The following is a 128,456-nucleotide window of genomic DNA, read 5'->3' on the forward strand; positions in this document are numbered from 1 at the left end:
GTTGCGCTGGTCACAGGTAGGGTTGTGGACATCACACAAATTCTTCTATAACCCAGTGCCCAGGTCTCTAAAGGAGTCTCTGTTTCTTGCCATGAAAAGAGTGTAACTAAAATATTCATCTCAGATCACAGGTACTAGTTTTTGTGGCAAAAAGCACAAAATCCAGCAGTCCTGTTTTGTTTTGTTTTGTTTTTTAATATATTTTTATTGATTTCAGAGAGAAAGAGAGAGGGAGAGAGATACAGAAACATCAATGATGAGAGAGAATCATGGATGGGCTGCCTCCTGCACGCTCCCTACTGGGGATTGAGTCCACAACCCAGGCATGTGCCCTGACCAGGAACTGAACCGTGACCTCTTGGTTCATAGGCTAATGCTCAACCACTGAGCCACGCCGGCCAGGCCAGCAGTCCTGTTTTCAATGTACAAGTCCAGGGTATTTGAAAATAGCCTTAACATGACCAATACCTGATGACCCTGCTATCATTTACATAACATTGGAACTCTCTAGTTCAACCTTATAGGGATAAAAATAGTCTCTAAAAAAAAAAAAGACAAGAAATGAAAGGGGACTATATTTCTTCAAATAACAAAGTCGGGCAGAAAATACTTTTGCAAAAAGATCAACCAATTCAATTAAACTTTACACTTTATCTATAGAAAGGCCTTTAAAATCTGCCTTCATAATCACATGCCTTTATATAGAAATAAATACATATCAAGTCACAAACGTCCCATGTGAAAAAATACTTATTGAAAAAAATTCTTAGGAAAATAAATGGGCTTTCATATCTATAGAGGTGACAAAGGAAATCACTTCTGGAGAATATAGTGATTTCAAATGGAAAAGCTATTTACTCTGCTGAGCAGAGAAAATCTCTCTCTGACCCTTTTTACTCCCCGTAAGACTCTGCCCCTCGCCCTTCTCTCCAAAGCCCAGTCCCTCACCACCACCCCCACCGATCAGTCTTGGTCACCAGATACACAAATGCACATACTTCTCAGTGGGAAGATGGGTCTCCACCAGGATTCAAAGAGAGGTGACCCTTCCAGGAGTTTATTTTCATGGAAGGTGTTCTTCTAAGGGGAAAAGGAAACTTCACAAATCTCATCCAAGGCCAAGGACAGTGCCAGAGGAAAATGACTTTTAAATACAGCACAGAATTTGTCCTAATTCCGTCAACTTCTCATCTTGCACAAACACCTAATTCATGATGAAATGAGAGGTTGCTAGAAAAAGGCAGAAGAAAAGTCTCTGTGAGACAGTGAAAGCAAAGGGAAGCTTCGATTCCTAGACTAGATCATGGTTCGGAGTGGGGCGTCCTCCCCACTGGATGAGAGGCCCACCTCAGCCTGCCCGTGTTGGCACCTCTGATTGGCACCAGCAGCACCAGCCTTGGCTGACACTGGTGGCCTCGGCGGGCCCTGCAGGGACACTCAGCACTCGTGGCAAGTTCTGCAGCTTCTGTTTATTTACCTGGCGCCGGGGGAAGGAAAATTTCAAAAGGACTGCAGGCTGTGAAATAGTTGCTGGAGAGCAGGGGAGGAAAACTGTGCTATTGTTATTTTCATCCCGTTTTCTTCCTGGGCTGGTAGGTTCTAGGGAACCACGGCTTGCCGAACTTCAGACTCCACCTCCAAAATACCTCCAGTCTCCATCGCTTGGATTTCCTTCTCCAGATCATTACTCAAGCCTTCTTCAGCGCGCAGCTGGACTGTTACAACAGTGTCCTGGCCAGTCTGACTGCCGCACAGCCTCTGCTTCTAACCCATCAAACACACCTTCGCCAAACTACCTTCCTGACGAATCACCATTATTGTGTCATTACAAGAGCAAAGTACTTACCACTCACCATCTCCCAAATAATCTCTCCAGCCTCAGCCTCTGATCAAGCCGCCTCGTTCACGTCTCCCAGCCTCCTATGCGTTGGTTTGGGCCTCTTTCCCATCTGATCAGTTACGGGCCTGCCACTTCTTCAAGGTTCATCTCAAAGAACGCCTTCTCCACGGAGCCCTTCCCGATGGCCCAACATTGCCCTGTTCTCACCCACCTCTCAGTCCCCACAGCACACTGCCTACACCTCTCTCCTCTAGCAACGACTCCTTATGAAGCATCTCCTCTGTGCCAGACAAAGATGACTAGACATGACCTTGAGGATATTGTGTCTAGGAAAGGAGATTGTATGACATGTGAATTGTGTGACAACCTGGTAACTAATTCATCAGAACTGAAACACTTTTCCTGAACACTTGGTACCACTCTTAGGTAAGTGGCAAATTCCGTCTGGTGCTGAGTCACCTGTGTACCTCCCACACCTCTTACCACCAATTGATTGTAGGTTACCTGGGAATGTATCTAGCTCCATGGTGGTAATTCACAAAATGCCTGAACATAGCCTTTTTTCATTCAAATAAATCTCAGTGTGAATAGAAGGGACAGAATGTCCTAACCATCCACATCTCTCTATCATCCCCATTGTCCGAGGAGACCTACATCACCTTGCTCTCCAAGCAATAGAAACAGTAGAGATGGACCATCTGCAGGGGCACTGAGTAGCTTCAGCCCCCAAGTACATCCCTGTAAGGATTTGAAAAACTTCTTCTACAATGTCAAAATCTAGACTGGAAACTATTTTTCCCCAAGTCCCAATACCTTCAAAGTCCTTGAAATAGTGACAAGAAGCAAAAAATAAAAACATAGGAAACAAGGAATAGATCTAGATAATTACATCTAGACAGGACATAGCATATTTAAATTGTACAGTGTTGTCTGGCCGGTGTGGCTCAGTGGTTGAGCATCAACGCATAAACCAAGAAGTCACCAGTTCAATTCCTAGTCAGTGCACATGCCTGGGTTGTGGACTCCATCCCCAGTAGGGGGCAGGCAGGAGGCAGCCAATCAATGTTCCTCTCTGATCAATGCTTCTGTCTCTCTATTCCTCTCCCTTCCTCTCTCTCTCTCTAAAATAATCAATAAAAACATATTTAAATTGAAGTGTTGGCATTAAATAAGAGAATAATAGCAAATAAAAAGCAAGCATTTGGGTCACAAGGTTACCATAAATGTAAAACATGCTTAAAATAAATAGTATTTTGTGTCATTACTTGGGCAATGAATGTGTTTACCATCATTTTCCTCACAACTAAATTTTTGTTTATTACGGTATACCTGTATTTCTCTTTCATAAAATCTTTTTAGCCTTACTAGTTTGCTTACTCCACCTTCCAAAGCAAAGATCCAAATGGATGATTCCAGAACCCTTTAATATCATACCCAACCTTTTGGCTACGTAGACATATGTGCATTTTCCGAGAACAGTCTCTAGAAATATTATATGAATCTTTAAGAAGCCTAATCAAACATAGAATACCAAAGGAATGGGGTTAGCATTGTAAATGTGATGTTTAATATGCTATCCTATATACTATTATGTTTATTTTTTTAATTCCTATCAATTTTTAACATTGCCTATATAATTACTTTTCCTTTTCAAAACGATCACCTTTTACCAAATTAGTAAAGTTTTACAATTTGTACCTTTCCTCCTAAATAAATTGAGATAGCCATTTCTCACTCTTGAACATTTTACTTGTAAAGCTCCCAAAAGATCTTTTTTTCTTTTTCTCATTAAATTTTATTTTAATAGGTCTCAAAATTCTGTGACAGATTCTTGGTCAAGTTGTTTCCATTAAAAAGTGCTAATTTTAAAAACTAGCAACTTAAAAACTGCCACACACACACACACACACACACACACACACACACACACAGGTCTACAGAATGTTCTCCTTTCCTTCCGAAGGGTCTCAGCACTTAGGCCTATTCAGCAGTGAGCAGGCTGGATCTGCAGCAGCCCTGGAGCTGAGAGTGAGTAACGCGTGGACCGCGCCCCACGGAGATCCACCTCCATCCCTCCCTCTACACCACTAGCTTCTTCCTTAGGGAATGCGAGGTGGAAGCTCAGTCTGAGAGCATGGAGTAGGCGCAGCCTCTGCGGGTCAGGTCAAGGCGCTGTTCGTTTTTCTCAAACAGGAAAACAAAGGAAAGGGAGTGAAGACCCAGGGGTGAACCAATCAAATGACAGACTATGCAAAGAGGTATTTAGGATGGGAAAATTATCAACGGCTCCATGGGAAAATCAAAGGCCTAGACCAGTGGTCGGCAAACTCATTGGTCAACAGAGCCAAATATCAACAGGACAACGATGGACATTTCTTTTGAGAGCCAAATTTTTTAAACTTAAACTTCTTCTAACGCCACTTCTTCAAAATAGACTCGCCCAGGCCGTGGTATTGTGTGGAAGAGCCACACTCAAGGGGCCAAAGAGCCGCATGTGGCTCGCGAGCCGCGGTTTGCCGACCACGGACCTATACTAAGAGATAAAGGGTCGAATACCAAGTTACCAGGTTTCCCCTAAAGACAGACAGCCGATCTGCCTGTGCGTGTTCGTCCCTCTGGATTTGTTGTTGCCGTTGTTAATCCTCACCCGAGGATATCGCTCCCATCGATTTCTAGAGAGCATGGAAGGGAGGGGGAGAGAGAGAAACGTTGATGTGAGAGAGTCACGCCCATTGGTTGTCTCCCTCCTGCGCTTGACGGAGGCAGGGATAGAGCCTGCAACCAAGGTTCGCTCCCTTGACTGGAATCCAACCCACGACCCTTCAGTCCATGGGCCCACGCTCTAACCACTGAGCCACCGGCTGGGGGGGGGGTCTCCCGATTTGTTAACCATTTCATTTCTCAGGTCCCTCTGTGGCGTTTGTGCAGTTAAGAGGTGGAAGGAGCAGCGACCGTGCGCTGAGCCCGATGGGTCTTCGTGAGCTGCTTGCTGGGATGTTTACAAGGTGTCCTGGCAGCACCTACGGGCCCAGAAGGACCGAGGCGAGCTGGGGGCCACCGTGAAGCCCACAAAAGCAGCCGGGTCCCCAGGAAGCGCTCAAGCGGGGAAGCAGCCGGCCCCAGAGTTTGTGTCTTATTTATTTAGGCAAAGAAAGGGTCTTTCTTTCAACCAGCGAGGAAAATGTTAGGTTATGTAACACTGGGGGTGAGGAGAACGAGGCTTTTGAGGCTTTTTTTTTTCTTTCCTGGAGAAAAGTGTTGTGAAATAGTCCAGGAACAACGTCCAGTTTCCACTCTCCGTCCTGCTTCCAGAAGCTTCTATATCATAAGATCAACAGCCAGAGCTCTGCCTCTGGGGTTAGAATTAGGGTGAGGGCCAGGGTTAGGAGAGGCCAGAGGAGAAACAGGACCCTCCCCCATCTCCGGCTGCCCACCCCCCATTGGGGCCAGCAGGGCCCTGGGAGGCTTTGGCCACGAGGCCTCATCAGTCATTTCAGATCCACGGTCCCGCCATCCGGAGGCGTCTTCCCCACCCCACACACTCCACTGCCACCTTAGAAAGAATCATCATTCCCGTGATCTGAGCCAGCCTGATGGATAATTAAGGATGTTCAAGGGGCTGCTCAGACTGGGATTGACCAATAGATCAAAATTCCAGGGGCCGAGCACCTGGCCAGAGCGGGGCGCTGGCTTCAGGGGCAAGTAAGAACGTGAACCCACGTGAGGTCTCAGCCAGCAGATGGATCCAGAGAGGAGGGGTTCAAACAAACACCCCAACTGGCTGACTGAAGAGGGACAAGGAAGTGACCAGCCACCATCCCAGGCAGGCGGTAGAGCTCCAGATGGGCAGGACAGACGGGGGAGAAGGTTGTACAGAGGCCAGGAAGCCTTAGGTTCTCCCTAAGGATAAGAAGTTCCACCCTGGATTCTAGAGCTTTCGGCCAAGATTTGGTTACAGAGAAGCAAGGCAAAGCCAGTTATTTGGATAGGATTTTAGAGGTTATCGGGGACACACACCACGTTTTCCACCCAATAATGGGTGAGTGCCCACAATGTGCCAGGTGTCCTTCTAGGTGTGGGCACATTGTAGTAAACAAAATAGACCAAAATTCTAACAGATATAAATAAATTAACAAGTCTATGGGTCTGAAAGTTACCGATAGTATGATTTTTTTCCCCTAAGGAGAGTTTTAGGCCATGTCTAAGGAAGGAAGCAGGTCACATATGAGACATGTGGATCCTTTGAATCGCACAGGGAAAGATGGCCGGCTCCAAGGCCTTTGAGATACAAAACAGACTTGTCACCCACTCTCACACAACAATCTTCTCACATTTGAATCTGGACCTGTGAAAAAATGTGTTTTTTACTACATTTGAGATAAAGGCAATCGATACTATTTCAGATCGTTTTATTCAACATTTCCATAGTATCCTACGTGCTCCAGTTCAACTGAAGAAAAGCTGTGTTTCGATTTTGAAAATGAGGAAGAGCCAGACAGTGGGGAGCAGTGCCCAAACAGGCGGCCTGTAGGACACTAGATAAAGTCCACAAAGGTGTGTTGGGCTGGAGTCTGGTTCTAGGCTGAAACCCCTTGACTGGAGACACTTCTAAGAAGTTGTTTTCTATTAGTTATCAGTAAGTCTCAATCTTGGCTATCAGCTGAGGAGTCTTTACAAATATCTATGCCTAACCCACACCCTCACATGTTCTGATTTCTGGAGAGAGACGCAAGCATCAATATTTTTTTAATATCTAGGTGATTCTAACGTGCAATTACGATACAGGGTATAGGACAGAACAGCTGCCATCCATAAAAGCTACAGGAGCTGTCAAGAGGAAGGAAGACCACCCCTCACGGAATTTATGGCCTAAACCCTGCAGAGACCAGCTCAGTCCAGCAGGGCTTCATTATCCGCTCATTGTAATACATTAACACGCTGAACAGCACACCCTGAGCCGCCAGGAGCAGAAACACAAAACCCGCTTCATCAGGACGAAACGGCCAAAGGAGCGCCTCTGAGAGAGCTCCGCCCCTTTCCCAGGAAGATGCTGAATGTTCCTTCCCCTCTTTGGATACCCTCTTCCCTGATTAAATGAACCTCAATAAAGGAAGCAACTTCTGCTAAAGGGGGGCTGCTCTGTCTATGGAGTAGCCCACTCTCTGTCTCACTATTTCACCAATAAACTCACCCCCACTTTAAACTCCATGCTGGCTTGAATTTGAATGTTTTCCTGCATGAAGCCAAGAACCCACAGTGGGTCGTGGACCTTCATGTCCCTGGGCCCCCAGAAGGCCTGCCTCATGAAGAGTGGAGAACCCTGGGTTGAATTAATTTTCCTTCATCATTTGTATCAATCTGGCCCATTCAATCCCACTCATGTACCTCATGCACATATCTGGGTGTCCCCCAAAATATATACACATTAGAACAGCTGATAGTTGTTAAATGAACTTGAAGTGTATTTATTAAAATACATTTATTCAAAGTGTGTGTATACATTTTTTGAGATACCTCCTATATAATCAAACCAGACCCCAACATAGCCAGCTTCCTGTATTATCATTTCTATGCCTTTCTTCCTGTTTTTTCATTTCATTTACTTTCACATATTTTTCATTAATTTTCTACAGGTTTGCCATGTTTGGCAGTACTGCTTAAGAGAATGTGTGACTTTTCATTAGTGAAAAGAATAACTCCCAAGAAACAGTTCCAACATCTGAGAAAATAAAGCGAAGACAATTTATTATTCCAAATTTATACCAAGCTCTCCTCCCTTCGCAAACTCTGCTGCAGAAATTACACTGCGCATCCTGTTCCCAGAGAGATTCTATTATTGACAATGTGGGTAAAGAAGTAAACAAAAAAAGCCATGCTCATTTCAAGCCGCTAAGAAACACAGGCCAAACGAAAAATAAAATCAATCCACCTTTGCCAAGTGGAAAAGAACAAAACCAGCAGGGACTGAAGTTCTATATTCAGCTTTGAAAAGAGCATCTCAAACAATAGAGAACAAATACTGGGCAACCACTCCATAGGTTTACAAACAATGCCACAGAGCAATGCCAACCGAGGCAGTATTTCTAGGTGTATGTTTACTCTAGAAAGAACAACTGGACACCCCGAACTCATTAATTAAACGCTCGGAGTGTTTGCACCATTCACAGTCACCCTCTCACAGACCACTGGACTGTCAGTCATATTCTCTGTTCTAGCCCTAAAAAAATTGTTTTAAAACGTTGTCAGCAACCACTTTAATTTCCACTTTACAGAAAGGGAGGTAAAGGCCGGAAGTGGTTCATTACTCTTGAAGTGGCAGTTAAGCTGCCTCCAGCACAGCTAAGTGTAATCACCGATCTCTGATGGTTGGTGTCATCACTAACCAAACAATTTCCATCCATTTCTCAAGAAAATCTGTGGCAATGGTTTTGTGTTCCACAGCCTAACTCAAATGTTCCTTCTTTTCCAATAACTCTTTCATGGATTCTCCCTTTGCCTTTCTTTCTCCATGCTGTCTCCACTTCCAAGTTGCCTTCAAACTCGATTGTCAGATGAGATACCATCTCACACCTGTCAGAATGGCTATCATCAACAAATCAACAAACGACAAGTGCTGGCGAGGATGCGGAGAAAAAGGAACCCTCGTGCACTGCTGGTGGGAATGCAGGCTGGTGCAGCCACTGTGGAGAACAGTATGGAGTTTCCTCAAAAAACTGAAAATGGAACTCCCATTTGACCCAGTAATCCCACTCCTAGGAATATATCCTAAGAAACTAGAAACACCATTCAGAAAGGATATATGCACCCCTATGTTCATAGCAGCACAATTTACAATAGCTAAGATTTGGAAACAGCCTAGGTGCCCGTCAGCAGATGACTGGATCCGAAAACTATGGTACATCTACACAATGGAATACTATGCTGCCATAAAAAAAGAAGGAATTCTTACCATTTGTAGCAACCTGGATGGAATTGGAGAACATTATGCTAAGTGAAATAAGCCAGTCAATGAAAGAAAAATACCACATGATCTCACTCATTTGTGGATAATAAAAAACATTATAAACTGATGAACAAAAAGATAGATACAGAGGCAGTAAAGCATCAAACAGACTGTCAAATTACAGCAGGAAGGTTAGGGAGAGGTGGGGGAAATAAGAGATCAACCGAAGAACTTATATGCATGCATATTAAGAATAACCAATGGATGCAAAACATTGGGGGGTGAGGGCATGTATGGGAGTGGGGAGGGGGTGGGGGGCAATGGTAAGATATGTACACATATAATACCTTAATAAAAATTTGAAAAAAAATAAAAAAAAAAAGAATAACCAATGGATGCAAAACATTGGGGGGTGAGGGCATGTATGGGAGTGGGGTAGGGGGGAGGCAATGGTAAGATATATACACATATAATACCTTAATAAAAAAAATTAAAAAAAAAAACACAAACTCAATTGTCAGTAGCTCTAAGGGCCTATCCACAAGGCTTTGCTCTGCTAGGATTCCGGTGACTGCGTGTGTCTGGAGGTAAGCAGCCATCTGCTATGACCTGGTCATGTTCTGTACTGGGTAGTGGTTTCTCTGCTGAGGCAGCTCTCATGAGTGGTAAGGGCAGGTAGGGCGAGGGTACAGCTATGGGATCTCCAGAATGCCTTCCACCAGGGATGCTGAATGCAGCATATGAGGGTGCCAAGGCAGGGGGCGGGCATGGTGCCCATGTGTTGGCTCCATTAATTAGCACCACTTGCAGATAATTATGACAAGACCGCACAGGGAGAACAGGATGCCTCAGGTAGAGTAGACCAGGAAGCGAACACGACTATTGAACTGTATTTCATGAGCGGTTGTGAAAAATCTTCCAGAAGATGGACAGAAGGATGCTGGGGGCTTTGGTTCTTCAGAGTTCCCAGAAGGAGAAGTCCAAGCAAAACTACAAATCCTCCAAGTTTTCTCAACTCATTTCAATATTTGTTAATAAAAAGAGAACTTTAATTACAATCTCAGCTCAACAGAGATATGTGGCTGGCACCTTCCATATCTCAATCCATTAGAGCCACTGCCCTTGGAAGACCAAGCAGGACCAAGCAGGGACCTGGCCCCTGTGTTGGGAAGGCTCTGGAAGAAACATTGGTGAAGCTGGCAGGCTTCCCTCTGGCATCTCTTATCTACCCTCCCAGTCAACCTCCTCTCTCTCCTGCACCATTGCTTTGGCCACCAACCTCTTGACTTACATCAGTCCTACCTCGATCCTTGCTTCCCCAGCATGCTGACCTTTGTGGTATTTCTCTCTTGCTTCCCTGCCATCCTCTTAGATACAGAATCAAAACCTTGGCTCTACTCCCTAACTCATTGCCTCCTTCACCTATGCCCTGGGATCCTAGGGGAGGAAAAGACCTTCCTTGACTTCTGTGGACCTCAGCTGGCTCTCTGCTGCCCCCACCTGACCCACAGCAGCATCTGCAGATGGTAATCTGACAAACTGGCCCTTAAATCCCATGCAGCTTCACCAATTTCTGGCAATAACTCAAATTTTACTCATTTTGTTTCACTGTAACCTGACTTAATGTATGGGTTCCAAACAATTCTAAACCTTTAATGGCCAAGTTATGCTAGTAAGTAAATGAGTTAGTTTAGGGTAAGCATTTTATTTTTATTTTTTTAAGGTAAATGCAGAATGGTGGTAGTGTGGTGAGTATTCTAAAAACTCCAGCCTAAAATGATAGGTTTTTTTCAATCACCAAGACACACCATATAAATGTAGAATTATTCCAAAAATTGATCATTTGTGTAACATTGATTTTTCTTTCTTTCTACTTCAAATTTCCTATTGTTAGCTTAGGTAACTAGATATTAATAAAGGAAGGAAGCAAAGGAGTTATAACTGTGGAGAGCGGCTACAGCGTTTGGACAGGTTCAAGCCTCAGACTAATGAGAGGGCACAGTCCTCTCGTGGCAAAGCCACGTGCAAGTCCCAGCTTGGAGGGCAAAGCCCTCCCAGAACAATTATAGACAAAGGCTATAGTTGTAAGCTTGATCTTATGGTCCAAACCTGTGGTCCCAGGTGGCTAAGTGATGTAGGCTGTCCAGGTGCAGCAAGTGCTGCCAAAACAAAGCTTGATAGAGTTCAGGTGCATGTAACCGAGTAGATTCAAAACCCGAGAGAACATTGTAAACATCTTGACCATGCCCTTACTTTGCCTCATGGAATCTGGCTATGAAATAAAGACTCGGCTTTCAGGCTGTGGCACTGTCTCTCCATCCGAGAGCAGTGTCCCACCTAGCACCAGCTTTATTCTCTTGTCTGTCTTCTTTAATCCTTCACCACGCCTCCCCTCCCTCAGGTTCACCCCTGGCCGTGCTGAGTGCAGCACATGTAACAGTCAGTAAACTGACGGTCCCAAACAACATGGCAGCCACACATATAAAGCAAAGAGTATTTAGATTGACAAGAAGGCAATCATAGTGGGAAATGTCAATACATCTCTTTTAGAAGTGAATCAAGACTACATTCAATGATCTACATTTGATAGTGATATAGGGGTCCTGAAATCTTTCAACTAAAGAATTTTTTTCATTTATTCATCAACCATTTTCAAAATGAATTTGGCCACAGAGAATAATATACTTATAAATTTTCCCAAAAAAATGACAAATAATTTGATAATAACCCAATGAAATGTGAATAAAAAGAGATAAAATATTTATTTGAAAATCAACATATTTATATGCCTACCTAACCTTTAAAATTGAAGAAATCAATGGTAATATTCAAACTATCTTGAAAGCATTCAAAAAGATGCTTCAGACTAAAACCCATGCATCATGAAAGAAACTGACTTAATGAAGTTTTTATATATATCATAATTATATATTACATATTATGTCTATATTTTATATAATTATGTCAATGTATTATGTAGGTATTAGCTGCATAATTCTATCTACACATTCTGTTATTATGTTATATAATATATGATAACAATTATATTGATATAATTATATAATTATACTATGTAATATATATTACATATAATAAATATATAATATATAATGGTGTATGACATGATTATATTGATATAATTTAATATTACTTATTAAATTCTATATACACATAAAGTTATTTTAATAAATCAGAAATGAGCAAAATGAATCCAAAATGTTTAAGAGAAATTAGAATCTGAAGCTAAAGAAAGACCAATAAGAAAGAATAAGTAAATCTGAAAGCTGTTTCTTTGAAAACAATAAAATAAAATTCTTATAATTCTGACACTGGAAAGAAAAGAGGGAGAATTAAAACACACAAAACCAAGAATGAAAAAACAGTCGTGTTTAAGAGAATTGCACATGCAAACCTAAGACAACATAAAAACCTTCTAGGGCAAATCACCCTAGAAAAATATAAATTACTAAAATTTTCCCAAGAAATTGTGGGGAAATTGAGCAGATCAATTATCCCTGAGAGCAGGAAAGATTTTAGAGAGCTATCTTGATGACTTAATGGGATCACAGCTGAGTCCTATTTAACACACAAAGGAGAGACTAATTATGCCCTGGGCAGTCCCCCCTCCTCCCAGGCCAGAGGCAAGGAGTTGGGGGTCTGGGGAGATGAGAACCAGCGAATACCCCCTCTTTATTCGCACCTCTACTTTGTGGGTCCAAAGCTACAGTTAGGCTTGATGCCAGGCCCAGGTGAGGAGCAGCATGGAAATCGCAGATAGCAGTGCTATTGGGGGGACTAGAAGAGATAAACCAAAGGACTTTCATACATATATGCATAGCCCATGGACACAGGCAATGGAGGGGGGAGGGGGAGAGTGTGAAGACCTGAGGGATGGGAATACGGGGAAAGTGGGAGACATCTGTAATACTATCAACAATAAAAAATATCAATCCACGCAGATACTAGGGGGGTGAGGGCAAGAGTGGAGAGGTGGGGGGAAATAGAGGGGTAAGGACACATATGTAATACCTTAATCAATAAAGAAAAAAAAAAACAATAAAAAATATATTTTTAAAAAGAAAAGACATTTCAGGCCTGGGATTGGTTCTTGGCACTCCAAGCCTCCATTTTCTCAGCTGTAAGTGGGACTGTTACTGGCACTCACTTCAGGGGTTACCATGTGGATAAAATGAGCGATAAATACACGCCAAATTTACCACTGTGCCCAGCACATGGTAGATGTTCAAATGTGTTAATCATTGTTATTTCTAGTAGGCCAATAAATCTACAAAGAAAGATAAAGGAGAACAGAAAGCAAAAAAAAAGAGAACAGCTACCATCAACAGCAAGAACTTCTGAGTCCTGCCCACCCACCTTATCCTGGAATTCTCAGGCCCCTCTCCAAGAACTTTCTTCTCCACTAGAGGCTCGGTGCACGAAATTCGTGCATGGGGGAGTGTGTCCCTCAGCCCAGCCTACACCCTCTCCAATCTGGGACCCCTCAAGGGATGTCTGATCCCGGTGGGATCAGGCCTAAATGGGCAGTCGGACATCCCTCTCACAATCCAGGACTGCTGGCTCCCAAATGCTCGTCTGCCTGCCTTCCTGATTGCCCCTAACTGCTTCTGCCTGCCAGCCTGATCACCCCTAACCACTCACCTGACAGCCTGATTGATGCCTAACAGCTCCCCTGCCAGCCTGTTTGCCCCTAACTGCCCTCCCCTACAGGCTTGTTCACTCCCAACTGCCCTCCCTTGCAGGCCTGGTCCCTCCCAACTGCCCTCCCCTGCTGGCCATCTTGTTGCGGCCATCTTTGACCACATGGGGGCAGCCATCTTGTGTGTTGGAGTGATGGTCAATTTGCATATTACTCTTTTATTAGATAGGATTCCCTGGGGCATAACTACACCACAGTCTCCTCTTCTTTCACTATTCCACTTCCTCTTTATTCCTTAAGACATTCCTCTGAGATCCATTCTGAGCCCAGAGCTCCAATCCCACCCGCCTGACTTTCTACCTATTTTACTTCATGGGTTACAGAAAAAGAAAAGTAATATGGCTCTATTTCCTCAACTCCTTCCTCTTCACTTCAAAACATATCTTCTTCACCTAGACTTGCCTTTCATTTTCTCACATATTAGAGAAAGACATTCATTCATTCATTCATTCAACAGACATTGCATTGAGCTCCTACCATGTGTCAGGAGTGAAGGAAACTGACCACCAAACAGAAGAGGTCTCTGCCCCAATGGAGCTTGTATGCTAGTGAAGAGAGGCTGACAACGAACCAATAAACAAGAAAGCATCAAGTGGTGATAAATGCAACGTAGAGATGGACACGTGGGTAATGGGATAAACACTGGATGGCTGCTTTAGATTGGATGGTGGTTGGGAAGGCTTTCACAAACGTTTTTAATACATTTTTATTGATTTCAGAGAGGAAGGGAAAAGGAGAGAGACAGAAACATCAATGAGAGAATCATCGATTGGCTGCCTCCTGCACACTCCCTACAGGAGATAGAGCCCACAACCCAGGCATGTGCCCTGACCAGGAATCAGACCCTGACCTCCTAGTTCTTAGGTCGATGCTCAGCCACGGAGCCATGCTAGCTGGGCAGCTTTCACGGATGAGACATCGATGATACAAAGGGGCCAACCAAGTCAGCATCTGAGCACCGGGCGCTGTGGGAATAGCTGGAGCAAAGGCCCAGGTGAGAACAATTCTGGCGGGGCATTGAAAACACAAGTATAAAAGGCAGTAGGAAGAATGGAAGGAGTAAGAATTAGAGAGGCAGGTAGGAGCCAGTTCCTGGGGGCTTTGAAGGTGCAAGGAAAGAGCCTAGATTTGATCCCAATTGCAAAGCGATGCCATTATTCCTCCCTCCAAGATTAAGTTTCCACCATGCATTTATTCCCATACCCTCTGGCCTGAGGCTAAATTTACCTCCAACAAACCCTATTCTACATCTTTCATTTTTCCCCTCTCCTTCCCCTCAACTGCAAACATGTTTAAAGATTTCCCATTAATTAAAAGAAATAAACTTCCCTGGATTCTGCTACTCATTCCAACCAGTCCCATTTATACTTGTCTTTAAAAGCATCCTATTGATAGCAAACACATACACTGCCAGGCTCTGTTCTGAGAGCTTTATGTTTACTAACTCACTTAATCCTCACAACAGCCCTATCAGATGGTTACTATCATTATCTCCATTTTACGGGTGAAGAAACTGAGGCAAAAGCAGTTAATAACTTGTCCAAGGTCATCCAGCTAGCAAGTGGCAACCCCAAGATTGCAACCTAGACATTCTAGTGCCAGAGACTTCATGCTGAGTCTGGACTTGGTGCTGAGGGCACCTTCCCTCTTTATAATCAGACTTTTGCCTCCTTGGGTCCCTCAAGCAATTGTCCCAAGGGTATCATTGTCCTTTCTTCCTCCACCTTCCTCAAATTCTCTGTAGATTTTATCTTGTTGAATACCTTCTCCATGGTGGGCCCCCCTCCTCCTGTGGTTCCTGTGCAGATCACAGTTAACCCTTCTCCTTCCTCTCTGACATGCCCCCATTTCCAGAATCAGCCCCTCACCTGGAGCTCATCGCTTCCTCCCTGGTCCTGCTTGGACCAAGCTCCCCAGCTCCCAGTTGCTTCCCTACCACTGCAGTGAGTCTCTCTGAAGCCCAGCCTTAGCCAGCATCCTACTCTGATGTCTGCTGTGGTTCCACATGTCCTATAGACCGAAGTCCAAATGCCTTTTCCCTGGCCACTAGCTGCTTTTAATGCGAATTTACCGAGATTTGGGAAACGACTGTACTCGCTGCCTCCCACAACCACATCAAAATTACAACTAAAATACAGAACAACCATCATCCAGAACCACTGGAAAGCTGGCTGAATGGAAGTCCTGCAACTAGAGAAGAAGAAAGCACACTGAGACTGGTAGGAGGTGCGGAGGCACTGAACGGGTTGTTCTGGCTCCCAGGTGTGCTGCTTTTTTAATCGGGAGGGAGATCACTTCTGCGGAGGCCACCCAGAGGAGCTAGGGGTCCCAGCCCCACACCAGACCCCCAGCACAGAGTCCCAGAGTTGAGAAAAGAAGTCCCTACAGGCAGTGAAAACTACGGGCTGTAAAAACCAGTGGGGATTGGGCTCAGTGACACACAGGCTGCTAGAGACCCAGTTGTTCCTCTTAAAAGGCCCTCACCACAAACTGAACTTACAAGCTCCAGCTTCCTCTGAGCTCCAGTGCTGGGAGAGGCTCTGGTGGACACAGAGGAGGAATTGGACTGTCTGGCATCGGGGCAGGAGCTCAGGAGCAGCTTTCTCCCAGACAGAGGTGCTCGCAGGGATCATTGTTCCTATGCTGGGACTTCCTAGGTCGTAGGGCTGACTGGCAGCCATTTCTGTTTGCTCCACCCTGGTGATTCCCTAAGACCCCCACCTCATTCAATTTACAATCCCACCCAACTGTGTGCAGCAGCTTTTACATATGAATGGCCTGTCCTTGCTCAGGCTTAATTCTCAAACAAGCTGCAGCTGAGCCAGGGAGCCCCAAACCTATCAATAAAAGGCCCAAGATCCAGCACCAGCACCAGCCTGCCTTGCTTCAGAGGTGGGCCTCATCTGAGCACTTCCAAACCCCATACAAAGAGGAGGAATCTGCAGATCTCTCTGTAGCTCCTGCTGGGTGGCCCCACCCAGTGGCTGACTTTGCACCTTCCTGGAGACCCAAGAGCCTGTGTACCCAGTGGTCAGTGTCAGACCATACCAGATTACAACTCTACACATCCATAAGCAACACACTCAAGGGGCAGATTCAGCACCAAAGTCCCACTAAAGCAAGTCCTGGTCCATAGGGGTGTCTCCTGCACAGCAGCTCTCCCACTGTAGTCGCAGCTGATCCTCACAGCCAATTGGCCTGGAGGTCAATTCCTCCCAGTGACACCAATAGTAATCAAGTCTCAACTACAAGACTGTGCTCACAGCCAACAAAGGGGTGGACCTGGAATGCCCAGCTCAGGTGACTTGGGAGATTGAGCCATTGGGCCCTATAGAACACCTACTATACAAGGCCACTCTACCAACTCAAGGAGACATAGCAGCTCTACCCAATACATAGAAACAAACACAGGGAAGCAGCCAAAATGCAGAGACAAAGAAACATGTCACAAATGAAAGAAATGGAAGAAAGCAAACTACTGGATATAGAGTTCAAAACCATGGTTATAAGGTTACTCAAGAATATTCTAGAAACCTCCAAAAAAAAAAATGGAAAGGGACCAGTCAGAAATTAAGCATACACTGACTGAAATAAAGAATAATATACAAGGATTCAATAGTAGAGGATTCTGAGATTCAAATCAACTATTTGAAATATGAGGAAGCAAAAAACACCCAACCAGATGAGCAAAAAGAAAAAAAAGAATCCCAAAATATGTAGTGTAAGGAGCCTCTGGGATAACTTCAAGCATATAAACATTCACATTGTGAGGGTGCCAGAAGAAGAGAGAGCACAAGATATTGAAAACCTATTTGAAGAAGTAAAGACAGAAAACTTCCCCTACCTGGTGAAAGAAATAGACTTACAAGTCCAGAAAGCACAGGGAGGCTCAAACAAGAACTCAAAGAAGACCACACCAAGACACATCCTATATAATAAAAGCCTAATATGCTAAGTGTCTGGTTATCCAGTCAGCTGTTCAACCAAGCAAAGTGTAATATGCTAATGATATGCTAAGGCCTCTCAGCTGCTTGCTATGATGTGCACTGACCGCCAGGGGGCAGACAATCGATCAGTTGACCAGTCGCTATGACATGCACTGACCACCAGGGAGCAGTCGCTCAGTCAACCAGTCACTATGACGTGCACTGACCACCAGGATGCAGGCACTCCGACAGTAGGTTAGCTTGCTGCTGGGGTCCAGCTGATCAGGACTGAGCGATACAGGCCAAACATGCTCTGGAGCCTTCCTGCAGTCCCTCCCCAGCTGGTCAACCTCCTGCGTCCCTCTCCAGCCCCGATCGTGCACTGGTGGGGTCCCTCTGCCTGGCCTGTGCCCTCTCGCAATCCCGGACCCCTCGGAGGATGTCAAAGAGCCGGTTTCGGCCCGATGATGGAACGACAAGTTGCTATGACATGCACTGACCACCAGGTGGCAGATGCTCAACTCAGAAGCTGCCCCTTGGTGGTCAGTGCACTCCCACAGGGGGAGCACCACTCGCTCAGCCAAAAGCCAGGCTGATGGCTGGCGAGCGCAGCAGTGGTGGCGGGAGCCTCTCCCACCTCCGGGGCAGCACTAGGGATGTCCCCAAGGGCTCTGGGACTGTGAGAGGGCACAGGCTGGGCTGAGGGTCCCCCCACAAGTGCATGAATTTTGTGCACTGGGCCTCTAGTCATACTTAAAATGCCAAAGGCTAAAGACAAAGAGAGAACCTTAAAAGCAGCAAGAGAAAAATAGTTACCTACAAGGGAATGCCCATATGACTGGCAGCTGATTTCTCAACAGAAAATATGCAGGCCAGAAGGGAGTGGCAAGAAATATTCAAGGTGCTGGATAGCAAGGACCTACAACCAAGATTACCCAAAACTATCGTTTAGAATTGAAGATCAGATAAAGAACTTCACAGACAAGAAAAAGCTAAAGGAGTTCATCACCACCAAACCAGTATTATATGAAATGTTGAAGGGTATTCTTTAGGAAGAGGAAGAAGAAAAAGAAAAAGATAAAAAATATGAACAACAAAATGGCAACAAATACATACCTATCAACAATTGAATCTAAAAATCAAAATAAACAAGAAATCTAATGAACAAAATAAACTGGTGAATAAAATGGAAACAGAGGCATGGGAATGGAACAGACTGATGATTCTAGAGGGAAGGGGGGTGGGGGCAGGAAGAGATTAAACAAAAATCTTATATGCATACTAGTGGCCCCATGCACGGATTCGTGCACACTGAAAGGAAATTAATTAGAAGAAAGATTTGTATGGTAATTACATCACTGCAAAAAATTACATGTCAAAATTGTATATATAATATAGTATTATAAACTTAAAATACAAAATATTTTAATATCACTATTCAATGTTTATTTTTAAATTGCCAGTATGCGTCATATGTACCAGCCAGTTGGTCAGTCAGACGGTCGGATGGACAGACAGTCAGTCACTTAGCCTTTAATATATATATATATATATAGCCAGGGAAGGTAGGCCCTGATCGCAGTCCAGGTCTAGGGGCCCTATCCATGCACGAATTTTGTGCGCTGGGCCTCTAGTTTAATAATATTTGCTGATTAAATGAATAGATACATGCTGCAATATATACATATAGACATAATTCATTGCTCTCTCTCATTTCTGGATCATACCTCCTTATCACTCTAAAGGATCAAGCTTGTCTCTGAAACCCCCTTATAGTGAGCTTGCCATGGCTCAGATCTTCATGTCCATGATCAATGTATGGGCAACTCCATCTTTCCATAGAAATGGCTTGTCGCTTCCTTTCTACCATCCTGCCCTACCATCCTGCCTAGGCCAACCCAAGGTCCTTTATAAATAGTCTCCAGTTTGCATTACAAGATATTGGGGGTCTATACAGACAACATCTCTGTCTTCTTGGGTTAGGTAAGAATCAGCCACGAAAATGAAAGCCTGCTTCACACTGGACGTGCTTCCAGCCATGGAAATAGATGTGTGAAGGCCATGAGCCCCAATACCTTCAAGGAACTAAGATATCAAAGAGCTAAATGAAGGAGAAGACTGCAGTGGGTCTGGTAAGGTCAGTAGAGGTCAGATGGAGGAGACAAGTGGTCCAGGAGCTTGAGGGTATTTTTGTCAAACTCATCCAGTGGGAACCTGCTTCCACAGAAGAGCGGGAACACGTAGTTTTTCCCATATAAGTAGTTGAGATTGTAACGAAAAATTTCTCTTTAAAGTATGATCATGGCTAAAGGTAGCAGGTGTCCCTCCTGCCACACCAGCTATGCTACTTCTTCCCATTACATCTAACAGCTGAACAAGAGGGCCAGTAATGGAGATCCTCTGGGCATGGGACCTTTTTTTTTTTTAACATCTCCAAACCTAAGATTTAATTTTTTTGAACATAGTTTTTCTTTCTCACCACAGCTTTAAATCAATTTCAGAATGCCAGTTACTTATGGCAGACACATTTTAACAATTTTCTATGAAGAGCCCAAAGAAAGACACTGAAATTAGCCAATTTCTTCTGATCACTATAGTTGTGCTAATGGGATTTTTTTTTTCCCAATGCTTTCTTAGTTTTTCAATGCAATTCTTTGGACCCTGACAAAGTAAAATGTAATTTTTAAGTGATACCAAAAAAAAATATATAGAAGGAAATAACTGTCCAAGAAATTTAAGGAAATTGAAATAAAATAACTAAAATGATTTCAGAACTAGAATGGCACAAAACCCTTGTCTCTGTCTCTTTGGGGTAATAATTTGAGATAATGTCTCTATATCCCTAAAAGAGACTATGGATAAGAATAAAATCATTTCTTAATATGCCATTCTGCTTTCGAAAAATGTGATGAAACATTTTATGTTAGTAGTCTGGGGTGATTTAGACTTTATTTTTGAAGTCTTTGAAACTTTTAAGTCTTGGCATGGGGAAAGGGAGGCAAGATATATTTTTAAAAAGAAGAAGAAGAAAAAGGCTGCATGGGACCCTGGCCAGTGTTGCTCAGTGGTTAGAGTGTTAGTGATTCCAGGTCCAGGGCATGTACCTGGGTTGCAGGTTTGATCCCTGCCCTGAGTCAGGGTGCGTGCAGGAGGCAACCAATTGATGTGTCTCTCTCACATCGATGTTTCTCTCTCGCTCCCTCTCCCTCCCTACCACTCTAAAAATATCCTCGTGTGAGAATTAACAAAACACACTCACAAAAAGAAGAGGGCCGTGTGGAATGGTGGGAAGCACAGTGCTAGTCTAGGGGGATGGCAGTGGGGCTAAGCATCTCCCCCACTGTGACCAGCTGGCTGTCTCCCCTTCCCAGCCCTCTCCCCTTCAGTTAGGAAATCAATACAAAGAGGGAAGCACTAGTTCAATGTTTGTCCAAGACAAAGTTCACCCTGAGTATGAAACAAACTGGCGATGTTAATGCCACTCAGCTCAGAGTGGCCTGAGAGAAGAGTGGGACGAGGAGACCACAGCCACGAGCAAACGGCCATGCAGAGGAAGCGCTGGCCACGCCGACAGCAGTGACAACCTGGCGCTGTGGCCACGGGAGAGCTTGGCTTGCCCAGGTCTGGCCGCCCAGCTCCGGAGCCCTGGGGCTTCCAGGTCCAGAGCTCATGATTCTCCAACTGCATTGTCTCTTTCAGACAAAATCCCTCTCTGGCCAGTTTCATGGTGAAATTAACCATGATTTATATGTCAGGACAGGCACTTCTAAAAACCAAACTGCTTTAAAACATCAGCGGAGTGCATGATGTTTGGAGGCAAGCCCATCTCCCTGTTAGCCTGCTCTTTCTCTGACCCACCCCACCTCGTTTTCTTCTTTAATGAAGGGGGCTCCCAGCCAGGAAAATGAGAGCATAAACAATAATGGGGCTGGACGCAGCTGCGAGCTAGGAAGAACATGAATTCTGCTAGATCTAAACAACTGCCCCCACCAATGGGTTTGATCTTTATCACTGCTATTTCTGTTCATAATCATAATAATGCTACCAAAAATATTTGGAGGCCTACACATTTGGGGCAGTTAGATTTGGCATGTTTTCTACCTATTTTACAGTTGAAGGCAGTCATTGGGAAAATACAGTATGACTTTGTAAACCCAAACTCATCATCATCATAAAATGATTCTGAGTTATCTCCTTTTTCACTAAGACCATTTTGAAGACAATTCCTAGTCTCCCTTTCCTGTTTCCTTCTCAATTCAGAAGTGGGAGAATTTTGTTACAGGTGTTTAAAAGAAAGGGTCAAAGACAGAAAAAAAAAAAAAAGATACAGACACATCACATTTATTTTAACTGATTTTCAGCAACAACACCAATGGGTCGCCAGTGTAAAAAAAAAAAAAGAGAGAGAGAAAATAGAACTTTACACACAGGACAGGGAAATGTTGCTTAGTGTTTTTCAGACTTTAAGAAAACGGTGCAGTTTGGGTTGAGAAAAACAGTTTGGCTATGTTTGCTACGCAGGTGCTGTGTACGTGAACTTGTTTGGGTCTTCCATCGCTGACCTTTATCAGATGGGCCGCAGAGCAGGGATTTTGGCAGGTCATGCTGTCAAAGATAAATCTGTGCCTGGAATTTTTCTGCTGAAAGAACAATTATCTTCTCGTGGTATCTTCAGTTTCAACCTTATAACTGAATACCGTTTTAATAGTTATTCTAGAGTAATTGTCCTTCAATACCCTACTGGGTTAAGATGTCAATGTCAGTGTTGCTTAAATTCCCTAAGTTAATGTACTTGAACATATGGAGATGGTGGCCTTGTTTATTTGCTCTTACAGAAGGTTGACCTTCTCCTAGCAATCCCTAAAAGCAGGGTCCCCTTCCATCTGGAGGTAAAGGTGGTCAGCATGTCTTCCGATCTAAATATGGTTTTCTACAGAGACTCTTCCTTCCTTCCTCATGTCTAAGTCACCATTTTCATCTTTTGTTTTTACTTCAAATTGGCGTTCCCTTTAGTCCCTTAGCAAGAGGGTGATGTAACAGTGGTGGCATCAGAGGACACCAAAGGGCAGTGAGGAAACTGCTCAACTGCATCCAGGGTCCTGCACAGGAAGGACAGGGTCTGAGGCAGAAAGAGTCAGAACCCACCACACAGAGAATCCCGCGCCAAGCAACGGGGCTCCGTGGAAACCCACACGCCCCACATTCCCTCTGAGCTCGTCCGTTTCACCTTTCGGTGGCCTATCCTTTCATGGTCTTACTTCTTCGACACCTGGAAGAATCTGTGCTTTGTTTTATTTCTTTTTAACTTTATTTTTATTGTTGACAGTAATCCAGATGTCCCCATTTTCAACCTCCTTTGCCCACCTCCTCCCAGCCCCAGCCCCCCCTCCCTCTGGCCATCACCACACTGCTGTCTGTGTTTGTGGGTTATGCATATATGTTCCTCCACTAATCCCTTCACCTTTCTTCATCCAGCCCTTTGTTTTAGATCACAACCATAAAACAAATGCAATCAAAACTTCCATTATCGGTTGTTCTGGCTTGTTCCCTAATTGTTCCATGTGTAGGGCTTTTTGCTCCAATAAGATTATCACCTCATGAACATAAAATTGTACTTTTGGGGGCCACTGTTAGCACCTCACACAGTTCTGGGGACACAATGAAAGCTCTAACAGGAAATGAATAGACTTGAACAAAGAAGGAGAACACACCAAATTCTCATGTCAGTGATTAATAACCCGAAGAAACTGCACTGAGGCTTCAATTAGGAGGAGCAATTAATGTGGAAAAAAGGAAACCAAAGGCACCCAGGCTTTGAAGGGAACTAAGTCTGAGTCTACACTAGCAAAGTTCTTACTAAATGTACTGAGCAAAGCGCCAACACAGACCATTGTCCGGAAATTTCAGTCACAGCGGAACAGATCTTGAACCAAAAGTGATGAGTTCATAAATAGCAATGCGATTTTAACCCACCTGGAGACCTACAAGCCCTGCATTAACTAATTAACTAATTTCTAAACCAACTCCTTACTGTACGGAGACACAATTTTGACACCATGTGTCCCAGGCACTGTATAAAACACTCTCCTTTTCTTATAAGTAACTGGATAATCACAGAAAAAAAAAAAAAAAAAACAACCAACAACAACAATACAAAAACTGAGGTTCAAATAGGTGAGAAAATGTATCCAAGAGCGTGCAGCCAAATCCCACCCTCCCAGAGAACGAGCCCAAACCCTCTGTTTAACACCCAAGAATCATGACACGTAGGGAGTTGAAGAGATGAGGCCAAAGTGACCATGGACCCAATCGCATCCCTAGCCCCAGGGCCGCAGCCACATTCCAGAGAACAAACAATGACTTCATTTACTAGCTGCACAAAAGTTTAACAAGAATCTCTCAGAAAAACATGGGAATGCTTCACATTTTTTCTTATAAACAAAACCATCGTTCTCCAAATACATATTGAAAACTTTAAAAACTCTTTTTTGCCACTCATTCTGAACTGAAACTGGAAAGTGATGCCATTGTTGCTCATTTCTGTCTACTTCCTGGAGCCGAGGGAAGCAGAGGGAGCAGCATCTCTGAGCACCTCCTCGTGGTCCCGCCCCTCTGGGGCTGCCACCTGCCTGTGGACCCTCTGCTCTTCACGTCCTGACCCAGGGACTTGCGTGCAGACGTGAGGAACGAGGAGGTAGGGAGGACTTGGCAATATTGCCCAAGACCAGGCAGACCTGGGTTGGAAGCTTGTTCTTTCACTTCCCAGCTGCTGACTGGGGCAAGTTCTTTAACCTCTGTGTCCTTCCCCTTTGAAATGGTGCTCATCCCACAGGTTGGTGGGAAGATGAAATACTCAGTTCTCTAAGTATTAACCATGATCATTATCTCCCAGAACCGGAAGTTAAGCTGTGTTGTTGCCCTTAAACTATATGCTGACAGCTAAGGAAGGGGAGAAAGAAAGGATGAGACTTTGAGTGATAGGGGGCAGGCAGAACTAATAACCACCCTGTACTCATAACCAACCAGTAAGGCCAGATTGATTGTTAAAATATTAATTCCACACCAGTTGTTCAATAGCCATTGAACTGAGTCTCTCACCGTAACCCCCACCTGCCTTGGCCCCTCCCCCAGGACTGCCACCTGCCACCTCGCTCCACCCAGTTGCTAAAGAGAGAGCCCCTGGCAGGGTAGTAGGTGAGTCTTAAGGAGATGCCCAGGAAGGACTCTGCCCACGTGCCACTGGTTGGCATCCCTTCCAATTGGTTGGCTCCCATACTATGCAGGCTGTGTCTGTGACTACTTTGAATATATGTTTATGTTTGAAAAAATATTTTGTGACATTCAGTAGTCCTTAAGCACCAAAATGAAAGCCATGTCTATGGGACCAAGGTGAGCATGTTGGGAACTTATGTGCTGATTGGGAAAAAGCACTTCTTCCTCCCATTGGAAGCAACCCATCAGCAGTAGACTCTGAGGGGACAATGCGGCCGGCCTCCACTCACTGCTCATCCGGACACCCCATTGTGAGGCATGTCTACCTCTCCTCTGCCCTCCCAACCCCCCCAATGCATACCTCAAAATAGAAACAACTTGAAACTGCAAAGTCTTTGTAAGGAAGTCCAACGAAGTTGTGAATTTCCCATGATGGCTGCCTAGGGGCTCATCTATGCATAAATGGGCTATACTATTGAAAAGCTGGATTTAGTTCCAGACTTGGCTGCTTTACCAAGCTCTGTGACCTTAGCTAGACAAATAAATTCTCTGAGCCTGGGATTCCTTATTTGAGAGGCAAGAATAATACTCCTTTCCCTCAGGATTGTGTGAGGATTAAATGAGATAATAACTTTACCGCACTTAAACCGTGCCCACCACATAGTAGGTGCTTAATATAGCTACTACTGTTTTTAAATGACAATGTTAAACATATATATTATTCATAAATATGTATTTAATATTGCCATCTGACTTTTTTCGTGAAGGGGAAAGAAAATAATGTTATTGACTCATGGCAACGGACAACAGTCCCTAGATAGTGCTTTGCGCATACTGGGGATCAACTGTTTTTATTAAATAAGAAGTATTAATGGGCCAAGTTCAATAAAAAGCAGCCAACGACAGCATTGGTTGTGTTGTGAGGGTCATAAAATACTCCTTAAATTCAGAAACGCAGAAGGAAAAAAAGATTTCAGATTCAAAGGTGCTTTTGTAAGTCATTTCATTTACATGCAAGAAAATAAATGAGAAACTAAAAAGGTCAAATTAGTCTGAAACCCAATGTCATTGACAACAGTTTAAGTTACCTTTAGCAAATTTCATCACACTGTGATCAGGGCCATCCACGAATATTGACTGAGGGGCCTCTGTATTCAACACACTGCCGGGGGCCACATTTATGTTTAAGTGACATGGAGCATTAGCAAGAACTATACAATCAGGTACCTGTCCCGGATGATTAAAATCTAATTGGGGAGACAGCTCATAGAATAAAAATAAACCTGAAAAATTTTGTGGAAAAAAAACTGGCCTACAACATTTTCTAATATTTTTTGGAATGTGCCTTTATTACTCTAATATTGAAATGAATATTGTAAAACATAAAGTTTAAGATGAGAGAAAAATAACCAGTTTTTCACTCACTACAAATTGTTTTGCCAATAACCTCACAAAAGAAGGATTTTAGATTGCATGACATGAAAATGTCAGTATTCAACCTTTTTTATATGCAAACCCAGAAATTTTATACAGTTCAACCTTAATCTAGTGAGCCATGTTTTTCAAATGGGAAACATATTAGTCTATGTGTAACACATATTTGATCTACTCTAAAATCCTGCTTATTTTTTTTAGGGCCTTTTCAGATTTGAGGTAAATTTGGGTAGAAAAAATACATAATGTGTAAATCCAGTGTTTTGAATCTAGCACAAAATGTTAATCAGTGCTGCAGAAAATTTCATCAACATATTTCATAAAGAACAAGACTTAAATGAATGTTGGATCCACTCCAGCAAACTGTGTTCATGCAGTGATATTACCTAACAGTCAAATTTAAGAATAATTTCCCCCACAAAAGGACTGGTTTTGCGCAGAAGACTAGAAAATACAACTGCCATCCAGAATATTTAACTTCACAACAGACTGTCAATGGTGCCAATGTACTAAATAGGATAAAATCTTATTTTTAAAGATTCACAGCTTGAGAACTTGTCCAGTTTGACTAAAGGTCATTTTTCTGTGGTGCAGATTATCTTAGAATTTGAAATTCACCTATCTTTCACTATGTATTTTCCAAACAATTCTAAATTCCCACACAAACATTAAGCTTATTTACAACCATAAGTCAATGAAGTTTTTAAGAAGAAAGACATGGGATACCTTACCTGAATAGACAGAGGAAAATTTAAACAAGCAAACAATACAATGTGCTCCCGGTAGATAGGCCACAAACGACGTTAATATAGTTGAAGAGTTGTTTGATCATCAAAAATTCCTCCTTGTGAAAAATTGTCATCATAATCTAGATCTGAAAACCTCAGAACCGTGTAACAAGTCCTTATAGACATCAACCATTGTGCCCACATGTATCCCACCCCCATGCCTTGGCATCAGCTTATAAGACACAAATGCTCTTTCTTCCTTATATGATTTTAATCCATTATGTGAGGCTTGGTCTGATTCCATCTTTTCCTAGCAATTACACTGTTAAGTTATCTGAGGTATATTGAACAAAGTAGAAAAATAAAATAAAACTTACCTTCTTTGAGAGCTAGAGAATATAATTCCTAATCAAATGGGGTGGTATCAGATTCTGAAGATATTCAAAGCCACGTGTCCATTTATCTGACTGATCAAAACCTTAGACTTGACCAAAATAAAATCTATTAACCAAATATTTCTTTTGGACAAAGCTAACACAGTCGGTTTAGGCATTGATAGCATACCTGGAAGAGTCACTTCTGCTTTCAAATAAATTTTGTTTAAAGGAAGCACAGAACAACTGTCTCAAAACCACCAGTAATTTCTCCAAAAGATGGCAGAGACGGTGGTCATGGTGAAGGGAAATTCTTCTGCCGCTGGTGTTCGGCCAGACACACCACAAAACAGGGAAAGGGGGGCGGCAAGGAACAACCTTGGATTCTTAGCCTCAGAGCTAAACAACTGTAACTAGAAAAGAGATCCTGCAGAATACAATACAAATTATAATGAACAACAGGTTAATATTCTTAATACATAAAGAACTCTTAAACATCTATTTGGAAAATAGAACATGTATACAGAAAAACTAGCAAAAGATTTACAAAAGACAAAAGACTTAAGGGCAAGAGACATAATTTTTTAAAAATTTCAACCCCACTCATAATCAGAGAATTACAAAATTTAAAAACTGTATGCTACCAGTTTTAAAACAATATTCCTGGTGCTGATGATGGAGGAAATAGACACTCCGGAACTCTGCTGGTGGAAATATACAGTGTTCAGACTATCCTAGGGAGCAGCTGACGTCAGGAAAACGCTCTATCAAAACTCAGGAACTTCTGCTCTGACACTTTATTTAAGCGGGAACATCAATAAATCAATTACAGGTAAGACTATAGACTTTGGAATCAGATCCACCCTGTTGGAGACTGGTCTTCGCTGCAGCTGGAACTCAGGGTTTGTGTGACTTACCTGACTTCCTCCAGCTTCCGTTTCCTCCTGCAAAAACAAAAGGTATTGTCAACCTTGTAGATTATTTGGGGTATCAAATGAGACTGTGTGTATTGCTCCTGAAACTGTCAGGCACAAAGCAGATATTCATTAAACTTTTGGCCATGCCTCAGGCAACTCAAAAAAGAAGACACAGGGAATATAGTCAATAATGTTGTACTAACTACGGATGGTGCCAGGTGGGCACTGGGAATATCGGGGGATCGCTTAGTAAAGCATAGAATTGTCTAACTACTATGCTGTACACCTGAAACTAATACATAATAATATTGAATGTAAGCTGTAATTAAAAAATAAAATTTTAAAAAGAAAAAGAGGAAGGAGAAAAGGAAAAGGAAGGATGAAAAGAGAGAAAGTGTGCTCCTTTCTCTCTATAAAGATAGAACTCAGCATGGCTCAGTGATTGAGCATCGACCTATGAACCAGGAGGTCACGGTTCAATTCCAGTCAGGGCACATGCCCAGGTTGTGGGCTCGATCCCTGGTGTGAGACATGCAGGAGGCAGCCGATCAGTGATTCGCTCTCATCGTTGATGTTTCTATCTCTCTCTCCTTCTCCTTCCTCTCTGAAGTCAATAAAAATATATTTAAAAAATAAAGACAGAACTTATAATGCTCTATGTTTTCATATTACTTTATAGACATTAACTTGTGTATCCTCACCACAGACACATGAAACATATAAAGCAAGTATTTATTTCCCCGCAGTAATAAGGAGAAACTGAGGCATCATGCTGACTTAGGGGCAGAGCCAGCCCCACAACCAAAGTTCTGACCCAGCCTCTGTGATTTCCTGTGCATGGTGCACATTCTGTAGAACATTTATGAATGATACCTACAACTGTCTAGTTCAGAAATATCTCCCTCCCATGCCAAAGTCAGGATATGACTGTCACTGGTATTATAACGTGAACAATCCCTTTGGCTATACGTGCAAAATAAAGTTTTATATGTGCATGAAAAGAATAGTTACTAAAATTGTCCCCTGGTATAGTCATAAAATTAGGGCAGCTATACACAAAATATTTTAGATTATGTTACCTGATGGAATAGGCTGCAATGATACCCAACAGGGACTGCCCGTTATATGTCACATTGTTCTGAGTGGCATCTGCTATGAAATCAACACAGGCATATGACTGTGGACAGTATCGGGCCAAGATGAAATCTGACTTCTTAGAGCTCCTCTGTGAGAGAAAAGATGGCCTCGTAAAAAAAATCACCTCCCCATATTTTGTATTTTGTGATCAATAATAACCCATTTGGGGTAGGAAGAGCAAATAGCTGAAGCAAATATATCATTGCAATCAAGTACAGCAAAGAAAGGAACCAAATACATTTTAAGACAGAATAATAGCTAAGTCTAATCACAATTTCAATAATACAATTAAGTGCCTATGATGAATTTATCAAAACATTTAATCTATAAATGGAGGTTCAATTCAAGGTAGACACATAAAATATTACATTTTAAGGAACATTAGAAATTATTATTTTATTATCATCTCCCATCTCCATTTTTAGATCTGAAGATCAGAGATATTAAATAACTTTCCAAGATAACAGACAAAAAAAAAAAAACACAAAACATTAAAATGGTTTGAAGATAAAAGATCTGGAATCTGGAATTAGAGTTGTATTTCTTTCATCACCTTTCTTGTGTCATTTGATAATCTATAATAATTGACATCTTTGCACTTTGAGGAAAACTAGTCCTACTGTCTTCTCTTAGTAAAATGGTATAATGATTAAAAAATAAAAATAATACCTGCATTCAGATTGCAATGAAAATAAACCAAAATGCCCTTTGCATTAAAAAGCACTTTGTAATGTAAATGTCTGTACAAATATTGGTTATTAGTAATAGACATGGAGTGATAGAAATTTCTTACTGTTTTCTCAAACTGCTGGATTCCACCAAGAGTTCCTAAATAAGCAGTATTGTCTTATTCATCACTGTATTCTCAAAACCTATCACAGTGCCTGGCATATAGAAGGCAGTCAACAAATACCGTGTTTCCCCGAAAATAAGACAGTGTCTTATATTAATTTTTGCCCCCAAAGACACGCTAGGTCTTATTTTCAGGGGATGTCTTATTTTTCCATGAAGAAGAATACGGTACACATCTATTGTTAAATGAAAATAAAGGAAATTTATTACCTGTATACGGTACGGTAGTACGGTAGTTGTCAACACAAACCAGACAAACTGTGAATCCTACAGTATCAAGAATTTACCCATTTATTCAATGACAATCATGTCATCATCTTCTGGAACATCATCATAACAATCCAATTCCTGAATTTCTTGTGACTCCATTTCTTTCAGAATCAGTGGACCAAATCTCTCATGTTTAGCAATAGCACTGTCTTTAAATGAGTACTTCTTGTCAAGGTAGCCTGCTCGCAGTGCATTTGCAATGCAACTATCAGTGATTTTCTCCCATGAATTCTTCACCCAAGTCACAACTTCTTGCAGTTTAGGTTTTACAAAGTTTCCACGCTGATTTCTCTCCATTCTATTTTCAATGTAGTCATCAATTTCCATGCGCAAATTGTCTTTGAATGGCTTGTTTATTGCAATATCAAGAGTCTGGAGATAGGCCGTCATTCCTGCAGGAATCATTATCTGATCTATTTTTCTTTCGTGCAGAAATGTCTTCATGTCTTTAGCGCCGTGAGTGCTGGCTGCATCCCAGACTAGCAGACCTCTTTGGCTCCCTCGCATAACAAGCGGCAGCATTAAATCGACCCACTTCCTTATAACTGCTTGTGTGGCCCAGGCTTTTTCAGTTTCAAGAATAAAAACGCCCAAAACACGTTCAATCTTTTCCTTCTTGCCCTTAGAAATGATTAAAGGTGGGATTTTAGTGCCATCCAGACGAATTGCCAAAATACAGGAAACACGTGCACTTTCGTAAGCAGTGGAGGGAATGTACGCTAAGGAGGCACCCTGCTGTTCAATTGTTGTTTGAGATGATTGGCCCATAAACACTGCAGTTTCATCCATAGCAATCATGTTGGAAAGATTGTATTTAGAGAAGTCAGCATCATCAGTAAAGGACTTGAATGCAAGTGCTCGCTTCATAACTTGAGTATCTTCCAACCTAAACAATGTTGTAGATCTTCTTAAAGACAGTTCACTTCGCTGAAGGAAATTATCCAGCCAGTGTTGTGATGCTTTGAAGTCTTCAGGGGCTATGTCAAACTGTGGTGCCATTGCAAAGGCAAATTCTTGAATCTGAGCCCTATTCACAACCAAAGCTTTTGCTCTCCTGTCAACAACCCATTCACAGATCAGGTCTTCCAGCTCGGAAAATAATGGTTGCCAACCTGATCCACACTTGCGCTTTTTAGCATTTCCCTTGTCCACTTGTTCAATGAGGTTACCATACTCTGCTCGCCATTTTCAGACCAATCAGATACTCAACATCTTCTCTTTGCAGAAAGCAGTAAGATTTTGGCCCCAAGAGTCTTCCACGATTCCTTTCTTGTACTCCACGGAGTAGCTTTTTCTTTTTGCGCTCATTTCTAGGGGTAAAAAAAAAGGAATTGGGGTATCAAGGTGGGGGGAGGGGGATCACTCAAAATGACACAGGGGGGATCAGAGGGGGGAATCAAAATGGCACAGGAGAATCAGAGGGGGGATTACCATTTTAGTAACCCCTTTTGATCCTCCTGTGTCATTTTGATTGCCCCCTCTGATCCTCCTGTGTCATTTTAAGTGATCCCCCTCCCCCCACCCCTGTGCCACTGAACACCTTCACCAGACATCCCCTCACCCCTTTATCAGACATTTACCCCCTGGGGCCTGCCTGGGGACTGTCACTGGGCTTGCTGGGGCCTGGATCTGGGCTGGAGCAGGGTCTGCCACTGACTGAGAACCTTCAGTCATCATGAAGGCGGCCATGAGCATCAGGTAGTGTCACCAGAGACAGACCAGCACTCACCACCTTCGCCGCATCCTGTCCGCTCTAATCCTCCTGTTCTTCTACACGCATCTGCGAAAGTCTCCTCCTCTCTCCCGCCCCGACCTCTCACCGCTCACTCCGACCTCCGCTCTGCCTCCACACAGCAGTGACGTCAGGACTCCGCGTAACGTCACTGGTTGCTAGACGCCAGTCGGGGCGGCCCTAACGACCAGTTTACGGTAAATTAATTTTCATTCTGAGACAGAGCCTGGGGCCTTATTTTCGGGGGATGCCTTATATTTCACTCAGAAGGAAACCTGTGATTAGGTCTTATTTTCGGAGGATGTTTTATTTTCGGGGAAACACGGTATTTGTTAAAGCAATATGTCAGTTTGGTCCATCGACAGCAAAATATCAGACATATGTCATAGTGATATCTTTACCGTTACAGCTCCTGGGACAATGGAAACTAAAGAGAAAATAAACAAATGGGACTACATCAAAATAAAAAGCTTCTGCACAGCAAAAGAAACCACCAACAAAACAACAAGAGAGCCCACTGCATGGGAGAACATATTTGCCATTGTTATATCCATAGGGGTTTAATCTCCAAAATTTATAGGGAACTCATACAACTTAACAAAAGGAAGATAATCCAATCAAAAAATGGGCAAAGGACCTAAATAGACACTTTTTCAAAGTGGACATACAGAAGGCCAAGAGACAGATGAAAACATGTTCAAAGTCACTAATCATCTGAGAGATGCAAATCAAAATGACAATGAGGTATATCTCACACCTGTCAGAATGGCTGTCATCAACAAATCAACAAACGACAGGTGCTGGAGAGGATTTGGAGAAAAGGAACCCTTGTGCACTGCTGGTGGGAATGCAGACTGGTGCAGCCACTGTGGAGAACAGTATGGAGTTTCCTCAAAAAATTAAAAATGGAACTCCCATTTGATCCAGTAATCCCACTTCTAGGAATATAATCCAAGAAATCAGAAACACTGATCAGAAAGGATATATGCACCCCTATGTTCATAGCAGCACAATTTACAATAGCTAAGATTTGGAAACAGCCTAAGTGCCCATCAACAGATGAGGGGATTAAAAACTGTGGTACATCTACACAATGGAATACTACGCTGCTGTAAAATAGAAAGAACTCTTACCATTTGCAGTGGCATAGATGGACCTGGAGAGCATTATGCTAAGTGAAATAAGCCAGTTGGAGAAAGATAAATATTACATGGTCTCACTCATTGTGGAATATAATGAACAACATAAACTAAGGAACAAAAATAGATCTGGAGACACAGAAGCATCAAACAGACCATCAAACCTCAGAGGGAAGGCAGGGAAGGACTTGTATGCATGCATATAAGCATAACCAATGAACACAGACTATAGGGGGGTGAGGACATGTGCTGAGGGATGGAAGTGGCCGGGGAGAGGTCAATGGGGGGAAAAGGAGACATATGTAATACTTTCAACAATAAAGAATTTAAATTTAAAAAAAAAAACTAAAATGGCTTGTAATGTGACACTCATATAAACATGACGCCCTTGCCTTTTACATGAGAGACGAATTAAAAATCTCATTCACTATACTTTAAAGAAAATCAAAACCTAACATTTGACAGTAATCAGCATAAGCTTCCATTTACCACAGCAGAGGGAAAAACACACACTGTTATTATGCTTTTAAAGAACATGGTGTGTAAACTATATTTAAAAAATAAAAATAAAGAAAAAGTGTCAGTTTGGGAAATTCTGTAGTCAGAATGAAATAGAAGAAATCTTGTTCCCATTATTCACATAAATGGGTAGTTGTGATGAATTCTCTTTTGATCTCAAGGAAATCTCTATACGCACCAGGGCAGGTTTTTAAATTAGGTGGAAGACACACAAGGTGGTGAACTGAAGCACCTCTTCCCAACTCCACAGCCCTACAAAGAAGAAGAAAAAAGAGGTAAGATCCAGCTCCTACTTTCTTTTTTTTTTTTTTTTTTTTTTAGCTTTATTTATTTATTTATTTTCTGCACATTTTTATTTATTTATTTATTTTATTGTTTGAAGTATTACAAATAGTAGTACATAAGTCTCCTTTTTTTTTCCCCCACTGACCTCCCCCTGGCCTCCCCTTGCCCCCAGTACATGCCTTTACCTGCCCCCCCCCCCAGTGTCTTTTATCCATTGGTTATGCTTATATACATGCGTACAAGTCCTTCGGTTGATCTCTTACAGCCCCCCCCCCACAACCTCCTCTGCCTTCCCACTGTAGTTTGACAGTCTGTTCAATGCTTCTTTGCCTCTGTATCTATTTTTCCCCATTTCTTTCCTTTAAAAAATCTTGCCTCTGCACACTAGAAATAAACATATAATAACAAAAAATGTTTGAGTCCCAATTTCTTTTTTTTTTTTTTTTATGAGCTTTGGGCTGTGATCTGAGACCATTTTGTGACCTGATCTTCTAGCTCTCTAACTTACTCCTCAGCTGCTCTTGGTTCCTGCTATTCATCTCATCTATTGAAGTCTTTTGCTTCCCAACATCACCTTTGTGTTTTCTAAGGTCTCTATTTGTTTCTCTTCTATGGTAGAGTATCCTGTATATCTCCCTGAGGTGTCGGTAGATATTTACTTACTGACTGCTAGAGCTGAATCCACCACTGTGTTCACACTGAGGCCACAGTGGGCTGCTTCAAGCCGGTGACTAAGCAGGCCAGGGCTCTAGGCACAGGATCCCTGCCAGGCAACAGCACAGGACCCCTCGGACAGGGGACTTTGGCTAAAGGGCTCCATGTTGGCCAGGGTGAGGTGTTCTTCGAACCACGCTATAGTGTGGGAGTCTGCTGCCCTATCTTCATTGTCCTCCCTCTCTTTCATGGGCCCAGACTTGCACAGGGGTCTGACAGCTCCCCCCACCTCCCCCCGACACACACACACATTGTTCTCTCCCCTTTTCTCCTCACCAGCATCTCCCTCTTGAATGCATCTAGCCTTGGTTTCTGCTTCTCAGGGGGCCTGCACTCCTCCTGCCTACCCCTGACTATTGCTGCACCAGGAAAATGCAAAATAAAAGAGCCACACACCATTTCTCACTCAATCAGATTGGGAACATTTCTAAATTTGATAATATCACTTGTTGGTGATGGTGGGGAAATGGATATTCTCATACTCCTCTGAAAGTAACTTGGGTCGGCCATGTAAGAAGGCAACTTTTGAGGGGCATGCATGCTTTAAGCCAGCCATCCTGCATTGCTGTAAATATCTAACAACGCCACAGGGAGATGTCCTAGAGAAATACTTACAATATGTACGATGATGCATAAATAAGGTGTCTCATTGCAACACTGTGCATAATTGTGAAAAACTGAGACTATCCAACAGTGAGATTAAATAAGTTTGGGAAGATCTATGTTATGAGATACCATGCAGAATACCATGGGAAGGGAGACAGAGCCATGGTATTAAAACAAACTCCAAGACATCCTATTAAGTGATACAAAGCAAGATGTAGAGTAATACTAGTACATTCTATGTAATACCATATGTTTATGTTTAGAATATACCCCAAAATCTCTTTTTCTCCCTCCCTCCCTTTCTTTCTCCCTCTCCCCCTCTCTCCCTCCTTCTCTCCCTATACACACACACACACATACACTTACATATATTTATAAACTGATATCAGTTATCAGTGATTGCATTTAAGTAGAGGAATGGAATTAGGAGTGGTGACAGAAATTTTAACTTTACCTGATTTTCTGTTAATATTCACAAGGAGAATCTACTCATGAATATATATACAAATTCTAATGTTAACAATTCTTTTCTCCTTTCTCCCTAAGGGGTGCTGGGCTCCATAAACACAGCACATAATAGCATGTATTACATATGTAGGATCTAGAAACTCCTTCAAAGATCAATGTCGCAAAGAAATCACATTATCAGGGAGTTCTGTTTCTACTTATTCAATAGAAAAACACTGTATGGTTGTCAGAGAAGAATCCGTAGAACACCTATTTCCAGTAAAGTTTTAATACTTAAGAGAGGACTAATTCAGCATAGATGATGATGATATATACATACATACATACATACATACATACATACATACATAGACAAGAAGAAATACATACATATAGTCGATAATTACCTACATATACCAAAATATACATTACACTATTATTTGTAATTTGCAGTCAATGCGACTCAGACTAAGCATCAGGCAGAAAAACCTACTGTATTTTCAGAGCAGGTTTTGCAAAGGGGGCTGACAGGTAACAAGGAGCTGTGAGAAGCAAGCTGTCATCCTTTGCCTGTGGTAAATGTTTCTGTCCTGAGACTCATAACTAGAGATCTCATTTTATCAAGACTAAGCCTGAACCAAAGACCCTACCCAGGCCACATGCCAGTTCTTTTCCACTGAAGCCCTTCACTTTCATGGGACTCATGTACTGACGATGAGATAATTTATTTATCTGTCCATAGTTATTCATCTGCTCCTAACAGCTCTCCAGTGACGCCTTTAATACCACACAAGATGCGCATCCGTTCCTAACAGAAGCAAGAGCACGTGTTCTGGCTTCCTCTGCAAAGACATTAATCATGCTAACGGTTCATTTCTGGTCACCTCTAGCTCTCTCTTCCATGTTAGACCATGGAGCAGTAAACTGTGGAGCAGGATTTAGAAATCATGGCAGCAACACTGTTTTCTTTAGGGTTTATGCCTATTGATAGCAAACTAAGAGATCACTGGTGGTTATGAATGGATCTGAATCTTAGGAGTTAGAGTCTCGGTTCTGCAGGGGCCAGTTTGTAAGGTGTTGGGAGCGACCTCAGTTGGCAAAGTCCTGAGAGGGCAGGTGTCACAAAGTGGCCTGCCTGTTCCCAAGGTTAGTTATGCATCCTGTCCCCCTTAGGCTTAGAGACCCTTAAGCACAATAGTTTAGTAATCACACATTCTGCCCCCTAGAGCTTAGTTAACCGTCAAGCACAGTTTACGTATAAGCGTAATTATCCTTTAGCAAGAAGCATGGCTAGATTATCTCATGGAAAGGAACTTAGGTGGCATCAGAGGTGTATGTATAGGTATAGCCGTTGGGATCTTAGCCAAGATAAGGAGCTTTGTGTAAAGGTCAGTAGGAAACCTGAAACAAAGGGGTATAATTATGTTTACCACATAATAGGAATGATGTATTGTATGGAATGTAACTGACCCTGTATAAAAGTATGGTGAAAAATAAACTCGGGACTGGAAGCGGGAAGTGCTACAGTCCTCCTGATCCCATTCTGTTTTCTGTCTGTTTTTTCTCATCCTCTCCCCTCCTTGCAGGTACTGTTCGACTGATGCCGGCAGGCTCCGGCAGTAAGGACTAGTGAGTTACTGCAGGCTGGCCACCTGGAAGTGAAGTGGGCCCACAATCTTGTCCCCTTACCCACTGCTGCCCTGCCTACAGTCAGAATATGTCTATGCCACAGGGATCCTCAAGCGCAAGTGTCCTTGGCCTAAGGCCGACCACAATGTAGAGGACGAATACCAGCAGAAAGATACGCTAGCCCAGGGCAGCCTGTACCAAGGCAAGGCTCACGCCTGCCTCCTAGCACCACAGCCTCTGGATCCCGGGGGTCTGCCGTCTCCACAGTGAGGCTTGGCGTTCCTAACTTGGCTTGTGCATCATGTTGGTTTACTTAACATACTAACAACTAACATCTGTTAAGTCCCTACCATATGCCAGGCACTTTTCACCTGTGTTCTTACTGAGTTCTCGCAACCACCACTATGAGACAGGCATGCCTTTGGGTCCCATTTTACTGCTAAGGATCTTGGCCAAGATCGCACAGCTTATATGTCGTGAATTGGGGTTCAGAGCTGGATCTCTCAGATTTCAAAGCTTGAGCCCTTACCCACAAATGTGTTAGTGCCCCAAGCTGGTCACCAACAACATTTAAGATTATTTCTGACAAATCCAATTTCATAGAAACTTTAGAATCTCTACATTAGGATACATCCATACATTGATTCAAGAAACACTGACTGAAGGTCAGCTACATCTCATCTCAGATGCAGCAAAGATTCCGGTGGCAGGAAGATATTCTGTCTCAGGAACTCACAGTCTAGTAGAGGAGACAGACACACAACCCTAGTCCAGTGAGACAGAAGCAAAGCAATGGAAACGCACTGACAAATTCCTCTCTTCCCTACAGACTTTCCTTATTTCTCAGCCTTTTTTAGATTACTCTCCTCAGATAATTTTCATAACTACATTTTTGCAGCTGACAAAGAATTTTTATTATATTCTCCTTCACATAAAATTATCAGATTTGTGATAGAACCAACAGTTTACCAATGCTTTGCCAAGAATTTGGTCATGGTAGCTAATATATTTTTATTTGTTCTTAATTATTCTTTATTTACACCATGCTAAGATTAATTTAAATCTTCCAAAGATGCTGACCTTACAAACACCCATTCTGGGGGGAAAATATTTGCAAAAGATATATCTGATAAAGGACTGTTATCCAAAATATAAAGAACACATAAGTCGACAATAAGAAAACAAACAATCCAATTAAAAAATGGGCAAAAGATCTGAACAGAAACCTCACCAAAATAAGTGTATGGAAAGATTCTCCACATCAGATGCTGTTAGGAAATTATAAATTAAAACAACGATGAGATGCGGCTACACACCTATTCAAATGGCCAAACTCTGGAACACTGACAATGCCAAATGCTGACAAGAATATGGAACAACAAGAACTCTCAGACATTACCAGTAGGAATGTAAAATGGTTTAACCCCTTTGGAAGACCGTTTGGCAGTTTCTTTGAAAACTAAACATATGATCTAGCAATCATGCTTCTTGGTTTCTACCCAAAGGAGTTGAAAACACGTCCACACAAAAACCCGCACGTGGATATTTATAGCATCGTCGCCCATCACTGCCCAAACTTGGAGCAACCTTCCTACAAAGAAGTGAATGAATAAACTGTGGCAATCCAGACAGTGGAATATTATTCAGAGCTAAAGAGAAACAAGCGATCGAGCCATCAAAAGACATGGAGGAACCTTACACGGATGTTACTAAGTGAAAGAAGGCAAGCTGGAAAAGCTATATGCTGTATGACTCTTACATTACGGCATTCTGGAAAAGGCAAAACTGGAGACAGTAAGAAGAGATCAGTGGTTTTCAGGGGTGGAGAGGAGAGGTGCATGAGCAGAATGCAGAGAGTTTTTACAGCAGTGAGATTCTCTGTCCGATACTATACTGATGGATACATGTCCTTATACATTTGGCAAAACTCATAGAAAGTATACCACCAAGAGTGACCCCAATGCAAACTACAGACTTTGAGTGATTGTGATGTGTATATGCAGGGTCGTCTGGTGGGGGATTTGGATAGTGGGGGAGGTGGGGCATGGAGGGTATGTAGGAAATCTCCGTACAATCTGTCTTGCAGTGAACTGTTCATTCAAAATTTATTTTGTTTTATTTATTCTCTTCTGCTCATGAATTAAGTGTATTTTTAATTTATAATCTTCCCCAATGAGAATTGATCATCTTCCTCAATGTCCAAAACACTCAATTCATATCATCTAAGACATTGCATAAAAAGCAGTTCAGGGGAGGGAAGCAGAGCATTGAGACGCAATCATGTTTGGTGTGTGTAGCAAAGTCAGCCCACGTAGCAAACAGCAGCCACAGTGCAAAGAGGTTCATATCCCTTGAAATACCATTAGTCAACTTCTAAAGCTCTCTTAAAATAACTCAGGTCCTTACTCTACTCTTCTTACTAACCACATGTTTTGGAAAAAACACCATTAGGGTGCAACTGGCACTAACATTTTCCAAATAAAACATGTGTTTCTGAAAACATAAATTGTCTTATTTTTCTGTTGTAAACACTGGTTTTGTTGGCAAATGGGAATGTGCGCTGCAATTATTGTGGCAAGGCGGTTGGAGTGCCTGTGAGGTACTGGGTGTTTCTACAGGCCCACAGCCACCGGGATGGCTTTCCCATCAGGCAGGAGTCCTGGCAGCTCCCGCGGAGCCTTCTGACGGGCCTCCTGGCAGCAGGACGTGGGCTCATGATGCAGATGGGCTGCTTTGAACTCTGAAAACTCTTCTCTTCCCCCATAGCTGTCCATTGTCCACCGGGAGTACAATACTAGCCCTGTGTTTTTATGACTACCGCTCTGGTATAAGGTTATGTTTTACAAAATTACGCAGAAATTGCAGAAGGTCTTTCAATCACCTATTGCTGCATAGCAAACCATCCCCCAAATCAGTGTCTTAAAACAACACTAACTTCTTATTTCATGATGCTCTGAGCTATATAGGCAGTCCTTCTGTTCTTACTGGAATCCCCTACGTGGTTGCTTTTGGGCTGAAAAATTGGCTCAGGGCTGGGCTCAAGTGAACCCTGGGGTGGCAGGGCCTCTCTGTCCATGTGGTCTCAGGATCTCTCGCCAACAACACTAGCCGGGTCTAATCTTTCTTGCATGGCATCTGAGTTTTAAGAAGGCAAACCCCAAAGTGCAAGTGCTTATTCAACTTCTGCTTACATCACACCTGCTCGTGCCCCATTGTCCAAAGCAAGTCACGTGGCCAAGCCCAGAGTCACCATAGAGTGGGAAAGATTTGGACAAGGGCTTTAACACCAGTATTTGATTGCCGTGATTTAGTCTAGGAACAAAGGCATTAAATGTGAAAACATGATGATGGGGTATTTTCAGGGCTTAATGTTCAATCATAATTCATATATATTGACATTATGATATACCACGCATTGGACTAAAAAATCCATATTTATTAGTTCACTTAACTCTCATACCAACTCTAGAAGATTGGTACCATTATGAATTCTCATGTTATAGATCAGAGAACTGGTGCCCAGAGACTGAAGCAAACAGGAGAGGTGGGGTTCTGATGAGAGTCCAGTAGTCCAGCTCCAAAGGCCAGGCTCTTAATCCCCGTGTTGTCAGACTTCTAAACAAATGATACTGAGCTCCCCACCGTAGTGACCACGGCCTGCCTTTAAACATTAACCTTTTACATTAAGTTGAAGTAGGTCATCTTAATTCCCAGACCAGCGAGTTGGAGTAGGCTCCTGTGGACACAGAGGGCAATGCTCGAGCAGACTGCTATCCTCCGTGTCCAGTTCGCCTGGACTTCTGAGTCACTGCCAATGCACATGCACAGGGAAGGTCCCCTTCTCACTGAGGACAGGGCACAGGCTGGCCAGGCCCTCGCCTTCAGGGCATCGTGGAGGAGGAAGAGGGCACAGGAGGGCAAGCGCTGGTTAGACCACCTAGCATTGTCATCAGACACCAGACACCTAACTCCCTTAACCTGTTTCTTCAACTCCAAAATGAGGCCTCTAGCAGCGTCTGCCTGTGAGAGTTTAGGGAGAGATTAAATTAGATAAGGCGGACAAAGAGCTCAGCTGCACTCTCTGGTACAGATATGCTAACTATTGTTAAGAAGATTAAATGCTTTTCAGAGCTTCTTTTCTAAAAAATATATTTTTGTTGATTTCAGAGAGGAAGGGAGAGGGAGAGTTAGAAACATCAATGATGAGAGAGAATCATTGATCAGCTGCCTCCTGGGGATCGAGCCCACAACCCAAGCACATGCCCTGACTGGGAATTGAACTGTGATCTCCTGGTTTATAGGTTGATGCTCAACCACTGAGCAACACCAGCCAGGCTCAGATCTTCTTTGGGAACTGAGAGAATGTGGAGGGATTTCATCATCTTTGCAGAGGACCTACTAAGGGCCATCAGCAGAACAATGTCCACTGAGTATTAGCTGACTTATTGAGAAATTATCAAAGAAAAATTTAAATCCGCTATTTGACTAGGCTGGGGGGGTGGCAGGGGCAGGGAGGAAGCAATGTGATTCTCAAAAGTACGTGAACCATGTCCACCGAAGTCCTACGTTATATATCCTGTCCACTTATGCATCAGCCCAATCTCTGTTCTGTACTGAGGGCAATCAAGTCAAATCGCCTGGGTGAGACTCCCACTGAAGTGCGCTCCTTTGTAACCAAACATTTTCCTTCGATTTGTGTGTGTTTTTGCTGATGGAGGAAAAAGTCCAAAAACAAATATTGAATCAAAAGGTGGATGTTTAAAGAGACAACAACATTTTGAAGATTTTTTTTCTCGTGTTTTAGAAGCTTTGCTCCTCACGTTGGCACAACCACTCACAACACAACATACACACGCCAAGCTGTTCAGTTTGCAAAGAGGAGACGCCCAGGGGAGTGTTGCCTGTTGCTTACAAAATCTTACTGTCCCTTTAAACACTATCATGAGCAAAAGGAAATCCTGAAAAATATGAAACATGCCCACAAAGGTCCTCTGAAGAGCAAGAAAATTCAGATTAGCCCAGCCGGCATGGCTCAGTGGTTGAGCATCAACCTATGAGCCAGGAGGTCACGATTTGATTCCCTATCAGGGCACATGCCCGGGTTTCAGGCTCTATCTCCAGTGGGGGGGCATGCAGGAGGCAGCCACCCAATCAGCGATTCTCTCTCATCATTGATGTTTCTATCTCTCTCTCCCTCTCTTTTCCTCTCTGAAATCATTTTTTTTTAAAAAAATTCAGAGTAAAAGGGCAACATAAGTACACATGAGAATATCTCTTTTTCTAAAATATGAACATTTCACTTTTCCTAAGAAAGTCTGTTTGGGGTATTTTTTCACTTACATGGATCTTGAACACACAGGGAACGCAACAGAGATGTCGTGTTACACTAGGAAAAGCAAGAGCTGTCAGCCTGTCAGGACTGAGTGCACATTCCACGCTCTTCCATCCGTGGTTTAGCAACCCCGGGTGAGCCCCTTTTAATCCTGTTAACCTCTTCCCCCTCATCTGTAAACATGAGAGTCATAATTCTCCTTCAGAATCATGAGGAGTATGTGGGTTATTGTAGATGAAAGTGCTTGGTACCGAATAAGCAACTGCTAAATGTTTATTTGCCCTGCCTTCCCAAAGGCTTTTCTTTTTTAAAACCAATTACCTCCAAACCTACACCACATTAGGAGAAAAGTCCTTCTGGAAAGCTCCCACGATTGACAAATACAAAAAAATAATAAGCTTTTACTTGAAAGCTCTACATTAAGAGATTAAATGCTTTACAAACCTTAACGGGGAAATTAACAATTGCCTTTCAGACATGGGGTCGGTGAGCTAATCACACACTTGGCATTCAATACACACCACCATGCTCTCCGCATGAATCACTAGCTTTCACACCTACGTGCATAACCAGGAACTTAATTAAAGCCAACTAATATTTTTTAGGCGTACAACAACAAATATTCTTTAGTGGATCCACAAGGGCGTTTGCCATGGAGACTGCCTATGAGCTTAATCCATCCCCTACTAAAACTTACAGGGTACCAATCCCCCTTTTCTCAGTTTTCCCAGGTGAGTGCCAATAGGGTCATTAGCACGCTGTCACACAAGGGAAAACTGCTGTTCTAGAACCTCCTAATCCTCAGTCCTCCATACACTATATCTTATTAAGTCCCTGCTATGAGCAGCTTTAAACCCTTTTTGTTAACTCAGAGGCAGGGGAGGGGACAGTATAGTAAGGTAGATACTGTGGATTGGCACTCACCATCCATTTCTCCCTTCTTGTAGTGCAGTATCTTTTTCAAAATTCCAGTTGCACCTGGCCAGCGTGGCTCAGTGGTTGAGCATTGACCTATGAACCAGGAAGTCACAGTCCCATATCCGGTTAGGGCACTTGCCCGGTTGCAGGCTCAACCCCCAATATTGATTTCAAAGAGGAAGGGAGAGGGAGAGAGAGATAGAAACATAAATGATGAGAGAGAATCATTGATCAGCTGCCTCCTGAACAACCCCTACTGGGGATCAAGCCCACAACCCAGGCATGTGCCCTTGACCAGAATCGAACCTGGGACCCTTCAGTCCGCAAGCCAATGCTCTATCCATTGAGCCAAACCAGCTAGAACAATAAAAATATTTTTAATGCCAATTGCCATCCATTAGTCAGTCAGAAAATCAACTTGGTGGCTCAAGACCAATGTTTCCTAATGGAGCGGGGTGGCCTAGAATAAAGCAGAACTGCACAGCACATGCTAGGACAGAAGCACAGACTAGGACAGAAGCCATCAGGGGGCATCCCGTTGCCTTGTGAACCTTTCATTTCAGGTAGACATGCATGTGACCATATGTAAGTGTGAGTCAAATAAATTTTACAGTAGAGCGTGTCCAAAAGTTTGACCACTGTTCCGGTATGCCTTTCTATACTTCCAACATGGGGAAGTTACATGCCATCTGTCCTGGAATGCCTTGATAAAAGATTCCCATGTCTTTGGGGTTGGCCAGTCAGATGTCCAAGTGTGAGATCTGGAAGATGGCGGTGGTCACACCTCTCCTGCCACCTGTTTCTGTTGGCAAGCATGTGGTGGACACTTTTGGTCCTCTGTGGCATCATTAGCAGAGGACCCAGCATATGGTCACAAGATCCATGGGTCCTGGGAGGCAAGGCACAAGACATCCATTTCCTAGCCCAGATGGCAACAAAGACCATTGGGTTCTGGAGTTAGCAGCAGGAGGCCCGCCGAAGGTGGTGGCTTCCAGATCTTGGTAGTATCAGTGAAATTCTAGACCCACTGGCTTTCTGAGTGTAGAAGTAACAGCAGCCCTCTCTGTGGTTTCATCCTGTGGTGTGCCTTTGGGAATTGCTTTGGAAAGCTCAACCTCAAGTCTATTTGTTCCGCCCTCACATGATTCTTTCTGTAAGTCACTTAATACCCTATAATAAATCCCTTCTTGCTTACTTGGAGTAGCATCTTTTCTGTACTCAAACTTGTTGAAACTGACAGGAAATGGAAAAATAAGTAAATTTTTTAAAAAAAAAATTTGGTACTCGGCATTATACTGGAATCGCTACAGAGAACTCTGAAAAGAAGCAGAAAACTAGATAACTTATTAGTCACATATTTTATTTTATAGTTTTTGTTTTTCTGGGTCCTATACCACCAAGTGATCAATAGATACCTGCTTATGGATTGATTGATAAAAGCACATGATGGACAATACCAAAATGGTTTGGTACCTTCATAACTGGTTGCAAGAAGAATGAATAAATGACTTAGGTCGGGTTTCCTAGAAAGACGCTGAAATAGGAAAGAAAGCAAGGTCTTTATACCCGACATTGATCAAGTTGCAAGGTGCCCTTGGGAAGGGTCTGTGACCCAGGATGAGGTAGCTTCCTGCAGCCAAAGGCAAGTCCTTGCCAGACAGGCTCAGCTACGGGTGTTGGGAGCCAACCGCTCTGGGCAGCTGAAGAATGAGTCCTCAGTCCTCAAGCGGGACCTGGGTGGTAAACCACAGCATCTGTTCAGAACCCAGAGACGTCTTTATCGTGTCCTACAGTTTCTTAAATGTGTTGTGAAGACGTTCATCCCAGTCCACATAGGAAAACAGGAAAGGTAGGGGCTCAGTATGTAAATGACTGTCAGCATGACACTAACAATAAAATCCATTTTCCACTTAGCAATACGTGCAGCTGAGCATGCTTTTCAAATAGAACTTTATGAGTTGAGCCAGAAAGCATGAGTGTAAGCTTTGCCCCAAGTATTTTATTTCCAGATCACCAGTGGGTATAATTTACAGTCTCTCCACTTTTATTTATTGCCCATTACCACTTTGAATAATAACATTTTTTATGCTATCCTCTTCCCTGCTTTAAACCACGTCATGAATTAACCACAAGGTTTCACACAAAAACTGTGGAAGAGGCAGCTTTGTGAAAAAGAAAAGCTCATGAGACCGAGACTCAGGAAACCTGAGGTCGATTCTCAGTTCTGTCATCTCTCTCTCACTCTCTCACTCTTTTTCCTTCTTTCTCTCTCTCTCTCCCTCTCCCTCTTTCTCCTCTCTTTTCTCTTTCCTCTCTTCTCTCTCCCTCCCTCCCTGCCTTTCTCTATTTCCTAGAAATAACTATACCTGCCCTGTTATATTTTTAAATGGACATACATGAAAACATTGCCATAAGAATTATAATACATCTTTAACCTTTTATCATTGTGAGGCAACCATCCACTTTTAATTACTCATGCAAATCATGATGCATTGCGAACCCATTCAAATCTGCATACAGTTGGAAGTTTTGATACCTAAAGAGAAGGGCCAACCCCATCCCATTTGGTGATTCAATCAGACATTCAACAAACACTCTATGAGCATCTATGGGCCAAGCACTGGACATACATTAAACAAACCTGCAGGAACTGGTTACTGATACAACAAACGATATTAGCTAGCACGTATTGAATACTACCTACGTGCCAGGATATTTTCAAATGCTTTACATCATTTAATCCTCACAGCAATCTTCTAAGACAGTGTATAGATTCCTGGGGCTGTGTTAACAAAGTTGCACAAACTGAGTGACTTCAACAACAGAAATATTACCTCACAGTCCTGGAGGCCAAAAGTCTGAGACCACAGTGTCGGCAGGGTTGGTTCCCCGAGAATCTGCTGGAGAATCTGCTGCATGCCTGTCTCCTGGCCTCTGGTGCCACACTGTCAATCTCTGGCATCCCTTGGCTCAGAGTTGCATCACCCCATCTCTGCCTTCATTTGCATGTGGCGTTCTCCCTGTGTGCATGTCTGTGTCCAAATTTCCTCTATTTATAAGGACACCAGTCCTATTGGACAGGGCCCACCCTGATGACTCTATCTTAACTTGGTCATCAGCAAAGGCCCTGTTTCCAAATGAGATCACATACACAGGTACTCAGAGCTGAGACTACAACACCTCTTGGGGGGCCATAATTCAACCCATAACAGGTATGTGTTTCACAGATGAGGGAACAGACACGGGGAGATGAGTAACACGTTCTCTGGTGCCGAGGTCACAAGGCTAATGCACTGGAGAGTGTGTACAGTGTGAGAGAAAGGGGACCCAGCACAGACCGCTGTGGGACACCGACACCCAGGAGACGGACATGAAACCCCACTTCTGTGATCCCAGTCGCTGCAGGGAAAATGGGTGCCTGACTTAAGGGAACCCCATCTGCCAGCTTGTCACTGGCCTGCAAGGCGGCATGGGTAAAAGGGCTGCTGGCCAGGTGCACCTCGCCCTGAAGAGCCGCTGCTTCACCGGCCAGGTTCCCCTCTGGAGGAGAAGCACAGAGAGGAGCTGCGTGCTGGAAGCAGGAATGGAAAGACGTACAGGAGAGCCAGGCGGCAGTGGGGAACTCACAGCCCAGGGCCGCCGAGCATGCGCAGTAGAAGCTAACTAGCCGTAGGAAAGAAGAGGAGAGGGGAGGACAGCACCCGCTGAGGCACAGCAGCAGAGGCAGAGAGAAGGTGAGTTGAGATGACAAAAGAAACGTGCATCTGTGGGAAGGGGAAGGGGACCGGCCGGGAGCCGCACCGCACCGTGCATTCAGCACTCCAGTTCTCAGGATGTAGGACCCTCCTTCACTGAGTTCTGGGATTCCCACCCATACTTATACCCACACTTATCCTTACGTTAATCTCTCTGTTTTGTTTTGTTTCCTGCAACCTTAAAATAATCTAACTCAAATAAGAGATCAGCTGATGAACTTATATGCATGCATATAAGAGTAACCAACGGATGCAAAACATTGGGGGGTGAGGGCATGTATGAGAGTGGGGTTGGGGGGGGGACAATGGTAAGGTATGTACACATATAATACCTTAATAAAAATATATATAAAAGAAAAAAATAATCTAACTCAAAACACCCAGAGAGACAAGAATAAAGCATCCTTGAAGCTAATGGAAGAGAATGCTTCAAGAAGGAAATGGTCAATTGTATCAAATGTTACACAAAGATAGGTCATATCAGCACTGAAAAAGTAACGGGGATTTGCTAACAGCAATGAGAGAGCTCAGTGAGTGGAGACAGACGGAAGCCAGGTTGTAACGAGTGGTTAAAGGAATGGGAGGTAAGACCAGAAAGGCAGAAATATCAACCACACTTTCATGTGGTTCAGCTGTGAAGAGAAAGAGAGACATGAGGCTCTAAGTAGAACTTGTTGTGGAGTAGAGGGAGTGATTTTTTTTAAGTGAGTGAGATTTAAATATATTTTTTAATTCTTTATTGAATTTATTGGGGTGACATTGGTTAATAAAATTATCTAGGTTTCACTAAACATATTTAAATGCAGGTGGAAATAAGCCATTAATGTAGGTGAGGTTGAAAACATTTGAGAGGGTGGAAAACCACCGGTGGAACTAAGTTGCTGAGGATGCAAGTGGCCAGGTAGAAGCAGGTAGAGGCAATAACCTGAGACAGGAAGAGGGAAAATAGCAAGGTTGGGTGTGGACACATAGCAGGCTATATTGGGATCTGATATTAAAGGTATTTCCTGTAATGGCTTCTATTTTCTGAGTGAAATAGGACATGAGATTATCTGCTGACAATGAAGAGGAAAGAGACAGGGGAAGAGCTCGAGGCAGAGAAGAATATTTGCAATAATCACTTTGGAAAATGGCAGTGAAATCTCACCAGGAAAACGGTGAATGACTACCATTTAGTACAGAGGGCTCCAATGAGATCAAAGGCCACGAATTTAGTATGAAACTTAGCTGTGATTTTGTGATTTCCTCCAGTCTCATTCAGTGGGCAGAAAAGCAGCAGAAACATTGGTAGTTGGGATTAATTCAAATTTGAGGATAGATGGGCAAGGGAAAGAGGAGTTTAAGGGTTAGGAAGGGAGTGATTGAAAAAATGAACAATAACATCCACATGGGCTGCCGATGGAGTGGGGATGGGCAAGGCCAGTAGGTTCATCATATGAGGACCAGGAATCTCAAAGAAGAGCTATTTGGAAGAAAAGAGGTCTGGGATGATACGAGGTTAAGATTTTAGTTCTAGTGATTAGATGATCCCGAATTTGACCATCTGTCCCAGATGCGGATTGAATGTCTTCTCTTGCTTTGGGGAATTTCCTGTCTGTCATTACGTGTGTTTCTGGGTGAACAGCTCATCCTGGGGCCTCATCCGCCCTCACTGCGAGGGTTGGCATAGGATGCAGACCAGTGAGTTCATCTCCTGGCTACCTACAGTGCGTGGTCCAGGGGTGGCTACATGACCAAGAAGAGATCAGACTCTTCTTTGAGATTTCTCCCATAGATGTTGGAGGCAGAGAGTCTCTCTTTTTCTCAGCTCCTGAGCTGGAAAGACCTTGTAGTTGTTTGTGAGCATCTTTCCTGGCAGCACAGAGGACCACTCTGCAGAAGGAGAAAATGAGACCAACATACAAAGACAAGCCGACCAGGCAGTGGTGGAAGACGGACAGAAGCAAAAATCCAGAGAATTCTAAATCCCTGGATCTAGCCATGCTGAACCTAGTATACCCCTGCATCTTTCAAATGACTCTCCCTCCAATCCTCTCTTTGGCTTAAGGTAGTCTAAATTGGATCTGTAAACTGCAGTCAAGGGTGTGAGTGGCTGAAACAAAACACAGAAATGTATGAGAGCTGAGAAGGCCAAGAAACTAAAGATAAGGCAAAATAACAACAACAAAAAAAAAGAAAAAATAATAAAGATAAGGCAAAGGAATAACTGTATGGAGGCTGAGTAGGGGAAAGAGAAGCATGCAGACCCCTCTTGCTGATGAAAAGTGGGATGTGCAATAATGTGGATAAAATCACTGCTACATAAAGTAGAGAGCCTTCCTGGTCAAAGGTTGTGTTGTGTAACCATGAAATGCTTCCCCAGGAAAATTAGTTTCTGTTTCTAAGTCCTAAGTATTATTGCCATATCAATAATACACACTTTCTTTTAAGCCCACCGCACCTTGACCTGGAATCACTCGCTATTCATCTATAAGACAGACTATGAGGTAAAATTGAAATTTAGATAAATCAGGTTAACTTTCTCCCTGAGATACTTCATGCAATTATTTCAGTGTCTCAACAATGACCAGAATAATGGCCTCAGTAGCAATTATCGCTCTGAAGTGTATTTGGGTAGAAGAGTTTGTGTTAAATATTTTAAAACTCTATTTAGAAAAGTCACATCAACCTAATGCGTTTTATTGGACAACATAAAATATACATGAATATTATGGAAGAACACAGTCTGACACAAGAATGTGAAGCTGGCTGCCAATTCTAGAACAGATGCACCAAGGCTAAGCCAACAGCCAGCAGGCAATTTAACCAGGAAGACATGGCTTTATTAAAGGGATTCTCGATTTGTCCAAAGCACAGATAGTTAATGTGCATGTGGATTATATACATGGACAGAATCTATTTTTCTTATCCCATATATGCTTTCTATCAGAAATCTGTTAAGGGTTATGTTCAGACATTTTTAATTTTTATATATGTGTTAAAGATTATTGTGTATATGTTTGAGTCACATATTGGGAATGTTATATAAACATATATTCAGATAAATGGAATGAATTTTGTATAATAAGGAGAAAGTGCAGTACTAGTAACGATGGACCGTTCTTAGCCTCATAGAAATCTAGAAATATAGGGTGTCCCCCAAAAACGTATACACACACTTTGATTAATTATAAAGGCCATGTTTATTAAAATGCATTTCATTTTCAAAATTAAGCTATCAGCTGCTAAAGTGTGTATACATTTTTTGGAGACATGCTATATAAGTAATGATAAGTCAAACGTGGAAAAACAAATATTATAATAGCATATGTTTTTAAAGTGATGTTGTTAGATGTATTTTTGAATAGTGTGGAAATAAATTGACAGAGAAAATAAAAAGTTTATTAAAGATTGTATTTGGAGAACGTACAAAATCAGTGTTCCCACCCTTGCCCCCACCACCACCACCACGACTGCTTTCTGTGGTCTGGGCCACGCAGGGCCTCTCAGCATCCGCATCCTCCAGGCACCCAGAGGTGCAGCCGCCGCCTCCACTGTGGAGCAGCAGCCACACATCTGGACTACATGTGGAGACCTCCAGAGACCGCAGGCCTTCCCCGGGGAAACCGAGACTGCCTCTCCTGCTGATGCACACCTAGCTCCTGTCCTCACGGAGCTGGGCAGGGGTGTTTCCTCAGTTGTGAAACACTACTTCATACTGTCCTTGCTCATGAAGGAGAAGCCGGCAGAGGTGACCCACCCCTGTGGCCATTCTTGGTCAGCCTCCCTCTGTGTGGCCTGTCATCCAACCTGCAAGTGTCAAACTCATTTCCTCTCATCTAGACTTTTTAATATATTTTTTTATTCATTTCAGAGAGGAAGGAAGAGGGGGAGAGAGATAGAAATGTCAATGATGAAAGTCATTGATCGGCTGGAACCTGCATGCCCCACACTGGGGATCAAGCCCGCAACCTGAGCATGTGCCCTGACTGGGAATTGAATCATGACCATCTGGTTCATGGATCAATGTTCCACCACTGAGTCATGCCAGCTGAACTAGACATTTCATTTTCTTTTAACATTTGGTTATAATCTACTTTTTCCTCTCCTTTAATTAGACACCAATGCTTTTCTCACGGACTGAAAAAAAATTGATGTGGCAGAAATATGATAATCACCCAAAAGAGTAACACATTTTTCTCTTTGAAATTAAAAAATATATATAAATTCTTGAAAAATACTTGTGAAATAGAAATTTTAAAAGAAGGCATACTAGTAAAGTGAGAGAAATTCATAATAAAATCCGGATTCTAAAAAAGTACACTATGACTGCGTTGGATATATTGGTAAATAAAACTGTGTAGGCTGTCTTCATCTCATCCGTTTCATGTTAAGAGTTCCATTTTGAAAGTACTGAGATCAGCCCTGTTCAAACATTTAAGAATTACCACCTAGCCCTGACTGGTTTGACTCAATGGATAGAGCATCGGCCTGTGGACTGAAGGGTCCCAGGTTCGATTACGGTCAAGGGCATGTACCTTGGTTGCGGGCACATCCCCAGTAGGGAGTGTGCAGGAGGCAGCTGGTGGATGTTTCTCTTTCATCGATGTTTCTAACTCTCTACCCCTCTCCCTTCCTCTCTGTAAAAAAAAAATCAATAAAATACATATATTTTTTAAAAATTACCACCTAATGCAATCTGGCAGCAACATTTGAAAACACAAAGGTTTCTTACAGGACCTCAGACTATGTATGTTTTATCCAAATAATTAGGTACATTGCTTTTTTAAAGAAATCATATGGATTACACTCATAAACCTTCATTACTTCTGAACTGCAAGTCTTGACTGTATGCAGGCAATTGTCACCCAGAACACAGGGAGCCAGGAGAAACGGGAGGATGGTGGAGTAGCAGAGAAGACACAGCTTTTGAGTCAACATAGAGTCCCTCCCAGTTCTGTCACCAACCAACTGCAATCTTGGGAAGGTGACATCCTCTCTGAGCCCCAGAGAGGTTGTGAAATAAAAACATTAAAGCTTCTCTGTGTGGTGGTTAAGAGAATTAGGTTGGGTAGTAAAGCCCCTGAGTCATAAGAGATATCCCATAAGTAGTAATTCTCTTCCGATAGTTCTCATTCTAGATATGCAATCTAGTGGAATTCTTCTGGGTCCCAAAGTACCAACAAATGAAATACCAGGTGTTTTTAGTGGCGAACTTTTATCTACCTTTGAGATTCTTTGTTGTCAATGATGGATCCTCACTCTATCACCATAGAATATTCACCTACTGATCAAATTTCAAAGGTTTGGAGAATTTGTTCAATTGAGCATCGTGTCCCATGCCTTAGCTCCTCAAGAGATCCCGTGTCCAATGAAGTTTTCAGTGGCTTTGCAGGTGCCTGTCTTGCCTGGTAGTCACATCTTTGAGGCCAGCATAGGTGACAAAGTGATGCTGATGGGAATGGATCAGTCTTTCAAGACATTTGATGATTTCATAGTCAGGAAGAGCCAGGCTGGTCATGTTCAAACCCAGCATCTGGGAAACCACCTCCCTAAAGTCCACCAGCTGGAATATCAAACAGAAACACAGTAACTGAGAGAGCAAATGCATCAACTACTGCTGAGCCAAATGAAACAACAACAACAAACATGGAAAATCCAGGTGTGCATGAGGCAGGTAAGTGACTTACTCTCATTAACCTTAGTTTTCTCATTTATAAAATAAGAAGGCTAGCCTACTAAATTACCTCTAAAGTCCTTTCAGGCACCAACCTTTAGCAATTTCATAACCACTTTTCTGATGAGCCAATGACTGTGGTATTGGCTACCAAGTCAAGAATTCCAATTAAGCAACCGTGAACAAGACTCTGACCTAAGACTCTGACCTAACTAAGATTTCATTTCTCATTTCCAAGGTAGGAATAACTACAGACCTATCTCCCGGGCCTGTTCTGGAACCAAATGAAACGATGGCTGTGTATGTGTTCTGCATACTATGAAGTGCTTTACAAATGGTGGTGTGGTCATGCCCATGGTCATAAGTCCTTATGCTCTAGAATGTTACTGGCAATGTACCTCTCAAACTAAAGGAAGAACAAATGGCAAGAAAGTTATGAGCTCATGACAACAGCAGGGCTTCTAAATGATGCTCAAATCACATCAGACAGATCACCACCATAACATTGGACTCTCTGGGACCCCCTATTAGTCCATCACACACACACACACACACACACACACACACACATCGAGGAGGGTAGGGGGAGGACTGGAGACAATGGTGGAAATGTGCTTCACACCTCTTCGAAATCTCATAGACTGGTTGGTGATCCTAGGCTGAAGCAGAAGCAGATAAATCAGGGACAGCTGGGCGACGCCTCAGTAGAGGTGCCTTCCATCTTAGGAGAGGTGTGATCTAACCTGAAGACAGATATTACATCCACACCTGCTTTCCAAACATTCCCACATTATGCTCATTCACTTCCCAACCTTCTCCCTACGCTGAGTCCAATTTGGGAAACATAACGCTTTCTCCAGCCTTGTCTCCCTGATGAAAAGGTTTCCTTGAAGTTCCCCATCCTTTCAAATATGGCCAAAGCTCTTAATTCTGTAGTGGTTTGACTCGGAGAGTGCTCACGCGTCATTTGGCCTTCCTCAACTCTGCTGACACATGAGCCAGAGCAGAGGCAGCCAGAGAGGAAAATATCCTAGGATCAGAGTCCACTCTGAGCCCTTGGAGCACCAGACAGAGTGAGATGAAAGCCAAAGCATCAGGGGTCAGGCTGCCCGGTACATGCTTCTTCCTGCCTGACCTCTTGATGTGCTCACCAGATAACACTCTCCTCCTTGGACCGGCGAGCAAGTAAGACCTGCTTTATGGTTTACATCTGGGTTTGGTTGGCCTTCAAGTCTGGGTGCCACCGTTGGAGATTTGGGACTATTTCCTGCCGCTGATCTCTGTGGAGATGAGGTTTATCTTGACCTCCCGGGGCTGAAGCCCTGGTGACCATCCGGAGATGTGGGATGATGCAACCTCCAGAAGCAATCAGCGAGCATCATAAAAACCTCCCCATAACCAGAACCTGGCTTTTCACAGGCTTTCCGTTGCTTTGATAAGAAGTCTTTTTCTTTCCTACAATCCGTGCCATGAAAATGGGAATTACTTTTCTTAGTGGAACAAATCATAATGGTTCTTTTAAGGCCAAAAAAGATGCTAGATGGCAGGCAGAGATATTGAAATGATATAGAAAGTTCTGTAAATTGCCTGGCTGGCATGGCTCAGTGGTTGAGCATCAACCTATGAATCAGAGGTCACAGTTCAATTTCCCATCAAGGCACAAGCCCGGATTGTGGGCTCAATCTTCAGTGTGGGGCATGCAGGAGACAATCAAGCAATGATTCCTATCATTAGTGTTTCTATCTCTCTCTCCCTCTCCCTTCCTCTCTGAAATGAATAAAAAAAAATTTTTTTAAAAGAAAGTTCTGTAAATAGTTTATGAAGAAATGTGTGAACAATGATCAAGCTTTGGAACTGTCCTATCTTTCCTAAGTAGGAAGGTTTCATCACCGGGTGTCTACCCACCTGCTTTTCCCTCTTTTCTGCTTCCTCCAGGGATTTCCTTAGCGTCTTCAATTCGCTGGTCACCACCTCTATCGTGTTCCTGGTCCTCGCCTTGTCCTCCTGGGCCTCGTGCTCGGTAGTGTCCAGTTCCGACCTGACAGACATGAGCTTCTTCTCAGCCTCCTCCTTCATCTTCTCCAGTTTGTCTCTGGATCTACTGAGGTCTTCAATGGCTTTGGTCTGCTCCAGCGTTTTAATCTAAGAAGACAAGAGAATGCTGATCGTCTCTTGTGTATTTACTTAGGAAAACTGCATAAATAAGTCAGAGGTCCATGGAATTCACTGAACTCAAAGCTTTTTTATGGGTAAAGAATGAAATCTTTATATAAACTTTGTCAAACATATGTGCGGAATGAACATGTCTTAAGACAGTTATCGTTTATAAACAACATATCAGAGTACCATTATTTGGAAAATCAATGAGAGAAAATGGTAGGTAGCATGATTCTGGAGTTGAACATTAAAATGAAGTCTGCTGGCCCTAGCCGGCTTGGCTCAGTGGATAGAGCATCGGCCTGCAGGGTCTCAGGTTCGATTCCGGTCAAGGGTACATGCCTGGGTTGCGGGCTCGATCCCCCATGGGGGGGTGTGCAGGAGACAGCCGATCAAGGATTCTCTCATTATTGATGTTTCTATCTCTCTCTCCTTCTCCCTTCCTCTCTGAAATCAATTAAGAAATATATTTTTTTAAGTTTAAAAATAAATAAAATGAAGTCTGCTGGTTCTTATGTGTAGATTGCATGAGCTCCCTGGGCCCTTTCTGCCCCTACCCATGGGTCACGCCTGGTTTGGAAGCATTAGGAAGAGCAAAATGTCCCCTCTGCGAGCGTTTTACCACAAGGAAGCCCCGCCTCCCAGGCCCTCTGCAAGCTGCATCACTGCCGGCAGGAGGACCTACCGCAGCGCTCTCCTGGGGAAACGTCTTCTGGCTTTACCAGTGAGGTGCACTGGCCGGCAAGGAGCGGTCATCCGTATTGGTGACGGGCCATAATAACATGTAAAATATGACCTGTGCACATGAAGTTACATATTCATGCCATCGAAATATTTTGACCAAATTCTTTTCCGTTTTAGTTCCTTTCTTCTCTGCATTCACTGGAAATCGGACACCTCAAATCCAGGAAGCACGTCGCCCCGATCTATCTACCCTCCTTGATACTTGATACAATTCAACTCCCAGAGACCAACATTTCACAACTGCCTGCCTCTTCTCATTTCTTCCTTCGCAAATTCCTACACGATGAAACCCTACAGGACCCTTGAAATCATAGCCGCCCTCATTTTAAAGAAGTGTTTTTATTTTCTGGACTTAACACCACCCTGTTGGAGTGACTTTTCCCACAGCAACTACAGCTCTATTTCAAATATGAAAGAGCCACTAAACTGAGCTAATATGCTGACTTGTGCAATGTTTGCACTTTTCCCACAACTCTAGAAAATCAGGGGAAGTTTTCATCTTTTTTTCTGGCGTGTCCATGATGAGGCTGGCACCCTTTCGCAGAAGCGTGTATGGTGACTAGCAAAAAGCAACAAGGGAACAAAGCTGAGCACTTGCCTTAAGCTCATTGGTGTCAGCCAGTTTGGCTTTGAGCTCAGTGTTCGATTCCCGGCACGCACTCAGCTCCTTCTGCAGCCTCTCCACCTGCTTCTGTAACTTGCGTGTGGTGACATTGGCCTCGTCCCTCTCCGCAGCCAGGCCCGTCCGCAGCCGCTTCTCCTCCTCCAGCTGCGCTATTTTCTGCCGGAGGAGGTTCAAGTGCAGTTCTTTGCTCTCCAGTCTGTCTTTCTGAGTCTTGAGCTGGTTTGACACAAACAGGAAGTTTTGAATTGAACAGCCAGTAAACATAGATGATTTTCTCAAATAATGTTGATCTTTATCCACACTTCAATAAGCCTAATATCTAAATCATTTTTAAAAATGGTACTAGATTCCTTCTCCTGACTGCATTTTTATTTCTATCTTTGAAGAATTAATTCTGTAGCTGCAAAGTATGAGATTGAACAGCCAGCGAAAATGGACAGAGAAATAAGCTCTCAACACCTGACTCCCTCCAACATAATGTTCATTTAATAAAAATGTGAAATTGCTTTTAAGACAATGAAAATGAGCCCAGCTGGTGGGGCTCGGTGGTTGAGCACCAACCTATGAACAAGGAGGTCAAGGCTTGACTCCCAGTCAGAGCACATGCCTGGGTTGCGGGCTCCATCCCCAGTGTGGGGTGTGCAGGAGGCAGCCGATCAATGATCCTCTCTCATCATTGATGTTTCTATTTCTCTCTCCCTCTCCCTTCCTCTCTGAAATCACTAAAAATATGTATTTTTTTAAAACAACTAAAATGGGCCGAAACCGGTTTGGCTCAGTGGATAGAGCGTCGGCCTGCGGACTGAAGGGTCCCGGGTTCGATTCCCGTCAAGGGCATGTACCTTGGTTGCGGGCACATCCCCAGTGGGAGGTGTGCAGGAGGCAGCTGATCGATGTTTCTCTCTCATCGATGTTTCTAGCTCTCTATCCCTCTCCCTTCCTCTCTGTAAAATATCAATAAAATATATTTACAAAAAAAAAAAAAAACTAAAATGGGCTTATCAAGGGCAGAATATAGTAAAACAAAGAGACAAAATCCTCTCCAACACCGCACAGCAACTCTACTTGCCCTGGTCTTTCCTGAAAGAAGGCAGGGTGCGAATTAGCACCAAAAACCTAGACTGCCTCATCTCCATCCCTCAGGATGTGAGTAGGCTAGCTTGCTTTAAAGTTCACATATTTTTTAAGTAAGTGATACCAAGGAACATTGTTCAGAATAAGTGCTACCAGGGAAAAAATTTAAAGCTTTGTTTATATATTTAAATTTTAGAAATAGAAGGGACTTGAGGAAAGTTTGAGTTCTTCGGTGTCTTTATTACATGCCTGGCCTTTACCATCCACAAACCAAGCAGGTCCTGAAACAGCACTTATCATTGACAATTAAACTTGATGAAGAAAATTATAGTGGTTTTTAGAAAAAGACTGTGGGCTCTAAGAAGAGAAAAAAAATCCTCATGGGCCTCACATGTCACAATTAGTGAGTGGAATATTAAGTACAGAAACCTCTTTCATCTGTTACAAAAATTAGGAATGAGAATCGTGTAGAATTATAGGATGCTAGAGCTGAGGAACGTCACATTTTTCCTAATTATTATTATTAGTTTTTTTAATCCTCACCCGAGGATATTTTTCCATTGATTTTTAGAAAGAGTGGAAGAGAGAGGGAAAGACAGAGAGAAATATCAATGGGAGAGAAACACATTGATTGGTTGCCTCCTGCATGAGCCCCTACCAGGGCCCAGGTCAGTACGTGTCCTTGACAGGAATCGAACCGGGGACCCTTCGGGACACAGGCTGACGCTCTATCTACTGAGCCAAACCGGCTAGGGCACATTTTCCCTCATTACTGACTCTGCGTTTGTTAAGTGTTCAGAGGTGTGAAGAACTAATGGAAATGTGGGCTTGAGTATCTTGCCTGACGGTGACAGCAATGTCCCTGCCTGGAACCCTTTGTAACAAGGCCCTTTCAATATTTCTCTAACTAACCTCCCTTCCTTGAGCTTCTTCATGTTAAAGTCCACTCTATTACAAGTTCTGTGCATGGGTAATTTTAATAATTACACAAGACTTAAGAAAAAAAAAGTATTAGATATTAACAAAAAATTCAGTTATCTGAGGGAAACTTCAGAAAAAATTGTAGCTCCATTTAATGTCTCTGATGTTAACAGGGGTTGTCTCCTTTCTTTTTAAAATATTCCCAAAGATACAGTACATGGAGAGGAGGTCAAACGTAAATAGAGCATCTTCTATGAGCCAAGAGTTCAAAATGTTATTTATTAAAAATGTACAACCTCCTGAAGTAGGTGTCATCCCCATCTTCAAAATGAGGAGAGGAAGAGAGGAATGCAATTTCCCAAGGTCACAGAGCTGGGTGGAGCCAAATTGGGAATCCAGATGGGACTCATTACATGGCCCGCACACTGTAACTCTGCCACAGAATTTTCTCCTAAGAACTATTACATTTGTGTTTTCCTTTTTCCTTCCCCAATGCCAATGACATAACTAATAATTATGTTTTTATCCTTTTCATGCATTCATTTATTTAGTCTAAACTGTTTCTAGCTCTCCCTTTGAGTGAGTGAAAAGTAATCTCTTCTATCTCTACTTTCTGGTCTAATAGAGCTTTTATAAAGGCAGAGATGGCTAACTGTTCCCCAATTCTCCTCTCCCATAGTTATAGAAACAGTACATTTTTCAGCTAGGGAAATGGCTAGCCGGAGTAAAGATTACCGCTTCAAGCCTCCCTTGCAGCTAGGTTTAACCATCAGAACATATTCCATGGGACATAAACACAAGCTCATGTAGCAATTTCTGGGAACCTCCTTTAAGACAGCTCATGTCTGCACTTTTGCATCCCTCTCCTGCATCCCTTCCTTCTCCAACTTCCTTGCTGGAACACAGATATAATATTTCTAAAAACTATTTTTAACCATGAGGATAAGGACCACCCTAGGGATGGGTGATTAATGAGCTTAAATGAGCTGGGTTCCTTCAAAACTTCACAGAGCTGAGCTGTCACACTAGCCCTAAGCTGCCTACTTCCAGGAATTCATGCAACAGAAGAAAAAATAAAACACTTCTACTTGTTTAAGCCACTGTTACTTTGGGTCTTTATTACTCACAGTCTAACAAAACCTTAGGTGACACACTTGCCATCACTCAGACTTGAAACAGAGATTCTAAATACATATTATTATAATCATGTTTCCTGGCCACATTGGTAATACAGAGGCAGTAATTTATATTTCAATATTGAAGTTTCACAGACATTCATTCTCTCAACACTGGCAAGTTTCCACCTCTCCTACCTTTCTCTGTAAATTGTGGGCAACGGTCTTATTTTCAATGACAGCATTGCTCTCGAGGCGCACCAGCTGCTCCACGCGAGCTAAAACTACATCTAGACGCATGTCAAAGCCAAGTTCAGCAGCTATCTGGTCCAATTTCATTTTCTCTGAGAGCTGGTCCAGAAATTTAAGATACTAAACCCAAGAACAAAAATGAAAATGGGACACAAAAATAAAGTTAATAGGCGATCTCATGCAATCCTCCCCTTTCTCCCAAGTTTACAGGTAGTTCTCATTAAACCCAGTAGGAGCCCAGCCCCCTAACACCAAAGCTTGGTAATGAATTCCTGACCCACCCTGCCAGCTCCACGTCCTGCTCCTTGACCATATTCTCTTGACTCTCCTGGGCAGTGACCTTGATGTTCAATCTACTATTACACACTCTTCTTAACCTTGCCATGTGACAGATTTGCATGCTCCCAACTATTTCTCCATCTCTCTGCTTTGCTACATGCTGCTGCCACCATGCCCCTGCTAGGCTAATCCAGCCCCAGGCATCCACCCATCCAGACCTTCCATGGAGATTTTTCCCACCCAATGTGGTCCAGGCCTCAAAAGTGGAAAATGAAGACTTAATCAGTTGTCACAACACTCTCTATACAAACAACCTTGGACAACATTTTGCTTTAGAAAATGTCTTTAAGAGTTGTGACAGTATCATATCGTTAAAGGAACAACACTCCAAAATGGAGTCGTTATCAGGAAGGTCAAAGTTCATATTTTAACAGGTTAAAGTGACAAAACTGTTCTGGGACCTTCCTCCATTTGATTTCTGTGGCTAAGCTGGCCATGCCAGATGTAGAGTAATGTCTACTAAGTACTTGCTGGATAACCAAATGGATCAATGTGCTTTCTGTATCATCATTCCATGATTTGGGTTCCATCTTTGAGATTTTCTTCTCAATGGCAATAACTCGGGCAATTTCATGTTGAAATAAATATAAATTCCTGATAACTGAAGCAATCCATTGTTTTTTTAATCCTCACCCAAGTATATGTTTATTGATTTTAGAGAAAGAGAAAGGAAGAGAGGGGAGGAAGGGAGGGAGGGAAGGAGGGAGGGAGGGAGGGAGGGAGGGAGGGAGGGAGGGAGGGAGGGAGGGAGAAAAATCATCGATGTGATAAAGAAACATGCTCTGACCAGGAATCAAACCTGCAACCAATATTATCTACTGATCTGAACTTTCTAAGAATCCCAACTGGGTTCCCTACCTTTAGTGTCTAGACCTTCAGAGCCATTCTGCCTTCAGAAAACCTTTTTCTTTTCCTCAAAGCCCTTCCATGCCTCCCCATTACCTATAGGATAAAGCCTCGAGGAATGAGCCTGACCGACCTCAATTATCCCTACCTGCCTCCAGAGCCACCTCCCACCTTTGGCCTCGCCCAGTCTCTTTGTGCCTCATTCGTCTTCTAAACAGTCCTGTCACACCTCCCTTCCTTCATCCCTCCTGCTGTTCCCTCTGCCTCAGATCCCTTCCCCAACTCTTCTGCTGGACAAATTCCTACTTGTTCTTTAAAGCCCCTCACATAAGTCACCTGTGGAATCTGCCCCTTCTCCCCACAAAAATGCTACTTATCCTTCAATGATCAACTCAACTATTGTCTTCCTATAAAATCATCCCTTTATACAGAAGCTATCACTCTTTTCATTGGTCTCCTATTGCTCTTTCTTAATCAGTATCTCTGTTATACACTTATAGCCTTTAGTACAGCAAATTATTTGAATGACTGTCTCCTCTATTGAATTATGAGCCACTTAAGATGAATCGTGAGTTATGTATTCATACCATACCCTCCAAGCCTTCAGTGTCTCATATATAATAGCTGTTCAATATATTCGTTAAGTTTAATTAGATATAATTGAATGATTAGATTTAATTTGAATCAAGGAAGTGCCAAACAATAGGAAGAGACTTCAAAACAATACCCATTGTTCCTTGAAATTTACTCATGATTCAGTACGTAACCATCTATTGAATTGCTGCAAAATTCAGAGTAATTTCAGGTAAAACATTACAGTGCAACAGATGCATCCACCCATGGACATGCCCTCAGGTTATTACCTTTTGTTTCTCAAAACTCAAGTTGTCTCGCAAAACATCTCCAGACACCAGCTCCCCCTCCAGGTGTGTCAGCTGAGCCTGAAGAGCCTCCAGCTTGTGCTCCGCTTTCTGGGCTCTCTGCAGAGCTTTCTGGTGAAACCCAGACTCGTTTTCCAACTGTTCAACAAGCTCAGATATTTGGGCTTCAAGCTGGGAAACCATCTGGAAACAAACAAAACAAGAATAAGCCTTGTTTTAGATGCGCCAAAGTGTTAAAATCTAGTGCTCAGTGTAAGCAACATATTATTTATAACAACAACATCCAGATTCTTCAGAAAAATTGACTAAGAAACAGGTAATTAACCGATGTATTTGAAATAAATCTATATCCATTACCTAATAAAATACTTTTGATTGGCCTTTTTAATTTTTATATAATTCCTCAAATAAGTTACTCCATAAATGTTTATGGATAACACTTACCTCTAAAACTGCCATTAGTTTAGGAATTTTAAAGCTTAGTTGGAAAAAGAGTTCAGACAGATAGTACTTTTAAAACCTATACAAGTGTCAAAAAAAACTATATAAGTATCATTCTTCTACTACCATATATAGTGGTTTAAAGACTATGCAGTGAGTTCATCTTGATAAGCAACCTTGAGAAGTTATCAGTGAATTCAAGAGCACAATGCTACAGGGTGGGGCAAAAGTAGATTTACAGGTGTTCATCTACCTAATAAAAGAGTAACATGCTAATTGACCGTACCTTCACGACGCCCACCAGCCAATCAGCAGTGAGTATGCAAATTAACCCAACAAATGGCGGGTTAATTTGCATACATAGGCACCGAGTGGCTGGGGGTGGGGCAGGACACTTGTGTCATCGCCATAGCGACGATGCAGATGTTCTGCACCACCCCAGGCACCCTGGGCCTCTGGGCAGCATGGGAAGTCAGAAAGGCGGCTCCGAGCCAGAGTGGAAAGGCAGCTCCGGCCAGAGCAAAGGTAGTGCCAGCAGCCAGGGGAAGGAAGGCCCATTCTTGCACGAATCTTCATGCATCAGGCCTCTAGTATGGGAAATAATACAAAAAGTAAAAATAATAATGCAAGAATAAACTCTGTTTCATATACTCACAACTGGAAACCTACTTTTGCCCCACCCTGTATTGCTTCAAGCTCCTTTTTCATTTTCTATTGAGTATTGGTTATTCCTTCACTAACCGTAGTCAGTGGTGCTGCCCCTGGCTACACAGTTATGAGGCAATGTTATCATCTGAACATGTGAAAGGTCAAAATTATTTTAATAAGGTGATTCTGCATAGGATCAATGGAAGTGTACAAGCAGGCAGGACAGTCTGAGTATTATCGACCCTCCTATAACCTAAGGTCACTGCTTCCCTGCTGAATGCCCCAGGACTCGCACGACCCCTAACTTGCCCAATGCTTCCACCCTTCTGTGATGTTGCTCTCTTTGTCCTGACCTTCCCTTAAACCAAGAACATAAGCTTACCCAAGACCACAGGTATACTTTGAGAAACGCAAATTGATCCTTGCAAACCCAGTTTTCATAAAATGTTGAATTCAATAAAAACACCAAGTGTGAGGTGATAAATTTTGTTTTGATGGTTTGTTTTCGACAAGGATAAGGGGAAAGTAGTAGATATTTACATAATACTCAGTACCATTCTCACAGAAATTGAAGTATCTTGATGGTTTCAGATTTACTGCTTCAGTTTTTAAAAAAAACAACTCCTGCTTGCCTATCTATAAACAACCATGCTTAAAGGCAAGAAGAAATTAAAGCTGTGTTCAAATATTTTGAAACAATAGGATTTGTTTTGAGTTACCCTCAGAGCTTAAGCCAGGGGTGGGCAAACTTTTTGACTCGAGGGCCACAATGGGTTCTTAAACTGGACCGGAGGGCTGGAACAAAAGCATGGATGGAGTGTTTGTGTGAACTAATATAAATTCAAAGTAAAGGAGCGGAGGGGAGAGCAAGAGAACCGGATAGAACAGCCGGATCCGGCCCGCGGGCCGTAGTTTGCCCAAGGCTGGCTTAAGCTGAGGATCAATAGTTATAAATCAGAAAAAGAATTCACTTCAATGTAAGAAAAAAATTTTTCCCTGGTCCCTATAATTATAAAGTAATGCGTGTCCTTTGTAAAAGATCCATTAAGACCAAAAAAATACATAAATCAGCCAAAAAATAATTCCCATGATCTCACTGTCCAGAGATAGCAACTATTAATATTTTCAAATAACTTATTTCATGCACTGTTTAAATATCATTGAGATGACACTATATTTGCCATTTTATCTTTTTGCTTTTACCTCACATTTTAAGCATCTTTCCATGTCAGGTAGTAGATTCCCAGTTGCTGGAGATGGCCAGAAGTTGGCCAATCATTAGTTAAGAATGTGCTGGGGTGGGTTGAAGTGCTCTAATCAGGAATGATAGACTACTTGACCTCTAAACTCTCTAATCCTGTACTTGTATGGCTTTCAAGGTCCCAGGACTATGTTTCCATCAATTCTAGACCTCTGAGGGTGCTGGAAATCAAATATTTGTGGGAAGCTGCTCAATGCCACATCCAAGGAATTACATTTCCCAAGGACATTTCAAATTTCATTACAGAATATGAGACTCTGAGAACCATCATTTCATATTTCCCATCCTAACTAATGATAGATCTGATCTTAATGCAAGAGAAAGGTATGCTTGTCTTGGTAGAACATACCAAGGACAACCTACAAAACAATGGCCATCAAACATCGTCCCCAAGATACTGCCTCCTGGGGACTGTTTAATGATATCATATGATACAGCACATTCTTGTGCAGCAGGAAATATGGTTTCACATTTAACTTCAAGTGGGAAATGAGTCTTTCTACCTGAAGATCATTCAACACTTCTCCGATCCCATGGAAACACAGAAAACCTCCTCTGGAGAGATGGGAAACTGAGTGACCTCCTAGCCACAGTCAGCACACTGCAGAACAGAGGCAAGCAAAGTTTTCCATAGAAATCAATCCGCAGAGTCTCCAGTGTGAAGATGACACCTTGAGCAACTGCAGGAAGCAAGACTACGGAAGTGATACTGACCCTGAAGGAAGAAGCAGACATCCTAATGTAGACCAGACTGTGGGACAGGGACTTAGGTGTCCGATCATCCTGGTTTCAAATTCCAACTCTACTACTTGCCAGTGTGTTAACCAGAGCAAGTAATTAACCTCTTTGAAACGTGCAGACTTCGTTATGATAATTAGGTGAGATAATTTAGATCATTTGAGTAGCACGGTGTTTATACTCAATTGACATTCACCACACTGCATACATTTTTATCATCAGTATCACTCCTGCAGTATGTTGTTTCGGTCAATTCTATGCTTTTGTCATACAGAGTTCAAGGGACCTTTTGGGAAGTGTCCTGTGTCCTACGTCATGTTTCTCTACTTATTTTCAGCCCACGAGCCTGAAGTCTTTCTGAGAAGGATAAATAAGGGACAAGCATGTTGAATCAAAGGTGAGAGGGTCTGTGCTGAATCCTCACCCTGTGTGAACCCAAGAGTGTCCCACAGACCTTGAACACTCAGCAGAGCAGAACTTGTAAAACCACCAGGATGTCGATGGTGAACTGTGCAGATACACCAACCGCCCTCTCAAGGTTCCGGAGTCCAGAGAGGATCTAACAGCTGAGAACCTCCAACACTCTATGCATCAGAACTCAGCTTCATAAGCTTACTTAGGTCTCAGTGGATACACCACCAAGTTTTTTCAGAGCTAAATTTACATAAAAGTATCCAAATAAATTAATGTTCCAATCTGATTCAGTTCTTGGGAACATCAGATGCCAGTGCCTGGATGAACATATGTGTCCCACCAAAACTGGTGGTATGTTCTTCACACCAAGAAGTCTAAAGAATCAAGAAGCATTTCTTTCTCTCTTTTTCTTTTTCTCAGTCTCGACTATTAATATACCCCTGATATTCTATGGGACAAAATGTGCCAGGGATTTCGGCCCTAGAAAAAGGTAGAGGATGGGGGCAGGAAAGGGGAAGGGGGCTGTAATAAAGAATACATACCTCATTGTTTTTAAACAAAAAAGGCACTGAAGTAAACCACACTTCAAACCCAAGCAGCTTGCTTTTTTGGAAGGGAAGTAATAATGCCCTAAAAGAATTAATTCACTTCCCAAGGACAAGTTATTGTTGATTTCACCAAAGAGGTTCTTTTGCACTAAGTTTGAGCCAAATGGAAACACGGGAGCTCTAAAACTGGAGAAAGAGCCACTTGGGTCACTTAAGGACCAGTGCCTTTGGACTTAAACGACTCTTTTCTGATTATGCAAGTTATAGTTTTCACTTAAGAAATATATAAAATAAGTTACCAGGAACCAGGTGGAACATCAATCAAATTCTCCTTCCTTCCTGTCAGTATGTGTGGCTGACACTGTTGACTAGCGAATCCTACCCTCTCCACCTTTGTGCATATCAACTTTTGTTATGGGGTGGATTAGGTCCCCCAAAGAGAAGTTTGTTGAAGTCCCCCAGTACCTCAGACTGTGACTTTATTTGGAAATGGAGTCCTTTTTTTAATTTAAATTCTTTATTGTTTAAAGTATTACATGAGTCTCCTTTTTCCCCCATGGAAATGGAGTTTTTACAGAGATAATCAAGTTAAAATGAGATCATTAGGGTGGGCCCTAGTTCAATGTGACTCATATCCTTATAGAAAGGGGAAGTTTGGACACAGAGACACATACAAATAGAAGGAAAATGATGTGAAAACAGAGAGAACAAGCCAAGTGGTAGCTGAGGCTGCCAGAAGCTAGGCGAGAGGCATGGGACAAATTGCCCATCACACTCTCAGAAGAAACCAATCCTGCTGACAGGTTGATTTGGGACTTCTAGTCCCCAGGACTGTGAGACAATATACTTCTATTATTATCTAAGCCCTTCCTCTTCCAGTTCATGATATTTTGTTACAGCTATCCTAGGATATTAATACACTCTAGGGGCTGGGAGAGCCAAAATCCCTATCTGTTCACTCTTCCCAATGCCCTGTAGCTAGGGGTGACCGTGTAACACATTTTTTGGACAATGAAAGATCAGTGGGAATCTGTCGAAGCTTCTTGGTAAATGTTTGCTTAATAAATTTGAAGATTAAGAACAGAACAGAATGATAAGCTCAAAGGGGGCATGGGGACTTGTGGGACACCCCTCAGGTCTTTTGGGGATCGGGGTGGGTCCCCACAGCTCCCACAGAGCTGTCAAACCAAGATGCACGCCACTGGGGAAAACAGAGCCTTATGTGTACATAAAGCAGAACAGAAGAGCTGGTCTAGATAAAGGTTCGTGAGCCTCTATTAATTTATCTTTAATTTCGGAAATGACATGGAAATCAATCACAGACATAATTCTCATCCAGATGATTAACTAGTGAGGCAGCATCTAAAAGGGAAACAAACGTTTTGGCCTCCCCCTATGTCCGTAGCAGCACAATTTACAATAGCTAAGATTTGGAAACAGCCTACGTGTCCATCAGCAGATGAGTGGATAAAAAAAAAAATTATGGTACATCTACACAACAGAACACTATGTGGCAATAAAAAAGAAAGAACTCTTACCATTTGCAGGAGCATGGATGGACTTGGAGAATATTATGTTAAGCCAAATAAGATAGTCAGAGAAAGGTAAGTATCACATGATCTCATTCATATGTGGAATCTAATGAACCAAATAAACTGATGATCAAATATAGACCCAGAGACATAGAAGCATGAACAAACTGTTGAACCTCAGAGGGAAGGCAGGGAGATCATTGGTTGATCTCTCCATTGGAAGAGATCAACCAATGAATTTGTATGCATATATGCATAACCAGCGGACACAGATAATGTGGTGGTGAGGGTCTGGGGGCGAGGGGTAGGAGTGGGCTGGAAAAGGTTAATGGGGGTGGGGGGGGAGGACCTATGTAATACTTTCAACAATAAAGATTTTTTTTTTTAATTTGGCCTCAAAATTCTAAACTAAAACCTGAAAATGTCGCAACTTTCTGTCATTGTGCAACACGTCATTTCAAAAACACGTGTTACGAGTGTCTTGAAATTTCAAGGCTAAATAACATCTAAATACTCATGTAGAAATCCTGGAAATGGACAGTAGAACGTTTCTTTAAAAGAGTGGTATTCAACAGGGGGTAAATTCACCCCCGCTCCAGGGGCCTATGGCAATGTCTGGACATATGTTTGGTTGTCACAAGTTGTGGAGAAAAGGAATGTGAGTGTTATCTAGTGGGGAGAAGTCCAGAGCTGCTACTGACCACCCTACAGGGCACAGAATGGCCCCAAAACAAATGACTGCCCAGCCCCAAATTTCAACAGTGCCCAGGCTGAGGAAGTCTGCTCTAAGATATAGCAAAGCTTTCCAGAAAGAATATTGGACTTTGCTATAAGCACAAAAGGAAGGAACAAGTAGAAATGGCTGCTTGCAAAAGCGTGGGTGGTGTCCTGATGAGAATTGCAAATACCAAGAGTGCAAATGGAGAGCAAAGGGATAAACAAGAAAAGCGATGTTCAGTAAGTAGGAGGCGACACGGAGTGGAGAGCCCAGCCTGAACCCACCGCTGGGCCTCCACGTGGGGATCATTAAATTTCTGACTGTATTTAACCACGGCAACTGGCAGGGTATGCCGCCTCCTCAACAAACACATTCATCAATTTGTATGGCTCCCATTCTTCAGAAACATCTCTAAGACAATATACGAAATCCATTTTCTCCTGATTTTACTTGAAGATGAGTCACACAAGAGGCTGGCTATATGCTTGATTTCAGGCTTTTAAATGGGGAGAGTGGCTATTCAAAAAAAAAATTACAGGGTGGGAGAGGCAGACAAAGGCACTAAAGAGACACTGAATCATTGTAATTGTTATGGGAAGTGGGGGAAGGCCATCCAGCTTAACCAATTTACACCGTTTTGCTTTACAAAATAAACATATACATTATGCTGACAATTTTGTGCCACATTTCGCATGCTGGAATTAAAATAGCTTCAGAGAACATTTGGGAAAATAGCGGAGGGAAGCAATAAAATGAAATGGCAAAGAACCATTAGCGATTGAAGTACATCTATTACTATTCAAGGTAAATAGCCTAATGAAGTTCTTCTTTCTCAGTTCTGTAAGTCACTTCCTTCCCCCCATCTAGTGCCTATCTGTGTACTGAATCACAAGGAAAATGGGGTTCCTCTCACAGGTCCACACCTCTTCAAGGATGAGCACTTGATATCCACAAAGAGAAGAACCCCAGACTGAACAAAGCGGTCACGAGGGTTGCTCCAAGAGCCCACGCGAATGCTGCAGGATTCTTAAAGGGGATTTCAAATGCTATATTGCTAGAGGACATTGACAAGTGCAGCCTTGAACTGTGAGTTAACAATCACTCTAAGGTTTTCAGGAACATTACAAATGGACATGCGAATTTTCTTCTTTTGACCAAGCATGTAAATAGGAGAAACAGTTCCTAATGGAAGTACACATAGAATGTGGGTATGACTCACGTTACACCTCATTGTTTGGAACTTCAATAATTTGCACTGGATGGTAACTTAGAGTTGGGTTGAAGTTGACTTGATGAAGCAAAACTTTACAGAACATGAGATTTATTAATAGTATAAACCAGATAACAAAATTAAATAAGCTTCAGTCATAGGTGTGGGTTAAATCATTTTTCTCCACTTGTTAAATAGATCCCCTAAAAGACTGTTTCAGGCACCTACACATTAGCAACAGAAGGAGCGAAGGAGGGAGAGGAGGAGAAGCAGGGACAGCAATGGTGCACTTTTATTGTTGCTATTTGTCAGACAGCGTGTGAAGGACATAACAACAGCTTGTTTTGCATTAAGCACTTACAGTAAGCAACCACCTTACGAGACAGGTACTGTTACAGGTCTAGGAACCCTTACCTGCGATTCCAAAATCCAAAACCACCTGCAAGCTGGCAGGCTTTCTGTAACTCATTTACCGATAAAGCTGGGACAGCCCCGATTTGGCAGCAAGCCCTGACCCGAGGTGACGTGAGACTCTGCATGAGCTGGGAGGGCCGCACGTGGAGGGGCTGCTCACGGGTTTCGCTGCAGAACGATGCGTGTGGTAGATTCCGGGGCCTGTCCCTGGCCCCACCGAGGGGACTGTGTCAGACTGCCTTCTCTATCGCCTTTCTAAACTCAGAAAAATTCTGAGTTCAAAAACACATTGGACCCCAGGGGCTGCAGGTAAGGGGTGTGGACTGTGCTGTCCCTGTACTGAAGGTGAGTGAACAAAATCTCCCAGGCCATTCTCCGGGGAACCTGCCCCAGGTCACACCTGGAGGAAGGGAGTGTGTGACAGAGACAGGATCCGCCTCGAGGTTCTGACTCCGGGCCCACAATGTAGTCAGCAGCTGGGTGAGTGACTGTCCAAGCTTGGTAAGTACGATGCATAATTGAAAGTAAGAAACTGAAACCACATTTAAATGATACCTGTCACTCACTCAGATAACGCATTCACTGAGGATGCTAAGCGAACGAGTCACTGGCCTGAAGAGGCCTCACTCACCCTTTTCTGGCTCTCTTCCTGGCTGTCCATTTCTCGAATCTTCTCCAGAATGGCCTCCTCCGTGGACCCAATCATGCCCAAGCTGCCCCTCAGGAGGTCTGCGATTTTCTCCCTAAACGAGGTGTGCTGGCTTTGCGAGGCTGCGGCCGCCTCCAGACTGGCCTTCAAACTTCTCTCCAACTTGCAAGAGTCTTTCTTCAAGAGGCTCAGCTCCTGCTTCGAGGCATCCCAGGCCCGCTGGCCCGCAAGCAGCCTTTCTCGGAAGATCTGAACTTCCCTTTCAAGAGCTTCCTTTGCCTCTACAGCACTGAGCAAGTCCTAAGACAATTACAAAAAGTGAGAACAAAAATGTTAGCAGCCAATGAGAGGCACCTACGCTTGCTTTTCAAGGAATCCGGGTTTAATCCTCATTCCATTTTAAAATCTAAATCATCTCTTCAGAAAGTTATTGATGTCAGGTAAATTTAGGTATCTAAAAAAGAGAAGGGATATATGCCCTGGTCAGGTACCTTAATTGGTTAGAGTGTCGTCCCCATATAACAAGGTTACAGACTTGATACCTGGTCAGGGCACATACAAGAAGCAACCAATGAATGCATAAATAAGTGGAACAATAAATCGATGACTCTCTCTCTCTCTCTCTCTCTCTCTTTCTCTCTCTCTCTCTCCCTGAAATCAATCAATAAATTTAATTTTTTAATATATTTTTATTGATTTCAGAGAGGAAGGGAGAGGGAGAGATAGAAAGAAACATCAATATTGAGAGAGAATCATTGATTGGCTGCCTCCTGCACGCCCCCTACTGGGAACTGAGCCCACAACTCAGGCATGTGCCCTGACTAGGAATCTAAACGTGACCTCCTGGTTCATAGGTCGATGTTTAACCACTGAACCACACTGGCCGGGTGATAAATAAAATTTTTTTAAACATAGGAAATATAAATCAGTGCTAGGAAAAAATAAAATTGACATATAAGCCTTTTCTATGTGGACTTCTGGAAAGAGTTAATAAAAAACAAATCATTGGGGGGTAGGGGAGGCCAGGAGAAGGTCAATGGGGGAAAAAAGGAGACATATGTACTACTATTTGTAATACTTTAAACAATAAAATAAAATTTAAAAAAACAATCGTTGACTAATATACTAGTAGATTCAATCCATATCTAGTACTGTATGGTTACAAAACCATTAGTTCTCAAGCTTGGTAGGCAGGGAAATTGATTTTGAATAAACAGTAAACCCTCAGACTCCTAACTAAATACTAAAAATTGACTAGAGGTGTCTCTTTAATACTCGCCTAAATAATACACTAGCATTCTCATAGGAGCATCATTGCATAGAGAGTATAATCTTTCTTTCAATATTCATTGGCTGTGTATCCCCTTTTCTCATGAAGACAAACGAAAACTGGCAGGACCTGGAGAAAGGAGCAGAGATAACTAGCCACTTGGTGGGTGGGAGAATTAAAAGTAGAGGGAGGTAAAGCACCATACGGAGAATAATAATTTCAATGAATGTAAAATGTATCATTAGGTTCATAAAAATAATGAAAGGCATAGGGAAGGTTACCTGAGCACCTATTTCTATTTACCATAATCTAGAATGTTCCAGAGAGACATAAAAGGGGCATCTTGAAAATTCATTTTTTAAAAACCAACACTTGTTGACATCAAGTTCCAAAACACATGCGTTCACATTAAATAAGATTAAGCAGTTGGTTGACCATCTCTGCTATCATATTGCAGCCTACTGAACTGACAAAAATAGTTTATTTTTTTATTAAAAACTAGAGGCCCGGTGCATGAAATTCATGCACGGGGGGGGTGTCCCTCAGCCCAGCCTGCACCCTCTCCAATCTGGGACCCCTCAAGAAATGTCTGACTGCCCTCTCACAATCCAGGACAGCTGGCTCCCAATCACTCGCCTGCCTGCCTTCCTGATTGCCCCTAACCGCTTCTGCCTGCGAGCCTGATCACCCCCTAACCACTCTCCTGCCAGCCTGATTGCCCCTAACTGCTCCCCTGCCAGCCTGTTTGCCCCTAACTGCCCTCCCCTACAGGCCTGGTCATCCCTAACTGCCCTCCCCTGTAGGCCTGGGTCCCCCCCAACTGCCCTTCCCTGCAGGCCCGGTCGCCCCCAACTTCCCTCCTCTGCCGGCCTGGTCACCCCTAACTGCCCTCCCTTGCAGACCTGGTCCCTCCCAACTGCCCTCCCTTGCTGGCCATCTTGTGGTGGCCATCTTGTGTCCACATGGGGGCAGCCATCTTTGACCACATGGGGGCAGCCATCTTATGTGTTGGAGTGATGGTCAATTTGCATATTACTCTTTTATTAGATAGGATAGTAGTTAGGGTAAAAAAAAAACAACTAAAAAGAAACAATATCTTTGAATAACAGATTCTACAAATACACTAGCCAGTAACATTTCAGGCTGCTAGTTAAAATGCAATCATGCCTTTTGCATTAAAACTGAGCTTTAAAAGAAATTTACCTCCACCAACAGTATGTAGACAGGGAAAATATTACTTGAAATGCTCCTTCCTACTTTTTATTTATAAAAGAGAATGTCTTACTTTCCCCCCCCCCCCCCATTTCAGTGATTTTTGTTTTTAATCAAGGAAGCCTCAGGCATCAATTTGAAATAAAAGTCATCGCATGGAGAGGTAGTTAGAGAAGCTCCCTTTCAGAGATGTTATAAGCAAACTAATTGCGGGACCTCTTTTGTGAAACGCTTTGCTCTTCAAGGTCCTGGCAGCAGCTCTGAAACCCTGTTCCCTTTCCCAGCCAGCCCTCTTTGCCAAGAAGCCCCACCACTGCTGATGAAATTTTTCCCTTAAAGTAACGAGTCAAGGACTCTATCACAAATATGATATTTTAACACTTTACTCATGTCTTTTCAGATGGTAATACAATAGCTGCTCAATTTTAGTAACCAGTATCAGGGCTGGTGATAACAAACGACACCTATTATGTGTCACTTGGAAACTCCAATCCTAATGTGTGGTTAGAAAGCTGAGGTCCTAATTTCAAGGATGCATGGATTAAAAAAATATTTTTTTTGTTAATCCTCACCCGAGGATATTTTCCCATTGATTTTTAGAGAGAGTGGAAGGGAGAGGTAGAGAGCAAGAGAGAGAAACATCAATGTGAGAGAGTCATCAATCGATAGCCTCCCGCATGTGCCTAGACCAGGCTGAGGATTGAGCCTGCAACTGAGGTACTGGAATCGAACCCATGTCCCTTCAGTCTGAGAGCCAATCCTCTAATCACTAAGCAAAACCGGCTAGGACTCATGGTAGAAATTCTAATCTCCTCTGTTCTACAACCCCATAGAATATTAGGTATTAATTTTTATTTTTTTGTTTTGTTTTTAATTTTTCAATTACAGTTTACTTTCAATATTATTTTGTATTAGTTTCAGGTTTACAGCATAGTGGTTAGATAATCATTTAATTTTCACACTGTTCCCTTGATATTTTTAGTTTCCATCCAGAACCATACATAGTTATCGCAATATTATTGACTTTTTGGTTGTTATTATTGTCTGTTAATCCTCATCCGAGGGTATTTTTCCATTGATGTTTTATTTTTTTTAATTTCTTTTATTTTTATTATTTTTTATTTTTTTATTTTTTATTAAGGTATTATATGTGTACATATCGTACCATTGCCCCCCCACCCCACTCCCATACATGCCCTCACCCCCCAATGTTTTGCATCCGTTGGTTACTCTTATATGCATGCATATAAGTCCTTCAGTTGATCTCTTATTTCCCCCACCTCTCCCTAACCTTACTGCTGTAATTTGACAGTCTGTTTGATGCTTTACTGCCTCTGTATCTATCTTTTTGTTCAACAGTTTATAATGTTTTTCATTATCCCCAAATGAGTGAGATCATGTGGTATTTTTCTTTCATTGACTGGCTTATTTCACTTAGCATAATGTCCTCTAATTCCATCCAGGTGCCTACAAATGGTAGCAATTCCTTCTTTTTTATGGCAGCATAGTATTCCATTGTGTAGATGTACCATAGTTTTCTGATCCAGTCATCTGCTGATGGGCACTTAGGCTGTTTCCAAATCTTAGCTATTGTAAATTGTGCTGCTATGAACATAGGGGTGCATATATCCTTTCTGATTGGTGTTTCTAGTTTCTTAGGATATATTCCTAGGAGTGGGATTACTGGGTCAAATGGGAGTTCCATTTTCAGTTTTTTGAGGAAACTCCATACTGTTCTCCACAGTGGCTGCACCAGTCTGCATTCCCACCAGCAGTGCACGAGGGTTCCTTTTTCTCCGCATCCTCGCCAGCACTTGTCGTTTGTTGATTTGTTGATGATAGCCATTCTGACAGGTGTGAGATGGTATCGCATTGTTGTTTTGATTTGCATCTCTCGGATAATTAGTGACTTGGAGCATGTTTTCATGTGTCTCTTGGCCTTTCTTCTGTCTTCTTTCGAAAAGATTCTATTTAGGTCCGTTGCCCATTTTTTTATTGGATCATTTATCTTCTAGGTATTAATTTTTATATTGAAAGAAACCCTTAATGCAAAATAAGGGAGTTTCCATGGCCAATATACTGTTAACCAAGTATTTTCAAAAGGTCCACAAAAAATACATCAGACACTGGAGTACTACAGACTTACTATCAGTTTGGAATAAACTACCCAATTGGCAGCTTACACCAGAGACCAATAACACAGTTAAAATATTACAGCTCCAAGGGATTTTTCCACCTCAATGTCAGACCGTGGTCTCACTGCCTTAGCAACAAGGACCAAAACAGTCCACTAATGAATCTAAAGCACGAACACATGTCCAGTAAAAATCAGAAAATTTCATCTGGGATCATGGGATACAGTGGCACAGGGCAGCAGGTCCGATTCCCTTCCTGGACATGTTCCAGTCCAGTGACCTATTTGCTAATTCGCGTATGAAATGCAGAACTGGGGAGCCAGTGACAAGGCCTTGGGGACAGCCACTCTCCCGGTGCTCTGATTAAGCACTTCAGGGGCACAGGGCTGATCTGCTGGGCACAGATGTCCTCAGACTGCAAATGCAATTACCTGTAGAGCTATCAGGAGGCAGCGGCCAGAGTGGAGTCTGGTTGCGTGGCTACCTCAAGGACACGCTGAAGTAATGTGACATGGGTATCGTGGGCCAGGACCTGAGGCTGCTGTCAGACCACACTGACACGCAAATCAGGGCTGACCTCCACGGGGGAACCACGTCTGCAAATAAGGTCAGGGCCTACAGAGACAGTGACAGCGGTCACTTTACTAAATTCATTTTAATTGACGAATCTTTAGATTCAGTCCTACTAATGCAGCATATGAATTATGATACCTTTGCAATTACTTTTAACAAAGACAATTGTAAATGATATGATTTAGGCATTCTATTTAACTTCTTAATTAAATGCATGTCTTCATTAATTGCCAATTAAATGCATTAAGTAATGAAACCAAAGGTTTGTGATTTAAAAACACAGTTGATTCCTATTATAATGTTGCTAGCTATTTATTATATGGATTTGGATATGCGTGAGATCAAACTGCCTCTCAAAAAATACAATGACTAATGTCCGGGTGGAAAACCTCTGGCTTAATTCATCCAAACCCAGACAGACTTTGAGAAATTAAAAACCAGTTGGCTGCTTCTACCTACTGCAGTTAAGGTGAACAAATAAACTCAGAAATCCTCCCCAAACAGGCACTCTCATTCATTGCTGGTAGAAGTGTGAATAGATATGATAGGTACATATTTACACCAAAATATGTAACAGGCACATATCCTGTGGCCCTGCAATTCAGTCTTTAAAATATACCTGGAGATTATTAAATATGGAAAATAAGGCATGTGCAAAGTTATTCAATCATATGTAGCAAACGAGTAGGTACTACATGAATATTCACTGGCATGTGACTGGTTAAATAGGAGTCACCCACCCCACTGAACATTATGTAGTCTTAAAAAGAATGGAGGACACTTTTTATACGCTGACATGAAAGGCTCTCTGAGATAGATATAGTTAGTGAAAAAAGTCAAGTGCCTACCTAACCATGTGTCTAGTACCATTTGCACCTAAATAAAAAGACAATCTTCACACATATGCATAGGCGACTGCCAGTTCTGATCATTTCTAGAGAAGGGAACTGTAGCCAGTGGACAGAAGTGGAAGGAAGATGAGACAGAACAGTGGCAACTCTGAGAACACCCAGGGAATTTGGGTCCATTAAAATTCTGTCAGTAGTGATATGAACACGCACACATGCATGCATACATGCACATGCACACACATGCATGCACACACACATTAAACTTAGGCTTCGTAAGTAAAGTATCTAGAATAAGGAAGGTGATGTCCTGCTATTTCTATTTCCCTGTTTGTATTTCCCTTGAACTAAACCAAGCCTGAAGCTTGCATTTGGTTCTGGGATACAAATTTTAATAGAGATAAGACCCTCCTCGAACAGTGCTACTCAAACTGTGAATAAAACTCTAGTGTACCTCCTACAACTGTTCCCAGTCCCAACAAGATAATTTCAGAAATTAAGGGTAAGAGCAGTAATTTCTATAGCAGTTTGGCATTCTTTTTGTTTGTTTGTTCACTGTAACAACTCATTTAATAACCTTATGTAACACTATCTACTTCAGGTATTATCATGAAACTTTCTGTGGATGAGCGCATTGACATCCATTTTTCAATCAGGTATCGACCCTTCGGGTTTTGTAGAACTGACATAGGAGCTACGTATCTGTTGTGCAAATAAGAACACGTTATATGTGATGGTTTAAGGTTGTTTTGCAAACCATCACCCAAAGGTATAAAGTATATCAAACATAGTCCATTTCTTTCATCTAAAGAATTTAAATTTCCATAGAAAGATAAATTAAATCTAACTATACCTTTACACAATAAATTGATAAAACTGTCTACCGATGAATACTTGAAGATGGATTTTGAAAACACACTCGCTTTACTTTGGAGACAAGTTACAAATAAATATCTTGAGCTCTCTGAAATGGCTTTGAAACCTCTTCTAGTATCAACAGCCCTTTGTGAGATTCGTTTTCTACTGTAAGTGCTTTAAAAGCAAAACACAGAAACAGTTTAATATACATTAGCCCCTGCTAGTAGCATTGTCATCAACCCAACCAAGATGACAAAGGTTCACAAGCAGGAAGCTAGCTCATTATCACAATAAAACTTTCATTCCAAGTGAGCACACAGGACTTCAATACAGGGAATTTTAGTCCTAACTTCTTGTTCAGATACAATTACGGAATGACAAAAAGCTGTCAGTACAACAGTGTTTTCTGCATTAACCCTGCACACACACTTTCAAAAGAGAAAGTGCACAATGTATGTGATTCTTTTCCCCATGTTTATTCTACTATATTTATCCAAATTATATTTATATTAATTTTATGTCTGTGGCTTCTGATACTTAAAATGCAAACTTAAGCTTTTTGTGTCTTTTAAAATAATTTTTCCATGAATTCATTCTATTGATTTTTTTTACAAAAGTATTGGTTAGCAATGGATTGAAAATAAAGGAAAAACTAATCCTTCCCACCGATAGTTTGAGAAGCTGTACAAGAGAACTTTCAGAGTTCAGAAAGGAGAATGATCTGGAACCATGTTCTAAGAGGAAATGGTAGCTCTCACCAGTTTGGTTCAGTGGATAGAGCATCAGCCCAAGGACTGAAGGGTCTCGGGTTCAATTCCGGTCAAGGGCACGTACCTCGGTTGCAGGCTCTATCCAGGAATCAATGTGTTTCTCTCACATTGATGTTTCTCTCTGTGTGTCTCCCCCCCGCTCCCTTCTACTCTAAAAATCAACAAAAAAATTTCTCCAGGTGAAGATTAACAACAAAAGAGGAAATGGGAAGAGAACTAGGAGATTTGTCCTGTAGATGTCTTCATCTAACTGAAGGTAAAAAGGAGAATGAGGTCTGTTCTGCGTGGGCTCACGATCTAATGGCGTGCACATTGCATAGTAACATCTCACTTCAAAATGAGGAAGATCTTCCCCAAATCTAAGCTATCCCAATGGCAACACAAACCTTGGGAAATAGTGAAAATTCAGCTCAAGTTTTAAATTCTCATCACTGACAAAATCAATACAAGTTGACAATGAATGTAGCTGCCCATGAAGCCAGTATGTCCCGGGCTTTCCTACAGTCAACACTGCCCTAACCTGGTCAGACTGTGCCCCGAGGACCATGGACAGTTCCCAGCTGGAAATGTGAAGAGGGACATCATCCAAATGGAATCGATTCAGCATCATATGGTAAGATTAAACCCATAATAAAAATATTTAGGTAATCCTGTTATTTAAATGCTATTTTCATTTATTTTAAATGTATGAACAGAACCTCAAGGCAAAGGAATGAAGACTTAATTATAGTTTCAGAGCAGAAATAAATATTACAAACCTTGATAATGTATATACTATAATATTTTTTAAAATGGAAAGTAGAAATAAGAAAGTAAAAAGTAGGAGGCATTAAGTTCCTCATATTCTATATCCGAAAATCTAAAGATACTATCTCACATTGTTGAATCAAGAACAGAAATGCATTACTTTAATGTCTTAATGGCAATTATCAGAAGTTAAAAAAAAAAAAGTGTAAGACTGAGGCTAGAAGTGGAAGAAGAGAGGACTTGAAATTTTACTTTGGAATCTTATCAACATGTTTAGTTGTGATTACATGAGCAGCTTATTATTTTAGTGTTTATTTTCATTTTTTTATTTTTATTGATTTCAGAGAGGAAGGGAGAAGGAGAGAGAGATAGAAACATCAATGATGAGAGAGAATCATTGATCAGCTGCCTCCTGCACACCCCACACTGGGGATCAAGCCTGCAACCGGGCATGTGCCCTTGACCAGAATCGAACCTGGGACCCTTCAGTCCGCAGGCTGACGCTCTATCCACCAAGCCAAACTGGCTAGGGCTGTTAATTTTCATTTTAATTCCTTTCCCAGAGGCTAGAATTCTCCCAACCTCACAGATGATAAGAAAGAAGATTCAAGCAAGGAAAGTTTGAAAGATCTGGGCTGTTTTGCCAGAAGAGACTTAGTAATCCATGATAAATGTCTTCAAATACTTGAAGGGTAATCATAAGAGAGGGGATTCCCATTTATTCTGTGACATTTCACCAAGAAAGAACCAGGATGTGGACATGAATTATAGGGTTTACGAGCCTGACTTGCTACAATGAAGAATTGCCAAATCATTAGGATTGCACAGAGGAGGTGAATTCCCCGCCGCTGGTGGAGTTCAAGGAAAGGCTGGGCCCTAGTTAGACAGGGACATTTTAAAGATGGGACTTACTTTACATACAGTTAGATGACCAGGATTCTAAAAGACCTTCAGCAGCACATATACTAAAATTGGAATGACAGAGAGAAGGTTAGCGTGGCCCCTGTGCAAGGATGACATGCAAATTCATGAAGTGTTTTATATTTAATCAATACTAGATAGATGATTGATAGATAGTAGGTAGGTAGATAGATAGATAGATAGATAGATAGATAGATAGATAGATAAAAGACCTTGAGGTCACTTTCAACATTATGATTCTATGACTGTAGAGATCTTTAGTTTCTTTAGTAATTTATCCTGTCTAGCAATTTCTCACTTCCAGGAACTATTTCATAGTATTCTTAATCTCTGGATAAAAGAAAATAAATGGGAAAGGAAAATAAAACACTGAGCATCAATCACGTACTGCACATGTCCTCAGGACTTTATGTATATCATTCAATCCTAAGAATAATGGTCAGAGACAAGCCCTTAAATAATGTTCCTATTTGACAGACAAGAGACTGAGATTCAAAGAGGTAAAGTCAGATGCCTGCGATCATAGAGCCAAATGATTCTAGATAGACCTGGATAAAAACCCAAGAGCCTGTACACCACTCTGCTCTCCGTGACTCCCGTACGTCTTCCTTCTTACATAACAGTACTGCTGGCTGACAAACCAAAAAAACAGAGGAGACATCTCCTGGAATCTGCCTGACTCCAAAGCCGGTATTCTTTCCTAGCGTCAGTTCTAACTCTGAGGATGAACGGAAATGTGCACAGTGTGGAGGAAAAAGAAACCGTCTGAAACCCAATAAGTACGTTTAATTTCTGATCCACTGATTTGAACTTCTGATGTCTGTAGGGAATGTGCGTGTGGCTTGTGTGGAGAAAGTGACTACTTCTCTCCCTGTTGGATGATTTCACAATAACCAAGAGAAAAGGTGCTAATCTTCGATAGTTTTTAAAACATACTTCAATGTCACCTACTAGAGATTTTAAATAAGATATATTTCCATACATATAATGAACCACCTGGCTTTCTATTGGGGGAATGTTTATAAAGTAACTTGAATAGAGGCGTTAAGAAAATCAGAAAAGCTGAGTTTGGTGGAAGCAGTCCCCGACCCCATGGATACTTGCACCTCCGCAGTCTTCCTGGACTTCACTAATAAAGTAAGTTTCCTAGCTCAAAAACAGAGCTTTAGAAAGCATTATGAAGACTCTTTCTGAGAGCAGCAATGTGTCGGGAAAACCGCTGGACAGTATTTTTCAGTAATAAATCTTTGGAGTCGTAACCCTATGAATGAGGACTTTATTAAAGACCACAAATTTTTTATTGCCCACATTTTTTTTACAATTTTTATGATGTTGGCAGGAACTTCATCCCAAAGTGAATGTGTTTCCAAAGTCTGAACAACATTGCATCAGTCGTTTACAAGTCAAGACACTTATGTAAGAAAAGGAATGAGTTCTGGTTTTTGTAATGTGCTCTTATAATACATTTTCATTTCCTACTGCTAATCTTCAGAATGCATTTTTATCAATATTAAATTCCTAATTTCCGAGCCTGATAATCCAATAACTACTATTTATAATTGATTAAAGTTATTCATTCACTGAGGAAATTTACAGAGCTCCTCATTGTTGTTCCACTAACAAATAATTTTTGGCATCAGACTTGTAGGTAGAGTGTAGCTGTGAATATACAAGTAAAGGAGATTATTGATGAAAGCATAATAATTTAATGACCACAGTGCAAATCCCTGCTTTGCTACTTAATTGTTGTGTGCACTTGAGGCAAGTACATAATCTCTTTGAGTACTTAGCACAATGACTGTGTCAATGGTAAGTGCTTGATAAATGGTGACCATACTAATGGTTGCCAATAGTATGCATGTAAAAAGTCCGAGAGTCTTAAACCTCACTCAGAAAGTTTACTCACAGGTAAAATATTAAGAGGGTAATTCTGAAATAATTTTATGTATATTGTAAGACAGAGCAAATGAGTAAACAATGTTGGGATCCAAAAGATACAAAATAAAAGGATATTAAGAAAACTCTAGAGTGTTACTTTTTATTAAAAACTAGAGGCCCGATGCACGAAATTCGTGCAACAGTAGGCCTCCTTCCCCTGGCTGCTGGCATCAGCTTCCCTCTGGCACCCAGGACCCGGGCTTCCCTCCAGCCGCTGGCAGGCACCCGGGACCCAGGCTTTGTCCGGTCTAATTAGCATATTAGGCTTTTATTATTATAGATACCAGGTAATACTGTCAAAATAAAATAAAAATTTTAATAAGACTATGAGTTTTTGTTTCTTTTTCTTGTTTGTTCATTTGTTTCTTTTTTATATCCCACATATGAGAGAAATCATATGGTTCTTGACTTTTTCTATCTGACTTACTTCGTAGAATGATAGACACAGACAACAGTATGTGGTTACCAGAGGGAAGAGGGGTGGGAGGTTAGTGAAAGGTAAAGGGGTCAAATACCTAGTGACAGAATAAGATCTGACCTTGGCTGGTGGGCCGACAATGCCATATACAAATGATGTTATCACAGAACTGTATACCCATATAATTTTATTAACCAATGTCACCCAAATAAATTTCTTTAAAAAAATAAATTAGCCGAAACCGGTTTGGCTCAGTGGATAGAGCGTCGGCCTGCAGACTGAAGGGTCCTGGGTTTGATTCCGGTCAAGGGCATGTACCTTGGTTGTGGGCACATCCCCATTGGGAGGTGTGCAGGAGGCAGCTGATCGATGTTTCTCTCTCATCGATGTTTCTAGCTCTCTATCCCTCTCCCTTCCTCTCTGTAAAATATCAATAAAATATATTTTAAAAAATAAAAAAATAAAATAAATACCACTATAAATTTATTACTAAAAATGTATTTCTAGATCTGTCCACTGAAAGCAATAACACCCCCGACAGCAGCGAGCCTACAAAGCCTAAATCTTGTTTCTAAGCACCGTTCACCAGCAAGAGGAAACAAAGGTCCTTAGCGAACAGGCTCATTTGAGTGCTGTGGTCTGAAAACTGCAAGTGACCTAAGGAGCAGCTTCTGTCAGAAAGCAAGGAAGCGATGGAAGACTACAGGAGTCAGGTTACAAGCTACAGAGACCATCTTCGTGGGGCTCCTGCTGGCCAAATGTGATAGATTTTGAGCACACACAAAAAGAATAATTGATTTCAACCCAGGAAATAAGTAAAAATCCATGTGTCCAAGAATTGAAAAGAAAAGGAAAGAAAACAAATTAAAAGCTTTTCTATACAGAAGAACGCCAGCTAATAGATAGAATGGTAAAATAAGAGTATTACCGCTTTGCCACCACCCTTGGTGTAATGCAGGCAAGAATCGATGGATGCTAACATCACTGAGTGAAGTCAATGGGAACAGAATTCACCTGCCAATTATTACCCCACAGATACCTTATGTAAAAGCATACCTTTACACTAAAGAGATGGGCAATAAACTTAGTGTCAGCAACAATGGAACATTCTAAATCATTTGCCCCCAATGGGATGCAATATTAAGCATACAACTTTACCACTGTAATAGTCTTGCCAAAAAGGTTTACTCTTGCATCCAATCCAGACTCTGGCTACAACTTTAAGCATATAGGGTATAGAAAAACAAGTTAAACAATATCATGAACATACAGTCAGAGCACTTCTCTCCAACAAGTCAATGCTACTTAAAAAAAAGAACTATAAAAGGCTAAAAATAATCAACAAATGCAATGAGTAAACCTAGACTGGATCCAAATGTGGGGATGAAAACAGCTATAAAAGACATTCTTATAGAGTGATGACAGCTGAATGTAGAATACTACTAGATGGTTATTGGTTATTGTGTAACAAATGACCCCAAACTTAGGGCTAAATACAACAAATGTCTATCATCTCACAGTCCCCATGGGTCAGGAATGCGGGCATGACTTAGCTGGGTGTTTCTGACTAAAGGCTTCTCATAGTGTTACAGTCAAGTTGTTGATCAGGGTGACTGATCATCTCGAGACTCCACTGAAGGAGAATTCATCTCCATGCTCACTCACATGGTAGCTGACAGGCCTCAGTTCCTGGCCACATGGGCCTTACAACAGGCTGGCTGAGTGGCCTCACCACATGGCAGTTGGCTCCCATCAAAGCAATGACTCAAGAGAGATCAAAAGAGTGCATCTAAGATAGAAGTCACAGTCTTTTTTATACACCAACTCAAAAGTGACATCCTATCACTTCTGACATATTATAGTCACTGGAAGTGAGTCACTTAGTCCAGCCCACACACAAGGGGAGAGAAATTAAATTCCACATCTCAGGGGAGGAGGACAAAAAACTTGTGTGCTTGAAACCACCACAGATGATACATATGCTGAAATAGCTAGATACAATACATATAGCATCTGCAAACTATTTTCAAATGGTTGTTCAAATGTGTGTGTGTGTGTGTGTGTGTGTGTGTGTGTAAAGTAATAAAACAAATATATCAAGATGCTGACAAGTGTTACATTTTGGTGGATGGGTGCTCACTGTATTCCTTCACTCTTTCTATACACTGAGTGGCCAGATTATTATGACCACCTGATGTTTGTAGGCAAATTAGCTGTACACTGCGTCGTATGGGATATGGAAGCTGAAGGCCTGTTCGAACACCTTTGCTGTCTGCAGTTACCAAGATAAAACGTCTCCAATTCGCACAGGAACACAAGGATTGGACAGTCGAGCATTGGAAAAAAGTCATGTGGTCCAATGAATCACATTTCCAGTTGCATCATGCAGATGGCAGAGTGAGAATTTCGCGGAAACAGCATGAAAGCATGCACCCTACATGCATGAGTATACCCCTTCAAGCTGGTGGGGTCAGTGTTATGGTTTGGGGCATGTTTTCCTGGCATGATTTGGGCCCTTTAATTTGTGTGGAACAACATCTGAATAGCACAACATACCTAAGTATCGTTGCTGATCAAGTTCATCCTATTATGTTGATGGCGTATCCCAACAGAGATGGCTTCTTCCAACAAGACAATGCGCCATGCCATGGTTCTCGTATTGTGCAGGAGTGGTTTCAAGAACATGAGGGAGACTTTACCTTGCTTAGGTGGCCCCCACAATCACCAGATCTCAATCCAATTGAGCATTTGTGGGACGAAGTTAAAAAAGCCATCAGGCAACTGGTTCCACAACCATCAAATCTCACAGAACTGGACAGTGCTATTCGTCAGGCATGGTGTCAGATTCCTCACATCACCTTTCAACATCTCGTGGAGTCAATGCCAAGAAGAATCGCCGCAGTACTGAAGGCAAAAGGTGGCTCAACGAAGTATTGATGGGGTGGTCATAATAATCTGGCCACTCGGTGTATATTTAAGTTTTTTCATAAGAAAATGTTGGAGTAGCCCAGCCAGCATGGTTCAGTGGTTGAGCATCGACCTATGAACTAGGCCAGTGGTCGGCAAACTCATTAGTCAACAGAGCCAAATATCAACAGTACAATGATTGAAATTTCTTTTGAGAGCCACATTTTTTAAACTTAAACTTCTTCTAACGCCACTTCTTCAAAATAGACTCACCCAGGCCGTGGTATTTTGTGGAAGAGCCACACTCAAGGGGCCAAAGAGCTGCATGTGTCTCGCGAGCCGCAGTTTGCCGACCACTGAACTAGGAGGTCATGGTTCGATTCCCAATCAGGGCCCATGCCTGGTTTGCAGGCTCGATCCCCAGTGTGGGGCGTGCAGGAGACAGCCAATCAATAACTCTCTCTCATCATTGATGTTTCTATCTCTCTCTCCCTCTCCATTCCTCTCTGAAATCAATAAATATTTTTTTTTAAAAAAAAATGTTGGAGTAAAGTAATTTACTTGGTCTTTTTAAATTAGCTAGAACAACAGCAAAGGATTGCTATGGACTGAATTGTGTCTCCCTGAAGTTCATTGTTGAGGCCCTAATGTCCCGTGTGGTGATGGTTGGAGATGGAACGCTTGAGAGGTGATTAGGTTTAGCTGACTTCATGAGGGTGTTGTTCTCAGGCTGGGATTGGTGCCCTTGTAAGAAGAGACACCAGACAGCTTTCTCCCTCTCTGCCACATGAGGACACCGCGAGAAGGCAGTCATCTGCAAGCCAGGAAGACAACTCTCACCAGGAACCTTCATCTTGCTCTTCCAGCCTCCAGAACTGTGAGAAATAAATGTCCATTGTGTGAGCCACACAGTCTGTGGTATCTGGTATGGTGCCCCAAGCTGACTAACTCAAGGGCTTTGAAATGATTGAAGCTACTTGGTAACAATGACAAAACCTTTGCTCTTTTCAGCAGAGCTAATGTGTCAGGAGAAGAAATCCAGTGGTAAGAAGGGATTTGTGATGCAGGGAATTGGGAAGGGCGGGCATGGAAAGTATTATCATTGCTGTGGATCATTTCACATTCCAACCACCCATCTCATCCAGCTTGGCCGTGATCACTGGAGGCATGGAAGGCCCACAGGGAGACCCCACAAGAATGGCTCCTTGTACTGCATCCCAGTCCAGAACCCCTTGAGCCTGTGGGAGACCACTGGGCCTTGGCCCCTCATGGGGCCTCTCTTTTTCAGCATTAGTCATTATCTAATTCAAAATTCCGTCCCCTTTACTATTTAATCGTCTCCTCTATATTTTATAACTGCACTTGCTCACTTTTGCTTTTAGAAATTGATCATTACTCTTTTTTTTTCATTATTGTTGAAAGTATTACAGATGCCTCCTTTTTCCCCCACTGGCCCCTTATAGCCCACCCCAACCCCCCATCCCAGGCCTTCACCACCCTATTGTCTGTGTCCATGCGTTATGCATATATGCATATAAGTGCTTAGCTTGATCTCTTCCTGCCCACCCACCCTCCTCCTTGATCATTACTATTAATCCCAGAATTGTCACAAAATTTTAAAAATATAATTAAAGGTTTATATAGTGTTAAAAGATTTACAGTATTAATTCTCATGCTTAAGCAGGTTCTAGCTATTTGATAAGATCAAGCAACTCACTATAAAAATAAAAGTTTAGAATTAAGAGCCCATTTCTTTTGGCAACATGTCTCAAAATTATCATACCCATATTCTTTGACCCCGCAAGTCTGCACCCTTGTTTATGATAGCATGTAGTGTATTACCATTGTTAAGTAAGAGAAAAACACAGCGTACAGAATATGCTGCCCTTGTTAAAAATAAATAACAAGAGTAAGCATGTGCATACATGTACGTGGGATGGTTCTAGAAAGGTGTATACGAAACTGTTAACAGAGGTTGCCTCTGAGGACAACTGGGTGGCTGGAGGTGGTGGGTAAGGGGGACATTTTTCACCACATACTATTGTGTCCATTTAGAATTGTGTATCTCGTTCAAAAACATAAATTTTAAAAAATGTAATCCTTTTGCTTAAAGTCAGACATTCTCCACGAACCCGGTACTTTTAAGTATTTCTTTTTGTCCTCGTTTCCTAGCCACGCCTCACACGGCCCCTCAGGGCCCTGAGTCCCATGCCGCCCCGCCTCCGGGTAGCGCAGTCCCCAGAGCAGGGGTCCTCAAACTTTTTAAACAGGGGGCCAGTTCCCTGTCCCTCAGACCACTGGAGGGCCGGACTATAGTTTTAAAAAAAAACTATGAACAAATTCCTATGCGCACTGCGGACCCGGGACGCGTCGAGTCGGCTGCTAAGCAGGACAGGCAGCGGCACCCGGCGGGCCGGATACATGTCCTCGGCGGGCCGCATGTGGCCCGCGGGCCGTAGTTTGAGGACGCCTGCCCCAGAGCATGGTCTGCAAAGCAGGTGTGCCCACCTGCATCCAGTTCCACTTTCTGCTTCAGCACAGGCCCACGGACGCCCACACACTTCCCACGCTGTACCTGCCGCAGCCCGTCCCTCTCCTCGGCGCAGGAGACGGCTCTCTTCTGCTCTCTGTTGACTTGGGAAACCAGCCTCATGGTCGTTTCTCGGCTGGCTTTTGCCTCCATCTCATGGACATTCACGGTCTCTTCAAGAGTAACAAGTTGTCCTTTCAGGGACGTATTTTCCGTGCAGAGCTCCCTGAGCTGAAGAGAAAGCAATCGCAGCTGTCCCACGGAAATGACAAGTTCACACCACTTTCTCCAAGCCTCTCGGGTCCCTCTCGCCCCCGACGACTGCAAACTGTGGGAGCTCTACCCCTCCATCCACTCAAAGGTCACATGTGCAAAGGCTGCCTCTAAACTCAGGGCGGACCCAGTGGTCAAATTAAAATTAATCCAAAGGTGGGCACAGGGTGACAGTGATGCGAGCTCAGCTAAAAGCTTGCGGACAGGGCAAGCACCCTGCCGTCTAAATAGCTGAGAGAAGGTGATGATCGGCAAGGTTACAGCAGCCACGGCCACGGGCGTGGTGGGAAAAGAGGCACCAGTGGCATGCAAGGCGCAGCCTGGCACAGGAGAGAATGCAGAGAGAAAGCAGGACTTTTAAAAACAAATCCTTCGCCCTGACCCGTTTGGCTCAGTGGATAGAACGTCGGCCTGCGGACTGAAGGGTCCCAGGTTCGATTCCGGTCAAGGGCATGTACCTTGGTTGCGGGCACATCCCCAGTGTGGGGTGTTCAGGAGGCAGCTGATCGATGTTTCTCTCTCATCAGTGTTTCTAACTCTCTATCCCTCTCCCTTCCTCTCTGAAAAAATCAATAAAATATATTTAAAAAATAAAAATTAAAAATAAAAATAAAAACAAATCCTTCACCCTGACTAGTTTGGCTCAGTGGATAGAGCGTCAGCCTGCGGACTGAAGGGTCCCAGGTTCGATTCCGGTCAAGGGCATGTAACTTGGTTGCGGGCACATCCCCAGTGCGGGGTGTGCAGGAGGCAGCTGATCGATGTTTCTCTCTCATCAGTGTTTCTAACTCTCTATCCCTCTCCCTTCCTCTCTGTAAAAAATCAATAAAATATATTTTAAAAAAATAAAAACAAATCCTTCGAATGGATGCAAGCATAGAAAAATCCTGAACGGCACGCTCCAACCGTGGTAATCATTGGGATTAGCGGGCATTGCGTACTCTATGTTGTACATTTGCGTTAACTGGGAGCATCAATAAGATTGCAAGATTTACAAAGATGGCAAAGATGACAAAGAAGCATTCACAGCCCTACACAAGATTTACAAAGATGACAGCTTCTAGGCCACAGGGACGCAGCCACGCAGGCAGCTCACTCTGTCAGGCCACGCGGAGGCCTGCAGGAAGGCCCGCCACTCCAGCGACAGGGTCAGGGCTGGTGTGAGGACTCTCTGGGGAGCGGGCATCTCTTTCGGCCTCAGCCATCTGCCAACGTGGTGCCCTGCGCCCGACTCAGGGCTGCCCCCTCGCTTGAACACTTTTCCTCGTATTTGCACGTTCGCTGCCCAACATCCTTCCAGAGCCCCCACCTCTGAGGGCGCTCCTGGGCCAGTCTACCTAAATTAGCATGCCCCGCCTCTCCCCTGCTTCACTCTCTATCCCGCACCCGGATTTGCTTCCCCTTTTCTATGTGGATCATATTAGATACTTATCTCCTCCTCCTCTTCACCCCACGGTAAGGAAAGCTCTAGGAATGCCCAGACTTAGTCTTGTCTCAGCCACAGCTGTAGCCCCAGAACAGTGTCTGGCATAAAGTAGTCACTCAGACAATATTTGAGAAATGGAGAACTGAGTGTCACCTGAGTTCTTAGGAGTGCCTCCTTTCCCCCCAGGGATCCGGACTGCGTGTGCACACGTGGGTGTGATGGCCAGAGAAGTGAGGGGGCGGCTTTGAGACGGAAGGTTCTGCTCCACTTCTTAGGGGACCAGCTAAAGCACATTAAACAGCAGCCTCTTGCGCTGGGCAGTGATTGGCACCTGCTCAGGTGACTGGGACGCGAAAGCTCTAGGGTCCCAGTATCTGTTTCACACTATAGGTCACATTGTTATTCAGGTAGAGTGAGACCAACAGATCAGATCCCAAGAGGAGGGGCACGCCATGCCATGGAGGGCGGCACGGGGAAGCACCAGGGGCAGTCAGGGGACAGGGGGTGAGGGGGACCTGGGTGAGGCAGGAGAAGCAGCCTGAGGATGGGCTGGTAGGGTGATCCCAGCAGGCTCTGGAGTGCAGGGCCGTCCCTAGTCCTCTGTCGCCTGGCACTGGGATGACTGGGGCAGGGGAGAGGGGCCCAGCGCTGGGAGTCTGGGTGTGGGCTCTGGCGGGGTTGGTTTGCCGATGAAAGCTGTGCTCCCAGGTGGGTCCTTTACCAGGAACGGACTGGCTGTGGGAGTGGCAGGCTCCCTAGGTCAGCAAGGCCCCAGATGTCAAAGCATTAGGAATACAGAAAATACAAAGGCATGATTGGCACCCACATTAGCACCTGGGGGTTGACTCTGCTGTGGGAAAGGGTGGTATTGAAGGAGCTCCTTGCCCAGCCGGTGTGGCGCAGTGCTTGAGCATCGACCTGTGAACCAGGAGGTCATGGTTTGATTCCTAATCAGGGCACATGCCCAGGTTCTGGGCTTGATCACCAGTAGGGGGCGTGAAGGAGGCAGACGATCAATGATGCTCATCATTGATGTTTCTCTCTCTCTCCCTGCCTCTCTGAAATCAATTTAAAAAAAAAAAAATTTAAAGGAGCTCCTTAATTCCCTTTTCTTTTTCCCACCACTTGGCTTTAAAGATTATCCCCTCCAGGTGGACTTTTATATATTTTTATTGATTTTTTTTTTTACAGAGAGGAAGGGAGAGGGATAGAGAGTCAGAAACATTGATGGGAGAGAAACATCGATCAGCTGCCTCCTGCATACCTCCTACTGGGGATGTGCCCGCAACCAAGGTACATGCCCTTGACCGGAATCGAACCTGGGACCTTTCAGTCCGCAGGCCGACGCTCTATCCACTGAGCCAAACCGGTTAGGGCGCCAGGTGGACTTTTAGAGCCAGGCTCCTGGTCACAGGTTAGCCACAGGAGAAGGAGGAGGAGATGCATCCAGCACCCTTTTGGGTACCAGGCTGCCTCTAGGCCTACGCAACCCACCAGTGAAGTGGGATACTTCCAGCTTTCAGACACGTGGAAGCAGACTAATAAACATCTAAGAGGTGGCTGCCTGGGGATCTATCCAGAAGCTAGGATACGAAAGGTTTAGATGAAAAAGGAACAGAGATACGGTGAGAGCTCAGATACCTCCAAGTGCCCTAATGAATCACGATGGGCCAAGTGACCTATGCAGTTGATATAATTAATTTCCATCTTGATGGCAACCCACCATTAAAGCAGGATTATTATTCTGGGGCTTTAATATAATATTAAATATTACTTTAGAACTCATCTTAATCTTATACTCAAGAAATATCCCAAAAATGACACACACTGTTTTTGCTATTGGTGTGTGTGTGTGTGTGTGTGTGTGTGTGTGTGTGTGTTTCTGTCTTAATTCAAAACAAACAAACAAAAATCTTCCTAAAACACACCATTAAAATGAATAACTCATTGTATTTGACAATCTAAATATATTTTAGATAAACACAATTAATCCTTTCTGGAGAATAATTAATCCCCCAAAATGCTAGAAAGGATCTTGGAACTGAGCCTCAGAGAGGTGACATGGTTTGTCCCAGGTCACACACTCAATTAATGCTACATTTGGGCCATGTCCCATTCTCTCGTCACCCCCAGACTCAGACACAGCTTTTCTTTTCATGGCACATGTCAAAATGACCCCTAAATGTCTTTTTCATATGCATACAAACACCTTTAGAATTAAATCTTCATCTGATATCTTTTCATTCTTCTTATCTGGATCTAAGCAGTCCTGGAGACGAGCTAGAAATTCCTCATGTTCCTTGCAATTCTTCGACATTTGATTCTTATTCTCCTCGTTTTCCTTTACACGCTTTCTATCAGGCAAATAGCAAATAAGTCATCAAGCAAAGTCCAGAACTTAAGGTCTTTATGGGAAATCATCACTTTCATCACAATAATTCCCCAGACACAGAGCACATTATTGCCATGCAAACCCTGTAAAGCAAGGAGAAAGTGGAAGCAATTCTGGGGCATCTACACTCTGCAGAAATGTAGGAAAATCTTCATGGCATCTTAGATCTAGTAACAGCAAGGGGGACAGACCGATTCTCTATCAGCTATCCCCAACCTTCTAGGATGTACACAAGTAGCAGATAGGCCCAACCCCATGGGTCTCTGTTGGGGCCTCGGCGGCGGGGGGCAGGAGAGGGCTGCTACATTGGTTCTAGGGCACCATGCTTATTTTAGAAGGGTTATTTCCAGCATTCTCTAGTTCATGGCCAAGCATAACGATAACAAAAAGTACATCAGGCCCAGCCAACGTGGCTCAGTGCTTGAACGTCAACCTATGAACCAAGAGGTCCAGTTCAATTCCCAGTCAGGGCACATGCCTGGGTTACGAGCTTGATCCCCAGGGTGGGGCATGCAGGAGGCAGCCGATCAATGATTCTCTCTCATCACTGATGTTTCTCTCTCCTCTCTCCTTCTCCCTTCCTCTCGGAAATCAATAAAAATTAAAAAGTACATCAGAAGCAGGGGCTGCTCCCACCTCTGGAAAAGATCACTATTAATTCTCACACACCCAGAGGTTGTAAAGTATATTGGAAGGGGCCAGTCAAGGAAAATCAGTCAATTTATGCTCTGCTACAAATACTTAATTTCAAATCTAGGGTAGGTTTGCTGAGATAACGCAGTCTATTTCTCATGCTTTAACTCTTAGAGACTAAGAAATCCTCAAAAAAATAGACATATTTTAAAGGCAAATTAGAAATCATTTCAGTAATTTGGTACCATTTTTTTTTTTTACTACTCTAGATAATAAACATGATTATTGCTTTCCCTTTCTGCCATGTTGAGTGTTTACTGCATATTCTTTTCCCTCCATTCAAAGATTAACAAAGCATGTAATTGCATAGACTCAAAAGCATATCATATTCCTATTTAGAAAAATGTATAACAATCGAAGACCAACATCAATATCTCTCTCGGTTCTTATTTTCAGCAAATGGAAGGTAGTATGTATCCAGTCTCCTGACTCATGAAAGGCACAATTAATACTATAGCTCTGACTGATTTATATAGATGATTCCACACATTAACTCTGAGATTTCAGTCTCACTTCTCTATTCCAAGGGTTTCTAAACTATTTCCACTCCTATGTGCATTTCACTTTTAGCCAGCAAAGTTGCAGGAGTCTATCCTAAGGACATAAGCACAGAAATGTGGAATTATGAATGCCCATGGGTACTCACTGCATGTCAGTTTTGAGTATCTATTAAAGGTGCTAAAGATACAGTTGTAAACAAAACAAATAAAGATCCTTGCCCTCATGAAGCTTATGTTCTAGATGGGAAGATAAACAATAAACAAAATATTAATGTGGGTAGAATGTATAGAATATTAGAAAAGGACTGAAGGGGAAAAAATTAAGCAGGAGAAGGTAAGATATATTTGGAGGGAGTGGGGTAACATTTTAGACCTGGTCACTCATGGAAGCCCTCACTGGTAAGGTGACTTTAAAAAAAAATGTATAAGAGTTTATTTGACGCTAGCAGTCAGCAGCTGTGCGTCGCAGCAGGTTGCCTAGGACCAAACCAGAAAGGGTCGGACCTGCATTGCCACCATGTGCCCACCATCCAGATATCACTGCTGACATGTACACATAAGGAACTGTTTGACATTGAAACGGGGACTCAGAACTGTTGGACATTGAAATTGGGACTCAAACATTTTTTGTTATTATATGTTTATTTCTAGTCTGCAGAGGCAAGATTTTTTAAAGGAAAGAAATGGGGAAAAAATAGATACAGAGGCAAAGAAGCATTGAACAGACTGTCAAACTACAGCGGGAAGGCAGGGAAGGTTGGGGGGGGGGGGCTGTAAGAGATCAACCGAAGGACTTGTACACATGCATATAAGCATAACCAACGGATACAAGACACTGGGCAGGGGGGGGCCAGGTAAATACATGTACTGGGGGGTAGGGGAGGCCGGGGGGGAGGTCAATGGGGGGGAAAAAAAGGAGACATATGTACTACTATTTGTAATACTTCAAACAATAAAAAAAAGAAAAAAAATTAATAATATAAAATGTACACAATTTACAAATAAATAAAATATACAATACTCTTTCTTGTAAAAAAAATCAATAAATAAATAAACCCAGGCTTAGAGGGAAAAAAAAAAGATTTTATTTGAACCAAAACAGATGACAATGCCAGGAAGTAAGATTTCAAATGCTTCCTGAGAAGGTGACTTTTGAGGAAGACCTAAGTTGGCAGAGACAGCCAGATACTATTTGGGGGGAAAGCTTTCTAGGAAAGGGATCAGCAAGTGCAAAAGTCCTGAGGAAGGTTCATTCCTGGTGTGTTCAAGAGTCAACAGAGAAGCCGGACAGCTGGGAGAAAAAGGATAGAGGAGAGAGGATGGAAGCAAAAGAAGGCGAGATGAGCCTGTAGATCATAGGAAACGCTGTCTCTACCCTGGGTGAGAAGAGAAGTCATTGGAGGGCTCTGAGCAGAGGACTGATAGGATCTAATTTGTGTTTTTGCAGGATCACTCTGGCTGCATGGGGCACAGGCAGAGGCAGGAAAACCACTTAGGAGGCTACTGTAACAATCCAGGTGACCGGTGATAGTTGCTTGGACCAGGTTCGTGGCAATGAGGGTGTCAGTTGGATGCTGTCGAAGATTAGATATATTTTGAAGATGAGATCTATTTAGAAATAGATTATGAGATTTACTGAAGGATCAGACACAGAATGTGGGAAAGAAAGAGGCCAAGGATGATGTGATATTTCTGACTTGATCAACTAGAAGAATGAACTCATCATTAAACGCGATGAGAAAATGTGCATGAGCATTCCGTGGAAATGCCAGGAGCTCAGTGTTGGACACGTGAAGTCTGAGATGCCTGTTGGACAGCCACGTGGAGATGTGTGGGTCTTGAATCCTGGGGAGAAATCCGGGCTAGCTATAGAGATGTGGGAGTCACTAGCATTTAGATCATTCTTAGAGTCATGAGACTAGAAGAGGTTACCAAGAGAGTGGACTTAGAAACCTGAAGAGATTCCTGGACTGAGTCTGGGGCACTCCAATATTGTGAAGTCAAGGAGATGAGAAAGGGCAAAAACCATGACAGAGCAGGCGAAGGGTCAGGGAGAGAGTGGACATATGTAGTCCTCAAAGCCCAAAGAAGACAGAGTTTCAGGGAGAAACCAACTGTGGCTGATGTACTGACAGGTCAAGTAAGATAAAGACTAAATCATTTCATTTGCAATGTGTGCTCACTGGTCAGCTCAGTGAGTGGATTCAGTGGGGGTAGATCCAAGAGAGAAGGAGAGAGGAGAGAAGTTGGAAGTTGAGTATGTACAAACACTTTAATGAGTTTTGCTCTAAGGGGAAGGAGAAAAAGGACCAGACCTGGAAGTGTTATTGTTTTTTTTGTCAAGATGGACTAAGTCAAATAAATACCAAGTATTTTATTAGTAAAGTTATTACACACAAAATTTAAAAGCATATTTAGTTCTCAATTTTTTTCCTGATTATCACCTTTCACCAGAGCCAAGTATATGGAGAACCTAGATTTCATGAGTTCTGCATAAACTGGCAATAAGACCGAATGAGGAGTGTTTGGGGCGGTCTGGGCTGCCAGGGTATTCTTGTACGTAGCTTCTGAATTAATGCCTCCCTCTGTGCATGACTCCACCACCTCCACCTCTGGTCAAACCTCTACTTAGAAATCTCCAAATTGTATATAGAAGCATTCACAGCCCTACACATCATGAAGACAATGCTGTTTGTTAAGACTCCTGGTGACATTTAGAAATGAACTTGGGGGGAAATTTTAAGACTCCAAACATCTCTGAACCTGAGGTCAGTAATTTTTTGTTTTTTTTTCAAATTGAGTTTCCAGGCTAATGCGAGCTCTCGGAACATTCAAAAGTGCACCTTGCCATCAGAAACTAGTATTTTAAACAAACTCAACTAAGAATATACTAAAATACCCTTACTGTAATTCCTCGTCTAGTTCTACAACCTTCCTCTTTAGCTCCTGGTTGTCCTTGATTGCGGCGTGAGCCGTGATTTCGGTCCTCATTTTGGAAGCAGACAGGGCTGCCGATTCATCTTCCAGCTCCTGGATCCTGTCTCTCAGAGAGCTGAGGAGAGATGACTTTCTGGCGTTGTTCTCTTTGTAGTTCTCCATCTCGGCTTTCAGTTCCTGACAGGAAGCTTCTTTAGAAAGCATTCTGGATCGGAGTTCTCGAAGCTTAATACGAAAAAGAAATGGAAAGACCAAAAGGATTTCAATGGCATAAGTTTGAAGAAACCCAAAACCGTAATTGCAAATTGCACTCCTTTATTCATGACCTCATCCACCTTTCCTTTCGTTTCTTCATATATGCATCTGTATTACCAGATGGGAACTTATGCCTTAATAACAGACTTCATGTTCTGTTTTATTGCTTTTTTTTTTTTCAAAACCAATTGAGCAATGCCTTGTGGTAATTTAGTCTCACTCCAGAGATATGTGTGGTGTGTTTTGCAAAAGGCAGTAACATATTTTGCAATGGTAGCCCATTTTCCTAAATCCATGTTCCTGCTATTGCTGCGAAAATGAAACAAGGAGCCCACATGCTGTGCTACTTGTAATTTCAGGGCCACGGCCGCTTCCCTTACAGGAGTTACACAGAGGAAACATTTGGACTTCTATGGAGTCTGTGGCATCAAAACGCTGCGCACTGTGTGTGCCCTATTAAGTTATGCTATCAGGCCCCCCTATAAGAAACCATTATGAATGTATGTACTTCTTTAGAACTGTGAGCATGCATCATACATGTTCGTTCTCTCTCTCTCTCTCCCTCCCTCTCTCCCTCTCTCCCCTCCCAAATACATTATCAACTCGTCTTTCAGTAAGGTCCTGCCAGCCCAGTGAAACCCATAGTTACCTCACAGACAAGCCCAGGTTCCTCAAGCTCAAGGCCACCAGGCTATGAGCAGAATGGGTCTAAAGAGACCCCCTCAGAAATTCCATAGTAGACCTGATCCAGCCCAGAGGAGAGAGGACTCCAGTCCTCTTGCTAGAATTCCCCCCGCAATCAGAACTGTCATGAGAAAGGGCTTGAGAATTCCCTCCGATGGGCTCCAGCCTGCAAGCAATCCACCTGAAAGGGACATATTCCAGAAGAAGCTAACGGCCCTCCGAAACCCGGGCAGCTGCCACCCAGAGAGCTCAGGGGCGCCCAGGCCTCTCAAGGCGGCAGGGCTTCTCTGAGACGGAGACGGCAGCCCCGCCGTGCTGAGCAGCATGACAAATGCAGAACCTCTCAGGGACCCTCCACAACGGGAGGCAGGCGCACGGGAAGAGAATCAGCAGAGGCGTTGCTGAAAGGTTTGACTCTGTGGCCTGCTGTTCGGTTTGTAATCGCCTCTCTGCTCTGCTTTACTCCACCAGAAGCCGAGCGTCCCATTTCTGAGTTAGGAAGATACATAATCTTACCTCGGACTGAGCACATTCAAATTTGACCAAAGTTGCTGCAAGTTCACTCCGGGCGTTTTCGGCCACATTCCGATAGTGGTTTAATTGCTCCCGAGTGGCTGGGGCTTCCAAGAGACGATCGTAAATTTCCTGATAGGGTTCCCCAGAAGACAAAATAGAAAGGAGAGTGAAAACAACCTTCCTGTGCAGCTGTGCAGAGCCAGATTAAATACAGACGCGTCCTCCGTCGTCCGCATGTGTCGAAATGCCGCCTAGAGACGTGCTTTGTTCAGATCATTTCATGCTCACTCCCAACATGCTAAGGAGGCAGGAGGCCGCCTGGGAAAGAATGATGTGCCCCCCCAGGAAGGCATTAAGAATTGGCCTGTGTCCCTTTAGAAACTCCCCCCCTACCCCCACCCCCGTGCCCCAGCTTAAATGCTATTTGGCCTCTGACCAGAACCTATAGACAACAAAGAACAGTCAGAAGAGACACCATGGGACGTCGCATGGGACGAAGAGGCAGTTTCCTTGGTAATCATTCACTATGCTCTTTATTCTCAATCTCACAGCCTCTCTCCGGATCATGGAGGTGACTTGGGTCACCTGAGGAGTCCTGACTCATCAAGAAAGGAACTGCCGCCCTAGCTGGTTTGGCTCAGTGGATAGAGCGTCGGCTTGCGGACTGAAGGGTCCCAGGTTCGATTCCAGTCAAGGGCATGTACCTTGGTTGCGGGCACATCCCCAGTGGGGAGTGTGTAAGAGGCAGCTGATCGATGTTTCTAACTCTCTATCCCTCTTCCTTCCTCTCTGTGAAAAATCAATAAAATATATTTAAAAAAAAAAAAAAGAAAAGAAAAAAGAAAGGAACTGCCTACAGCTGATGGGAGCCAGCACAGAAATATAGACCCCAGCATGGCCAAACTGCCCCAATTTTTCAAGACAAGTCATATATCCAGACTTTTGGAAGTAAAAATCTGCAGTTCTTGCAGCTTGGCAACTAATTTTAATGTTTAAAAAAGAAGCACCGTGTGACCCAAATAAACACGTCTGCAGAGCAGATCTGATGGTTTGGTCCGTGTGTCACTCAAGGTCCTGTGTGGCACTCACACCATAGCGCCTGCTCCCTTCAGCTTGAGCAGACACTTACACCCACCTCCATGGAGTTTCCAGGGCCTGTGGTCTTTGGGAAAGACATACAAGAAAGCCACTCGTGCCCTAACCAGTTTGGCTCAGTGGATAGAGCGTCGGGCTGCAGACTGAAAGGTCCCAGGTTCGATTCCGGTCAAGGGCATGTACCTTGGTTGCGGGCACATCCCCAGTGGGAGGTGTGCAGGAGGCAGCTGATCGATGTTTCTCTCTCATCGATGTTTCTAACCCTCTATCCCTCTCCCTTCCTCTCTGTAAAAAATCAATAAATTATATTTTTTTTTAAAAAAAGAAAGAAAGCCACTCGTTTTAAGGGAATATGAAAGAGGTCACATAAAGGAGGATTTCCTGGAATTATCTAAGTGGCCCCAGGGGACACACCAGTAAAACCTGTTTATGACTGCCCAGCCACTCAGCTGCCAAAGACTACTGTTTGGAAATACTCATGAATGCAAAAGTCATTCTAAAGCCCTTCACCTTCCAACAAGCGTTGTCATGGCCAGTGGGTTTCAGGCCGCAAAATGCCAAACAAAACCTTCAGTGCACTTAGGAACAGCCAATGCTTGCCAATCACAACATATCCAAGAAGATGGTAGGTATGTACTCCTGGGGAGAAGACATAAAACTTTTAACTGCATCTAATAAGAGAACCACATCCTGTTCAGCCTCACTCAGCTTTCAGGGCAACTTCTCCGCCCTAACCACCACAGCAATATTTTCTGAGATCTGCCATGTGTAGTAAGGACCTGGGTCACTGAGGAGAAGTTGGAACTATAATATGCTTGGCACACAATTTATAAAATTCATTAAAAAAAATAAGTTCAGCCCCGCCGGTGTGGCTCAACGGTGGAGCATCGACCCAGGAGCCAAGAGGTCGCCAGTTCAATTCACAGTCGGGGGCACAGGCCCACAACTTGGGACTTGATCCCCAGTAGGGGGTGTGTAAGAGGCAGCCGATCAATGATGTTCCTCTTTCATCAATGTTTCTATCTCTCACTCCCTCTCCCTTTCTCTCTCTCTAAAAATCAATAAAAACTTTTTTAAGCCCTAGCCGGCTTGGCTCAGTGGATAGAGTGTCAGCCTGCGGACTGAAGGGTCCCAGGTTCGATTCCGGTCAAGGGCACATGCCTGGGTTGCGGGCTCGATCCCCAGTAGGGAGCATGCAGGAGGCAGCCGATCAATGATTCTCTCTCATCATTGATGTTTCTATCTCTCTCTCCCTCTCCCTTCCTCTCTGAAATCAATAAAGAAATATATATAAAAAAAAACTTAATTTAAAAAACAAAAGAAAGAAAATAAATTCTTCAATAGCTATGATTATTTCTTCCAATGACTAGTGTCATTTTTCAGGCAATGGTGTAGTATACCAAAATTTTACATTTCCTTCTTATGAAAATATATCGTGTCCATTGAACATAAGACTGAGAGCCACAGAAGACAGTTCAGACATGGCCCTTCATTGTAGGAGGTTACAATCTAATGCAGACACTACCAGAAGCATTAACATCTCCCAATGTCCATTGGTGAAAGAAACTACACATGGAGATGTCATTGCTTCTAATACTGGATCGGGGCCTAAATTAAGAAGACTGGATTAATGGGTTTAGAAGGCCATTGCCAGGTCAATGACCAGCAGACTGGAGATTATTTATCAATAAATATTTACCGAAGGCCTATGCTGGGTCAGGCACTGAGCTTCCTGTCTCATAAGAAAACCATCATGCACCAAACAACCACATTAATGACGGAATAATTACAAACTGAAATGAATGCATGGAAGGAAAGAATGAAGCAGATAACAAGGGACAGTGGCTTAAGACTCAGGAATTGGGAAGATTTCCCTAAAATAGTGATGATTAGGTAGGAATGAAAAAGGCAAAGGGCACTGAAGCAGGACCAACACACATCATGCCAATAGCCAAAAGGACAAGCAATGGTCCCGTGGCAGACGTATACCCTGCGTGCTCAAGGTCTGAGAGAAGGCAGTGAGGTCGAAGGACAAAAACCGATGAAGCACAGAGGGGGGCAGGGCTGCTAAGGCTGCTGGGAGCACATTCACATATTTTGGGACATGATAGGGCCTCTTTTTCAGAATATTCTAGCTACCCCTACTTGTGCATTTTACCATGTAAAATTCAGAGTCAGCTTGTCAAAGTCCCAAAAACCCTGCTGGATTTTTTACTGGGACTGTGTTAATTTTATAAATAAATTTAAGGAGAATTGACATCTTTTAAATGTTGAGTCTTCCAAATAAAATATTTTCTTCATTTGTTCACGATTTATATGTCCCTTAGCTATGATGATTAATTTTATGTGTATACTTGACTGAGTCACAGGGTATCCAGCTATTTGGTTAAACATGATTCTGGGTGTGTCTGTGAGGGTGTTTCTGGATGAGATTGACATTTGCAATGGTTGACTGAGTAAAACAGATTGCCCTTCCCACAGGAGGGGGGGCCCTCATCCAATCCACTGAAGGCTGAATAGAACAAAAAGGCTGAGCAAGAGAATTTGCTCTCTCTGTCTGCAGCTGGGCCATCAGCCTCTTTCTGACGTTAGACTCAGACTCAGGGTGGAACTTACCCATCGGCTCCCCCGTGTTTCCAGCTTACCAAAGGCAGATCTTAGGACTTCGCGGCCTCCATTATTGCAGGAGCCAATTCCTTATCACAAATCTCTTTCTTTAAAAAGCTGAGAGAACACAGGAGCGTATTTCCTTACGGCTGAGCTTTTCCTCTTAACACTTCCTTTCTAGCCCATAGATGCTCACGGAGTCTTCTTCATGACTATCTTCCAGTCTTCCAATTGGCTTGGACTTCTTTGACCTGAGTTAAGAGCTTTGGGGCGCTGGTGACCCTTTGTTTTCTGGGTCTGTTAGGGATTGCTGCGACATTGCACTGTGCTCAGAGAACACCATTGGCATTTAGGAATGGCAGTCGCTGGTGTACACCAGTGTGGCTGCCCACCGTCCACGCAGAACTGGGTCCACCCAGACTGGAAAGTGCCCTTACGGTACCAGCCATTGTGTATGTGTACCATCACCTTCCTATGTTATTCCTACTTCAGGGAATTTATTGAGGCTTCTGAGAATGCTCAATTTTATGAGTGCTCCATGGGCACTGAACTGGAAGGTGTATTCTCTGCCATCTGGGCTTTGAGTTCAATATGTATCAATTGGTCCTGCCTTATTCATTATTTTAATTAGGCACCTCTAGCCTTCCCTGATTGCTATCATGAGCTGAGCGGTGAGGTCAAGTCTCCTATTACTACTGTAATTCTCTATCACCTTATAGCAGTTGTATTCTTGCCTCAGACATGCTGGAGCTGTTTCACTCGGTGCAGTTCAGAACTTCCACCTCTTCCTTGTGAACTGTACCATGCAGCATCAGAACGTGCCTTTATTCATCTTGCTTCATCCTTTCCGCTCGGAGTTCAACCTTTTCTGATATTGAGATCATGATCCCTGCTTTCTTTTTGTTTGCATGTGACTACATATACCTTTGTTCCATATTTTTATTTTCCCTTTTTAAGTATGTTTTTTAAATTGATTTTTCAAATACAGAGGAAGGGAGAGGGAGAGAGAGAGACAAACATCGATGAGAGAGAGACATCAATTGGCTGCCTCCTGCACACCTCCTACTGGGGATCGAGCTGGCAACCTGGGCATGTGCCCTGACTGGGAATTGAACTGGTGACCTCTTGGTGAATGGGATGATGCTCAACCACTGAGCCACACCGGCCAGCCCCATCTTTTTATTTTCAACCTTTCCATATCACTTTGTTTCAGGAGTCTTATCTATATATACAAAAATCTAATATGCAAAGTGTCCTCTCGGAAGTTCAACCAACCGGGAGTTCAATTGCTTGCTATGATGTGCGCTGACCACCAGGGGGCAGCGTGGAATGAAGGAAGGCCCCGGCTGGCAGCCAGCAGCCGGCAGCCGCTAGGGACCCTACCCGTGCACGAGTTTCGTGCACTGGGTCTCTAGTATATAAATAAAGTTGGGTTTGGCTTTGCAGTCCATTCTAAATTTCTTTTTCCCTTACTGGATGATTTTACTACAATTATATTTGCTAATATGACAGATAATCTTGGTCTTAGTTCTGCTGCATTGTTTCATGTTAAGCTTCTTTATTGCTCTTTCAAAATCTTTCACTACAGTATCTGTTTACTCTGCTATATTTTACGTGTTTCATCTGATAATTAGGAAGGTCTGCATTTTTCTTCTAGTTTCAACTTTATAACTTTAAATAATACCTTTTGGATACATTTCATCCCTCTATTTCTTTAGATAATATCCACTAACTCACTAGAATGGCATATTTCCTCTTCCTTATCCCTTCTATCCCCCACTTCCACCTTCTAATTTTTTAGCTTTATACTATCATTTTCAGTACTTCCCTTGCAACTATAGTGTAAATTATTAGATGAGAGAAATAAAAATGCTTACATTACCTCTCACCTTCCTTCCTCTCTTATGCTAGTAGTTTTCTCTTCAGGGGACTCTAAATATACAGATGCTTAATCTCTTTTGCATATATTCCTTTTCGTTCATTTTCTGCCTATTCCTTTCTCATTCTTTATTGCCCTGTCATTTTTCTCCTTCTCATTTCTTCTCTATGCCTGCCTATCTCCCTGTGTACCTTACACTCCTGATATTAGTTCTGTGATGATTTCACCGTTTTTGTCTCTTTCTTTTCTGAGCTCTGCCAGATCACATTTCATCTCCTTTTCCTGCCTTGCCATGTCTTCCTTGAGGTCCTAGGTCTCCGCCTTCTGAACACGCTTCAGATAAGCACTGGCTTCTTTCAATTATTTTATTCATTATGAAATGTTCAGCCACAATTTCTTCTTGCATCATAGCAACCGTTTCTGGCAGATATTCTTCACCTGTCATATTCTTCCTCTTCCTTACCCCCCACCCCCTTCTTGGTGGTGTTTTTGCTATTGCTGCTGTCATAGCCTCAAATAATTCCTGTGCTGTGTCCTTTAGATGGCTGAGTAGGAGGTGAGTTATTGCTGCACCACCTGTGGAAGAGGTGTGTGTGCAAACAGGGGTGAAAAAGTAGGGTCATTTGTGTTCCAACCAAGCAGAAGTTCCCCTAAGACACGGGGCTTTGTAACTTTATTTGACCCCTATGTCATTCCAGCCCACGGAGAGAAGCGACTGGAGGGTTTATGGCAATGCAGACCTTCTTCTGTGAGCCCACTGCCCAGAGCTGCCTACAAATCTGGCTTGCGGAGTGATTTTTCTTTCACTCTCCCGCTCCTGCTTTTTTGGAACCGGGGAGGGGCCGGAAAGCTCCCACCGCCAGTCCATCATCTTCGCTTGCAAACATGCGATGTCTGTTGGCTTCTCTGGCTGAGCCACTGCCACTGGGAGAAGGAGCTTCCCCAGCTTCTCCCGCTCTCCGCACTGGGAGCCCCGCATGCACGCAGTCGCCGCGGCTCTGGGAAAATTTACACGTATTTTGTGACTTGGGGTTTCAGCCATCTCGTGGTTACACCAAAAAACAATGGAGTTTGTTTCTCATTTTCTTTGTCGCTTGTAGCTATTTTCCAAGAACAGAAGGGAGAAGTTGGCTAACTCCATGTTGCCATTTTTAAACTAGAAGCAATGAGATAGATGTTTATTTTTAACTAAATGGCCCATTGGTGGCTTAGAGGCATTTTTTAATGCCCTTTTTAAAAAATTCTCACTTGGAAAACTATCTAATTAAAACAATGTGATGCTCAGCAGGAAATCGGCAGGATGATCAATAGACCCTCAGGAGGAGTCTTGGTCTCTATCTTAGGGAGAATTTAGTGGATGAAAACAGATGCATCAGAAAGTAGGGAAAGACGGTATTGGTCAATAAAAAGTGAAGCTAATTACTAAAGAAAAAAAAGAAAGATTAGAGCTGCATCACCCACTATAAACCACAATAAATTTTAGACTGAAAATACTGAATATAAAAATGCAGCCCTGGCCGGTTTTCTCCGTGGTTAGAACAGCTGCCTGCGGACTGAAGGGTCCCAGGTTCAATTCTGGTCCAGGGTGCCTACCACGGCTGCAGGCTCTATCCAACACCCATGCAGGAGACAGCCGGTCGGTGTGTCTCTCTCATATCAATGCTCCTCTCTCTGTGCCTCTCCCACTCCCTTCCATTCTCTCTATAAAAAACAATGAAAAATTATCCTCCGGTGAGGATTAACCAAAGTTATTAATTAATTAGTAATAGAAGTTTCTTTTAAAATGCAATAATAGAGAGTACTATAAATTCATAGTTATCTTCTCTTAAAAGGATTTTCTAAGTAGAGAAACAATAGAAGAATGTCAAGAAATCAAAGAAGACAACAAAATTTTAAAACCTATATATGAGAAACGTGTAAACAGAAATTAGAGTGAAAGAGCAAACTGGAAAAACATTGGCAAAAGTAATATAGTCAAAACCTTAATATACAAAGAATCTACTCAAACCAATAACAAACCATGCCCTAAAAGAAAGTTTACACAGAAAAACTAACAATTATTGGCAGTACTATAAATGGCTAATAAAGTGAAAAGTATCCTACCTCATTGGTCATCAATTAAATACAAAGTATAATAGTGCGATAGTATTTCTCATCTTTAAACTTAGCAACATTGAAAGTATACTTAATCAAGTGTATTAAGAGAGAGTTCTATGAGAAAGACATGTTAACACACGGCTCATAGAAAGGAACATGGCACAAAATTTCTAGAAAGGAATTTATTTGGTAGTATGGATTAATAGACTTTAAAAGTTAACACTGTTTGTCCTACTTATAAGCTTATCTAAGGAAATGAAAACATACCCAATGATTAAATACAAAAATATTCAGAAAGGCATTCTTTAGCAAAATTTCCCCAAAATCTGCAATAGCAAAAACTTAGGAACAATTAGAGCTCAACAACAAAAGTATGAACCCGGAGGTCACAGTTTGAATATGCCCAGGTTGTGGGCTCCATCGATCCCCAGTGTGGGGTGTGCAGGAGGCAGCCAATCAATAATTCTCTGTCATTGTTGTTCGATCTCTCTCTCCCTCTCCCTTCCTCTCTGAAATCAGTAAGAATATTTTTAAAGTATGCATTTAGCATTAACTGTAAAATTAAATATCACTTAAAAAATACTGGAAAGAGAATGTTAACTGTATTATCTTTTAGTTATAGGACTAGATTTTATTTTCTTCTTTATTATGTATTTCTATAGTTTCCAAATCCTTTACAATGACCATGTATTACTTTCATATTCAGAAGAATAAACATTATCCCCTTAAATTAAAAAAAGAGTAGCAAGTACAAGGTTAGACAAAAATGACAAATTCTGCTGTGCAGTGTCTTCACGAAGAAACAGCCCAGGTGGCAGAGGACTTGAATGCATGTAAGCACAGACACATCATGTTCTCTTAATCAAGCCTCCTGAAATTTGTAATATTTTTTTGAAAATTCTTCAACTTTTTCTATAAGTATTAAACAATCTCCACTTTTAAAAAAAAAAAACTAATTTTACCCTTTTCAAAGTGGCACGATTAAAAACTCATCCTTTGTCCTCACATGAGCACAATCTAAGTTATTAGGTATCTTTCGGCTAACCCATAAAGCAATTTTATGTTAATTTTAGAAAGCCAGCTACACATGATTTGATTCTGCTGCTGATATTATTATGATAATGATGGAAATTGTCTCACTGGGTGGCTCACAGTCTTTTCAGAATAAAGGATGGCTTCAAAGCTCAATGGCATAAAGAAGAGATAAGCGTATTCATAATTTAGTACACAATGTGCCCAATTATCTGACCTAGGGACAATGTCTTGGGGCCAGTCTTGCTACTATGGTGTTTGGTTGTCTTATTATCCCAGGGACAAAAAAAAAAGAAGAAGAAAATGACTGCCCACCTCGGGCACACAGAATCTCCTAAGTCCATTCCCATCTTTCTATCCTATAAGCACTTTGCCTTTGTTCCAGCCTTTTTTCCATACTGCAGTGCACAATTGTATGACCAAGGCTCTCCCACTATGGAATCTCACTCTCTCTCTCTCTCCCCTCCCTCCCTCCCTCCCTTCCTCCCTCCCTCCCCTCCTCCTCCTCCTCCTCCTCCTTCCTTCTCCCCCTTTTCCTTCTCTGCCTACTCTTCCCCCTTCCCCATCCTCCCCTTCTCTCTCCCCCTCTCCCCTCCTTCCCTTCCTCCCTCTTCAGGTTTCCTGTGCTGTCCCATAAGCAATCCCTTCTAAGAACCTCCCCCCTGCCCCCCCCCCCCCGCCTCCAACTTCTTCCCACCAAGCAAAGTTTCTCCGTAATTTCCAGTGCATAAATCAGCTCTTGAACAATGTACTTCTCCAACCTCATCCTTGTTCCAGTCCATTTTGACTACTCATCAGTTCTCCTCCTTTGAAGGACTTTCCTGGCCCCTCCTGCTTTTTCCCCTTATATCTGCATTTGGTTTCAGCGGCTCCCTAATGCCTGCAGGGAATAGTGTGATGGGTTGTGGGATCCAGAAAATTAATCTAAGCATCTACGTCTTAGCAGTTGTGGGGAAAGGTTTGGAAGAAGACATTTCAGCATAAAATCAAGTTTTGTTGGAAAGCTGGCCTATTATTTTTACATTATTTTCCCATTCCTTTTGTCTTGGGTATCACTCTTATTCACCTAAAAAACCCTTCTGATTCAATATCTCTATTGAAAAATATACAGCACTCCAAAAATTCTTAACATAATTGCTCTACTAAAAGAAATTAAGGGTTCTTTTCATTGGGTGGGGAGGGGTTAACAATCGTATGGGTAGAGATGGTTCTTATCCCCTCACCTAACAAATGAGACCATTTTGGCCTAAATAAAATTACATTACCAAATATCAAACAACTAGTAGTGGGTCTGAAAGCAACAACTGCTTTTCTATGCTGTATAATTTTAAAGTGTGTTTAGTGAACGGATATGTACTATGTCCCTCCACTGCCGGGGGCATTCTGGCATGTATCCTATGACCCCCAATTCTACTCCTATTTCTGCATGATGTTCGTGGCTGTTAGTGTCCAATGGTTGGTCAACTATTGAATATCCACACAGTCTCATCCATAAGAGGGGAATCTAGAAAGTAGGTAAAAGAACTGAACTGTTTGGAGCAACATGGATAGATCTCATAAATATACTATCTTTTAAATAAAGTAAATTAGAGAACAAAACTAACAGCATGATACCATTTATGTTCTTAAAATACATGTTAAACAAAATAATATATTTTCTATAGGCATAAGTATGAACTCAAAAAGTATGTTGTTTTGTCTTTGGGGTTTTTTAAATATTTTTATTGACTTCAGAGAGAGGAAGGGAGAGGGAGAGAGATAGAAACATCAATGGTGAGAATCATTGATCGGTTGCCTTCTGCACACACCCTACTGGGGATTGAGCCCACAACCTGGGGATGTGCCCTTGACCAGACTGAACCCGGGACCCTTCAGTCAGCAAGCAAATGCTCTAGCCACTGAGCCAAATGGGCTAGGGCCAAAAAGTATGTTTAATGGTCTGAAGGATACCCGCCAAATTTCATTACCTCTGAAGTGACTAATCTTAATATTAAAATTAATTTTCAATTAATTAAGCAAAAGACAATTGAAAGCATGTTTGAAGAGTCCGATTACTAGATTCTCAATTCCCATATCCTAGAGTGCCACCTTAAGAAACTGAATTCCATGTTTCCAAATTCCTTCCTGGCTGCAGAGGCGGCAGGAAACCCTGAACTTGAACCTCAGCATCACAGTGGAGGCAGAAGCAGAAAGAATCCGAGTTTCAGCAATTCTTGGAATATGTTTTTTGTGCAACTACAACATTTTGACTACGTTTGGGACAGAAAGTTCACCATTAAAATAAATGGAATATAAATAATATTATAGCGAAATAGTAAGAATCTTCAAAAATTAAAACAATTCAATGATTTTTTAATGTCTTTATTAACTGTGAAAAAGGATCTCCAATTATCAAAAGACAAGCCAGAGAGAGAGGAAAGGACCTGAATAACTTCTGTCTTGCATTAAATCCCTGCTTTCTCTGCCAAGGTGGCCCTTAGCTCTGCCCAAAGAAAACTCAATAGAGCCTGGCTGGTGTGGCTCAGTGGTTGACGAAACCAGGAGGTCACAGTTCGATTCTCAGTCAGGGCACATGCCGGGGTTGCGGGCTCAAACCCCAAAATGGGACATGCTGGAGGCAGCCGATCAGTGATTCTCTCATCATTGATGTTTCTTTCTCTCTCTCCTTCTCCCTTCTTCTCTGAAATCAATAAAATATATTTTTTAAAAAGAAAACTCAATAGAAATGACACTGAGTCATCACATCTGGTAGCATGTCTTCCATTAGAAGGAAGGCCTGACATCCAGCCCACACACTGCTGATGCTACGCCTCCACAGAGGCCCGTTTTAGAAAAAATGAGAAGACAGTGGGAAACGTTAGTAACATGTAATCTGGAGGTTTCACTCTACAAAGAAGTCAAATAATTTGCAACCTCTTCTAAGAATACTTGCAAGAAGACAACAAGAATTAAGTTTTGTCCTTTGTGTCCAGAATAAATAGGATTAAAGCAGATTAAACTGCAGTGCTTAGCAACTTTCATTACAGGAAAATGATAAGAATGCCCTCAGCTCACTCGACAGGACAGACTCAAGTGGGCGGACTCCTGCTTAGGACCCTTCCTTCAGAAGGACAGAGCCCACATCTCCTTCATAATCAGAGCTCACCCTCTCTCCCCCCTGACTTGCATCCCATTCTCATGAAGAACACACGGGAGGCATCTGGGGAAGATCAGAGAAGGGGTCAAAGGCCAACAAGAAAACCAGCTAAGCCAGTGTACACACCTCAGTGGTAACCCTCTCCCTCTTCTAGGTACAGTTAAAAGTCTTCCCAACCCACGTGTCGGGGGAATCACTTTGTAAGTTATAGGAATGTCTAACCATTATGCCATATACCTGTAACTAATGCAATTCTGAATTTCAACTGTAATTGAAAAACAAAAACCCTTTTTAATACGTCTTCTAAAATCATTTCCTCAGCCCAGTTTCCTTTAGAACCTGACCAATCAGGACTCCCACTGACCACGCAGCTAACTTTCAAACACCCTCTCAGAGCATCCGGTGCTTCTCCTCACAACACCAAACACAACGGCGAGGAGCAAAGTCTACGTGTAATTAAGTATTTGATGTCGCACTCCCTCAGAACACTGTGATGTTCACTACATTATACCTCACATCCACTCTCAGGACCTCATGATGCAAATAACCATTTGTAGAATGAATGGATGGATGGATGGATGGATGCGCTTTTTACTATTATCTTAGCCCTCCCGTTTGATCCACTCGACGCTCTCATCCCAGTCTCATCTGTTGTATCAAGTGCCATCAGTCCCTGGTGCTGGCTCAGGCCCTCTGCACTGTGATGTGTTGGTGTAGAAAGCCCACACGTTCTCCCACTCTGCCTGGTCTCAGCCTGCCCCTCTCCCCGAAGCACTGACAAACCAGCAACCATGGATACGTCCCATGACCATCAGTCCCCACAGGACAGAAGTTGCCTTCCTTTTGCCTCTGAGGGAGTTCTGGAGCATCCTTTCCAATAACGAATAGCTTCCCCTCTACCATGGCAGGATCAGAAACTAACGGTAAGTCCCCTGCCACCCTGCTAGGGTTTCCTTTCATCTTTACAGTCTACCAACGGTCTAGATTTCAGAGGATGACTTTAACTTCCATCCAAAGTTTAAGGTTTATTGCTTATCCTATGTCAAACGAAGACTGTATGGCTCAGTAGATAGAGTGTGAGCTTGTGAACCAAAGGATCCCGGGTTCGATTCCGGTCAAGGGCACATATCTCGGTTGCAGGCTCCTCCCCGACCGGGCCCTGGTCCTAGCACATGCAGAAGGCAACCAATCGATGTGTTTCTCTCTGTCTTTCCCTCTCTCTTCCACTCTCTCTAAAAGATCAATGGAATAATATCCTTGGGTGAGGATTAACCAAAAAATAAATAAATAAGTAAATAAAGAAATACATATATAAATAAATAAAACAAGAACAATATAAAAGGAAGTAAACAAATGGCAGTAAAGAAAAAAAAAAACTTAAGAGCTAAGAATAAGAAGAAGCAAGTGTCCGATACATGCTCTTGGTGCTGGACTCTTGCGAGAGGTGGGCCACAGTTTGACCTTCCAAGCAGATCAACGCGGGTCACACTATCCACAAGGTAAAGCAAACAAACGTCTCAGTAACAGCACACCTATTCACTACAGGAAATCATGACAGTATTTCAAAACCTGTGAAGTAACGTAACGAGTAATGCCAAGTCCTTGTTCAGCAAAAACACTTCCGTAACAAGGTCAAAACCATGGAGTCCAGGCAGACATCTCCCCAGGGTTCTGGCTTTTCTAGGATAAGTTGGAAGTAGAGCACAGAATGAATTAATGCCTGTTCATTGGCCAATCCTCTGAATATCATTTGACAACCTTAACTAAGTTAATATCAGAAACACATTTCTGGGACCTCTTGTCCGGGTTTGAAGCCTGCATTCCTCATCATCTGGACCCACCTTCCTGCTGAGACCAGTGAAATATGTCCTGTTAGGCGAGAGTAGTGACCTCATATATCTAACCAACTTACCAAGCTCTCAAATGTCATATATTCTAAGCTGATTTAATACTTTTAAAGCATTTCCACATCAGGATTGAAAATGGCTCTGCCAAAACTTCATCCAAAATTAAGTGTAGACTGATGCAATAGTGTGCTTTAAAAAAAAAAAACACCATATTTGGGGTCACGCTATAACTTTGTATCCTATCTTCTTCACTAAATATGAATATGTTCCCACTAGTCTCCAAAATGTTAAGAGATGCACAATATTCCATTACAGAGCTGTAAATTAATCTGACTATTCTACCTTTGGACATTTAGTTCTTTTCCCAATGTCACTATTATAAATGTGTTGAAATTTCCAATTTTTTCTTTAGAATGAATTCCTGGAAGGGAGACAACTGGGTTAAAGTGACTTAAAATTTTTAAGGATCTTGGTACATATTACACATAAAGTAGCACCAACTTACATCCCCACCAATAATTTATGACATTAAGGGTCATTGCTTCATCAGTCCCATCTCAATATTTTTTATATATCCTTGAAGATGCCTTAATTTTAATATTTATAACATGAATAATAACAATATTAACATGAGTCATTTTTTGATAACTTGATATAAACAGACACGACATAAGCACTTTACTAACATTATTGCACTCAATCCTTACATCAATTCTTGTGAAGGATGAGGAGCTCAGCGTTGGCCAAGGAACCACAGGCAGTGAGCGATGGAAACCAACTGCAAACTCACAAGTCTAGCTGATCCCACATCCATACTTTTACCTTGAGGTCTGCAAATGTTTTTGTTTATGGAACCTTATGAGTATGGATTTACGGAATAAACTCAAATATTATTTATGTATAATTGGTACACATGTACTACTGGATATATTAGGCACATTACCAAATATACTAAAAGTATGAATTAAGTAAACTAAGACGAAGATAAATAAAAATTCAAATGTTTCCTTCGTGAACCTCTCACAAATCATTGGGCCATGCCTTCTGTAGCCACAAGCCCATTTTCAAAAGCACAGCCCTTACCTTCTACACTATATTATGTCTACCACTCATGTACGCTCCATGAGGACAGGCCCTGTGTCTGTTTTTACTGGCACAGAGCAGGCAGTCATGAAATACAGGGTGGATATTAATCAATGAATGATTCAGCTACAAGGTTGTGGGTTTCAGGGCAAAACACAGAATCAATTATATTTGTATCCCTAGCACCAAGCATTTTCCTACACATGATGAACAGCCCTATCAATGTCTTTTCAATAGATACCCATCCAATGTTTGTGAAGTAAGTTAATGAATGATGGATGGATGATAGATGGGTGGACAGGGATGGATGAGTAGATGAATGAACAAAATGCAAAGGCTTCTTCCCCTCTGGTCACAGTTTAGCGTTAGCATATCAAAGATAAAAACACCTGGCTGAACTTACTTTATTATAATAACACCTTACTACTGCTAAACAAAGGCATTTGGGGATAAGTATAAATAGAAAATAATGCATATTTTTAAAATTAGCCCTGGCTAGAAATCAACCTAGAACAGTGGTTGGCAAACTGTGGCTCACGAGCCACATGCAGCTCTTTGGCCCCTTGAGTGTGGCTCTTCCACAAAATACCACGGCCTGGGCGAGTCTATTTTGAAGAAGTGGTGTTAGAAGAAGTTTAAGTTTAAAAAATTTGGCTCTCAAAAGAAATTTCAATCATTGTACTGTTGATATTTGGCTCTGATGGCTAAGGAGTTTGCCGACCACTGACCTAGAACATACCATAGATATGAGCTTTAGAAGATTCTGGAGAAGATTGGAGATAGTTGGCCCAGATACACTGGGGAGGCAAGGCCATGAATAATTCATCCACATCTTGTCAGATAAGGAGAAAACTTTAACACATCTATCAAATATTTACCTTGAAGGGACCAAAATTAAAAGCCTTCATCCTTGTTAAAGGTCCCTTCCTATCTATTTGTGTAGATTATTCTGTATCTTGCTATGAAAATATCTCGGCTAACAAGTTTGCAATTGTTTCTTTAACTCATCCTCTCCTTAGAAACTTCCTGTCCTTGTTACCCCTTGCCTAACAGCGAATCTTGTTCTCAAGGTTTTACATGCCAGATGTATGTTATGGAAAATTACATTAATTCGCACTCTATAACTTCCATATCTTTCTTCTGTAACCTTGCTGATATATGTCACTTAAGTTTGCTTGTTAATCAGGCAACAATAAGATGTTTTGTCTTACCTCTTCCTTCAGTTGTGACTTCAATCAATAATCTGTTTCTAAAATTAGCATAAATGTGGAATTTTTCTCTAAGGCTCTTTAAACAACTATCAGCCTCTCTTTGCTTATTTCCTTTCTTGAGGTGAATATTATCACCTCACCAGAATGTAACTCTAAAAAGACATTATTATTTATAGCCACCAGGTAATAAATACTTATTATGCTAGGTCTGTATTAAGCCTGATTCAAATGCAATGCCACTTAATTCTGAGAACAACCACCTGAAGCTGTTACTATCCACATTGCATAAAAAGGAAATTCCGTTTCAAAGAGGATAAGCAATTTGATCAAATCTCACAGCTGTGTTTTTTGGCTCTCCTCCTCTCCCGTCTCCTCCCCTCCTCTCCTTGCCCCTCCCCTCATCTCCTCTCTTATCTCAACTCTAACCTCTCTTACTCTGGCCGACTCTACCCAGCCACCACATGGCCTGCTTTCAGTCCTTAACTTGACCTTCCCAAACCCTCAATCTATTTAAATTAGGTTCTTGTGTTATTTGCTCTCATGTCCCCAACACTTATCTTTCATATAATCACCAACAGTAACTATTTTTTAATTGTATGTTTATTCATACTTCATGTCTATATCCCCCACTAGCTATGATGTCCCTAGAGGCAGGAAAATGCCTATTTTGTTCACCACTGTGTCCCCACTGCCTGGGTATCAGTAAATATCTCTGGAATAAATGAAGGAATGAATGAAATGACACAGCCAGAATTCAAGCCAAAGCCTGCCTGACTCTCATGATTTTTATTCACTATGTTATTGTCCCATATATATCTGGTTAATTGTTAAAACTATCATTTCTCCCTAAATTGAATTACTTTATGGCCTTCAATATTGCTGCCTGCAAGTCTGGCTGTTGTAATGAGTTGCATTTCCATAACTAATGTTAAGTTCAAAAAATTTAACTTCAATAAAATTCATAAATCTCTTTCCAACCACTTTCTGGAAGATTCCTCCTGCTTTCTATAAGTCCATAACTGTTGTACAACTTGGGTCAGATTAGAAGCTTCTATTTTAGTTAAATATAAAGGTCTTTGAAGTATTTTTTTAATCTGTTCATACTAGCAAGATAACTTCTTAGGCTAGATGCAAACCAAGGCACAGGCAAATTAATTAACTTCGGGTCCTATTTTAAGTGATAAGCAGTGTTTCAGGATTTATATTGGCTATATCTCCATGGGAGGTATTGGGTGTAGGACTGTCAAGGCTAATAATGAATGCAGATTTGGGAACATTGTCACATATGGAGTGGCTCTGTGAGAGGAATGGTGGAAACAAAAATCTCTTGATAACTAGATTGGACATTTTCTTCATCAGTATCCTCTTTAACATGTCTTTTCACATGTTAAAAGCTCTAAAACTCTTCCCAAATGGGATTTTTCCACTTCATCAATTATAAAACACTTGATAAATTACTTTAAAGTGAATTTTTTCCAATATGTATGGTGTCAGATGGGTATTAGACTTATTGGGGTGATCATGTCATGAGTTATATAAATGTCTAATCACTATGTTGTATACCTGAAACTAAAATAGTATTGTATGTCAACTGTAATTGATAAATAAATAAACACACAAGTAATAAATAGACTTCCTTTGGAATTCTCCACTACTACCTATTTCATTTACTCTGAAGTGAAAGAGACTTAGGGAAATGTAATCCTTATAGTAAGGTCTTAAATTATTCCCCTTTGCACAGACATTGAGATAGACTATGATGACATGAATATGCTAAAAAATACATTTCCGTACAAAGCTGACAGGGAGATTCACGAGGGAAAAATCACAGGGTAAATTCAGTCAATGAAAAGGAAGTTATCAGTCACCTGGAAATAGAATTCAAATATTTATTTTTATAAACAATATTTAAAATATTTAACACTAAACATGTAGCTATAGGAACCTTAATCAATAGTTGTGCTGGTATAAGTAAGAGAGTGGTGCTACTGGTCAACCTCAGCAATGCATTTGAACTTCTTTGCCTCAGATCAAAGCAACAATTTCAAAGGGAAGAAATTGGAAGTGAAACAAAGGAAAAAGAAACCTTGGGTAAAGGACATAGTGTAAATAATTCCTGTGCAGCAAATGTTACTCCCTTTTTCAATTAAAAAAAAAAATTTAAGTTGTCCTTGAACACAGAAAAAGTAAGTGTTTAGTCAACTTAATTCAAGTACAAACCAAGGAGCTTTCACTATTGTTTCAGAAAGGCTACATATTATACTTAGCAACATTAAGTAAATCACACACAGCCTTTTTTAAAATACACAGAGGAAAACCTGCTCTCTGGTTGGTGTTCAAAAGTTCTTTTCTTCTTCCTGTTTTTTGAATGCTTTCTCGCATGCTGCATTCTAAAGCCAGATGGTCCAGGAATAATTAGATACCAAGAGAAAACAAGTGTTGTAGTTAAATAAGATTGGGTGTGTAAATCAATTAGCTGGTTATTAATTTTTTAACTTTTTAATCAAAACAATTTTTGACAGAGAAAAGTTGCAAAATTAGAACAAGGTGTGTCTGCACCCTTTCCAGCTGCCCCTAATGTTAATAACTGGCATAACGAAGGTACATTTATTAAAACCAGGAAATTAACGTTGGTACAATACTATTAACTGAACTACAGACCTATTCAAATCCCACTAGTTTTTCCATTAATGTCCTTTTTCTGGCCCAGGAGTCCATCTAAACCCCCACAATGCACTGAGTTGTCATGTCTCCTCCAGTCGCAACCTTGACACTTGTGCAGAAGTATTTGTAGAAAATCCTGCAAGGTGGGTTTGTCTGGTGTTTCCTCATGATTAGATGGTTGTCATTTATTTTGGATAGCTTAAAGCCCTTTTTTATTTAAAACTAAAGGCCCGATGCACGAAGATTCGTGCAAGAATGGGCCTTCCTTCCCCTGGCTGCCGGCACCGCCTTCGCTCTGGCCCGGAGCCACCTTTCCGCCTTCCCACGCTGCCCAGAGGCCTGGAGTGGCTGGGGTGGTGCAGAATGCCTGCCCCCAGTTGCTCGGCGCCTGCATATGCAAATTAACCCACCATCTTTGTTGGGTTAATTTGCATACTCACTCCTAGTTGGCTGATGGGCGTTGCGAAGGTACAGTCAATTAGCATGTTACTCTTTTATTAGGTAGACAAGGGGAAAACATCTAATTACTAGTTCAATCCCAACCAATAGAGCACAGTTTGTAGGATTTTGTCCAAGTAATTATTAGTTCATAGTCTAAAGATATTTATCTCCTTGGGCAAGGGGGACATGTCATCCTCTTAATTTTTATAGCCTTATTCCCAACTTTTCATGTACTTTTTTTCCTCACAATGGCTTAACCAAGTTTGTATTTTTAGCTCTTTTACTGTCTCCCTTTACAAATTTTTATCTGGCTATCAGATACTAACAGAAGTGTGGTAAAAAATGTTTTGCTCCAATTATGAATTTGTCTATATCTCTTTATAGATTTTTGCTTCTGTCAATTTTTATTTTATATATTTTGGGGCTGTATTTTTACATGCATATATGTTTAGAATTGTTACAACTTTCTTATGAATGAAATTTTTTATTATTATGAAATAGAAATTTAATTTGTATCATCATAGTGACTCTATCTGAAGACCTATGAACCAGGAGGTCGGGGTTCGATTCCCAGTCAGGGCACATGCCCAGGTTACAGGCTCGATCCCCAGTGGGAGGCATGCAGGAGACAGCCAATCCATGATTCTCTCTCTCCCTTCCTCTCTGAAATCAATAAAAATATTTTTAAAAGAATAATAATAGCAAATATTAATAAGCACTTATTCTGTCACTCTATGGGTGCTTTACATTTAACTGTGAAGTCCCTAAACTACACTAAGTGATACATATAATGATCCCATTTTCAGAAAAAACTAAAGTTCTGAGACATTAAGTAACTTTTTTACCCAAGGTGTCACACAGATAAGTGATATCACTAGGACTGCTTGAACCCAAGAATAAGTCCCCGAAGTACTGTGCTTCTTCATATAGCTACATACTATCCCTGTTTTGAATTTAATCTGTTTTTCAGTGCATCATGGAGTGGCAGGAAAAGTACTAAACTTTCAAAAGAAAGATTTTTAAGTCCCCACTCCATTGTTAGCTAATTAAGCAAGAATTTCGGGGTCTCTTCCCCCTCCCTACATGGGAGTCAGTTCTGTGGGACTCTTTCCCTCTCCCCATGTGAAAGTCCGTACTTGTTCTTCAATAAATTTCCACCTTTGCTATAAGTAAAAATAAATTTAAAAAAAGAATTTCATCATCCACATAATGGGAAATTCCTGTCTTGCCTACATGACTTACAAGACTGTCTCAGGTGAAGTTACTTTCCAAACTGGAAAAGTAATTGCAATAAATGCTGGTCTTTCTGCTTCTACTTTTATTCTCGATAATATTTAGGTCTCCCAGGTCAACTGAAATCTTGGGTGTGGTGGATATTTTCCTTTATGTAGGCAGTAAAATGTGTCCTAAAAATATCAATATGAGTCTATAAAATTATGCAACATGATCACTTATTTACTGCTAAAACTTCTTTTTCCACATTTACAGTGAAAAACTCTGGCAGACAGAACTCATTAGAAACATCACCAACAGTGGGACAAACTGACCGCATGTGCCTCCCGGTGAGATGCACTGCGTGAGCCACATCACGTACACAGTGCTCGTCCCAAAATGGAAACATGGAAAACATTCAGGTAAACCTCGTCTACAGAACTGCTGACCAGACTGCAAAACCTACCAGTGTCATCTGAGACAAAGAAAGGTGGCAGGACTGGCCATCCCAGGTTTACAGAGACCAAAGACACATAACAACGCAGTACAAAGTCTGATCCTGAGATGAAAAAAAGAATTTGCAGTAGACGGCATGACTGGGACAATTGGCAAAATGTTAGTAGGTAGTGTACATTAGATAATAGTATTGCAACAAGGTTAAACACCCTAAATATGATCATTATAAGTGTTCTTAAGAGAGATACGCTAGAGGAGTGGTTCTCAACCTTTCTAATGCCGCGACCCCTTAATACAGTTCCTCATGTTGTGGTGACCCCCAACCATAAAATTATTTTCGTTGCTACTTCATAACTGTAATTTTGCTACTGTTAATGAATCGCCTAAGACCATCAGAAAACACAGATATTTACATTATAATTCATAACAGTAGCAAAATTACAGTGATGAAGTAGCAATGAAAATAATTTTATGGTTGGGGGTCACCACAACATGAGGAACTGTATTAAAGGGTCGCGGCATTAGAAAGGTTGAGAACCACTGTGCTAGAGTATCCTATCTAATGAAGAGGGAATATGCTAATTGACCATCACTCCGTCACAAAGATGGCTGCACCCACAACCGAAGCCAAGTTCCCATAGGAGCCTTAATGAGCAATCAGCAGGGACCTGAGGCTACGCCCTCCCCCGCCCCCATAGGGCTTGACAGGGGATCTCAGGCCGCATCCCCCACCAGGCAGGGCTTGACAGGGGACCTCAGGCCACACCCCCCACCCAGCAGGGCTTGACAGGGGACCTCAGGTTGTGCCCCCCGCCCTGGCATCAAGCTGGGGGACCTCAGGCCACACACCCCCGCCCTGGCGCCAGGCCAGGAGACCTGAGGCCACGCCCCCCCCACCCAGCGGGGCTTGATGGGGGACCTCAAGGTGCACTTCCAGTCCTGGTGCTTGGCTAGGGGACCTCAGGCTGCTCCCCCCGCCCCAGTGCCAGGCTGGGGGGCCTCAGGTCGTGCCCCCCACCAGGTGGGGCTTGACAGGGGACTTCAGGCCACGCCCCCCACCCCGGCACCAGGCCAGGGGACCTCAGACCACACCCCCTGCCCAGCGGGGCTTGATGGGGGACCTCAAGGTGTGCTTCCCATCCTGGTGCTGGGCTAGGGGACCTCAGGCCACGCCCCCCACCAGGTGGGGCTTGACAGGGGACTTCAGGCCATGCCCTCCACCCCAGCACTGGGCCAGGGGACCTGAGGCTGTGCCCTCCTGCCTGGCAGGGCTTGACAGGGGACCTCAGGCCATGCTCCCCACCCAGCAGGGCTTGATGGGGGACATCAAGGTGCACCCCCAGTGCTAAGTTGGGGGAACTCAGACTGCGCCCCCTGCCCAGCAGGGCTTGATGGGGTACCTGAGGCTGCACCCCCCTGTCGGTAGGGCTTGACGGGGGACCTGAGGCTGTGCCCGCCTCCCGGTGCCGGGCCAGGGGACCTGAGGCTGTGCCACCCCACCTGGCGAGGCTTTATGGGGGACCTCAGACTATGCCCCCCACCCAGCAGGGCTTGACAGGGTTTCTCAGGCCATGTCCCCCATCCTGCCGCCAGGCCAGGGGACCTGAGGCTATGTCCCCTGACCAGCAGGGCTTGACAAGGGTGGGACTGACTAGGTCTGGATCTAGCCCAATGGGGGCGGGGGCCAGCCGGGTCTGGGTCTCACGTGATTTTGAGGAGCATGTGGGTGGGCGGGGACTTGACTCTGGGTCCCGTGGTGTGCCCCAGACTCTGACAGAAGGAAGGTTTTTATATACATTTTACTAATTTTCTTTCATCTCTGACACTTCTATTATACAGAAAGGGCAAACAGCAATACTAAATTATTTCCTCTAATTAATCCCCCCCTTTTTTTAAATATATTTTATTGATTTTTTTACAGAGAGGAAGAGAGAGGGATAGAGAGTTAGAAACATCGATGAGAGAGAAACATCGATCAGCTGCCTCCTGCACACTCCCCACTGGGGATGTGCCTGCAACCAAGGTACATGCCCTTCACTGGAATCGAACCCGGGACCCTTGAGTCCGCAGGCCGACGCTCTAGCCACTGAGCCAAACTGTCTAGGGCTAACATTCTTAACTCACAGAGGACACCACATTGGGATAAAATATGCATATATAAAATGGAAGAAAAATTAGTTTCATTTGTACAAGACAGTATTAGTTTTCCACAAACATGCCAAGAATCAGAGAACTCTGCACATAGGGCAGATGACACTAAGCAACATTCACAGCAGAATATTAGAAGTCCTGTAGCATGTTGGAGAACCCACTCCATGTTTTGAACCTAAGAGTGTCCCCAGGGATTTTTGTGGTCAGTGTGGCTAAGCTGAGAACATCTCCGTGTTAGAAATTCAGCTGAACACAGCTCCCTGGTCTCCAGCAACCACCACTGACACACCCTGAGCTTGATGGGATCCTGATGCCACGACCAGAAGGTGACGCTAACCTAGGCTGAGCCAGCCGTGTGTATGTGTGTATGTGTGTGTGAGAGATAAAATAGGCTGAGCCAGGATGGGTGTGTGTGTGTGTGTGTGTGAGATTACATACCTGATGCCCGGAAAGTACCCTCAGTACCTCCTGGGGAATTACTGAGTAAATGAATCCAATGGCAACTGAATTAACAACACGCCTGGGGTGATTAGCAACCAAAACAGGACAGAGGCCTTGCTCAGGACTTAGATTAACCCTGCCCCATCCGATTTTAAAGAAATTGCTCTAAATCATGTCGTAGTAGCTAAGTAATGCAAGGTAAATGAAAGTATTATTTGCTATGGCGGGGGGGGGGCGGGGGGAGAGGAGAGGCGGGGGGGTTGGGAGGGTCTCTAGGAGAGGGGCACACTGTTCAAATAAAAGGTCAGAGAAGCAAACTGGTACAACCTACGCTCAGACGCACCCCACAGACCCAGGCCCAGCCTGGAACTTCCCAAGATGAACCGCCCGCTGGCAATTCCAGTCCACGTGCAGGGCAAGAACGCACCGACTCGGACCTCCCCGAAGTTCGCGCGCGGGCCTCCACACCCGGGGCTTTCCCCGCGCAGGGAGAGGCGGGCCCGCCACCCCCACGCGCACCCGCGGCTGGGACCGTACCTCGGGCGCGGGCGACGAGGCGTCGCCGGTGGGGTCCAGGCGCCTGGGGCGGCTCGAGGATGCTCCCCGGCTCGTGCTCATGCCGACCCGAGCCCGAGGCGCGCACGGCCCGACTCGGAGAGCTAGGCTGCGGCGCGGGGAGCCGGTGGCGCGTCTCCCGGGGCAACCGGTAAACACGCAGGCGACAGCGAGACTGGGCGCTGGCGGCGCCCTGGTGACCCCGGCTGCCTTCCGCCCCTGAGACGTACCCGGGGGCGACTCCAGTCCTCCCGAGGGTGTCTCCCCACTTCCAGGGCCCCATCTGGCCAGGCCGAAGCTTGGCTGAGCGACGGACACTTGCCAGAGCGCCTGGGGGACAGCGGGGTTGGAGGTGATCTTCACTGAGAATTCCGCTTGTGTTGGGGGACAGGTGACAGCGAGTGGCCAGTGTGAGCCGTGCCGGCGTGCGCGAGGTGGAGGAGCGTGTTGACGCAAAGGTGAAGGAGCAATTATGTAGCACTTGCTGTGTGCAAACGCTTCTGCTCCAAGCTCCAGGGCCAGCTTCGTGGGCGCGCAGCCTGTGCGGTTGCAGGGGCGGGAGGGCGGGGGAGAGGAGAGCGCTGGTTAAGGATTGAAGTTCTCGCTGATCTGGGAACCGAGCGCAGCGCCTTTTCGTTGGGTTTGGGCTCCCCTGATTGTGCGGCCTGTCCTGGGGAGCGTGCTCTCACTTAGCTCTCCCAACAAGGCTGCGGGAAATGCACCTAATCGCAACAGTTAGTAACAGCCCCGGCCTCTCATGAAACACGTGCGTTCTCTTAAGAGCTGTTCTACGTGTTTCCCATGTCTGACCTCATTAACTTAAACAAGATGATGAAGTGGATATTAGGATTAGATCTTTTTAAGATGAGTTACCGGTCACAGGGAAAGAAAATATATTGTCCAAGGGTGTACAGCTCGGCTGAGAAAAAGGGTCAGAACCCAGACTGTAAGACTCAAGCACAGAGCCGGTGAGCAACCCCACCATTGGTGGCTAAAGATGGAACCCACATTCACCTGACTGTAAGGCCCTTGGTAGACCTTTGCACAGTTCAAACTCAGACAGTAGGCAGCTTTTCTTGGATTCCATCCAAGCAGTCACCTACAAGCATCCACTGTAAGTCTGAGAACGCCTTGGCCTTGACAACAGCTTTTGATTTTACAGCAACATGGCCACATACGCAAGCCAGAATCACCTCAATGCTTTCACTTCACACAGTTCGAAAGAAAGGAAGAAAGAAAGAAAGAAAGAAAGAAAGAAGGAAGGAAGGAAGGAAGGAAGGAAGGGAGAAAGAGAGAGAAAGAAAGAAAAAGAAGCCTTAACTGGTTTGGCTCAGTGGATAGAGCCTTGGCCTGCGGACTGAAGGGTCCCAGGTTTGATTCCGGTCAAGGGCATGTACCTTGGTTGTGGGCACATCCCCAGTAGGGAGTGTGCAGGAGGCAGCTGATCGATGTTTCTCTCTCATCAATGTTTCTAACTCCCTCTCCCTTCCTCTCTGTGAAAAATCAATAAAATATATTTTTTAAAAAGAAGAAAGAAAGAAGTCCTTAGTGGAAACTAAGACTTTCATAACCCTCCTAGTAACAGTATGGTTTGTAGTAAATGTTCCCAGGTTGCAGTCTGTCCTGGCCGCAGAATCGCAGCGAGTTTGTTAAACTGCCAATGAAACTCAATGCCCCTGGAAGAGAACCGCCCTGAGAAAGCCCTTCTCTGTTCACTCGCCATCCGACTGCTTTAGAATTCCATCTCACAGCGGCTAAGGCTAGTCATTCTGATCGACCTTGTCACACTTCTCCATGGCAACACAACACACGACTTCGCAGGCATAACACGTCATTGTCGATGATGGACGTGTTTATTAGGCGGATGGAAGGAACCCTTCAACAATGCATCTCGAGTCATCACTATGCACATTTTACATACCTTACCATTTCATTTGTCGGTTAGACCTCAATAAAAGTGAAAAAACACACACAATAGAGAAAAACGTTCATCGGTGTTAAAGAGCTTTTTCTCTAGCGAAAGCCGTGTACTCTCGTGGTGAGTGGGAACAGAAAACGTGATTGGCCTGACTCCTGCCCAGATGCCTTTGCACTTGCTGGGACGTTAAGACAGGAGCCAAGTGACTCCCCAAGGCAGCAGCTGGTGGTATGCCTTGGAGAGTCCAGAAGGAGCACTCTGGGTGTGGATGTATGTCTGAGTGGACCCGGAAGGGACTATAATTTGGGACCAGCCTGCACTATGATGGTAGAGCATACAGGCTGGCAGTGGGGGAAACCCCTGAGTATGATGACAGTTTAAGCGAGGGAGGGAAGTAAAAATGCACAAAGATGCTCCAGCCAGATTTCTCCCCAAACCGCATGTGTGGGCAGCATACTATGATCCATAATACCTCAGAGTTCAGACTTTTATTTTTCTTTATAATGACACCAAAGACAGGAAGCTACCCGCCGTGGGACCGAATACACCTCCTATGACTACTTCTTTATGGAAGAAGGCTGTTCCCCACTGGACGCCAGGCTGAGTTTGGACCAGGGGGTGCAGGAACTCTCCCGCTAGCCAAGCATTTGAAGAGCAACATTATGAATGCGGACCCAAAGGAAGACAGCAGGGCTGGGAGCCTGCTGAGGCCTGAAAGGCAGCGAGGAGATAAAGCAGCGGAGACAGAAGAGAGAGTTCAATTTGGGACAAATTTAGTCTGAGGCGCTGATAGGGGAAAGCAAACATATTTTGCAGTTTGGAAACAGGGAGCCCTGCGCATATCCAGCTGAAACCAGAATTTCCAGCTCGTTCTGCTATCATGTTAAATTTTATCCTGAGATGTGTTTATGAAGCTGGCTTGCGGACACGTGTGTTAAACAAACGTATCTGAGACCCGATGAAAATGCCTCCCGAGTAGCTGGGGGGCAGCGAAGACCAGCTCTCTTCTGGCCCTGGGCCTTTTATTTGGGGCTTTCTTGTTTGCTTGTTTGTCTTGCCAATATTCATGTTTCTCATAAGAAAACCTAGAATATGGTAACGACTTTGGGGGCTTTTACTTCTGTTTAGAAACCTGTCACTGAAACCGCTCCTATGACATTTTAGTTGTCTACAGATGGTTTTAGACGACTATGTTTGATTGACATATTTTCCTTAGCAACTGAATGAAATGCTGCCAAAGACAGCAAACAACTGCTTTAGTTGTCTAACGGAAGATTCTCTGGTGGAAAATAGACCACCAAACTCGACTCTTCCATAACTGACACAGCACTGAAGAAGGGTCCTTAGAGCCACTCGCAACCCTTGCTTGGACTTGGTTCAGGAGTTTTGCTGATCTCTATTTGAGCTCTTGAACAAAAGCGTCTTTAGCAATGATTTTAGTTTGATCAATTCGTCCTAGAACAAATCCCATTCTTTATTTGTTCTAATATGACAACACAGCTAGTTGCAAAACCATTTACCTATGTCACTTCCAAAGATCTTCGTAAGTTTACGGACACTTAAAGTCTAGTTTCTTTTATTTCTCCACACATGACTGTTTCCAGTAGATTTTACACCTAAAATAAATGTGATCCATTATATAACTTTACTATAGGCTAGTTAAGTTTAGAGAACCACTGAAACCTGGCTTTATGGAAAATAACCAACTCAAGGACCTTGGGTTTCATTGTTAAATTACAGGTTGTTCTTTTCAAAAGCAAAATCCTTATCAAAAATTGAGAGTACTTTAAAAACATTTTAGCTGAGTAAATATAATTTCCTGAAAAACATCCATGAAAATATATTTTTTCTGGACTTTATTTTACTTTAAATTCAACAAGTTTTCATCTATATTTTCCTCAACTAGTCAAAAAGATTTGTTGTACATAATACCATCCTTCATAGCCTTACCAAAGTGATCTTTCGGTTGTAAACTTACAGGTTTAAAATAGTTTAATATTTTAGGGAAAAGAGGGATTAACTGGACAATCGATGTTAATATTTTTCTATTCCAAGGGGAGAGAACACTTTCTGGCAAACTGTCAGAACCACCACCTCCCCATGTGTCTCTTCAAAAAAAAACAAAACCAATAAATCACTAATCAGGAGGATTATGGAAAGTCTGAGGGGAAGTAAGTGCCCTAAAGGCCGTCCTTGATTCCTCTCCCTTCCAAGTCCCCTCGCAGCTAGCTAATCTATTTTCAAACCCATGCAAGAATTGTTTTTCTAAACCTGATCAGTTCCCTTTCTAAAACTTTCAAGGAAATCCCACCGTTAATTGGAAAAGAGGGAAAAATCTTATCATAGACCTCTTTTTTTTAAAAATAATTTTCAGAGGTTATTATTTTTCCTCCTCAAATCAACTCTTTGGGGTGGATATTATCCTCCTCTTATTACAGGTTGAAAACTACAGTTCAGCGAGGGAGCTTGCTCATGTTCACACCGTATACATGGCAGTACAGGTCTTTCAAGTGAGGCCTCCAAGTTCTTGGTTATTGATATGATCAAACTGCCAGTATGTCTCAAACACTGAACCCATCCACTCTGCTGGGTGTGTTTCCCCTTGCAACCTATGCTCAGTCCAGACTGCCAGATACGATTGGTCAGGTGGTGTCCTGCACAAACGCACTACATTTCAAAGGCCACCATTCACAATAGAGACTTTTTAGCTATTTTGAAATTTCTTTGTATATTTATTACACTTTTGTTGATTTTTCGAAGATGTGGGATTTGTACACTTATTATGACATTTTTTCAACTAATAGGACTAGAGTGTCTTTTCTAAAAGGTTCGATATATACCAGTTGCTTGGATTTATGAAGTAGGAAAAAGCAGGCAAGGATGTGGAGAAAAGGGAACCTTCGTGCACTGTTGGTGGGACTGCAAATTGGTGCAGCCACTATAAGAAACAGTATGGAGGTTCCTCAAAAAATTAAAAATAGAACTACCATATGACCCAGCAATCCCACTTCTGGGTATTTATCCGAAGAAATCCAAAACACTAATTCAAAAAGATATATGCTTCCCTGTGTTCACTGTAGCATTTTTTATAATAGCCAAGCTACGGAAGCAACCCAAGTGCCCATCAATAGACGAATGGCTAAAAAAGCTGTGGTACTACATATATACCATGGACTATTACTCCGCATAAAAAGAATGAAATATTATCATTTGTGACAACATGGATGGACCTAAAGGGTATTATGCTAAGTGAAATAAGTCGGACAGAGAAAGACAAATACCGTATGATTTCACTTACATATGGAATCTAAATAAACAAAACAGAAATGAACTCATAGATACAGAGAACAAACTGACAGTCACCAGATGGGAGGGGTGTTGAGCGGTTGGGTAAAAAAGGGGAAGAGATGAAATACAAACTGGCAGTTACAAAATAGTCATGGGAATGTCAAGTACAGCTTAGGAAATATAGTCACTAATATTGTAATGACTATGTATGGTGCCAGGTGGATGCGAGACTCATCAGGGGTTCACTTCTTCATAAGTTATATAAATGTCTAACCACTATGCTGTACACCTGAAACTAATATAGAATGTCAACTGTAATTAAAAAGTAAACAAAACTTAATAAAATAGAACTTGAGTTTCTAAATTTTAAAAAAAATGGTTTTCTGACAGACTGATCAGCACATATCTTTGTGAATTCCATACTTGAGAATTCACCGACTCACTGAAATTTATTCGCAACCCCCAGGCCAATACTCACAATGCTTTCTCGGTCAGTCCCCGAGATGCACAGAGTGGTGAAAAATCCCAGTCAGCGGCATGCACGTCCCCATCTGAGGTCCCACAAGGCAACACTCTGCCTTCTGGTTTCAGTTTCTACTGTAAACAAGTGTCTGGTTCAAGGTCTATTAAGTACAACCTCTTTTTTTGCATTTTTGTGCTTTTTCTGGGGACAGGGGGTGATTTCACTGTTTAAAACGACTCCATTCTTAGTGCTAAAGTTCTGACTAGCATTCCTAAGCTTAATAAGGCTGCGATGTATCTCATGGAGAAAATAGTGTGTTAGATAAGCTGCACTGAGGCCTGGATTTAGTGATATTGGCTGTGAGTTCAATGTTATTGAAAATACAATAAATACTAAACAAAGTGTCTTTGAACAGAAATGTACATAGAACAAGGTTCTATATTGATCAGTTAATGAAAATGCTGTGACCACTGGCGAACACTGTATCTCCCCCAGCAGCAATAGTTCAGGATTTGCTAATGTAGTGTTTGAAGCAACTTTATAGAACATAACTACTATGAACAACAAAAATCTTCTGCATTCCACAGCAACCAGTCACTGATGAAACTTGACATTCATGTTGCGGTTCGTATGATCTGCTGTTTGTTTATTATACAGAACGGTTGGTGTCTTTGAGTTCCAAGTTTAAATCTACAAATATTTTCATTGTGACAACTGCCATTAATGACTAATATTTAATAATGCGATAATTAAATAGGATAAGCCAAATGTACTTCCAACCAATTCAGGTATGTGACCATGTATGTTTTTTAATTATATATTCTTGTTCAAAACTATCCACCTGAATTAAAAATAGATTTTCCAAAACACCCTACTAGTACAATGTTTTGGAAATTTGTTACACATGACAGAATGCTGAAAAAAAAATCTATAAATCTTGTTATTTTTTTCTGCCTCCTAGTATTTTTTATTCTATATCTGAAAGTCTTTCGTGATGAAAAAATAAAGGAAAGAGTAAAAATAAGTTCAAAGTTTTGCAGAATTTATCATGCATTCAAAAGCAGGCCAAATGTTACTTGAAAACAATAACTTTTAAATGTATTTACCCTATGGTACTTTGGTGTGGTTTTTAAAATAAAATTAATAGTATCAGCAAAAAGAGGCAGGGGTCAAAATTCATTGTGCATAATACCTTCAGAAGCATCAAAGAGATTATGAAATTCTTTGAAGAAAAATGAAGCCATAATGCTACAAAAAATATTTGTGGTGATCACAAAGCATTATAATCTTTAAAAGAGAGGTTTACAATATTGAAAGAATATCACTGCTGTATCACTTCGGTAGATATATTACTGAAAAACTAGAGCTGATACATGATGGCAGGTTTTTCCCCGTCAAAAGCCAACCCGTGGTGCCAGATGGGTACTGGAAATACAGCGGGGACACTTGGTAAAGTATATGATTGCCT

General features: G+C 42.7%; 1 protein-coding gene across 1 annotated transcript; it reads right to left on the bottom strand.

The window, feature by feature from the left end:
• Window positions 1-52,184: 52,184 nt before the first annotated feature.
• On the bottom strand, window positions 52,185-121,417 carry CCDC170 (coiled-coil domain containing 170). The gene is made up of 11 exons (XM_080663889.1): window positions 121,302-121,417; window positions 97,413-97,541; window positions 95,926-96,182; window positions 91,645-91,789; window positions 87,782-87,967; window positions 70,592-70,909; window positions 62,019-62,219; window positions 59,917-60,090; window positions 56,582-56,824; window positions 54,988-55,224; window positions 52,185-52,971 (listed from the first exon to the last, which is right to left on the bottom strand). Exons 1-11 carry the CDS (start codon window positions 121,380-121,382, stop codon window positions 52,786-52,788), a joined length of 2,157 nt encoding a protein of 718 aa, XP_080520015.1. The 5' UTR covers window positions 121,383-121,417; the 3' UTR covers window positions 52,185-52,785.
• Window positions 121,418-128,456: the final 7,039 nt, after the last annotated feature.

The sequence above is a fragment of the Plecotus auritus genome, assembly GCF_963455305.1.
Source record: "Plecotus auritus genome assembly, chromosome: 4".
Classification (NCBI taxonomy): domain Eukaryota; kingdom Metazoa; phylum Chordata; class Mammalia; order Chiroptera; family Vespertilionidae; genus Plecotus; species Plecotus auritus.

Bases quoted from the DNA above. Each gene is read 5' to 3' on its own strand.
- CCDC170 (XM_080663889.1), bottom strand. From the start codon at position 121,382: ATGAGCACGAGCCGGGGAGCATCCTCGAGCCGCCCCAGGCGCCTGGAC. The intron at 87,968-91,644 runs GTGTTTGTATGC...CTTTCTCTTCAG, and splicing joins ATGAAGATTTAATTCTAAAG to CTCAGGGAGCTCTGCACGGA. The intron at 56,825-59,916 runs GTAGGAGAGGTG...GTGTCAAACCAG, and splicing joins CCCACAATTTACAGAGAAAG to CTCAAGACTCAGAAAGACAG.